At 36.6% G+C, this 144,179-nt stretch overlaps 4 protein-coding genes across 4 annotated transcripts; 3 read left to right on the forward strand and 1 right to left on the reverse strand.

Moving 5' to 3' along the window:
* Positions 1-12,325: 12,325 nt before the first annotated feature.
* Positions 12,326-83,872, forward strand: LOC149830361 (clustered mitochondria protein-like). Its single transcript, XM_090016469.1, has 30 exons — positions 12,326-12,487; positions 12,965-13,204; positions 23,874-23,932; positions 31,254-31,443; positions 31,544-31,675; positions 33,439-33,589; positions 34,241-34,434; positions 34,511-34,612; positions 34,744-34,879; positions 35,059-35,187; positions 37,899-38,304; positions 39,138-39,242; positions 42,230-42,348; positions 42,544-42,652; positions 42,750-42,860; positions 43,167-43,298; positions 43,383-43,553; positions 43,638-43,724; positions 53,244-53,378; positions 56,011-56,166; positions 56,238-56,306; positions 66,331-66,489; positions 66,591-66,647; positions 66,735-66,775; positions 76,586-76,705; positions 79,979-80,288; positions 80,376-80,483; positions 80,557-80,628; positions 82,838-83,422; positions 83,509-83,872. The coding sequence occupies exons 2-29, from the start codon at positions 12,973-12,975 to the stop codon at positions 83,285-83,287; spliced, it is 4,242 nt and encodes a 1,413-aa protein (XP_089872595.1). The 5' UTR covers positions 12,326-12,487; positions 12,965-12,972; the 3' UTR covers positions 83,288-83,422; positions 83,509-83,872.
* A 20,435-nt stretch (positions 83,873-104,307) lies between these two features.
* LOC149830362 (serine acetyltransferase 5-like) lies at positions 104,308-105,207 on the forward strand. Its single transcript, XM_090015436.1, has one exon. It carries the CDS (start codon positions 104,308-104,310, stop codon positions 105,205-105,207), a length of 900 nt encoding a protein of 299 aa, XP_089871562.1.
* An 18,115-nt stretch (positions 105,208-123,322) lies between these two features.
* LOC149830363 (large ribosomal subunit protein eL6-like) lies at positions 123,323-130,070 on the forward strand. Its single transcript, XM_090016470.1, has 4 exons — positions 123,323-123,643; positions 125,863-125,969; positions 129,362-129,543; positions 129,645-130,070. The coding sequence occupies exons 1-4, from the start codon at positions 123,390-123,392 to the stop codon at positions 129,798-129,800; spliced, it is 699 nt and encodes a 232-aa protein (XP_089872596.1). The 5' UTR covers positions 123,323-123,389; the 3' UTR covers positions 129,801-130,070.
* Positions 130,071-132,400: 2,330 nt separating this feature from the next.
* Positions 132,401-136,037, reverse strand: LOC149830364 (FT-interacting protein 1-like). Its single transcript, XM_090016471.1, has one exon. The coding sequence runs from the start codon at positions 134,989-134,991 to the stop codon at positions 132,622-132,624; it is 2,370 nt and encodes a 789-aa protein (XP_089872597.1). The 5' UTR covers positions 134,992-136,037; the 3' UTR covers positions 132,401-132,621.
* Positions 136,038-144,179: the final 8,142 nt, after the last annotated feature.

Here is a 144,179-nt window from a genome sequence, read left to right on the forward strand (position 1 = left end):
AAATCATGATCATATGTGATGAAATCATGCATATGCTAGCTTGAAATCGAACGACATGAAATAAATGACATGAGACTTTAATACCTGACAGGCACTTGCAGACGAAGTTCCCCTATCACGAAAAAAGTAACACAACTCATTACGGACAACATCGGAAATTGCTTCATGTAAATAGTCATGCATTTTGTCCTTAACAAACTGGCAGACACCATCCCAAGAATTAGGCTGGTCAGTTAGATGCTTTGAGTTGATGTTGGCGGGAGAACTCTGAGAGCCGTGACTGGAGGAGGCAAAGACTGGTGAGGTGTTCATATTACTCCCAAACCCAAACACACGACCCTTTTTGGGTTCACCTGTTGCAGTCACCCATGTTGCAGGATCAAAAGTCGGATGCTGAGTGGAGTCATCGGCATATCGCTCTACCATCTGTTACTTGTATGACTCCTACAAAGTAATGATTACAGTGTGGATTAATAATTAAGAATTATAATATTTATGATAACTTGTATATTACAATATTTATTAATACAATAAATACATACTGTTATCGTTCTCGCCTTCTCTGATACGAACTCTTCTGTGGTCTTACGTTTATGTGTTTCAACAAACACATCCTTGTATGACACATTGCCTCCTTTTTTTGCTTTCTACAAAGTTAAATGATAAAAAAAATTATTTAAAAGATATGCAACAATACTTATAAATTTGATAATATATATATATATATATATATATATATATTGATGAGTTACTATTTTCTTCAGGTGGCTCCCAAAAGTCCTAGATCCACCTGTGTGTAGATGGGCATCAGGCATCTTCGCTCAATTTTGTGCAGCTTACACTGAGCGGTTTCAAAATTCATGCCCCGCCCACTTGTCGCACATTGCATCTCAAATATTTGACCTGATATTAGGAGGGTCATGGTCCTTCCAATGCAGTGGATCATCTATCCCGCCAGATGCTTTTCTTGTTGTTGTCTTCATATTGTGCAGCATGTCTGCAAATTGACTGACACTCACCTTCTACCACACCTTTCTCGCGTCATGCTCCTCCATCGTAGTCGCGAAGCGATTCGAAACCTACAAATAATTTCAAAAAGTTAGTAGACATGACTATAACAAAAAATTAAATATGAAACACATTAACTATGAGAAACGATTGTATACCATGAATGAGGACCACAATATGTCCAAGACCTCCTTCGGGTACTCTTTCCATTGAGCGACCGATTCTCTTAGATATTGAACTAGTGAATGCCTAATCTCTCGTATTACTTCTTATGGCTCGAACCTCGCATTGCACATAAATTGGTATACATTAACTATTAATATATAATATGTATATGACAAGTATAGGATAAGTAAAAATGAAATACTTACGGTCAATTATCGATATATACTATTTGAATGAGTCATTGTGTGTCAGACTGAGAAGACCCTGCATCCGACGTTGTCTCGAGACATGTATGAATAGCTGGTGTAGGTGGGACATGTGCAGGCGAAACATCATCTATAGAAAAATGAGTTAGAAATTCATACAATGCACATTTAAACTAATCAAGTATACAATTAGTTAAATGCTATACCTATCAAAGCAATTCGTGAAGATGAAGGCTGAGATTGACTACCATTGGGTGCTCAACCACTGTGACCTCCACGAACCATATTCTAACAAATAAAAAATGCCATGTAATACATTCAAACATTGCAAATCATTCAAATCATTATTGTAGAGAGATGCATTGAACCCTAGGTAGAGAGAGAGAGAGAGAAGGAAGAGAGAGAGAGAGAGACGGCTGCACATGTCTCTATGTTAAATAGAGAGAGGCCAAAATAATACATTACATCTAAGTCCCTTATTAAATAAAAATTTCAAATAACCTCCAAACTAAGAAGATTTAAACTTAAACCACCTACTCTCAACACTCCCCCTCAAGTTGGAGCATAGATATCAATCTTGTTCAGCTTGTCACAACATTTTGAGAAATTTGGTCTAGCAAGGGGTTTTGTAAACATATCTGCAACTTGATCTTCCGACTTTAGATATTTGGTAGTGATATGTCCAGCTTGAACCATATCTCTTACATAGTGGCAATCAACCTCAATGTGCTTTGTTCTCTCATGAAAGACATGATTGTTTGCTATATATGTTGCAACCTTGTTATCACACATCATGGTCATAGGAGAGGAAACCTTCACCTGAAGATCATGAAGAACAATACGAACCCACATCAATTCAGCAGTTGTTTGGGCCATAGCCTGATATTCTGATTCTGCACTCGACCTAGAAACCACATTTTGTTTCTTACTTCTCCAAGAAATCAAGTTGTCTCCCAGAAACACACAGAATCCTGTGGTAGATTTTCTATCCACTACAGATCCTGCATAGTCAGCATCAGAATAGGCCACTATCTCCAGAGTTCCACCTTTTCTAAACAATAACCCCTTTTCAGGAGAAGATTTTAGATATCTGAGAATCATAATAGCTGCATTCCAGTGTACCTCAGTTGGTTTGTCCATAAACTGACTAACTTTGCTTACTGCTAAACCAATATCCGGCCTGGTCACAGTTACATACAGTAGCTTCCCTACTAGGGAGCGATAGCTTTTGCTATCAACCGGTTTTGACCCTTCTTCAAACAACTGAACTTTATGGTCCATGGGAATATTTGCTGGTTTAGCTCCCAACATTCATGTTTCCTTTAATAAGTCAAGAACATACTTTCGTTGAGACAAAACCATCCCTTCACGGCTCCTAGCAACTTCTATACCCAGAAAATACCTGAGTGAACCAAGGTCTTTTGTAACAAAGTGTTTTTGAAGATGAGCCTTTGTGGCTTCAATAGCTTTCACATCATCTCCTGTAAGAATGATGTCATCCACATATACTACCATAACAACTATGTCAGAGCTAGTTTTCTTGATAAATAGTGTATGATCGGTTGCTGACCTATTAAAGCCAAAGCGTAACATCACTTCAAACAACTTTTGAAACCATGCATGAGGAATTTGTTTCAAGCCATAAATCGCCTTTCTCAATCTGCATACCTTCTGACACTCCCCCTCAACCTCGAATCCTGGAGGTTGTTGCATGTAAACGGTCTCAGATAGATCCCCATATAGAAACACATTTTTCACATCTAATTGGTACAAGCTCCAACCATGCTGAACACCTACTGAGAGAACAAGACGAATGGTACCCATCCGTGCAACAGGAGAAAAGGTTTCAAATAAATTTTGGTTTGTGGTCCAATAATAAATCTGGATCTTGGATCCTTATTCATGAGTTTAAAAAGATCCAATCCACCCAAGAGTGGATCTTTCTCATAGGTCAGAGTAGAGGTGACATTTTGGAGTAGTCAAGCCAAGAAAGGTAAACTCTTTGGCTTCTCATTAGCCAAGAGAGAGGTGGCTTCTTTAGAAGATCACCCCAACATTTTTAGAATTTTATCATTGACCTAAAAAGAAGGAGAATATGACAAAATCATAAGAGGATATTTCTCATTAACCTTTAAGAGAGTTGACCTCTCGTGTGGGAACTCATGGCCTCTTCTTTTCCCTATTTAAGTCAAACCTAAAATGTTGAACTAATTTTTTGCCATAATTTGAAAAATTCTGAAAAATGAAAAGTAAGAAATGAGAACACCATGAGAGTCTGTTGAACCGTGGGTGAGTGAAACGTGAACTTGAGAAGGAGCTTGAGTGGCTTTGAGAACTTGTGAGAGTGAAGGATGTAGCTTCTTCAACATTTTTTTCTTCTTGACATCAAACTCAATGATGTCTTTGGAGCTGTTGTGCATACCTGGTTGTTGAACCAATATCATCTTTGGGTGATATCGAGCTGGTCATGGAGTTCGCTTGTTGGAGGAGTCGTTTGCACTTTCTGTTCACACGTATCATGATTGCTTGAATAGTTTAGTCTAAAACTGAATCTATTTGATGCGTTGATTGGAATATGAAAAAGATTGAATCAAGTTGATTTCATGTTGATTAAATCGATAATTTCTTATGTGTTGGATTTGCTCTGATAATTTTATGTTGAAATTTTATGAAATCATATTATGTTTTAATAGAATCGTTTGACCGAAATCAGACTCAATTGTTGTTTTACTCCTAAAATCATTTTTGTTTGATGCCGATTTAAGTGGCATCATTTTTTGTTTTACGTTGAGTGTGACATGCGTATGTGACTGTCACATTGTTGGTTGAACTCCGTATTGTTTGCAAAGTAGCTATTTGAGTACCTTGTGGTTTTCAAAAATTATTTCAATATATATTTATTTATTTATATATATGCATGTATATATATATATATGTTATTTATGTAGCTGATTATATTCATTTTCTGAAATTGCCAAATCTAATTTGCTTACATTTTGAACTTGATTAACACTACAAAAAAATCATGGATTAGCGACGAACTATATCCATCGCTTATCCGTCGCTAAACTATTTAGCGATGGATTAGCGATGGATAGAGGCCATCGCGAATTTTTGCTCGCTAATTAGCGAAAAAACGTATCTGTCGTTAATTTCGTCGCTAATTTGCGACAGCTTAGCAATAGACATTATCTGTCGCTAATCTGTTGCTAAATTAAAAATAAAAAATAAAAAAAATTGATTCCTGTTAGGCGGTATTCCGACAGGAATAAGCCGGACTTATACCTCGCCCGACAGGCATTGCACAAAACGATCGCTCTGCCTCGTCGCCGAACTTGTATCGTCCTCCGTGAACTGGTGCTCTCCGGCGTCGCCGTCCTCCGTGAACCGGCGTCGTCGTCCTCCGTGAACCGGTGTCACCGTCCTCCATAAACTGTCATCCGTGAACTAGTGCTCTCCGGCGTCACCATCCTCCGTGAACCGGAGTCATCATCTTCCGTGAACCGGCTTCGTCGTCCTCTGTGAAACGGCGTCGCCGTGCTCCGTGAACTGGCATGCTCTCCGGCGTTGCTGTCCTCCGTGAACTGACATGCTCTCCGGCGTCGCCGTCCTTCGTGAACCAACATCGCAGTCCTCCGTGAACCGGCGTCGTGGTCCTCCGTGAACCGGCGTCGCCGTCCTCCAGCGATCACTCTGCATCATCGCCGTCCACCATGAACTGACTTGCACAGCGATCACTCTGCATCATCGAAGTCGGTTTAAATTGAGTGCAGTCGATTTAAATTTCGAACGGGGAGAGAGGGAAAATTTCACGCTCGGTTTAAATCGAAAATTAGCGAGGGATTTAGCGACGGAATTTTTCCGTCGCTAATTAGCGACAAAAAAATTCCCTCGCTAAAATGTTTTCTTGTATTGAGAATTAACGACGAAAAAATTGTTGTCATTAATCCGTCGCTAATTAGCGATGAAACAACTTTCATCGCTAATTCGTCGCTACTTAACGACGGATTCATGAAGAAAGTTTTCTCTAGCTAATCTGTCGCAAATTTGCGACGAAAAAAATCCATCGCAAATTTCCGTCGTTAATTAACAATTTTCTTGTAGTGTAAATCCATATTTAGCATTTATGCTAATATATGCATTTTATTGAAATTGCGGACTAAACATTGGGATTGAAGGAAGGGTCCTTAAAATTGTAGAGTTAATGATAAAAATGTTCTTTGTTGAATCTTGAACTTCTAATTACTTAAGATAAACTCAGAATATAAATTGCTATTGTTTTCATTTTTTTGTTTCTCCCCAAAATTGTGTCTACTAGCATAGGTAATTCAGTTTGTTCTGGTGCTTTAGAATAGCGCCTTAGGTAGGTTCTACATCGTGCATAAACATATTCAAGTCTCACATTTAATGTGTTAGGAGAGTATTTTTGCTGCATTTCATTTCTTTGAGTCTGTTCTTGTCATTGGGTTGTTCCTTCATGAACTTAACATTAGTGAGTTAATACATGCTCGTGCTTGCGCTCAAGCGGCTGCCCTAGTGTATGATTGGAAAGTCGCACCGTGATAAGATACCACATCATTTAGGCTACAATTTGGTAAGAAAAAGTCTTTTATCTCTTTTAATGTGCCTCTTAGTTGCAACATTTATACTTGGAGAATTGAACAAGCTTCTTGGCAAAAATTTGGTAAGGAAAGTGTTCTTTTTCTCTTTTAATGTGCCTCTTAGTTGCATCATTTATACACATAAATTGTTTTGGAAAATTGATCAGCTTCCTTTTTGTTATTTGAGAGTTCCTATTTTTAAGGGGAGACGTCTGATTTATGTGGTCCACTTGTTGATAAGGCGATGAACAAGTTAGATATATGGAACGGTAAATTGTTGTCTTTAGCTGGTCGTTTGGTGCTCATTAAGTTTGTTCTATGTCCTTTTGGATGATGAGTTTTAGACTTTCCAAAAAAATTGTAAGCAAATTAGAGAGGTTGATTTGCAATTTCCTTTGAAACGGGTCTAACCATGCTCACAAGCCACACTTATTCGCTTGGAAACATGTTTGTTTACCGGTTCAAGAGGGTGGTCTTAGGATTCCATGTTTGCAAGAAATGAACCAAGCTAGTTCTTCTCTCTAAAAACATACTTGCAGCTTAATCCAATCCCATAGATGTGATGTATGTCTTATTTAGTGAAAAACATGTATTAGTTTAAAATATTTTTCATGTTTAGATGTGTTTTTTATTTCGACAAAAAAAATCAATGGTTAATATTATACCAAAAACTTGTTTATATAAAAAAAATAAGAATTATTGTCAAATATTTTTTATCTGAAGCAAAGTTTTTAGTGAATAAGTAATGATAAACATATTTATAAATTTGGATTAAACAAAAAGCACATGCTCCCCTCCTTGGGGTTTCTTCAATGTATTGGAGATGGGAGAGCCTTAACTTTCACTCTTTCTATAAACATTTCGTCCGGCCTTTCTGGTTGGATCATCTGTCCCATGCCCCGAATGGAATTGGCCATTGCCATGTTCTCCCTGTTCCATCTTTTCAAGCTGTATTAGTGTTATGCTCCACATTCTATGGTAGAGTGTAGAGTAAGCTTTATATTCACGGCATATGTTAGATTTAAATGCAAAGATGCATTTAACAATATTATATTATCAGGTTAATAGGTTTATTGATCCCAAAATATTCTAAGATACAATTTTTCAAGATAGTGAAAAATCAACAACTCAGAAATCTTGAAGATAAGCGATGCAGGAGTAGAGCAGGTCTAGAATCACCTAGGGACCCGATCCAGTTACACTTGATTCTAATTTGTTGGAGGAAGGTAGATCCAATTTTTGAGTGACTGAGTTGCAAATCCAGGTTCTAACCAACATGATGACACTCTTCAATGATAGTACAAACACCTACAGCTCATTGCACTAGCTTACATCTGTTGGGGTTTGAGATTGCAGTCCAATTGGATTGGAGCAGCAGATTCACAAAGAGATCCATGACAGATCCAGATTCGTTGGTATTAAGGTTTCATCTATAAATAGATGAGATTAGAGGGAGTTTTTTATTGACCTGAATTTTTTTCTTGCTTATTTCTTTGCCAATTTCTTTCTTATTTTTCTGAACTTTTCTATTGAATTTTTAGTGCAATTTTTGTTTCCTTTATTGCGAGTAGGTTAATTCAAAGCGTTAGATTTACATGTAAATCCATTCAAGTTTACATCAATGTGACATATTTTGAATTTTAACTTCAACACACGAACATACGAAATTGATCATGTTAAACATTATCCAAAGTTCAGTATTTGCTTTTTGGATATTAGATTTTCTTAAATTAAGAGTGTATCACTAATAAGTTAAGGTATTTCACTACTGCAATACCCACCTGCACACATGAGCTTATTAGGTATGCAAACGGGTCAGATCCAGAACAGCTAAATACATGAGAGTATGATCTGAAACAACCAAAAATTGCAAAACTTCTATTTTGGATCCGACCCATTTGCATCCCTAGAGCTTATGAGAAGGAACATGAGCCACCATTGTTCAAGCTCGACCGAGTGAACATGTCAATATGAACACGAGTTTTTCATATAGTCCCATTGAGCTAATTACCGAGCCAAGGAAAGCCAAGTTAGGCATCAGGGTTAACTTACCTGACTTATGTAGGACCAAACTACCCTATGTGACAAACATCAGGAGATTTATAAAAAATCTCGCCTATACATCGAGAGAAATTGCATGAAAGTTTAAAACCACAATTTCTCATGAGATTTTCAAACCGTGACAAATATCGTGATATTTATATTTTTAAAAGATATTTATCATGAAAACCCTTGAGATTTTTGTCTTTAAATGTGTTTATTTATATTTTTTATAAAAAACATTTTTTTATATTTTAGATTTATTTTTTAGTTACGAGATTTTGCCAGAAGAAACACGAGATTTATGAAAAATTTCAAAATCTTCAAGTTTTTTTGCCGTTTTAACTTTTGTCAGTACGGTGTCCCCATCAAGCATCTTGCAGCATATTCTTTAAGAGCATCAACCTGTTTCAATATATGGAAGGGTAATTCCACAGGGGTAGCGTCTTCAGAGATGAGTGCCAACTAACAGCCTCCAACGCTATAAGGACCAATGTTGTGGCCCTGAATCGTTCTGAATCAAATAAAAATAATTAAAAAATATTTTGTGTCAATCAGAACATGACACATGTTAAAATCCTTAAAATAATATAAAATTTTAAATTTTTAAGCATTTTTACATTTAGTAAAAATGGCTGATTAAGGTTAGTATCGTATTGATTTTCTGCCAATACGATACATATCAGCCAATACGGCTACACTGATAAAAACTATTGAGCCCTAAGATGGACGGCACATGTTGTCCCATGCACAAAACTTGTTACAAGAGAGGATTTTAGTCTGCACCAGTCAAAATATGCTTGTTAATATTGGGACCTATATGCTGGAATGCAGCGGGGTAAAGAAATCGTTGTTATGCTCGAAATTGCCAAGAAGTCCAGACTTAGTAGCGACTTTATGTGAATTTCTTGTATGATTCCTTGTATATTCATTATACCCTTTTCATTGCATTTATAGTTGTGAAAAGTTCTAGCACATAATAGCTTGTTAGTTGTTACTAAAAGTATTCTACAAATATTCCATATTAGGTATGTAACCCTCAAGATTCTCGCATGAAGCGCGTTTAGAGAGAGATATGTGACAAAGACACGTGATGCTTATTCGACTAAAAAATTCAAATTTTTTTGAAAAACAAGACACCGGGACACAATTTTTTATACAATAAAAACTATTTTTGATATTTTAATATTAAAAAATGTATTTTTATTAAAATAAAACTAAAAACCATTATAAATATTAAAATAATAATAAAATATTCAATGTATGTGTCACCATGTGTATGAGCGTGTCCACTCATGTCACTAAGGACACACCACCAAAACATATATATAGAGAGAGATTTCTCATTGGTGAAAGTTGTTTTGATCAAATCTGACACTATAAGGGACGCTTATGTATTTTATGTCCCCAAGGTAAAATCTTGGTTAAACGCCCATGATGGTCTTGTTTGGAATCTCGGTGCTAAGATGAACATTTATGCATTTGAGATAGGAAGTGAGGCCCTTTCTCCTTTGTATTTACAAAAGAAGGATGGATTTGGCAACTATCACTTCCTCGACAGGGTAGCGGGCAAAGCAGCTGCCACTTCCTCAAATGCAAAAACTCTCATCCCAGCTACAGATCTCAAACAAGCCCCAAAAGTGAGATGGCCTTCAACTTGAGGGTTTTTTGGTGATTCAAAAATCAATGATTGAAAAAAATATGAAAAAAGAAGTCATGCCTTTTTGCCAAAAAAACAAACTAATTCAAGGGTTGATTCCCACTAAAGTGATCATGTTTATTTTGATCAAAACAACTTGCATCAATGAGATCCTAGAGGGGTTATGATGATAGGAGATACAGGGGATGAGTGAAACTGAGTTGTGTCAATACATGTCCTTTAACTAGAGATCCACTTATATTAATTAATGGGTCTGGGCAGGGACTAATGCCGGTTAAGAAAAACGGGCCAAATGAGGATTTGGGAGAAGTCTTTTTTCCTAAGGAAAGCCCCTGACCAGAACATGATATGGAGCCAAACCTACTTGCTATGCTGGATTCGGGTCTCCTTATTTAAAATCCAGTTGGGTCCTGCACACGGATACATGGACTTGACAGATGTTAGACACAACAAGACAGGGAGCCAGCAAGCCGGAACAAAACCTAATCCATAAATGAAACCAAAAGAGAGAGTTTAACAATTGTCTTAAACCCTAGACCCTAATTGCTGTGCCCTAAGAAGCAAAACTTAACTTTTTCGATATAAAATAAGAAACAAGCCATGGCAAGGGCAGCCGCAGAACGGGGACAATGAATGCACAAAACAAACGCCCAAAATAGTCCCCAACATGATAAGAACAAGAATGCAAAACGAAACTAAAAATTGCCCTTACAACCAAAATTTACAACGACCATGCCCCTCAGGTGGTCTCGCCATGATATATTATAAATTAAAACTTGATTAAGTAATCAAGATGTCAAAGCTAAACTATTTCGGGCAGGTGCAAGTCTTGGCCTTTGGATTTCATGAGTAACTTAAATAACATTATTTGAAGCTTTCAAATGAATAATAATGAAGTATAAGCAAAGGTTATGTTTAATAAATATAAACAAAGGTTATGTTTATTAAATATAAACAAATGTTATGTCTCGTGCAAGTACTAATATAGTATTATATTACTAACTCCCAAGAAATGCCATCATTTGCTTCAAAGGGGTTTGGCAGAGTGGGATGAGACCTAGGCTGCTAGTCCGGTGATCTAAGTTCAAATCCCATAAGTGTCACCTTTTGCGCAAGGTGAAGCATGATTGGGAGAGCAAGGGTTAAGCTCACAAAGTTTTATGCTGTTCCATGTCTTTCTAGGCCTACCCCGACCTCTTTTAACTAATATTTTTTTTTATTTCTCCATGCTTTTAACTGAAACATCATTAGGCCTTCGCCGAATATGTCCAAACCATCGTAAACGATTCTCTCTCATCTTATTTTCAATGGGTGCAACACCTACCTTCTTACGTATCTCTTTGTTCCGAATCTTATCTTTTATTGTATTTTTACACATCTATCTAAGCATACGCATCTCAGCTACACTCATTTTTTGAATATGATGTCTCTTGGCAGCTCAACATTTCGTACCATATAGTAAAACGGGCCTAATAGTCGTCCTATAAAACTTTTCCTTCAACCGCAATGACATTCTACGATCGCACAACACTTCAATTGCACTTTTCCATTTCATCCACCGCAATGATGATTAATTCGGAGAGTGGTGTCTATAAATTAATACAGATGGGAATTAGGCAAATAAATATAAAAGAAACATATAACAATCTCATAATGCTTTGCATCTTAAAGAGAAACCATCTTCAAAACTCCATCGTAATTAATGATAAATATGATGAACACCAATAAAAAATAATTTCTCTGTTAAGGTCAACTCTGTTTTACATCATCAAAGGGAAGAGAAAGAACAAGTTGCATTAACCATTTCCAAGTGTGAGATTCAGTCAAAGTGTGTATAAAATTGAGTTATAAATGCGTCTTCAAAAGCAGACTAACAAGCATATGAATCTGCGTTAACAAAAAAATATGCAATGACATATTGGTCATGCTCAAAGTAGTTAGGGAGATACGTATAATGCCTGCCTTAAACGATTACCAGCAATTAACAGTTTACTAAAGCTTATGAATCTCTGCGAAGCAACAAATAAACATAATCACTACAGGTAAAACAAATCATAGTTTGGCAAATACATGACTGCAATCCTAAAATCAACTTGAACTCCGATGACTGGATGGCTTAGATTGAACTTTGGTCTCCTCGGTCATGTTCCTACCTAAAATACACGTTCAACCAAGCATACTAATCATCCACATGGAAGTAAAATACATGGCAAATAGCAAGGGTTGAGGTGCATGGATTGGATTCAGGCTGTTTGCAGGCATTCACTAATCCTATACAATCAAATATGGCATAATCGGATTTGGAGCCCGATTCACGTGGCCGGAAAAACCTATATCAAGCTGATCTGAATAGCCATTTGCCACAATCAGATCATCAAGCCCGAGCATATGGATCTGGATCAGTTAAATATCCGACCTAAACCATTGATATCCCTAGAAGTGGCACATGAAAGACCTATTGTCAGGTGGAACACCAACCAAATCTTCATCTTAATGACAAGATTAAGGGTGAAGTGAAGCTCACACAAAGCGGGATGGCATAACAGAAATTTCTTAGAGAACCAAGGTAAAACATGAAAAATTGGCACCCTAAAAAGAAAAAAACAAGAAATATGAAATTCCTATTAACAAGTATTTTTCACATCAGGGGAAAGAGAGAGAGAGAGAGAGAGAGAGAGCACTTGAGCTATAAACGAAAAGCAAGTGGAGCACGAGCGCCTCCTCCGTCTCTCCTGGCGCCGCCTCCCTCCACAGTCTCCACTTGCAATTCCTTCTCCTCCTCCTCCTGAATTTTTTGATCGTAATCTGTAATCTCACTCTCTATCTTTCTTTCTCCATCTACCTGCTAGTTGAATGCCATCGGGAAGACGATATCCCGATATTTCTCGGTTTTACACGATTTGGGTGGAACTAAATCCTTCTCTTCACCATCGAAACTATCTATCTCTTGTTTCTGTTTCACTTAAACCATGTTTTTTTCAGAGATGTTGCTGTTTCATGTTTGTTTCATATCCATGCATCTCTTGAGAAATGATTGTCATGGTTGCTCTGTCTCTGAGGGTTTTGGTGCACCCACTTATCCAGAAAACTGGGAGAAATTTTCTGGATAAGTGCTGCAGCCGAAAACCCAAAAACGTGTATACTCATTGAGTTCAATGGAAGAGACTGTTGAAGGGTTTCTTGCATTTTTTTGAGCTTTCTATTGATGTTTGATATTGGTTAGAGTTCTCAGAGAGATGTTTGTGTTTTTTTCTGCCTTTCCGATGGTTGTTTGTTTTTCTTAGGGGTGAATATGGCGGGGAAGTCTGGAAAAGGGAAGAATAGAGGAAGAGGGCATAATTCTGTTCATGCCCAACAATCAAATCCCTCGGCAGACGCGCGCAACAGTGCAGCGGAGTTGCCTAAAGAGAACGGCGATGCGGGTGCCCGCGAAACGGAGAAGGCTTCTTCTGGTTGTGGGGGTAATGAGACTAAGGTGCATGAGGCCAATGCTCCGGAGAGCACTAAACCCAAACAGGGTGAAGGTAACTTCCGGAGTTTCTTTTGGTTTGTGTGAGCTGCTGCTGTTATGTTTAGTCAACGAGTTTTGTGGTGAAGTGATTCATGAATTGGAAATGTGCTTGCATTTTGGGTTTATGGCTTAAACCCTTTTGTTGTTTTTTCTGATAATTGCTTCTAAAGGCGGCATGTCAGCGCTTCTGGTCCGGACATCCAGTGTTGACAGTTTACAAGCATGCTAGTAGGCATCACATTTTTTCCTGCTTTGGTCATCATATAAAGAATCCGGGGTTCGCTTGAGGTTCAGAGACTGTCGTTCCATTTGTCAGCTAAGGAACCCCAAATTGGATGAGAGTGAGATGGACATGTCTAATTGGGCATAGTCTGCCTATTCTTTGGTGCACATAGATCGGATACTTGGTGAGAAAGTGGAAATGTGAATATAGAATTGAACTAATGCTGTTGAGCAGCAAAGCATGCTATTCCATATTTCCATGCGTTGTGCTTGCACTGATGGGCTATTTGTATCTCGAAGATAGTGTCTTTTTCTTTCATAGGCAAGCTTGGGGATTCCCTTGGTTATGATAGTGTGACCTAAACATCCTGCAATGTCATTTGAACCCAACCTTGTACTCTTGTAGTGTTTTGAATCAATAAGATGCCTAGTTTTTGGCTATGCAGTGCATGTACAATCTATCTATTGTTTGTAAAATGTGTTCCCAGACAATGCATCCTCCGACAGCAACCTTGGTATCTAAGTTACATGGAGACGGCTTCAGATATAGGGATACTACCATTTTTATAAAGTTTCCAATGAGTAGCATATAAGGGATATAAAATAAAAGACAAAAATGGAGTGTCCGTGTCTCATAGATTGATATGCTTCATTGTTCATAGCTTGTACTATGAACAAGTATCTTTGGCAAACTATTGATTGAATCATTTTGGAGAACCACTCACCTTCATGATTTTGGTAGGGAAGAAGGGTCAACTTGCATTCTGTTAGTCCATACGTGAGCAGTCTAAAGGATAGTAGGTCTTCAAGATGCAATCCTTTGGAAGGCTGAGTGGAGGGATTTGAAGGTCCTGTACATCAAGGGCACATTTTCTAATGATGGGTTTGAGTTGATTTAGTGATGTTCTTTAATATACTGTCACTAAGGCCCTGTTTGGAAACTGTCCGTCGGAGTCAGCAGGAGTGGATCTGGGGAATACCCAGCACCATTGACCATTTGGGGAGGACAAAGAAAAGGGACAAAAGGGAACTGGGGTAGCAATTGCCACTTCCAGTTCCTCATTTCAGCTACCACCTTAATGAGGTGGTTCACCAACTATCACCCCAGTTCCCATGCCGACGGAGCTTCCAACTACTCCAGTTCCTCTTCTGATACCCTTCCAACGTTTTAAATCCAGCTTTAAAGTGGCATTCCAAACAGGCAACCGGTTGGAAGTGGTAAATCCCCATGAGAGTTATACCATTGGCCCCAAACATGCACATGGATTTGCGAAAACCATGAGAACTATGGATTCTGTATTTGCATCCTTAACTGCCATCAACCGGCAGTTTCCAAACAGGGCCTAAAAGGGTATTGTATTAATTTAGTCCAATAAGATAAAGTTGCTTCTGTTGCTTCTATTTATAATGGTTAGTCTCTCCTTTGCTAGGAAAACTGTTCTAATCGTGGTCCCTGACTCCCCTCTGATAAAGTGGTCCAGCTTCCCATGTAAGGTAGGCAATATATTGTGGTATCTTCAATATATCACTAGAATTCAAAATATCATAATACTATCTCAATAATATCACAGTATTTTCACAATATTTTTAGGAAATTCTTTTTTTAGTATTTTATGCCTACTTTTTTAACTTTTTTGTTTCTTTTATACTTTAAAATATTTTAAAACTTGATTTTTTATTTTGCAAGAAAAATAATGCAAAACTTATTAATTTTTTATCTTTTTTACTCTGATTTATATATTTTCAGTTTTTTAAGCGTTGGAGATTTTCCCAAGGTTTTCTTGAAAAAACCACTTATTGAAAAAAAACTCCAAGAATGCCAAGAAATTACCTTGAAGGATACAAGGGACCATGATTTGAGCCAAGCCACATTAGGCTGTAGGCGACATTTATAATGAGATTTTGCTGCAGTTACTGAGAAAATGCTAATTGTTTGTGTATGCTTTGGACAACTTATTTTTGTCTTTTAAATGCCTGTTCTACTTTTGCTTTAATCCTGCTTAACTGGCTTACTGGCGTTCCAAGTAGGGTTAGGCAACAAGCCACAGTTCTTGCAAGAAGCTCATTGCTGGCCCAAGCTTAAGCCCACTTTTATGCTTGCTATGTCATATGGGTGCGACACTGCGACACTTTAAAAAAACTTGGGTGTAGGGGTGCGGCAAAAAAAAAAATATTATATAATTTTTAAGTTTTAACAGTTAACAACATTAAACTAATGAAATAAAAAACAATTATCACAATATCATCAAATCAATTCATCATGTATGCAATAAATCAAATTAACAATCTATAATTCTAAAAACAATCAAACAAGTAAAGCAGAAAAAAAGTAAATTATATAGTATACTAACAAAAAAAACAAAAAATGCATAATTACATACCAAAAGTATATCCTACACAATGTATATGACGATGAGGTAATGGATCCTAATAATTTTCTTCTTCATCATCAAATGCATTATAAGAAGGAAGATTGGGCTCAGATAAATCCATATTTGTAATGTTGAAATCATGCTCTTCCTTTAAGTCACACTCTTCTGGGTTTATGTTCTAAAATTTAGATGATCCTTGTCTGCATTACAAACCCAATTTGAAAATGTTAAATACAAATATATTTAAATAAAAAAACTAAGAAATAGTTAAATAACTAAGAGAGCAAATTAGTACCTGTATTCATCATTGGTTCGCGAAATTAGTGAAAGATTTAAATGAACATATACTAAATCTTCTGCACGCTTGCTGGTGAGTTTGTTTATCTTCATATTGTGGATTTGAAAATATGTGCTCCAATTTCTTTCACAACATGATGAACTAGCAAGCTGAGATAGCAATATCAATGCAAGACGTTGAACAAGATGTGTTTCTGATCAAAATGTTGACCACCATGTAATAAGATCTATATTATCCTCTTATTTCGCGAGTAATGCTTGTCCATATAATCTCGAAGATGCAAAATTTTCAAACTCTTGTGTGACTTGATTTAAAATATGTGATTCTAAATAAAGTCTTGTCATATACATATTTCTATGCCTTGATAGCTCTGTGTCTAAATTTGGAGGGACACGACCAATACCACCTTCTTGCCACTTTTTGCATAATATTTTGGATTAAGAGAATGTGCCATGTAATGCAAATGAGTGTTGCTCTCATCCCATCTTCTGAATAAAACTGAATGAATATGGTTAAAAAATTTTGAATCATCCAATGCAGGATTTTTTTCTTTATGCTTGAAAACTACTTGTATTTTTTTAATCATATTATCCCACATTTCATAAACTTTGTGAAGCATTGACTCATCCTTATCTACTTCTCTCAACATTTCCCAAATACGTTGAGTAAATTGAAGGAAATATACAAACCTGTTCCAAAGCTTATCATCGACAATAAATTTTTTAATTTCTTGAGCCTTGACATCATCATCAACATGATAGAATGTTCAATTCTCATCAGTCACCATGTTAACCAAAGCATTCTTCACTTCTTTAATCCTCTTCACCATCACAATGATGGATGCAAAATGTGTTTCAGCGACTTTAAATAATTTCATGTCAGAATGCCTATTAAATATAACATTAACATGATGATGGTTGACAACAAAATTCTTAATGCTTTTAACATTTTTTTTCTAATTCTTCAATCCATGAACATAGAGCATATGTTGGTGAATTTTCTTCTTCTTTGGGCTTGCAGATGCTCTTGAGGGCCAAATTCAAGCCCTGTACTACACAAGGAGTTTAAAAAATATGAGGATACTCACTCTCCAAACTCAATGCTGCACTTTTACAAATTGGAGCATTGTCTGTGATGATTTGTACTACTTTTTGATCACCCATTTTTTTTATTACTTCTATAAACAACCCCTTCAAATACTCATCATTTTTTTATTCTCCCGATGCATCAATTGCTTTCAAGAATACTGGGCCAATAAGCGAAGAAACAATGAAATTGATTAGTGAATGCCTTTGAATATCTGTCCACCCATCATAAACAATGGAAACTCCATTTTGCTCCCATGAATATTTTTTAATTTCTAGCAATCTCTCGACATTTGCCCTCTCTTCTGCAAGAAGTGTGGTTCATATTTTTTCTAAGCTCAGAGATACATAGCCACTCAAATTAAAATTTGCCAAAGAATTAACTAAATCCTTCCAATAAGGATTTCTAGCTGCATTAAATGAGAGTGAACTAGAATAAAAATACTTCGCTAATTTTCTATCTATCTCCTCCCTTTCATATGTATTGAATGATGCTTGTATTGTTCTTCTTCCTCTACCTCCTACATTTACTTTTTTTTTTTTGAGCATCTTCTTGGTGGCTTAAAAATGACACTAATTGCACAAGAATCACTCATTGTTTCCTCTTCTCATATTCTTCTTGTATTTTCTTGTATTGTTTTTGCATTGCCTCATCAACTCTTCTGCATCCTTAAATGCCATGTTTTGTTATCTTCAACAAATGAGACTTAACTCTTATGTTTGACCCAACAAAATCTCTTTCACAGAGCTTGCTTCAAAATCTTTTGTTTTTATCACATTCTTCTCCAGTTTTTGCAAGCTTATCTACATGTACCCTTAGTGGCTCCACGTCATCACTCCCACTACAACTATCAGCAACACTAGCAACATAACTCACATGTAGGGATGAGGATGATGCAAGTCCTTTTCCTTTATCCGTCATTTTTGTCCTGAAAACACAAAAAAAATTATATTAAAAGCAATTATGTACACAATCAAAATTTATAATATTGAGTGCAAAGTCAATAACATATACAATAAGTTCTAAAAAATATAGTAGTGGTATGTATAAATAAATACCAAAAGGTACAAGAAAAATATATAACATTCATTGTACTCAAAATGAGAAAGAACTCATTAACCATTGAAAGAATCTGAATAGGGCTTCAAGATAGTGCGCCTTCAAGCTTTGGAGAATAGCCTTCAATCTGAAAATACAAAATAAAAAGAAGAGAGGAGAGGGGGAGAGGAGGAGGATGCCAAATGAAAAGTAGGGCACGTTAAAAGTATCGTGACCCTCTCTTAATAAGATATATATAGGATCTAACACTACTGAACAAAATACATGAAAAATATACAGAATTACAAGTATGCCACCGCCCAAGCATGGGGAAAGCATACGCTCGGATATGGATCCAATATCGGATCCATATCCGATACAAATACAATTCTAACATCCCCCCTCAAGTTGTGCATGAGTTTTCATCATGCCCAACTTGTTCTTCAAATGCCAAAACTGTGATCCAGTGAGTCCTTTGGTGAAAAGATCAGCAACTTGTTCAGAAGTATGCATATATGCAGGGGAGATTTCCTCATCTTCTATTTTCTGACGAATGAAATGTTGATCAATCTCAATGTGCTTGGTACGACTGTGAAGTATGGGATTGAATGAAATTTTAATGGCACTTTGATTGTCAACCAGCATGGAAGATTGAGCAATAGGAAGAGATAATTCCCCAAGGAGGTGACGAAGCCAAGTAGCATCGGCAGTGCCAGCAGCCATGGCCCTATATTCAGCTTCTGTGCTGGATTTTGCAATGGCGCGTTGTCTGCGACTACTCCAACAGACAAGATTAGAATTGAGAAAGACACAATAGCCAGAAACAGATCGGCGTTCATCAAGATCGCTTCCCCAATCAGCATCAGTGTAAGTAGAGATAATATGACCATCCACAGTAGGAGACATGCGTTTATAAGTAAGTCCATCGCCAATAGTCCCCTTGAGATAACGTAAGATATGCTTGACAGCTTCCATATGAGTGTCTGTGGGAGCATGCATAAACTGGGAAACTTGATTGACAGCATATACAATGTCGGGCCGAGTGAATGTCAAATATTGAAGTTTCCCAACAATACTGCGGTAAAGGGTTGGAACAGGATATGCAGGACTGCCATCTTAAACGTTCAACTTTGCATGCAAAACGCTGGGCGTGTTAATGGGCTTACAATCAGACATACCAGAGGATGTGAGAATATCAAGGGCATACTTGTGTTGAGAAAGAGTGAGGGAATCCTCAGTCCTGTCTAATTCAACACCCAAAAAATATCTGAGGTCCCCGAGATCTTTCATTTTGAAGTGTTGTTCTAACACTTCTTTAATTTGGACGATATGAGAGGAAGTATTTCCCGCGAGAACAATGTCATCCACATATATCAATAACCAAGTAGTGATCCCTCCTTTGTGATAGATAAAAAGAGAATGATCAAGAGCACTCTTCTGAAAACCAGCTTCTTGAATGTGAAGGGAGAACCTTTCAAACCATGAACGAGAAGCCTGTTTTAACCCATATAATGACTTGTGCAACTTGCATACCCATAGATTAGAATCATTAGTAGCATATCCTGGTGGCTGTTCCATGTAGACGTCCTCTTTGAGGAAACCATGAAGAAAAGCATTTTTGACATCAAGTTGATGTAATGACCATCCAAAAGTAACAGCAAGAGAGAGAATAACTCGAATGATACTCATCTTAACAACAGGGCTGAAAGTCTCATCATAATCTTCCCCATGTTGTTGAGTGAAACCTCTAGCCACAAGTCGAGCTTTATACCTATCAATACTGCCATCTGGTTTATATTTGATTTTATAAACCCATTTAGACCCAACAACATTCTTATCCCTTGGCCGTGGAACGACTTCCCATGTTTGACATTCATTCAAGGCTTCCATTTCTTCATTCATGGCTTCAATCCAACGGGAATTTTGAGAGGCCTGAGAATAACACTTTGGTTCAGTCTGTTTATGCAAACTGGTCATAAAAAGCTGAAAATCCAAAGTGAAAGTGTTATAGCTTATCCATCTATCCACGGGATGTCTCGCTCGAGTGGACCTTCGTGGATGAGAAGGAACAATGACAGAATCAGTAGTAGAGGTAGGAGTGCGACGAGAATAAACCAAGCCAGAAAATCTGTCTAAAGGAGGATCAGCCATCTGAGTATCAGACATGTCTGCTTCAATGTGAGTACTATCCATCTGGGCATTAGACATTTCTGCTTCAATGTGAGTACTGTCAGAAGGGGCTGGAAAAGTGGTCGGTTGAATCCCATCGCTTAAGATATTAGCACATAACCATGGATCATATAGTCTGGACGCTGAATCATGAATAGCCTTGGAAGAAGTGTGAAACTGCAATCTGAGTTCATCAAAAACAACATGTCTTGAAATATGTATACGGCCTGTTAGGGGATTATAGCACCTATAGCCTCGATAATGGTCTGCATAGCCACAAACTGACACATTATAGCCCGAGCCTGAAGTTTGTTCCGGAGGCTGGAATCAACATGAACATAGCAAATGCATCCAAAAACCCGAAGCTCATCATACTTAGGATGCTCATGATTCAAAAGAAAGAAAGGAGATTTCCCTGCGAGAAGAGCTAAAGGCAATCGATTTATAACATAAACGGCCGTGTGAAATGCCTCAGTCCATAGAGTCATAGGGAGATCAGTGTCATGGAGCATGCTTAAGGCAGTCTCTACAATGTGTCGGTGCTTGCGTTCTGCAATGCCATTTTGCTGTGGTGTGTGTGGACAAGATATCTGTCTAGTGATGCCATGATTTAGCAAGTATTCAGTAAATTCAGATGATAAATATTCACCACCACCATCACATTGAAAATGCGCTATGTTGGAAGAGAGTGCGCCTTCAAGCTTTGGAGAATAGCCTTCAATCTGAAAATACAAAATAAAGAGAAGAGAGGAGAGGGGGAGAGGAGGAGGATGCCAAATGAAAAGTAGGGCACGTTAAAAGTATCGTGACCCTCTCTTAATAAGATATATATAGGATCTAACACTACTGAACAAAATACAGAATTACAAGTATGCCACCGCCCAAGCATGGGGAAAGCATACGCTCGGATATGGATCCAATATCGGATCCATATCCGATACAAATACAATTCTAACAACCATTACCTGCTTTATTATAATTAAGCAGTTAACTAAACAATGCATATATAGGATCACCTGCATTTGATTAAAACTACCGATCCTAAATATCGATAATATTCTTCAGGAATAAAACATTTTTTAGAGCCACAATATTTACCTTTTATTTTTTTTCTTTTTCTAAGAAATATTTTTCGACTCAATCTGACACTGTAGATATAATCTACATGTTTTATTTAGTGAATATCGACCTTTGGGTCAAATTTGTTTTTGACAAAAACTAATTTTTTTGAGCCAAAAAAATTGCAGTTGTTGAATTCTTTATTACTGGAAAAACTTGTTTAGATATCGAAAATCTGCGCCCCTTCCCAACCTTTGAGAGAGGGAACAGGGAACGGGGTGGGGAAACGATGCCCCTCCCCGACATTCTAAGAGGGAGAGAGGGAAGGCGAAGAGGAGAGCAGAGGGAGTCGAATGCGAGAGAGAGTACTTGAGGAGGAGAGGTTCGGCGGAGCGGTCGACGACGGCGTCGGGGTCTGGCGAAGAGGTCGATCGGCTTCGGCTTCAAGAGGAGAGGTCGGGAGGAGAGGAAGGGAGGATTAGGGCAAAAAAAATTGCCCTAATCCTCCTCTTCGCAACCCTTGTCATTGGGCAAAATTTTTTTTTAAAGTCTAAAAACTGGATAAAAACGACCTTGGGTGCGTTGACCGCACCCAGGGACGGGTTGACCGCACATGCACTCGCACCCGCGTCGCGTCGCGTCGACGCTGGTGCAGCACCTGGTTGGCCGAATCCCTGTGACTTAGTATGCTTGTTATTTAAACAAGCCAAGCTTAAACCCTTGTTTAAGCCCATCAGAGGCTAAATGAGCTTATATAAAGTGCTGCAAGCCTGCAAATGATACATCTACCCTATATTGAACTTTCTAACATGAAACAATGACAAATAGCCTAATGGTTAGTATGGGTCTCAACAATTAACTGTCGGGTTCAATAACTCCATCGCTTCCTCTCATAAGAGAGATGAAAAAAAGAAACATGTTTCTGCTCAAGCACAACCAACCTGAGCTTGAGCTAGCTCTAGTATGATATGTTGTGGGCTGAGTTGAGCTCCAACAGCCTGGCTCATGCTTGGGCTCGGTCTAACTTGCATGCAGCCCTAAATCAAAGTCCTTGCTGGTATGACATTTTCCCCTATCTCTGGATTTGGGTATTCTATATTTATTTGATTCTACACTTAAAACTGCACAGTAATTCTCTTAGAAACTTGATTAAAGCTCTGCAAGATTATTGTTGACTATATACATGCATGAGTTATGCAGTCATTTTTTTTCTAAAACTTACATGTAGTCAACTTTAGATTTTTGTTTGTCCTATGATATGATCTGCTTTAAGCCCTTTCCTATTTGCGATAGTGATGGATGAGCTTACGAGATCAATTCAAGAAAATGTACCGTGGTGTATGTTGTTTGCTGATGATATTGTTTTGATTGATGAGTCTAGAGCTGGGGTTAATGCTAAGTTAGAATTATGGAGATAGACATTGGAAGCTAGAGGTTTTAAGTTAAGTAAGAGTAAGACTGAATATATGGAATGTCGGTTTAGTAAGCAACGAAGTAGTGATGGGAGTGTAGTGAAACTTGGTGAGCAAGAAATACCGGTGAATGATTATTTCAAATATTTGGGATCCATCATTCAAAAGTATGGAGAAATTGATGGAGATGTAAATCATAGGATAAAGGTTGGGTGGATGAAATGGAAATGTGCAACTGGAGTGCTGTGCGATCGTAGAATGCCATTGCGGTTGAAGGGAAAGTTTTATAGGACGACTATTAGACCCGCTTTACTATATGGTACAGAATGTTGGGCTGCCAAGAGACATCATATTCAAAAAATGAGTGTAGCTGAGATGCGGATGCTTAGATGGATGTGTGGAAATACAATAAAAGATAAGATTCGGAACGAGGAGATACGTAAGAAGGTAGGTGTTGCACCCATTGAAAATAAGATGCGAGAGAATCATTTACGATTGTTTGGACATATTCGGCGAAGGCCTAATGATGCTCCAGTTAGAAGGTTGGAGAAATGGGAAAATATATTAGTTAAAAGAGGTCGGGGTAGGCCTAGGAAGACTTGGATGGAGATGATAGGAAAGGATATGAATGCTTTGAACCTCACCGAGGACATGGCATTGGATAGAAATGATTGGAGGAAAAGGATTCATGTGGAAGACCCAAAATGATTTTCTTTTTTTGGTTCATATCGCTGACCCCAATTGTTTTGGGATGAAGGCGTAGTTGTTGTTGTTGTTACATGTAGTCAACTTTTCTTCACTGAATTTCTTGTCAGGTGATGGATTTAATTATATGTTCATGATTTGCTCATAGTTTTTTCTGTCAGAGTTTGAAATTTTTTATGGTTGCATGGATATTTGCTACATTTCTTGGGCTGTTGTACAGTTTTAGAAATAAAAAGGAATTAAGTTTCCGATCATCGAAAATCATATTTATCTATGGACAATTTAGATATAAATAACTTGTCTATGTCTTTCCATTAGCAGATGTTCATCTCTATCCTGTTTCTGTGAAAACACAATCTGGGGAAAAGCTAGAGCTACAAGTAAGTAAATTTGGTTGATAAATTAATTTTTGAGTTTTCTGTGCTTTAGCATGCTGCTTTGCTTGAACTTACAATCACAAATTTTATTTGGTGTTTCCACTGCTTCCTATCTGGAAGATGAGTTTTTGCATTTGAAAACTTAACAGTCTTGTTGCTGTTTTCCTCTTCTTTTCCTTGTCTTTTGGTTCTGACTTTGATATTTTTTATTTGCTGATGTCATTCTCTAATGGTCAACTTCAACACACAAATGAGTCATATCCAGTAGCTAGTTTTTTGGAGAGGTGCATTGAAACACATGCAGTTAATATAATTGCACATGGAGAACAGTGAAATCTGTGATGATAAATTATGTGAAATAAGTATGCGGCTGTATTATATGCTAATAAAAGTATCCATGCTACAGAAGCTGCTTTCTAATCAGCTCTATTGGAAATTTTGTTATGTATTGAAGTTCTTATTTTTGCAAAGCTTAATTGCTTTTCTTTAAGGCTGTTTTTTGATACTTTGACATGAATGCTGAAACATATGGGTATCAAAGAACATGGATATGTAAATGTAGTTGTGTTGAATTCAAAAGGTTTTGAGTATGATGTTGCAGACCATTGATTGTCTTTCATCTATGTAAGAACATGGGCACTTCAAGGAATTGAGATCACGTGCAATGTGATTGCACACTTTAAGTTTGCTGCTGTGCTTGATCACCCACCATCTATTGCTGGGCCCCACAGCTGACAGGTGTGTCTCAAAGATGGTGGGTGATCAGGTGCAGCAGCACACTAAAAGTGTGCTGTCATATTGCACTTGATCCTCCCTTCATTCAAGAAGGATGTCTTATTTGTGTCACATGGATACCGGTACTGGGTACTTCATTGGATTCAAGTCAGAGCGTTAGACTTTGGATTTGACGTGGTCCATTACCTGTTTTTATCCATTTTTGGGTGCATCAAGGTTTGTTTTTATCCATTCTTGTATGGTGTTTGACACCTATATATATATATTTATATTGTAACAACCCCAACTCATACCCCTTGAAAATGCAAATTTTTTAAACCATTGCGGATCCCAGAGACCTGAGGCCTTTACAGTTTCACTCACAGTTGGATAACCAAACAAACCATCAGGAATCTTACATTTATCATCCAAACCATAACAACACATTATTTATTGATTCTAAAAGAAAGAAACAATAAACATATCAGAGTTATTTAAATGACATAAAAGTAAGGATAGAAAAACTGAGCCACGCTAACTGTCTAGCAAAAGTGTGACACTCGTAGCTCTCCCAGAGGCCAGTCGCTCCACTGATCACCTACCGCTGCGAAAATCATAGAGGTAGGGGTGTCAGAACCGAAATCCTGAGTATAAGTACCTCTAATGAAACAAATGAACATAAAAAATACAAATAAGAATTCATGCAATAATTTAGAGAAAATACATTTATGACAGATTCATAATTTAAGCAATCATTTAAGTAACATGGAATAAGTGCTAAATAAGAGAGAACAATTACGTATGCAGTAAAGACATTAAACATGCGTTAGTGAACAATCATCATGCATTCATAAATATATCACAGTGAAGGGAACAAGTAAATATGCATGATCTAATGCATAGTAGGACTATATATGATTTCTATGCATATGCATGAATAACTTATTATCTTTTATTAGAGTATTCTTTCGTATGCATGTCCATATTAAATGCACACAATTTAAGTTTATCTTTTGTTACCGTTGCCCGCAGATACACCAAACGGGTAAAATTTTTTTGAGATCAAGTAGGGTTCTCAGGGTAACTTAACAGACAAATTGTATTTTATTACTGAATTTCAAACTTAGCTCTCGATTGAATTATCTTCGAAACATTAAACCTCTACATCTAATGTCGGGACACTAAGGACCTTCACATCCAATAATGCCACTTTCTTGGTATACCAAAACAACAACTTTATCTACACACCACCCCCAGGTAAAGTGACAGACTGTTATTAAAACCGTGGCCAAGAGAAAGAACCTCAATATTGGGTTTAGGGGTAATCAATAAAGCACACGGAGTTTTTGATCCGCGTGGTCTCCCTAAACCGAAACTCTAAGTTTCTCATTCTTTCGATGGGAGATATCAGAATGTATATTACACTGTTTCTTTTATCTTTATTTATTATTAATAATCAATTCTTTAATTTGCAACTTAGCATGCAAACAAAGGCACAAACTTGCATATTCCTTTGCGAGAACCAATCACGGGACCACCGCTCGCGGAAAAGCATAGAACGGTGCAATACAGTGCAAAATGTTAATGTGATTTTTGCAATGCATCTAAAATAATTAAAGAATGAGCAACCCAAAGCTCGAGGCTCTTTAAGCCTGCGATGATCCATTCGATTATCGATGTATCACAAGCAAAAACCATATCAATATGCCATATATGAAATAAATTACATGCCTTCCAAATGCACTTTCATATATGCAAATCTTTAACTATGCACATGACACAAAAACATTCATAAGCATGTTTTATTTCCTTTCATATGCTAGTGACATATGCAAACTTTCATTTAATGTTCATTCTTTCGTTACGCATGCTATGTAAATTGCATACTTGCATTGCATACATACATTCCTGTCAAGGCATAATTTCTTTAAGTGTACATATACTTGTCAATACTTGCTTCCGTTTGAATATGCATAATTTCATCAAGTTTTTACATAACTGTCAATGCAATGTTTTCCTTTGAATATGCATTTACCTGTAGATGCACGTTTTCATTAAGTTGCATATGACTGGCAATGCATATTTTCATTAAGTTTGCATTTACCTGTCAATCTATGTCACAGGGATTCGGCTAGCAGTGTGCCGCACCCGCGTCGACGCGACTCGACGCGGATGCGGCACCGGGTGCGGTCAACCCAATCCTGGGTGCGTTGACCGCACCTAGGATCATTTCGGTCCATTTTTGTTTGGATTTTTTAAAAAAAAAAAAATTTGCCCTACGAAATGGGCTGCGAATTTTTTTTTAAAAAATTTTCTGCTAGCAGCTGACAGCAGCTGCCTTTTCAATTTCGTAAAAGATTTTCTCTCTCCACAATAAATGACAGCAGCTGCTGCTCCTGCCTTTTCAATTTCATAAAGGATTTTCTCTCTCCACAATAAATGACAGCAGCTGCTGCTCCTGCCTTTTCAATTTCGTAAAGGATTTTCTCTCTCCACAATAAATGACAGCTGACAACAGCTGCCTTTTCAATCCTTTTTCGTAAAGGATTTTCTCTCTCCATAATAAATGATAATGATGGTTCTTTTTAGTAAAGGATTTCCACTGTTCTCCTGTTCTCCTGATGAAATGGGTGCGTGCAGCTGTATATAAAATGAAATTTGAAAAAACCCGCGTCGCATATATATATATATATATATATATTATATTTTTTATATTTTTGCCCGCACCCCCGCACCCGGGTTTTTTGGAAGTGCCGAATCCCCGCACCCACGCCCGCACCCGCACCCGCGCCCGCACCCGCACCCGCACCCATGTGACATAGCTGTCAATGCATGTTTTCATTAATAAATCATTTCAATTAAAACATAGGAATGCTCATGCCATCATTTACATGCAACAACTATAAATTTCACATATGCACATGTATGCGCAACAAGTGTGTCATAACCTTTTAATTAAGTATGATGTACTACTGTGCAAGCATAAGAATTTTTTATTCCTTTACACACATATAGTTGATCCCAATTTTGAGTTTTACATCTAGAAAAATTAAATCACTAACATATAATATTTTTTTTTGTTCAAATCTGTCCAAACCGAGCCCAGCCGACCCAGTCGGCTGGGGCTCGACCTCAGCCCAGCCAACCAGCTGACTGAGCCCGTTTTGGGCCAGCTGCCCAGCTGACAGTGAGTTTGCGGGGGCCCAAGTGATACAGAAAAAAAAACACTTCTGTTATGCTTCCCTTTTTTTTTTGAAAGCTGCCCGATCGAGCCCCACTCGGCAGGGTTCAGCAAAATCGGCTGGCCTAGCAAGCCAGGCCAGCTGAACCCAGTTCAGCCAAGCCTGATAGGCCGGCCAGCACTTGAAGTGGGCCTGGTCGGTTGGCCGGCCGAGCAGGGCTCGACCGGTCTGCTGACCAGGCCAACTAATGGCTCCCTATTGAGATCCTCTCTTTCTTTTTTTGTATATATATATAATTTTTTTTTCTTAAGTGTATCAGCATAGGGCCAAAGCCTTGGCATGAGTGAAGGCTTGAAAGTACAGAAACAACCATAAATATGCATACACAGTAAATTTATATGGCCATATGTCATGCACTTAGGGCTTTATGCTCAACAATGCCCAAGAAATACCAAAACCCCAAATCAGGTCCATCATCAAGAACATGGTTATTCTAGTTCTGCATTCGAGATTTCACAAAAATTACCAGAGGTAACCTAAACATGTATCTTAATACACTATATATATTTTTATAAATCCAAAATACGATTTCTAAATTAATCCTTGAATCAGTCTTGATCATAAATCATTTAGACGCTAACGCACTAGATCGGCTGTCCATCATGTGTGTGTGTGTGTATATATATATATATATATATATATATATATATATATATATATATATATATATATATATATATATATATATATATATATATATATATATATATATATCCTCAAAACAAAAGTCGAATGGAAAAGAACAAAAAAAAAGTGAGGATACATAAGTTTTAACCATGGATTGAAGAGTAAATATTCAGATTTGTTCTCCCACATGGATTCCTACTAAATTATTCCATGAAAAACGAATCCGTACTCTTTTCTCATTTGAAATCAAAAGAGGAACACGTACCTTTGTAATGATTGGAAAAGAACAAGAAAATAAAAGTTGCGTGGCTGGAGAGGAAGATCCTTTTTTTTTCTTCTTCCTCTCTTTCCCCTTCTTTTCTTATCTCTCTCCTCTTCCCCTCTTTCTTTCTTTTCCTTTCTTTCTCTTCTCTTTCTTTTTTTTTTATATAAAGAGAGTGAGAGGGGGGTGAAGCCCCCCCTTCTCCAGCCCTCTCTAAAAGGACTGGAGAAGGAGAGTTTCCAATATGTGAAACTCTCTCTTTCTCTAGTTTTAAAAATTTTAAAAATTTCCATGTTGACTTTTTTTTCCAAAACTTTCTAAATCCTTTTGAAGTCCTTAATTTCTTTTGGGGCTTCTTAGGCAAGTAGGATGACTCTTTTAAGAAGTCCTACTCAGCCCTAAACCCAAATTTTTGGAATTAATAAAATCTAATTTAATAATTAAATAAATTTTGAATTTCCAAAGTTAGTTTAATTACTTCGGGAGTCTTTTTAACCCTAACTAACTTTATTTTAAAGCTTTAAACTAAATTTAAAGCTAAAATGTTTTTGGACATGGATTTGGATCCAGATTCAGATCTAAAAATTCAAACCCATATCCAAAACGAAATTGGATCGAAATCAGGATCAGACCTAGATTAAAGTGGGTCTTGAATCAGATTCAAACTCATACTAATTTTGGTCATATGCAACGGATCCAACTTGATCCCATTTCGGATCTATTTCGACAAACAACTCAATTTTTGAAAAACTATAACTTTCGGGCCAACCGGAACTCGGATTCAGAAAAATAAAATATTGTTGCACTCAGAATTTCGAGACGCATCCAACGACATATTACATGAATATCGAATTTCGAATTTTGCCCGAAAAAAACCTAAATTTTGCTTGAATTTCGCTTGAATTTAAAGGTCGAAAATAAAACCCTTTCTCACACTTCAATTGGCCCGCCTCGACCTTGCCGATGAGACCGGGGCTAAGCCCAGACTAAAAAAACATCGGTCTAAAATCGAAGCTCAAACGATTTTTCTCCCAGACTTAGCCAATTTTTTTACAAAATCATAAAAGAACTAAGTACAAAAGTACGCAACTATATATATATATATATATATATATATATATATAGAGAGAGAGAGAGAGAGAGAGAGAGAGAGAGAGAGAGAGAGAGAGAGAGAGAGAGAGAGAGAGAGAGAGAGAGTGGCACCTACTTCCACCCATTAGAAATCATAGTTGTAGGTTACATATTCTCAAACAGACCTTATAGATGTAATTAACACAGTTTATTTGATAAGTATCATATTTTGGATCATGTTTTTTGGACATCTAAATAGGTTTTTTAAGTCATGAAATTTTGGTACATTGTGAACAGTTGTCCAAAACATTTTTTTCCACTAAATAATGATTGTAGATCATATCTATAGGGACTTATCAACGAAAAAGCACTCAAATTTTGAAAATTTGAAGCTTCTATTAGGTGGGAGTAGGTGCTCAGGCTGCACCCTGTCATTACTAATACACTATGTAACAGGGATTCGGCTAGCAGGGTGCCGCACCCGCGTCAACGCGACTCGATGTGGGTGCGGGTGCGACACCGGGTGAGGGATCTGCGCCGGGGGGAACCCCCGGACCCCCTTATATATATGTTTTATTTTTTTTTTTACATTTTTGCCCCCGCCGCACCCCCGCACCCAGGTTTTTTGGAAGTGCCGAATCCCTGCACCCGCACCCGCACCCGCACCCGCACTCATGTGACATAGCTAATACATATACATATATATAGAGATAGATAGATTGTGTGTGTGCTTTCATTTGTAGGTGAATATATACATAATATTTTCTCAAAAGGACATACAAAAATGTGTACATATGTATGGCTATGCCCCTGTAGGGCCTGTACCCATACTTTTAGAAATCTCTGTCATACTCCACATACCCACACTTGTACCTGTGTGACAGAGACTTTCACAGGGACATGATTTGTACGTAAGTATCTTCATGTTTGTATGTGACAATCATTAGATTGATATGTTCTGGGGTAGAAAAGAACCCCTTTTTTAGGTGGATTCCAATCATTAAACTGAAAATTGGAGTCTTAGGAATATCCATTCCAGTGTCCTAGACAGATGAAAACATGAGACATATATCTTATGCTGGATGTGGATTTCCAAAACATGGATCGCCCATGAATTCAAACACCAACTAAGTTTTAAATCTCTCAAGAAAATGATCAAGCATGAGATAACAGAATCTAAAAGTCAAACTTTGTCATGGTATTCTTCCCAAAAATTTAACTATTTTCAGTTATTGATTCTCATATTTTTTCAGGGTGTCTTCTGACTATTTTAGTAACTTGAATATATTGACGTTAACGATTTATGTATCCATCTTATTTTTTCTATTGTTAAAGTTCTTGGTCCATTACTCTTGCAATCTGAATGTTTCTGGACTCTGATTTGGACTTTGTATGTCAAAACTTGTAGTTAAATCCAGGAGACTCTGTGATGGATATAAGGCAGTTCCTTCTTGATGCTCCAGAGACATGCTTCTTTACTTGCTATGAATTGATACTCCACACGAAGGATGGTTCTGTTCACCATCTAGAGGATTATAATGAAATATCTGAAGTTACAGATATTACAATTGGTGGTTGCTCATTGGAGATGATAGCAGGTGCAAGTAGTTTGAACTTTGAACTATCAATGTTTGCACTTTAGTCTTATTTGAGTAAACAGTGGTAGTATGTTTGAGCTAATGGGTTTGATTAATACAGGATTATATGATGAAAGATCTATAAGAGCTCATGTTCGGCGTGCCCGAGAATTGCTTACTCTTTCCTCTCTTCATTCTTCATTATCAACATCATTTGCATTGCAGCATGAAGCAAGTCATCAGACTGCTGCAGGTATGTGCACAATCTTATTCCGTATTTATTGCCAATAAGATGTTAGAACCTAAAAAGAAGCATATAAGGTTAATCTTCGTCAGGCTCAAAGAAGAGTGGCACATGGACAACTTGGACACAACTGTGATTTCATCCAGTTATTTGACTTGGTGGAGTCCATTCTACTCGGCAAAATTATTGACTTGGAGCTTTTACTAGTCCAAGTTCATCTCCCAGATGAAATAGTTGCCTAAGCGGATTTAGTTTAGTCAAGTTAGACTTGACAGAGCCTGGTTAAGATTAGTTGAAAATTGGTTTCTTTTGAGTCTTGAAGAGACTTCTGTTGTGACAACCATTTAGTTGACAAACTAAAATTAAGTGCAGTCCTGGAAGTTTGGTTCTCCAGCCAATGTTAACTTGTTGAGCCTTTTGATTTTGTATAGCATGGAGTTGATTTTTATTTGGATTTATGGTTCATTGACCAAATTGAAGAAGTCTGAATCTTAATAATTTGAGTGTATTTTCTCATTTCATTAACTCTTCTATTGGTTATAATTTGGTTGTTCCAGTTTGTCATAGTATAAACTATGGTTTTCATGGAAAAGAATCTTTCTTGTCTGGAAAATTTTAGATGAAAGATTTCTCATGAATGTTAAATGGACTAACAGAGTTGTTTTTACTTTTTACCTATTTGTCTGTCTATTTCTCATCCCATTATATGCTTTTGTGTCATTGTCACCAATCTCCTGTATTTTTATGTTTTTTGTAAAATATCAAAAATATCAAATGGCTTGAGAAACAAAATTTTGGCATAATTATATATTTTTTACCAATAGACTTGCAATAAGCCCCTCAGACTTCTATTTTAAAAACGAAAACATGTTTCTTTTCAACTTTTAATATTTTTATTTGCTGAGAATTTCCTGATCTCAGAGAAAATGTTTATTGATATTATCCAGATACGGTTGTTTAATTGTGTGTTTTTATTTATGTATCTTGCATGAGCATTTTTTTCTTTTAACTTAGGTTCTTCGTTGTAACCATGCGCTTAAGCATTTTTTTTCCTTTTAACTTGAGTTCTTCATTCTAACCATGCACTATGTGGTTTGGAGCAAGCAAGTTCATGATTGTCCTTGCTTTGCCTTCAAACTTCTTTGGTTCTTTTACTAATGATTATTTTCTTCTTAAACTTGTTACAACTGTTTGCTTAAGTTTGTTTGTTGGTCAGATTTAACTGCTTAAATCTGAAAAGGCCGTTTTTTCTTTTTTTGCATATGATTGTATTTTTCTTTGCAAGGATTCTGCAGAATTTTTTTGAGGAATTCTGGAGCATTTTTAACTCATATTCATATACCCAAATTATGTCTGTTTTGCTTGTTTTGTATTTTTGTTTTTGCGTGTACATATGTATGTATTTTTCTATCCTTCCTATGCAATTCTTTTGATGCTATCTTCCTTTTCTGCACTTGACATTCTCTCTTATGGCTATTTCATTCCGCTGTGATTGTTGACGAGCAAGTCGGCTTGCGGCTATCTCACTATATCAAATTAATGGCTTTGAGACATGATCAAGATCATGTCAGAACTTGTCATATTTAAATATGGCTATTAAACTGAATTGTTTTAGTTTCTTTGCTTAAACTTGTAAATGATTATGAAATTCTTTATGCAAGATATCAGTATGTTTCCTGGTTCATGCACCAACTGGCCATGCTTGTCATGATTGGTGTATTTGTCATGATGATCGGACAAATCATCTGATCTATCAGAATTAAAATATGCAGGCCAAATTGAGGTTCCAGAGCATGATGGACTAGGTTTCATGGAAGAGATAACAGGCTCTCTCGATAAGCTATTATCCTCCTCTTCTAAAGACATCAAATGTGTACACTTCATTGTGTTCTCGTCGTTCAATCCAGTTCCTAGCTACAGACGGTAGTTTCTTTTGATTGATCTGGTTAACTAAGATTTTTTTTGTACTTTTGCAAAGATGTACCTTTTATTTTATTGATACTGTTATGTTTGACTGTTATTGTTTTTTTCTGCATTTTTGACTTATTCATCCATTTTGACACATCAGCCTGAGCATTCAACATCATCTGTCTGATTTAACTTTCTAACTTGAATGTGATTCTGCAATGAAATTAAAACTAAGATAAGGAAGTTGATGTCATACATTTGGGTGTTCTATCCAGTTAAGGCATGAAGATGTTGAAAAGGCTTTGCAAAAAAGAGATTTGCAAAGTACAAACTGAAATATTGGTGATGTACAGACAATGGACAGGACATCTAAGATAAATATGTGGCAATTATAAGATATGGAGATGGATGCATATGTGCTTTTGTGTGTGTTGGGGTGTGGATATGCATGCGTGCCAGTGGGCACACAGGCACACATGCCTTTTCACTTTAGAATATGCATAAGCTTTCTTATATGAATGTCTGTGCAAACAAAGTTAAAAAATTGCACATGATTGCACGACACATGTATTACAGGGCAAGGTCTACTTGTATACTTGGTTCTGGTGACGTCTATAGTTGTTGAGATGTACTGACTTGTAGTTTTGTGGCTTGCCTTGTTTGCAGATTGGTTGGTGATTTGATTTATTTGGATGTAGAAACTTTAGAAGGCCATAAAGTCTGTATTACTGGGACTACACGAACGTTTTATGTCAACTCAAGCGTGGGAGATATATTAGATCCAAGGCCTGCCAAGAACTCTAGTGAAGCTTTTACGCTTATAGGTCTCCTTCAAAAAATTAGCCCCAGATTCAAGAAAGGTATTTGTGAATCCTTAAGCTTCTTTTAGATGCTAATTACCTTTCCTCTATTAAGCTTACAACATTATTTGGGAAGGTTTTCGTGAAATCTTGGACCGCAAAGCTTCTGCTCATCCTTTTGAGAGTGTTCAGTCTCTTTTGCCCCCAACTTCATGGTTAGGGATGTATCCAGTTCCAGGTAATTACAATGTCTAGGGTCTCCTTCAAAGGGACTCAAACCCAAGATCTTAACCAATTAATGTTCTGAATTAATTGAAAATCATATATACTATATAGTAGCTCATCTTTGTGTGGTCTTTTTATTTATAGATCATAAACGTGATGCCGCTATAGCTGAGGATGCACTGGCTCTTTCATATGGAAGTGAGTTGATTGGCATGCAGAGGGACTGGAATGAGGAACTACAGTCCTGCCGGGAGTTTCCTCATGAATCCTTCCAGGAAAGGTGTAGTCAGTTCTTCATGTTGTTCCACTGATTTCCATATTTCCTTAGTAATATTTCTGCTTTTCCTAATGTTTTTGTCAGAAAAAAGTATGAACAGTATGCTATAAGTTGGAACCTTCTGTTGGCAGATGTGTGATGCCATATAGCTCTTAGTTCTTAACTTAATGAAACATCTGCAGGATCTTGCGTGATAGGGCTCTTTATAAAGTCACATGTGACTTTGTTGATGCTGCAACAAGGGGTGCAGTTGGAGTTATCAACAGATGCATACCTCCCATAAACCCAACGGACCCGGAGTGTTTCCACATGTGAGTATGGATTAGAATGCTGAAACAGGTCCTCTAGAATTACTCATATGAAATTTTGTAACTAGTTTTTGTCATTTTAAATTTGGAGGTGCTGCTCTCAATTGCTGCACTTTTTGACCTAGTTATTTTTTGTTTGATTACATGACCACTACATTAGTTTCGATAATATCATCTTCATCACGGTTTGTCAATACGGAATTGACTTGGAAGTTCTTGGATTTTTCATGGATGATGATGGTCATCATTTAACTGCATGTCTCCTGCTGCATTTCTGTATCAAGTAGGAAATCTAGGTTACTCTCACCATTTAAGATCATCATCCTTCTTGGCTTAACTCTGAACACTGAAAAATGGGCAATAATGCTCTTTATTAAATTGCAGATGTTCTCTTAATATTTAGAAGTTGTTTCATAATTACCTTATACTCTCTTATACATTTTAATGAAAGAGAGGCCTTGTTAGTTGCGTCAATTTAGAGACCACATCTTGCTTCTTTCTCCCCAATGAGACAAGATTGCCACCACAGACACCAAAATCCATATTAAATCTTGTATCGTGTAAAGATCAGGATTGTTGTTACAGTAAAAAGTTCCTTTCTGGGTATTCTTCTTTAAGCATCTGAGCACCGTTGAGACGGCTTGCATATGGAGATGATTTGGGGCATTTATATATTGGTTTGCATTGTAGCCGGTATTTGGCCTTGTGATTGTGAGGTAGATCAGCTTTCCCATAAACATTTGATAACTACCTTATCTTCATAGGGTTCTCAGCCATTTTGTTCTAGTTTGTGAGTTTTCCCAGAGGATTGTTTATGGGTTTGCACTCAACGTTGCAGTTTTCTTCGATAGATCTCACATATTTCCTTTGAGAGATCACTACCCTCTTTTGTGACCTGACCTTAATACTTCAATTTCGAGAAAATATCTCAATAACCCCAAATCTCTGATATCTTTTTTTGATGATGACACAAATCTCTGATATCAACACGATTTAAATAATGCTTTAACCTTGTGATTTCCATTTCATTATCACCGGTCACCACAATATCATGTACATAAACAATAAGGGTGGTGATAAACTTGCTCTTCTTTATGAATAAGGTGTGGCTAAAAGTGCTCCTGTGAAATACAAACTCTATGATAGCTCAATTAAACCTCCCAAACCAAGTATGAGGTGGTTGCTTCAATCCATAGATATTGTCCTCTTGAGTTTACACACCACTTCTCATATTTTATATGAACTTGGGTGGTGGAGCCATGTATTCTGCTTCTTGAAGATCCCCACTTAGGAAGACAATTTTCATATCAGATTCACAAGTAGCCATGGCTTATGAACTGCAAGGGCAAGTACATCATGAATGGAATTCGTTTTTGCACGCCACCAGAAGAGCATAAAAGAATCATAATGAAAAAGAATGGCACAAAAAAGAAGCTATGAGATAAGGAACCATTCTAGAATCCAACCAGGCCAAAAGATCGCTGTTGTCAAGCCTTTCTCGTGAAAATAGATAATGGATGTCTGTATCCTAGTATTGATAAAAACTTATTTGCTTTCAACTATTAAATATCTCTTGATTACTGCCCAACCATGTATATCACCAGGTTATACATTGCCACCAAGATCAAATAGCCACCCCATCTTTCATATTCTTCTAGCCCATGATGCCATAGTAGCATGTCACCATTTGTATGCATGCATGTGTATTATGTATGGCCTCATAGGTTGTAGAAATTTGTACAGTATCATTCCCTGCTACAAAATTTGGACTTCCATGGTTGTGCCTACCATTGGTTGTTATCAATCTGGATTTTGTAGATGTAAACTCTAACATTGTCTCTCAGAAAGATATTCTAAATTCAAACAAAAAAATCACAAAGATGGTCAAATATTTCACAGTACTTCTCTAGAACCTTAATGATACCAATCATCTATACATTTATGCGAATGAAACTTGAATTGTTCTTCATATAATTATGATGTATATAATGTCCAGAAAACTGTTTTTTAGTGGTACTAATTTCCTTTAAAAACATCTTGCAATTATTCAAAGTTTCCATCTGTCTTATGTACCTTAGGACAGATTCTTTTTGAAGTCGTGTAGTTTGAATCAGAACTGTGTTCTATTTTAAACATCCTTTTGGATATTGAATCCTAGAAAGGAACCCATGTTTATTGGAACTTAACCTTTCCAGCCTATTGAGAACCCCTGCTTTCAGCAATAGGCTTTTAACATCAACATGGGTAAACAACTGTAGTCTCTCTGTCCACTGGAGCCCTGCTATCATTTTGGTTTCACAGTCCAAATAAGGGGGGGATTTCAGTGATTACTTTGAAATTTTTGTAGTTACTGGTATTTTGTTGGTATCAGATTCTTTGGTTCTTATATTTGTTGATGCAATTTGTGATTGATTTTCATGCTTTTGCATACATGTCTATTTATTTTTAGTCTTCAATTTTCACTTTTGTCTTGATGCTGATGAATTTGGCCATGTCTCTGCTGTGTTGAGGTTAACTGGCTTGCTATTGATTCTGAGCATCAAAGCCATCATTTGTGGATGTGGTTTGATGCATTGAGTTTAAGATTTCCTGAAGTGCTATGTGAAAAGTAGTAGAGAGATTTGCATATGTTTTAGGTTATGGTTATTCTATTAATCACTTTTGTAGTTTTCTTTTGTGTCCTTTGACAAAGTTCCTTCTATTTCTGATTTCAGGTATGTCCACAACAATATATTCTTCAGTTTTGCGGTGGACTTTGATATTGCCCAGATGTTCAAAGGTTCTGATTATTCCATTAAGTCCAAGTCTCTCCAGGATTCTGAAAATGATGATACTATTCACTCTCTTCTTTCATCTGAGAAGGATGTTAAGACTTCGATGCATGGAACTGTTGTTGAGACTTCTGACCTAAAGGATACAATTATAAATGCTGAGGAACAACTGTCTGATGCTAAGGACAAACACGCAGAGGTCCAAATGGCTGATAGTGAACAGGCAACATATGCATCTGCAAATAATGACTTACGTGGAACAAAGGCTTACCAGGAAGCTGATGTACCAGGGTTGCATAATCTTGCCATGGCAATAATTGACTATAGGGGTCATAGAGTTGTTGCACAGGTTCTGATCCTTTTTTTTCTCAAAAATCTGAAATTTGCACACATGGTCTTTTCACATGCTGCAGTTGCATATCAGATTATGTGAATGCTCACAATGGTGCATGGAGTTCCACTCTGTTATGCAATTGCTGCCTGTAATATATGTTGCCCTAGTATCAGAGTGATTATTTACGTATCCTGTCCAGTATTCTGCTCATGCAGATACAAATTTTCTTTTCATTCTTCAAAGTTCAAACTGACAAAGAATAATCATATCCATCTGAGCATCTAATAATGCATGCTAAGATTTGTTCATGAATGCATGTCCACTCATCTATTTATTCCAAGTGAGAATGCTTTAGCAATTCTTAAAACAATATCCTCTATAGAGGTAGTCACTAGTGGAAAATATTTATCGAATAATAGAAAATTACCTTTCAATCAATGGTTGCTTCTCGGTTGGCCAGTTCTACGAAAATCAGGTCATGGACAATTTGTTTATAGTGTAAAACTAAAGGATTATTTTTTATAGGTTAATGTGTGAAAAAGTTGTAACCTAGTTTTCTGGGTACCCATAACTTATGAACAATTGCAATTAGCAATTTCCAAGCTAGGGCCTTTGTGGGTAGAGGTGCAATGTATGCAGCAACCTTGCAGACTGGCCATTTTTTTATACCACCGTGCAAGATGCTGACTGGTTACTGTCACTGGATGGAAATAATTTATTATGAAGTTAGATTCTGTGAGATCAATCCCTTTCCATTAGGCAAATTATCTGTTTTATCTAATTTTATTCTCTAACTCCTATGCAGTTTTCCTCCCATGAGCTAACTCTGTTGCATTTTCTGATTGCAGAGCATCATTCCTGGTATCCTTCAAGGAGATAAATCAGACTCACTTTTATATGGTTCTGTTGACAATGGTAAAAAGATTTGTTGGAATGAAGCATTTCATGCCAAGGTGATATGTTTGTTCACTTGAGTTTATAATTTGGTATATTGGTTAGGTACAATCTAGTTAGAATCTCACAGTGCAAGTTGTTTTGACTCAATCTAAAAAATGTGTGCAGCATGCTCGATTTAGTGGGAAGTGACCCTTGGATCATGTTTTTTCGATGAAAAACCAAATTTTTTGAGTCGGAAAAAATCAGTGCATTTACAATCGTTGATTTTTGCATTGCCAGAAAAATCTGTACACAGGCCGGATTCTGGTGATTCAAAAGCCGGTTCCCACTAAAAACATGTAGATCATGGGGTCCCTTGGACAAAAAAACAAAAAAAGAAATGGAAGTTGCTAAGTTGTTTATACATACAAACGATTGTACCAACTTTTAACCCATATATATATATATATATATATATATATATATATATATATATATATATATATATAGCGAGAGAGAGAGATTTGTTGGAGTGAAGCATTTCATGCAAAGGTGATGCATTTGTTCATTGAGTTTATAATTTGGTATATTAGACTTTGTTCATCTGGTATATGCAATATATATGTATGTATGTATGTATGTATTCGAACACGTTGTTTATTGTCTTTTGTCCAAATGCAAGCAATATCCTCCTCCTCTACAATGACCTGTCTCTTACCATCCAAATGTCTCTGTAATCCTTTCTGGCCTTGTTTTTGTTGTCTTCAAGACCTGTTCTCCTGTTCCACAAGGGGTCCACTGTTAGCTCCCACTTTTTGTTTGTAGACAAACCATGCTACTTTATATCATAGTCACTGATCTCGGTGAAAATTTGAAAATATCATGTATTTATCAGAATTTCAAGGTCAGCCGATATTAGTGGGATATTTACACAATATCGCCAGAACATAAAAGATCATGATGTTATCACAATAGTATCATGATATTTTCCTGAGGATTTGATGAGCAAAAAAATCTTTGTTTTATATATTTTAACTTATGTTTTATATTTTCTGTTTATTTTATACTTTAAAAACTTTTCCAACTGTTTCTTTACATTTTTGCAAGAAAAATACTATAAAACCAATTATTTCTTATGTTTTCTGCTAATCTTTATATTTTTCAAATTTCAAAACTTTTGATATTTCCTTGAGTTTTTTCCAAGAAAAGGAACTTTTTGAAAAAATTCTGAGAAAAATCTTGCCAAGAAATTACTGAGAACGATATTGGTGACCATTTTTTAATAGAGTTACTGTTAAGCTAATTTTGCTTTATCCATTTTATTTGCTGCTATCTGCATGGGCTGAGTAGGTTTCTGTTATTGGCGGGGAACTATGTCACATGGGTGCGGGTGCGGGTGTGGGGGTGCGGCACTTTCAAAAACCTAGGGTGCGGGGGTGCGGCAGGGGCAAAAATGTAAAAAAAATTATATATATATATATAATTTTGAACTTTTAACAGTTAACAACAGTAACACTATATATATATATATATATATATATATATATAAGTGAAACCTTGACAGTTTCAAGGTTGGTATAGTCATGGCATAGTCAGATAGGCCATTTTCTTAGTCAACTATATGTCTTGGACTGGTCAAAACAGGGGTACATTAACCAGGTTATATGAACATATACATGCTTGAGTGATTCAATGTAACTTCATATTTCTAACATTAAACCTTCCGCAGCATGTGTCATTAAATGAGTTATGAAACGAACTGCAGCAGAATTATGACCACGCAACAGAAACTAAAATTGAGTACAAACACATATAAGCATACACCTGTACTAAGAGCAACCAGCAAAAGAACTTGAATGAAGAGAATACCTTGTGTTTCTTGAAACAGGAAAGTGAGCAACTGCACCTTAAAATATTGACAAATCAATAACTTCTGTAACTTGGTAGATCTTATAATCCTATGAACTGAACTTAGATAATGAATCAATCCCAAAAAAAATAAATTAAACCCATTACATGCCCATAACATAGCAACACATTTTAAGCAATGGTTGATAGAACGACTTTTCAAAAAAGATTAAAGTAACGTTTGACCTTAAGTCATCAAGCATAAGCAACTAATAAAATAGATTGTAAACGAAATAAAAAATCAAGAAGCTCCACAAAACCCATTTTAGCATAGAATCAAAAGCCCCAAAATCAAATAGTCAAAGATCCCCAAAAAATAAATACAAATTTCATTAACTATATACCTCTATAGCGTCATCAATTCATCAAAAATTTTCGAAATGCCCAAATCCCCCAAATAACATTATTGAAAATATTTCGGAATGCCCAAAACCCCCAAATAATATTATTGAATTTTTTTTGAAATGTCCAAAAATCCTATAAATAAAAAGTTAAAAACCCTAGATGCTAATGACCCACATATAATACAATCAGAGAGAAGAGAGACAGTGAGAGTGACGAAGAGCGAGTGAGAGTGAGAGTGACGGAGAGAAGAAAGACTATGAGAGAGACTGTGAGAGTGACAGAGAGAAGAGAGACCGTGAGAGTGAGAGAGAGAGCAAGTCAGAAGGAGACATACCTGAGAACTGAGGAGGAGTGGTCGGAAGGAGTCGGAGATCGTCGGCATCGGCATCGGCATCGGCATCGGCTTCAGGCTTCAGGAGGATTTTGCCCTAATCCTCCTTCTCTCACTCGCTTTTCATAGGGCGAAAAAAAATAGTCTAAAAATTGGACCTAAATGACCCTGGGTGTGTTGACCACACCCAGGGTCGTGTTGATCGCACCCGCACGAGCACATGCGCCGCGTCGTGTCGACGCGGGTGCGGCACCTGCTTTGCCGAGTCCCTGTGACTTGGGCGGGGAAGATAATCATGGCTATTTATGGCCTCTCCTTTTTTATTTGGTATCACTTTCTTAAATGGATAACCCTTCCCACTTCTCTCCCTCATACTCCTCTTTCCTGTCTTCCATACAACCTTGTAGCTTCTACTTGTTTTTTCTGATAGCAGCATATCATGTTTAGTTTGAAATCGATAGTAATATTCTTTTTCTTCAGGTTTTGGAGGCAGCTAAACGTCTCCATCTAAAGGAACATACGGTCCTCGATGGGTCTGGCAGTGCCATCAAACTAGCAGCTCCTGTGGAATGCAAGGGCATTATTGGTAGTGATGACAGGTTTCCCTATGCTTCCTTCTATGCTTTGTTTTTTCCATGTCCTTCTCAATTAGATGTAGTAACTGTTTAAGTGCTTGTTGGTTAGTATTTATTTTCCTTGGGAAATAAATAGTATCCTTTTTGGGAAAATAATTTTTGTTCTAATGCATGTGAGTGCTTTGACTATGCTTGTCTTCTGTTGTAATTGATGGGCAGGCACTATCTTTTAGATTTGATGAGAGTGACTCCTAGAGATGCTAATTACAGTGGTGAAGGATCTAGGTTTTGTGTTCTTAGGCCTGAACTTGTTTCTTCATTTTGTCAGGTAGTCTCATGTGTGGTTTACTTCACATCACATATGCAACACTATGCAGGTTAACTTAATGTTTTTTCTAATTATGCCATTTGTTAATCTGAAAAAGGTTGAAGCTGCGGAGAGGTCAAAATGTACAATTAAAGATGATGGAAAGGCCCAATTGGAAGTTCTTTGTCCAGATGTCACCGGTACTAATGGTTCTGAATCAATGAGGAAGGTACTGCAACGAGTGTTATGGTCTTTTGAATTGATGATTTTTCTTTATTGTTTTTTTATTTTTCCTGTGAGACACTGTGACTATATATAATTTAAGAACCTTAGCTGCACCTTTTTTCTTTCCATCTGAGAAGTTTGATTTTAATGGCCTCTTAAAGTATTTGTTGATCTGTTTCTTGTTGGATGTGAAGCATATCCTTGCCAACTTAAAAGAGAAAGTGCATCTAGCAGTTAGGAAAGTGAAGGTGTCTTATACTATTTGTAGCTAAAAATGCTTTTGATTAAAATATGTATGTTCTTTGTGAAGGATGTGACCGAAAAAGGAAGTGAAACTGCCGAACTAATTGATTCTGCACCTGCCTTAACAAGTTCTTCAAGTGACGATATATTTTTAAATCCTAATATCCTGACAGAATTCACATTATCGGGTAGTAAAGAGGTATATGTCACACAGCCGCTTTTCGAGAGTTCCTATCTAATTGTTGATGCTAATGTGGTGAAGTTTTTATTTGGACTTGATCAGGAGATAGCTGCAGATGAGGCTTTAGTAAGGAAGGCTGGTATATATCTTGTAGATGTGGTTATTCCAAAGTTTGTCCAAGACCTTAACACACTTGAGGTTTCCCCCATGGATGGGCAGACCTTAACTGAAGCGCTTCATGCTCATGGGATAAATGTTAGGTACCTTGGAAAGGTGAGTTTTCACATTGTCTTTTAAATGTAATTGGTGTCCTTTCAGTTTCTGCATTTTAACAGATTGAATTTTGGAAATTTTCAGATAGCTGGGATGACAAAATATTTGCCCCATATATGTGATCTATGTGTTATTGAGATTATTGTGCGGTCTGCAAAGCATATCCTCAAGGTGACGTATTGCCAAATGTTATCCTGTCTTATAGTCTTATAGATGTTTTAGTAGTGGCATGAAGCAATTCTTTTCTATAAGCTACCCCTGAAAGCCTGCCTGCCTTACAAAATTTCTTTATCAGAGGCTTAGACCTATCTTTCTTTCCATCTGAAGAAGGAAGCCTTTTGGACATTCTTAATCATTTTGAAATTAGGCCCATGTTCTGTAAGAAGGCTGTTATATGGTATTTTTTCTGCGGAGACTTGCATGTGGGAGTTTTGTGGATCCTCCTACATTATGGTTTCTCTCTGTTATCTGGTACCTGAGAAGAACTTCCCATCTAAACATATTTATCTTGAAGTTATTTCACATCGTTGATGGCCTAATTCCCTTGCATTTTTTCCCTTCCCCTCCCCCCAAGATTTTTGCAAATGATTCACGCATCTTTCAACTGGAGTGTTGTGCGATCGTAGAATGCCATTGCGGTTGAAGAAAAAGTTTTATAGGACGAATATTAGGCCCGCTTTACTATATGATACAGAATGTTGGGCTGCCAAGAGACATCATATTCAAAAAATGAGTGTAGCTTAGATGCGTATGCTTAGATGGATGTGTGGAAATACAATAAAAGGTAAGATTCGAAACGAGGAGATACGTAAGAAGGTAGGTGTTGCACCCATTGAAAATAAGATGAGAGAGAATCATTTACGGTGGTTTGGACATATTCGACGAAGGCCTAATGATGCTCCAGTTAGAAGGATGGAGAAATGAGAAAATATATTAGTTAAAAGAGGTCGGGGTAGGCCTAGGAAGACTTGGATGGAGATGATAGGAAAGGATATGAATGCTTTGAACCTCACCGAGGACATGGCATTGGATAGAAATGATTGGAGGAGAAGGATGCATGTGGAAGACTGTGATCATCGCGGGGTGTTCACAAGGACCCAGAATGATTTTCTTTTTTGGTTCATATCGCCAACCCCAATTGTTTGGGGATGAGGACGTAGTTGTTGTATTCACACATCTTTCAAAGAAGAAACAAGAAGATAATCTTGAATTTCTCCATCTTGAGTCGAGTGAATCTATGTATCAATTTGAACTCTTTCCTTATCATCAGGAACCAATTATGTTTCTTTCTTTCTGTATTCAAAAGCCTAATCTTCTCAAACTTTTGGATTATACTCATGCTTATGGCCTCTCTTCTCAAAGTTTTGTTGTACAAACATGACAGTTATCCATGAGAACCAGGTCGATTAAAGTCACAGTTTGCAATCCCTTTGACTTTCCTTAACACTTTCACTTTCAGGAAGGAGAGTAGAAGGATATGCAAGGTGGATGATTCCAGCATATCTCCAAGTTATCCTCTTCAATCTATTCTCCAACTTATACTCATCACTATATGTGGCTTGGTTCAAGCAAATGGAGGAGACACCTACCTGACAGAACACTTCCACCCATTGAATTCTTCCTTAAAACCTTAACTGTAATCTGCAATACCTTAGATTTTGTTTCAGGATGACCTTGCAAGTGGTTTTATACTTGAGAAAGATTGAGCCACATCCAGATCCATCCCATTCTTAGAAAAAACAGAAAGAACTGTGTGGCTTTTTGCCTAACCCCAGCTTGCCTATATATATGTATATATATGAAAACTACCGTGTGAACCATGATTTTCATGGATTTTTTGTTCTTTTTTCTTGAATCTAACCATACAGATATGATCTACATGCTTGGTTTTAAAAGGACCAGCTCTTGAATCATCTGATTATGATGCATAAACAAGATTTTTTAAGACTTTGAAATCAATGGCTCATAATCTTCATAAATATTCAACCATTCAAAAATCACATTTTTTCATTGAAATGTTTCCTAACAAATTCACCATGCCAAACACATCTACATGGTTGGATTTGCAAAAAAAGAGTTGGAAATGCCCATATTTCTAGTTCTCATATTTCTGTTCTCATATTCTAGTGAGTATATATGTACGGCTATGTCACGGGGATTCAGCTAGCAGGGTGCCGCACCCGCGTCGACGCGACACGACGCGGGTGCGGCACCGGGTGTGGTCAACCCGACCCTGGGTGCGGTCAACACACCCAGGGTCATTTTGGTCCATTTTTTCAGACTTAAAAAAAATTTGCCAAGATTTTTTTTTTGCCCTATATGTCACAAGGATTCTCCAACTAGGTGCCGCACCTGCACCCAATGCGGTCAACCTGACCCTGGGTGCAGTCAACACACTCAGGGTCATTTATGTCCAACTTTTGGACTTTATATATATATATATATATATATATATATATATATATATATATATATATATATATATATATATATATATATATATATATATATATATATATATATAAATTTTTTATATTTTTTGCCGCACCCCCGCACCCGGGTTTTTTGGAAGTGCCGCATCCCCGCACCCGCACCCGCACCCATGTGACATAGATGTATGGTCACTAGAATATGTTAAATGGAAATATGTGCATCGGAGTGTGAATTGGGCATCTCCGATACTTTTTTGCCAAATCCAACCATGCTGACACATTCGGCATAGTCTATTTTCTAGGAAATGACTGTTGGATCATGTATTTTTGATGAAAAAAAATGTAATTTTTGGATGCTTGAATATTTACGAAAATTTTGAGCCGTTGATTTTCAAGCTTTAAAAGATTTTTCTTATTTATCGTAATTGGATGATCCAAGAGTCTGTTTCTATAAAACCGAGCATCTAGATCACGTCCGTACAATGAAATTTAAGAAAAAAAAGAAAGAAAACCCATGAAAATCTCGGTTCATACTCCAGTTCACATATTTTCATTTAACATATTCTAGTGATATATATATATATATATATATATATATATATATATATATATATATATATATATATATATATATAGAGAGAGAGAGAGAGAGAGAGAGAGAGAGAGAGACTGTGCTAACCATGCTTTCAAAGGGTTTTTTCCATGTTTTGCTTAAATCTGACCGTATTTCTCCATGCTTGATTTTATAGGAATCAACTCTTGGATCATCCGATTCCGATACACAAGTAGGTTTTTATAAGGTTTAAAAAATCAGTGGTCTAAGTTTTTTCTAAATATTCAAGGCTTAAAAGATCATGTTTTTTCATCAAAAAATATGTTCCAAGTGTCGTTTCTTAGTAAATCGACTGTGCCGAACACATCTGTATAGTTGGATTTAAGTAATACATGTGGAAAACTGTTCGAAAGGCCGGTTAGCATGGCGGTTAACTAGAAAAGTGGTAATCAGCTACCACCTCTCTCTCTATGTATATAACTATGTGGCTTTCTTTTTGGGAAATGATGAGATCTTTTAGAATTAAAGTTAATAACACTCAATTTTAATTGACGAAAGTTTGAAAAATGAACTTTTCTTAAAAATATCTTGATAATGTGCTTAATATTATTATGGTATTTTTCTTTAGGAGTATTAAAATTGTTTAAATTGACAAAAAAATGTTGTGACTATGATTTAAATTCACTGAGTTAGAAAACAACTCTTTTCATGTTTATTCAACTTTCAATTACCTTATTGCAGACTTAGATAAGGCAAAACCTTTTGCATATGTATGCTTGATTATTGCCACGATACTACTTGATTCGAATTGAGTTTGATGAGTCTGAAAGGAATTCAACTTTTATGTTGTCTCTTATGGCATACAGCAACCTGGTTTTCCTATCTCATTACCATATTCTTATAACTAGAGATGACAGACTTGGTTGTCTGATCCATGTCAAGAAATGGCACAATCTCCAAGTGAGTGCATTATCACACTTGGAGGTTCATATCAAATGCTTTTGATGAGCCCTACCTCACTAGTAGAAAACAAATATCAGATATCCATGTGATTGTCAATTTCATAGCACACTGATTGTTCTATGTTATCAAATCATTCTAGTTATGTGCTTGCTCCATTCTTTTTCTATCTGGTATTCCAGCCCATTTGTCAATTATCTGCTGATCAGGCCAGCTCTCTCTCTCTCTCTCTCTGTGATGCATAACTCAGGCTCATTCTGAACTCATTTTCTGCCTTGTCATGAATGGAATTTTGTGCATATGCTGAATTTGAATATGCTGGAAATATCATGTTTTTCTAGGCTAAAACTCTATTTAAATGACTCTTGCATGTTTCAATTGACAACCGAAAACTAGGCTGGAGTTTCTCTATTACATATCCTGATATATTGTCTTGCTCTTCTTGTCTGGTGGATGATGTTCATGCCCATACTGTTAAAATACTGTTTATATATACCTGACTGATATACATATATTTGGATATTTTATTGTATGTATTTTTAGTACAGTCCATTAGGGACTGAAATACTTTTTTTTCTGTATTCTTATTTTCTGTTTTTTTATTGTAATACCATTGTGACTGTTGGGGTGTCAGTCTAACTAGTCGTTGGAATGCCTCCCTTGATGACTTGTGAGGCTCTTTAAATAGAGCCTCACCTCTCTTGTACATGCATGCTTTTCTAAAGCATTTGTGAAGCTAATACAATTTCTCTCTTTCTTTTATGCTGGTGTGGGTTTTGTGCCTTTGTGCTATTGTGGATTTCATACTTTTTGTATCTCTTTTATGAGATTGTCGTCGGTCCATTAGAGACCATATCATATTTGTGCACTTGTGTAGCCCTTTGTTGGCATTATAATAGTGCACTCTTGTTTCATTACATGGTATTAGAGCTTGGCTCTTGTGTTGTGAAAGCTATCTTGGATATACTTTCCTTGTGGCGGTGCTCTTCAATCGTTAATTTTCATCGATTCCTTCTACACAAGAATTCTTCATTATGGGGGAAAGAGATTCCGCCTCCGTCATCTCCTACAAGCTCAACAAAAATAATTATTTGATGTGGGCGGCCGTTATGGAGAATTACATCAAAGGTAAAAAGCTTTGGGGTTTTGTTAGTGGAACCACTAATGTACCCCAACTAAAATTGACAAGGAGAGAAGGAGATCAAGTTAAAGTTCTATTTGAAGAAGAAAAGGAGAAAGCCTTCCAAGAATATCAAAACAAGTTGGAGGATTGGGAAGCTAGCAATGCTCAAATTCTCTCATGGTTCATGAATACCATGAAGTTCAAAATCGCCACCAACATCATCAAATTTAAAATAGCAAGTGATGCTTGAATTTTTCTAAAAAACACCTTTATTCAAAAGGATATGGCTAGGGTATATTACCTTCAAGACATGGTACGTAATACCAAACAAGGATATAAAAACATAAGAGACTTTTATGGTATTTTATCTCCTATTTGGAATGAATTAGATATATTAGAACCTAAATGGGAAGGTTCGACTCTGGGTTGCTAGTTGAGGAAGCGGGAGCGGGAAGCGAGGCACTTTCAAAATTTTAGGAAGCGGGGAAGCGTGGGACCACTTAGGACCGATTCGGGAAGCGTCTCAGAAGCGACCTAGGAAGCGTCTCGGAAGCGACCTAGGAAGCGTCTCGGAAGCGAGGGGGAAGCAAAAAAAAAATAAAAATAAAAAATACAAAAAATTGAAAAAAAAAACAGGGGAAGCGAAGGGAAGCGTGGGGGAAGCGTGATGGGAAGCGCGCTTCCCATTAAAGGGAAGCGCGTCCCCCATTAAAGGGAAGCGCGCTTCCCAAAAAAGGGGGACGCTTCCCCCCACGCTTCGGAAGCGCGACGTTTTGCGCTTCCGAAGCGCGCTTCGGGGAAGCGCGCTTCCCCTTTTAGCTAGGCGCTTCCGGTAACCTTGGTTCGACTATTAAAATGAGGAGATTGCAAGTTGAAAGAGAAAACCTTTTTTTCTTTCTTTGTGGTTTTTGATCGGAATTTGCGTAAGTTAGGTCCTCCTTCATAGGACTTCGAGTCCATCTATAAGTGAGGCTCTTGCTCAAATTTGCCAAGAAGAAACAAGACTTGGAATGCATAAGTCTAATGATGAGTTTTTTGTGGTATCAAGACCCGACAATTTTGTAAAAACTTATAAACCACCTCACTTAGAAAGAAAATTTGAGAAAGAAATAATAGAGGAGGATACAAAGATAAAATTATTTGTCATCATTGTAAGGAACTGAGGCATATATGACCAAATTGTCCCAAGTTTAAGAAAATGGCCGCCATAAGTGAAGAACCTCAAGAATCAAAGAAGGGAGATAACTTCAATGATTTAATAATTGCCCAAATAACGGAGGTTGTCTCACAAATTCTTAAAGCCACTCATTCTACATCTGTCACCGCCATTTCCTCCTCCTCTCCTTCAGGTAAATCTTCTTGGATTTTGGATTGGGGAGCTTCTTTTCAAATGATTCATAATGAGTCTATATTATCTGATTGCACAAATTCATATTTTTCATGTGTATCAATCGCCGATGGTACTTCTTTAAAAATTAAAAGTATAGGAAACCTCAACAATTTTGATAATAGTGATATGGATATTTTTGAGTCTATTAATGACTCAAGTGAAGAAAAAGAACTAACTGATAATCTCTTACAATACTCTAGACGTGATAATGTGGAGCATCCATGTGCTTTTAAAAGGTATAATCAATCAACAAATGTTGAAGAAACTAGTGTTAGAAGATCTGAACGTATACGTAGGCCTTCAAATAGGTTTGTCTCTTATAAATCATTTTCTCCAAAATATAGGACTTGCCTTCTAGCAATTCATTCATATCATGAACCATTTAACTACAAAGAAGCTAAAGACATAAAAGAATGGGTAGAAGCCATGAAAATAGAACTAGATGCATTACACAAGGCCCATATTTGGGCAGTTCAACCTCTTCTCAAGGAAAAGAAGACGATAGGAAGCAGATGAGTCTTTAAAATCAAAACAAAGAGTGACGGGTTCTTAGAAAGATATAAAGCAAGATTTGTTGCAAAAGGATATTCCTAGGAATATGGAATATATTATGAGGAAACATTTGTCCCAGTAGCTCACATGACCACAGTTAGGACCTTAGTTACAGTAGCATCCATCAGAAAATGGCCTATATATCAGTTAGATGTTAAGAATGCATTCTTAAATGAAAATTTAAACGAAGAAGTGTACATGGATCCTTCTCCTGGTCTGACTATTGAAAATGATATGGTTCTTCGTCTTCAAAAAACCTTATATGGGCTTAAACAAGCTCCTAAAGCTGATCGTTTTAGTGGAATTGTATTAAATCTTGTTACACTGACATTACTTTTTTTTAAGATCTACAGGTACTTCACTTATCATTCTCCTTTTGTATGTTGATGATATGATCATCACTGGGAGCAATATGAAGAAAATTGAAGAAATTAAAATTATGCTTAAAAAATCTTTTGATATTACTGATCTTGGTTTTTTGAGATACTTTTTAGGAATTGAAGTAACATACTCGCCAAGAGGGTACATTTTATCTCAAATCAAGTTTACAACTAATATTGTTATGCGTTTGGCAATCACTGACACAAAATTTGACGATACTTTTGAAATGATAAATGCAAAAATGCGAGTTGAAGATGGAGTGACATTGCGCATGCCATGCGCACTACAAGTTAGTTTCAACATGCGCTAACATCTGTTCACATGAGTGACATATTAAGAATAGTTCGATACATACAAAAAACTATATCTAAAGAGCTATTCTTATCCTCTTCATCCTCTTTAAATCTTATTGCTTATACTAATTTTGACTGAGGAGGAAATTCCAGTAACCGTCACTCAACTGAAGGTTTTTGTGTGTTTGTAGGTGATTCCCCCATTTCTTGGCAATGCAAAAAACAACGTTAAGTGTCTTTATGTAGCACAAAAATTGAGTATACGGCGATAGCTACAACAACCACCGAGGTCGTATGGATGAGATCGTTACTTTATGATATTAGTGTTGATATTTAAGAACCTTCAAAATTATGTTGCGATAACAAAAATATCATATATATGGCCAACAATCACACATTTAATGAGCGAACAAAACATATTGAGATGGATTGTCACTATGTTCTAGAAGAATACTTGAAGGGGGTGATTACTCTACCATATGTTCAATCTGAGTTTCAGATTGCAGACTTCTTCACCAAAGAGCTTCCTCTATCAAGATTTTTGTATCTTAGCAAATTTTTGGTGATTTTACTGTAAGTTTGAGGGGGAGTGTTAAAATACTGAGTATATATACATGATTGATATACGTATATTTATACAATATAGGTATATCAGGGGTATTTTGGATATTTCATTGTATGTATTTTTAGTACAGTTCATTAGGGACTGAAATACTTTTTTTTTCTGTATTTTTATTTTCTGTTTTTTATTGTAATACCATTGTGACTGTTGGGGTGTCAGTCCAACTAATGACTTGTGAGGCTCTTTAAATAGCGCCTCACCTCTCTTGTACATGCATGCTTTTCTAAAGCATTTGTGAAGCTAATACAATTTCTCTTTTTCTTTTATGCTCTTGTGGGCTTTGTGCCTTTGTGCTATTGTGGATTTCATACTTTTTTTATCTCTTTTATGAGATTGTTGTCGGTCCATTAGAGACCATATTATATTTGTGCACTTGTGTAGTCCTTCGTTGGCATTGGAGTAGTGCACTCTTGTTTCATTATACATACCACCACCTAAACTATTCTATGTACCATGACAAGAATATTTATGTGATTGCGGCTGCCTAAGATGTTCTTACTTTTTAGGCCAGAAGTTTGTTCCCGTATAAGTTATGTATTTTGGATCTTAAGACCAATGTTGTAAGTATTGTACCGTATTGTACGATGCACATAAAAAAAAGAAGATGATGTTGATGATACTCAATGATTGATGTTATTAATTCATTTTTGTTTGAAATTTTTAAAAAATTAGTTATATAAAAATTTTAAGCATTAAAAAAATACTGTTTTTTTTGTTTATGTAAACACACATTATTACGAATCTTGTGACTTATTAGCTTAGATTCGATATTTAATATGCATATTATTTTATAGTTTGCAGTTTTCTTGTGAGATTGCCTTTTATAACATATTATCTTGATTATTTAATGTGCGATGTCTTATGCATGCCATTCATATCACATAATTGTTTTGATATGTAATATTATAGTTTTATCCTATGCAATTCATCATTGTTTGATGATGTCTTATGCAACTCATAGAGACATAAATGCTTCATATGTGATTTTATGGTTGTATTTTGTGAAATTCATCATTGTTTCATGTGTCATGATTTTTTAGAAAATTTTAAAGTTTTTTGTGATTTTTTTTAATTTTTTTGAATTTTTGAAAATTGTTATTAAAAATTTACAATTTTTTACGTATCTAACTTTGGGCCCAACCGGTACGGGTTACAATACAATACTTACAACCTTGCTTAAGACTCTTATGGTACTTTTTTCTGTTAAAGTTTGAATATACTCTTAGTATCATTTATAAGTAAGCATGACCATCACATGCCAGTAGCAGGAACTGCTTCAAGCCTTCCATTACCACCTCAATTCTTAACTGGAAGAGATCCTGTATTTCTTTTTTGTGGCTATATTAAATGGTTATGTTCTCAATTTCTTTTCACATTTTGGCAGGATGTATTGAGACAATGTCAAGACCATGAACTTGGACCTACCATATCACAATTCTTAAATTGTTTCCTGGGACATGATTCAACTAATGGGGCAAAAAATAATACCAGCAATGTGAGATCAAGGACTGTCAGGAAGGTATGTGCCAATAAATGCTTTCTTGTTCCACTTGCAAATGTGCTTGTGAATGCATTTAAAGTTGTAGGTATTTCTGCCTTTTTTATCATTGTTGTAAACTCCACATTAAAAGGTGTGTTCCTAGGAGGATGTGTTTACTTTAAAATTTTAAAATTTCATAAAAACAAAATGCATCAGTTTTCAAATATTTACTTCAAGAGTATAACAAGTTCAGGGCGTGTTTGAATGCTCAGGTCTCAAACTTGAATGTGAGATCTGAGTATTTGAGATACAGGTACCTCTGGCTTGAAGCAGTAAATGCCACCCTTCAGTTAGCTGGAGATAAATGAATCTCTATTAAAATATGAATCTTAGATCCTCATTTTGTGGTAGATCTTAGATTCATTGTTTGTTTGCTTCGATCCCATCATGGGCTCCTTGCAGATCCAGTGCATGTATTTGAGATCCGAGGTATTCAAACACCCTTTAGTATGGATTAATTATTACAAACTAGAATGGCAAAAATTAGTAATGGGATTTTTCTGATATTTGTTTCTTTCTTTCCTGTCTTATTCTTCTGTATTCAATTTTACATATTCTTCATAGTAAACTGAGAAGAAAATTTATTTCCGTGTCAGGTTATGAATATGGTGAAGGTGGCATTAATAAAGTCTTATTTATTCAAAAAGGTTTCAGTAGGAGTGGAAAAGATATCTAACATGAATTAAGGACAAAAATTTCATAAAATGCCAAAAGCTAACCACATTTTCATGCAAATGCCAAGAGAAACCATAACTTATGATACCACATGCATTGGACGATACAGAATGGCAAAAGTTAGTAATGGGATTTTCCTGATATTTGTTTCTTTCTTTCCTGTCTTATTCTTCTATTTTCAATTTTACATATTCTTCATAGTATACTGAGAAGAAAATTTATTTCCGTGTCAGGTTATGAATATGGTGAAGGAGGCATTAATAAAGTCTTCTTTATTCAAAAAGGTTTCAGTAGGAGTGGAAACGATATCTAAAAGGAATTAAGGACAAAAATTTCATAAAATGCCAAAAACTAACCACATTTTCATGCAAATGCCAAGAGAAACCATAATTTATGATACCACATGCATCAGACAATACAGTAAGATATGGTACCTTGTCTTATGGTACAATACAATACATCTTTTTTCAACTTGTGGTACGATATGATATGGTACACCTTTTTTCAACTTGTGGGCCGAACATATCATATAGATATCCAATGCTACAATTTATCATACCATTTATACAATATAATATATCTTTGCTACATTGGCACTTAATTTTTTTTTGTTTTCTCTTATATATTGTTGGTATTAGAGAATGAGTTTCTTTAGTGTTTTGAAGATAATTGAACTAGCTTGAGAAACCTTGTTGACTTGGATGGTTGGTCTTTCTGGCAATTCATTTGATCAGAATACTGATGTTTCCCCTTACTGTTTTACAAACTTTTTTTGTTTTTCTTCCACACTCTTTGCCTGGACCAACAACCCTCAATCTCATAGTACAAGTCTACTGCTTGGCATTAAATATGAAAATAGATGCACTGAAAATTGATCTTTACAGAGTGATATTGGTATTATGTATGAAATTTATGGTTGTGCTCTCACTGTTTACCGTGAGAAATAATTGGATATAATAGGACAAGTTAGTGTTTGAACTGTGGGAGTTTGCTGAGGCAAAGCAACAAGAAGCTAGATAAATTTCCAAGTGTTTCATCGACAGGTTGGCTTAATCTTGGGTACCCGCTCCTACTCAAACCCAGATATCTTGGTATCGACCTAAAAAATGCCGACCCGATTGTCATTCTGGTCAACCTGAACCCAACCCGAGTAACGTGGGTTGGGTTTAGATTGTGTGTTTTTGCTGGAAATCCGAGCTGACCTGGTTGACCCAAGTGTTCTTTATTTATTTTATTGTAAAAAGTAATTTCTGAATGCCCTCTAAATTATGTGACTTGGGTTTGGGGTTCCATTATCTTGACCCAACATAACCAAAACCCAAACCCAAACCCAAACCCAAACCCAAACCCAACTCCTAATGCTTATTTGGTGGGTTTGGGTGCACTCTGATGGGTCGGATACCTGACCAATTGTCATCTGCAAGAAACTTTAGAATTTTGCATGAATCTTTGCTTGTGAACCTTGATAGATCAAATTGGATAATCATAATCTAGTAAATTTGTGAGTAGGCTTTTACTGTAGTGGAAGAAACTGTAACGGCTCTATCGGGTTGTTTTTGTTTCAAAACTTTAAACTTTGACCGGGCATTGAGGATAGTGTTCCAAAATTGCTCAATGGGATAGCAAAATTGATAACCAAAACTCAGAAACCATTTGTCTTTCACATGGTCCAGTCATCCTGATGAAGTTTATGGTCCTAGAATGGAGGGTTGTAAGTTTGTTACAGATTCTTCTGGGACAGTATTTTGTCTTGGCAGGTTTATCTCCTTTAGGTCTGTGAACATGATTAGCATTTTCTTTTTGAAATCCTGCTTGTATCTTAAACTACGTAGGCAATCTTGTGAGGCATTTCATAGTAAAATGATCATTATTTTATTTTGAAGAACCTATGTAATAACCAGAATTAAAATGTCGTAATTCTAATTTAACTCTTCAGGAGCGGGCTAGCCGAGAGCCTACAGAAAATTCTTTGAAAGGCCAGAAAAGTTTGTTTAATGGAGCAATGGCACAGAAAAATCATACAACATATTCTCACATCTCATCAGAAGGTCTTTGGCTCGACATTGAAGAATTCACAAAACACAAGTATCAGGTATGCAATATCTCTTGTTGCCCATATTTTCTTGCCCAATTTGTCCTGATGTAAAGGATCTGTGCTTGTAGTTCTCCTTACCTGAGGATTCAAAATCACAAGTAAGAAAGGTGTCAACCATCCGTAATCTGTGCCAAAAGGTAAATTTGAATTTTAAAGTATGCAAATTGGACCCATGACTGTGATATTTTTATTCATGGTTTTTGATCTTTCGGGGGTTTCTTCTTTTTGGCATGTTATAGGCTGCTGATCAGATAGTTCCATTTATGATGCTGAAATAGTTTGAGGGTCCATTAAATGAAATATGTATTAGCATATGTTTTGTCACATTCTATCTTGTAACGCTGGTGGGAACGCGTGGTACATCTGGGATAACCCAATAGCCACCTGTTATTGGTGCTGTCACTGACTTCCAATGATTTTACATAACTAATATCCAGGCATAAACACCACTATAGAAAGAAGCACTTATTCATGATGGCCATGCCTATCGATAATAACTAATATCCAGGCATAAACACTACTATGAAAAGAATCACTTATTCATGATGGCCATGCCTATCTATAATACAACAACAACAACAACAACAACAACAACTACGCCTTCATCCCAAAACAATTGGGGTCGGCGATATGAACCAACAAAGAAAATCATTATGGGTCTTCCACATGAATCCTTCTCCTCCATTCATTTCTATCCAATGTCATGTCCTCGGTGAGGTTCAAAGCATTCATATCCTTATCACCTCCATCCATGTCTTCCTAGGCCTACCCCGACCTCTTTTAACTAATATATTTTCCCATTTCTCCATCCTTCTAACTGGAGCATCATTAGGCCTTCGTCGAATATGTCCAAACCACCGTAAACGATTCTCTCTCATCTTATTTTCAATGGGTGCAACGCCTACCTTCTTACGTATCTCCTCGTTCCGAATCTTATCTTTTATTGTATTTTCACACATCCATCTCAGCATACGCATCTCAGCTACACTCATTTTTTGAATATGATGTCTCTTGGCAGCCCAACATTCCGTACTATAATAAGAGGACAAAATTTAGAAAATTGTCTTATAAGTTCACAAAACTACTACAGTATGATATCATCCAGCATTGTCTTAGAAGATGAAAATGCTTTTAAGTTGGATTATCTAATCAACTTCATCAATGAAGTATTAGATTGTACACCAACTTATCTTAGATGCATTTATTTTGTACGTTTTTTTCATTGATGATTATATATTGTCATTGGATATGTTCTATTCATGGCCATCTTAAATAATGTATTCCCTGGGTTCATGCTTATCGGTAACATTTTTCTCTTCTAATTGATTATTGGTTAAACTGTGTTATGTGGTGGAATAGCCCTTGTTGAGAATGCAAGTACTATAAGAAAAACAACCTGCGATACCTGCAATAGAAGGTGAGAAACAGGAAGAAGAAGATGGCGTGTGGAATAGAGGAGCAGCCCAAGATTTTTGTTATGTGGCTCCTCTTATTTTCATTGCCTTTTAATATGATTACATTAGGCTATGGTAATTTACTCAAATGTCCTTAATACAGAAAAGTATTACATATGTAACAATACAAGACTGAACTGGATCTCGGGTCTATCATGACCCGATCCACAACACTACAAACAATTGTTATTTTCTAACAAGTACCCCATATATTTTCTTTCTTTTCATCCTTCTGAAAAGCCTAAGTTTGCCTCCTCATTGCCATCTATTTTTTCACTTTCACTGTCTTGTAATATATTAACTTGTCAGTTATCTTCTATTACCCTTTCTTCTGATTTCAAATAAGCCTCTTGAAATTCTTTTATCCTTGTGGATGTTTTCGATCTTTTTGGTTAGGCTCTTTTTCTCTTCCTTACCTCATGTTTCACATTATTTTTCTCACTTCGGATTTCTATTGTACTTCATCTGTTGGGATCATAATTACCAGCTGGAACAACTAGATATCTTTCTATGCGTCCATTTTCTTGTATATTCTTGATCTCACAAAAGGTATCTGTGCAAATTTTAAACACTATATCTTTTAAAATGATAGGCAGTTCCAAGCAGTTCTGTGAATATCATATTGTTAAAATGTAACCTATATATATATACTTTTGTAATACCCGATAAGGGTAAATATGTCTTTTTCTTCACTTTTACTCATATTTTCTTTGGAATATGTTTGTACTTTTTCTTCTTTTCATTTTTTATCTTTATTCTTTTATTTTTCTTTTTTTAGCCATTAGGGGGTCCACATTATAGACATTGGGCCCCTCCAACGGTCAGAATTATGACCGTTGGAGGCGCTCCAATGTCTATATGTGGAGCCCCTCCAAGGCCTCCTAATGTGTATAAATAGGGGAACACCCTCTTTGTATTTCTTAAGCTTTTAGCAAAAGCTCTCTTCACCTTCAATAAAGATTTTCTTTTTATTTTTATGCCTGCGCATTTGTAATCTCTTGTATGTGTTCATCTTGTGCCTTTGTGCACACATCACACGTTGAGAACTTAGTGCTTTTGTGCACATAGTCTCTTTGAAGACATTTTCGCACATATAAGTGTCTAAAATTTGATGGCTGTACATTATCATCACTGTATTTAAAAAAATGTCGTACATGGAAAACCTTTCCCAAAGTTAAAACAAATATTTGACCATCAAGAAACAATAACAAGCACAGGGAAGAAAGATTACCATTAAGCATATCAAATTTTAGATTTGAAAGTATATGTAGTGACAGTCCTCTCTTGATTATTTGATCAATCTTTCAGTCACTGAGATGGAAAAACTGCGAATGATTCCATAGAGAACCCAAAACTGAAACACCTAATTGTGCTAGCATACTAGGAACTAGGAAGGAATCCTTTGAATCAGAGACTGGTTGACTGGTTTTAAGTCTTCCAATAATGTCAAAATTGCCATAATTGAGTCCAAACTAAAAAATTTAAATATATACACCATAGGATTCTATTTTTAAGTTGGTGAAAATCGACTCACGATTCATCAAAATAAGGGTTGTTTAAAAACGCTATAAAACATCATATTCGAGTCAACTTTCACACTTGAAAATAATAAATAGAATACGCTAAACATGATCGAATGGTCAGATTTTTCTTTTGGAGCTTACATCTATGTAAATCAAGTGTGTGCCACCATATGCTATATATATATATATATATATATATATATATATATATATATATATATATATATATATATATATATATATATATATATATATAGAGAGAGAGAGAGAGAGAGAGAGAGAGAGAGAGAGAGAGTATGTCACATGGGTATGTGTATGGGTTCGAAGGGTACAATACGGTAATTTTAAAAAACGTGGGTACGGGGACACAACTATATATATATATATATATACTGTGTGGGTCCAATGTAGGATCCATATAATGGTTTGTAAGTCCAAATGCTCAATGCAGTTTGTATTAAAAAGGGACAAATTTTAGTAAAAAAAAAGTTGTACGGCATTTTGAATAAAAGAGAGGGGTTGTAGGTATAAAAAAAAGGTAAAAGAGGGAAACAAGGGAGGGGTTGGGGGAGGGTGAGGGGGTTGGGGTTGGGGTTATGATAAAAAGAAAAGGGGAGGAGGTTTCGGCCCACCCCCTCCCCCTCTCTCTCTCTTGATTGGATGAAGACGGAATAGCAGAGGAAGGAGGGTATAAGGTATGGTGCCCCCCTCTCTCTCTTTCTTTTCCTTATTTCTCTCCTCTTCTTCTTTCTCTTTCTCCTATGCTCATTCTTCTTCTTCTGAGGGGTATGATAAAAAGGAAAGGGGAGGGGTTTTTGTCCCACCGCCTCTCACTCTTTCTCTCTGTTGATTGGAATGAAAGGTGGAGGAGCAAAGAAAGAAGGATTGATGGTATGGTGCCTCTCTCTCTCTTTTCCTTCTTCCTCTTCTCCTCCGCTCTCTCTTCTTTTGAGGGTTTTGCGAAACAACAAAAAAAATGAAGAGATTTTTTGGGTTTTGGTTTGGACCCGATCCGATCCTAGCATGTACCCATGCCGCACCCGTACCCGTCCTCGTGTCGGGCCGTGTTGACATGGGTACGTGGGCCATTTAGCTGTACCCATGTGACATAAGAGAGAGAGTTCACAATAATATATACTAATATAGATTCAAGTGAATCTATGCACACGCACATGTAGGTTTATATTTGGTACAAACGATTGTACTTACAATCTAGATTGAATCTCACGGTGCAAGCTGTTTTGACACAATCTAACCTCATAGATGTCTTCAACATGCTCAATTTAGGACTCAATTCCTCGATCATGTTTTTATGAGTCGAGAAAAATCGATGCCATCATATCCATTGATTTTTGGACCGCCAGAAAAACCTCTATGCAGGTTTGATTCCATCAATCAGAAAGCCGGTTTCCACTAGAAAAGAACCTGTAGAACACATCTATGGTGTTAGATATGAGAAAAATTCCCAAACAAGGGGGTTCCTTTCCATTTTCTAGGTTGTTTGTATAGGAAATTTTAACCCTATACATATAGTAATGCTTATTCTCTTTTGTGTGTATATTGTATGTTTACATATATACATATATATGAAAAAAGTATACATATACTTTTTATTTTTTCAGAATATATGTAATTATGTATATAGAGAGTCACAAATATCGGTATTGTCTATATCTTGGCGAGGCTCTTTCTCGTGATATTATCGGTTTGGTGATAAATCTTGAGAAAATATCTAGAAAATTTTGGGACTTAAAAAATAAAAAATAACAAAAATAAGTAAGAAAATTTCATGTTTAGACAAAAAAGTACATAAATAATAAAATAAATAAGTTCAATATGTAAAAGAAATAAGAAAAACATATGTAAAATGTAAAAGATAAATAAAAAGTAAAACTAATTGATAATATCGCGATAATATCATGATATATATAAATTTCTAATATTTTGAAAATATCACGATATTTTACCTTTAATATCGTTTTTCCATCATATCGTGATAATATCACAAAATTTTCAAAATATCGCAGATATCTGTGACTATGGTATATAGCTATGTAACACAGACACTCCATTTAGGGTGTCGTACCCGTGTTGACACGGGTATCACCACCTGACGTAGTGCGGGTACGCAGAGGATCGGGTCCCGCACTTTCTCGGGTCAGGTCCAAAAAAACCTGACCTGTGTTTGTTTTATTTTAAAGAACCTCCCCCCCCCCCCCCCCCCGACTCTCTCTCTCTCTCTCTCTCGACTCTCTTTGCCCTAACCCCTGACTCTCTCTCTGCCCTAACCCCCAACTCTCTCTCTCTCTCTCTCCACCCCTTGCTGTGCCGCTCCGCCCCTCGCAGTGTCGCCTCTCTCAGCCCCTCGTAGCATCACCCTCTTTGTGCATCTCAAGTACTCCTCTTGTCTATTTGCCTCTCTCATCTCTCTCCCTCTCGATTTCTCATCCGTCTCTCTCTCTCTCTCATCTTCCTCCTCTTTGTCTCCCTCTCACTTGCTCTAGTCTTTTCCATCTGTCTCCTTGATTTTCCTCTTTCAGTTTTTTTTTAAGCTGTTTTTTTGTTTTAAGGTGTTTTTCAGTTATACTTATATATTATTAGATATTCAGACCAAATATAGATTACCTATTTTCAAACAGAATATAGATTATTAGATATTTTGTACTGAATATGTTTAGTAATTTAGATATTTTCAGACTGCATATAGATTATTTAGATATTTTCAGTTGTAGTTGTAGCTTTACTTGTTATTGAATTTTGATTCTTCAAATAAAAGTTGTTAGTCTATTCTGTTACTAGTTTAGTTGGTTGTTAAATATTAATTGTTTAACTGTTAAATTAATTTATGTTGTCTTGTTGGAATAATAGATTTTGATTTTTGGAATTTATTTTATATTTATATAATACTTAATATTATATATATATATATACACTGTTGTGTCCCTGTACCCACAGTTTTTGGAATTGTCATGTTGTACCCTTCGGACCCGAACCTTTACCCGTACCCATGTGACATAGGTATATAGATATGTGAAAAAACAGAGTATACATATATATTTACTTTAAGATGATCAAACAAAAAGGGGACATATCTGATTTGACTTAGAGCTGGGTCTAGTTCGACCTAGGTCTGTTTCAGGCCTGGTCAAAGCTTGTTTGAATGTCAGTTATGTGTGTGTATGTTCACACACACACATGCACGCATACACATCCAACCCCTGGGCACCCCATGTTCATCGAAATTGCTGTCACTCCATACCCACATCCACATGAACACCTGTGTGACATAGTCTGCTTTTAATATGTTGTACATATGAGAAAGGTTGTCTTAGGACTAATATTATGTACAGTAAATTGTATTGGATATTTACGTATATATGAAAAAAAGAGAGTGTGTGTATATATATATGTATGTATGTATATATATATTTTTAAGATAGTCAAACAAAAAAATGGGACAAATTTGATTTGACTTAGATCTGGGTCTGGTTCGACCTAGGTCTGTTTCAGGCCTGGTTAAAGCAGGTTTGAATGTCATATATATATATATATATATATATATATATATATATATATATATATATATATATATATATATATATATATATATATATAGAGAGAGAGAGAGAGAGAGAGAGAGAGAGAGAGAGAGAGAGAGAGAGAGAGAGAGAGAGAGAGTAATTCTACAGTGCTCCGGGCGTACCTACTCCCACATTCTAGAAATCATTGTTGTAGGTTGTATCTTCTCAATCAAAACCTTATGGATGTACTCAACATAGTTTATTTGATAGGAATCAAGCTTTGGATCATGTTGTTTGGACATAAAAATAGGTTCTTTTAAGTCATAAAATTTTGATACATTGTGAGCCGTTGATTTTTAAAGGTCTTGAAAAACATACGTATGCTATAATCACACTATCCAAAACGTTTTTTCTACTAAATAATGCTTATAAATCATATCTACAGGGTCTGATCAACATAAAAAGTTCAAGAAATTTGAAAATCTAAAGCTTCTATTAGGTGAGAGTAGGTGCTCCGGGAGTACCCTATCATTACCAATATATATATATATATATATATATATATATATATATATATATATATATATATATATATATATATAGAGAGAGAGAGAGAGAGAGAGAGAGAGAGAGAGAGAGAGAGAGAGAGACCTGGGCTTCCATGGTCAAAATTTATCTGCCCGCATCCACATGAACACCCATGTGACATAGCCTTCTCTCAATATGTTGTACATATGAGAAAGTTTAAGTCTTAGAACTAATATTGTGAAGTAGAGTAAGTTTTGTTTATTAATAAATACTCCTAGTATTGTGGGAACCAATGAAGTGTGAACACACATATACACTTAATCACACCCACAAACACACACACAGAGTTTATTAATTCTGGCAATACAGAATATTTGTTTGGTGAAACTCCGTGTCTGTTATTATCTGATTTTTTTTTTGGATCCCAACTATATCTCAACACGTTAAATTATCTCTATGATATAACTTTACTTGATAAATCTCGGTTAAATCTCAACACTTAAGAATTTTTAAAAATTATAGAAATAAGATATATAAGAAAATAGCATATTTCAATAATAAAATGTGGCTATAATAAAATAAATAAGTAAAAAATATATAAATAAAGAAGGAAAAACAGAATTAAGATAAGGAAAATAAATAAAAAGGTAAAAGTAACAATACACGTCACACTATTATCGTGATATTATATTGCTGTAAAATCATTCATGATAATTTTTTTGCTATTACCAAAAATAAGCTATATCTAGCCGATATTTTCAATCCATCGGTGATATCTGTGACTATGTCAACTAATCTCACCTAGGCCCCTGACTACACTTTTTAGACGTCTACTGTCAGGCGCTGACTAGTGTTTTTGACTGCATAGCCAGTAAACCAACTGATGAGGGCTCTACTTATAACAATTTCAATTTCCATGAGGAACTTGAGTCACAAGTCTAATATTCTCAACAAGGCCACATATAATCCCATTAACAAAATTTAAGGATCTAAGAAATCCAAGACTAGTTCACTAGGAAAGTAGAATTGGTCTAGCAAAAAACAGATAATGCCCAACAGTAGTAGTCTTCTTCAGTAAGGTTACTGAGTGTTGATTCTAATCAGTCAACAGTCCAAATACAGTACAGTAGGTGAATGAACATATTAAAATTGCATATACTTTGAAAATGAAAAACATTTTAGACAATCATAGATACTTGCAGTCAATAGAATAATAAACATACCGTTCTAAAACTTTTTTATTTGAATCATAATTAATACCTATGCTTCCAATCTTTCCAGTGAAACATCATTTCAAAAAAGATATTCTTCTACTCATGATACTGCAGTTAATACTTACAATAACAAGAGCTAGTCTAATTATGAAATTGTAACTAATTACTTGAGAATCACATAAATTCTCGTCAGCAGTCGCTCCTATGGTTCACTTTATAACAAAATACCTAGATAAGAAAATGGGGTTGGGGAGATAAGAGAATGTGTGAGACAGAGGGCCACAACTACTCTCCTATTTATAGTGCTCAAAACTTGTTGAGGACTTGAGATGTTACACCAAATCAACTTATGTATCAATTTTTTTTTATTTGTGAAGTCCTTAATGGCATCCAACTGGTTGAGGTGTCCAACTTGTTCCCTTATAATTCATACCTAATAACACTTAGCTGATTGATGTGTCAGCTTGCTATCTTGTGGTCCATCTTAACAACACTGAACTAGTTGAGGTGTCAGTTTATTATCTCGTAATTCATGCTTACTAACACCCATTTGGTTGAGGTATCAATATGTTATCTTGAATCTATGCTTAATGACAATCAATTGGTTGAGGTGTTTGCTTGTGATCTTGTAATCCATGCTTAATGACACTCAACTGGTTAAGCTGTCAGCTTATTATCTTTGTATTCCATGCTTAAAGATACCAGCTGGTTAGGACGTGAGTTTATTATTTGGACACTCAGCTGGTTGAGGTGTGAAATTCTCATACTTTTTGATCATTAAAATTTATTATTATTGATTATTCCTTTATAATACTTGGACAAATAAGGGCCTTGTTTTTAACTTTTACATTATAATTGAGGTATATAATTGTCACAATTGGGGTAATCTATTACAAAATAGACCTAGGTCTGAATCAGGCTTGGGTCATGGTGACACTTGGCCCCAAGGATATGTGCTACCAAATGCCATTCACACACCACACACACACACACAGAGAGAGAGAGAGAGAGAGAGAGAGAGAGAGAGAGAGAGAGAGAGAGAGAGAGAGAGAGAGAGAGAGGACTTGTAAGTTGCCGAAGGAGCTCATCATCAGGCACCAAGTAGGTGAGCTTTTTGGAGGTTGGGATGGGGGTGGGGGGGGTGTTAATCCATGCCTTAAAAGTTAAACCCCCCAACCCACATCCCCACCCTTGTATATATTCTTTTAGAAGTTTTTAGAAAAGAGTAAAACTGGATTTGATCAATGTTGATCAAGTTCAGTTTTGGACAGAAATTAGCCTTGGTGTGTTTTCTAGACCGACGTGCAACTGTGTGGGGTGCCACAGCTGCACCCGTGTTGAGTCAGAAGACTCAGAACAATGCAGGTGCGTTGACTCTCCTAATGCATCCATGTGACATAGAAAGAAGGTTTATTTGTTTCGTAACTTCGCTTCCTATTAGCATAAAACAGAGAATGCTAACTGTATTCCTATGAATTGCATATCATGAACATCTTATATTGGCTATACACATCATTATATATAAGGTTAGCATAAGCAGGACAGTTCTAAAGAATGTTACACAAAACACTGCGTTCACTATCATGTGGTGCTAAGTCATTAGCACATGAAAATATCAATAATATGTGCTTGACTTATAATGTTCAACAAAGAAGTTTGGTTAAATGAATTCAATAATTTAAGTTGGTTATGAACAGGCTGTGTGGCTGCATGGTGAAAATCTTCTTTTTCTTTCTTTCTTCTAGCTGGTGGGTTTATATGGATGTCTTTGCATATAAAGTGGTAGTACATCCATATGACTAATACTCTCAACTATGACATGTAGAACAAGATGCTTGAGTCTACCTATGGCTATAGCGTACATTACGAGTATTGGATATATATCATCCTTCCTTGATAATGATATTTTATGTATGAACAGCTAGGCATATCCATTGCAGCAAGGAAGTATGACTTTGATGCAGCCTCCCCTTTTCAAACATCAGATATTTTGGATCTTCAACCTGTTGTGAAACATTCTGTTCCAGTCTGCATGGAAGCTAAAGATATTATTGAAACAGGAAAGCTTCGTTTGGCTGAGGTGTGTGGAAATTAAAGCCCACCAGTAACTTCCATGATGATGCTGTGCATTATTTCTGGCACTTGATAATAAGTTCTATTGATCCAGTTTACCTACTGCAGGGAATGCTTAATGAAGCATATTCATTGTTTTCTGAAGCTTTCTCGATACTTCAACAAGTAGGACCGACCCTTCCACTTGCCTTTATTCCCTTTTCAACATTGACATTCTTAAAGTAATATGATGTTGATAATTATGAAATGCAGGTAACTGGTCCCATGCATCGGGAAGTTGCTAATTGTTGCCGGTAATTGATAAATCTTGTATACAAGGTGTTGTTTAGCTTGTGGGGATGTGTAGGTGTGCATATAGTTTAAAAATGTTTGTGCTTGCATGCTTGTCTATGCATGTGATATTTGATTGCAAGTGTCAAAGATATATCGAAGCCAAAAGTTGGTCTGCTTTTAAACCTTAAAGTTGAAGTAGACATCCTGATTTTGTTATTGGGATACGGTGACGTATTTGGGAAATTTGGCTTTAATGCCAATTCTGTCATGTTCTTTGGTGTAGATTAGCCTGGAGAGGAAAAAACTGGTACTCATAACAAGTGTTTGATAGGAGTTTACTAGAGATGGATCAATATCTATGCAAGTGCAGAGCCTTCCCGTTATACCTTGAATGAATAGCAATTGATAGTGCAGTGATATTCTCTGAATTAACCCATCTACTTAAATGAATATCCTGACAATACGTATAGATGTTCAACCCTTAGCAAGCTGCATATTCTGTTTGGCATCAAGTACATGCGTTAACCAACCTATGCTGCCTTGGTTAATTTCTTGGTGAGTTGATTTGCAACTTGGTCCTGGTTTCATGTCTTCGACTTCTAGCTGATAATGTTCAACCTTCCCTTTGATGAAAGTGATGATCAATTCACTGGTCCTTTGTGTTCCCATGCCATACCAGATTTATAAATATTGCTGGTGATTTTTTATTATCTAATAAAAATAGTGCTGCAAAATCTGTCTGGAAGTCCGAAACAGCCTGATCATCTTTATCAATTCTATTTCTGCACTAATCACTCCATAGCACCACAACGGACTTTTAATATTCAATCAAGTTTTCTATGCCTCTATTTTCTAGCTTTTGACGGTGAATACTCACTATCACGTGATCAACCTTCTTGTAGTTAGATAGCCTAACCAATGCCTGAGAGAAAGAGTCACCAATGGATTTAATTTATTCAGGCCTTTAAGTGCAAAAGACCATCACCGTGGTGACCTAACCTTATACTTTCATTATTCTTAGCTACTTGATATACTTGAATGGATCTTGTTTTCTTCCTCAATATGCTGCATATTATCCTTGTCCTAGTAGCCTTGAGATATTGCGATGTTCACACAATGCTGTAATTCTTTTCTCGTTATATGGAAAGGTTCAAGTAATGATCAACAAAGACCCACCATTGGCTAAAGTTCTGGTGAATGTTGAGAGAAGCTTGCATACAGAACAGAATCAGCTCATTAATCAAAGGCTCTCTATATGTCTATCTCAAGGCCTGTGTCACATAGGTATGGGTGTGGATGCAGTGATGCGGCAATTTCAAAAACCTTGGGCGTGGGGGATGCGGGTAGGTATATATATATTATATACAGGTCTGAATCAAAACGGACCTAAGTCTAGGTGAAGACTTGGGTCTCCTTAGACACAGGCTTGAATTGGACAGCCAAAACAGACCTGATTCTGTTTTGATCCAGGACAGATTCAGATTTGGGTCTCCTTAGACCCAGGCTTGAATTGGACAGCCAAAACAGTCCTGATTCTGTTTTAATCCAATGCAGATTCAGATTTAGGTCTGCCTTGACCCAGGTCTGACTCAGGCTTGGGTCAAAGCAGACCCAGGTCTACTTCAGAACTGGGTCAGGATTCAGAGTCCTGCTCTGATCCAGGTCTTAGGCAGATCTGTGTCTAACACAAGTCCTAATCAGACCTGTCCCAGGTCTGATTATGAGAGAGAGAGATAGAAGTAAGGAGGGGTTAGGGTCGATGTTATCTTGCCATAAACCCCTTTTTATATAATTTTTAAACTTTTTGAAATTTGACAAAAGTAGACTTGGTCAGCATTGACTGAGTCCAGTTTTTGGACATATTTAACAGACCTAGCACAGTGAGTCCCAAGTCCCGTCGCACCTGCATCTGTCACATGGATACAGCTGCAGATACAGTGATGCAACTATTTTTTATAAAGTTTTCAATATGTCTAGTATATAAAGGGGCATGATGCGAGGGCCAAAATGGAGAATCCGTGTGACATAGACCTGCATCGCGTCGTGTCGTGCCGATGCGGGTGTGTTAGGCCTTATAACAAGTTGTTACATAGCTCAAGGTCATCCGGAATACGTACCGTCAATCCTAAAATTAAAACTGCTAAAATTTCTAATTCTTGGCTGGACTAAATCCTCCTCTCACTACTCTCTCTCTCTCCCACTGCTTTCATCTTCAAAATGCCTTCTGTTTAGATTTTATGTTTGTTATTCAAGTTACTTGTCATGTTAAGGTTGTTCTGCTTTTTAAGTACTTTAATCTTGGAAAACTTCTCCGATTAAGCTGAATGAAAACTTCTTTATTTTTTTCTTCTTCCTATCTTTTCTACCCTGATGTATCTGGTGTTGAGTATCCCTTGTTATGGATCTGTCCTTGTATTTATTTGGTGTTGATAATCCCTTGCTAGGAATATATGTCCTTGATTAATTCTAAATTATTATAGCTGGAGCCCACAAGAGCTCCTCATCTGGTAAGGCCAACTTCTGCATGCCACCAAGTTGGCAGGATGTCATGAGTTTGAAACCCACATGGGGCATCCCTTGCTGCAAAGTCGAAGCTGCGTGTACTTCCTAGTGGGCAGGGGGAACTCAAGGGTTTTACCAACTGGAGGGCTTCCAATATACGGTTTGTGATGGTGGTGTCTTCCCTTGGCCTGGCCAATAAAAAACATTATAGCTAGATATCTGCTAATGTATGTGGTGTTCATGCACTTGATTTGCATAAAAAAACCTGCTACAGTTTGTTCCCATGGCTCAGTTTTTTTAGAATATCCTTCATAATAGTCTTAATTATCGATAAGATGTTTACTCAGGGGATTATGTCAGTATTGATGCACTTGGGGTGCATTGATTCTTTTTACCACATTTTTCCTTGTGAAAATTTGGAAAAATTGTAGGATAATGCACCCAATAATACATAAAAGTTAAGCAAACAGAAATGAAACCTCCAAACCATAGTCACCCAATAATTTTTCTTTTAGTTTTTCATTAAGTGGTTTTTTCTTGAAAAAATCTCCGGAGTTTTAACATTTTAAAACATTTAAAAAGATAATAAAATAGTAGGTTTTATAACATTTTTCTTGCAAAATTATAAGGGTTAGTTTGAAAGTTTTTAAAATACAAAAGAAAGAAAAAATAATAACTGGACTTAAAGTATATAAAAATAAGGCTTATTAAAAATATCCTGATAATCTCGTGATATTATTGTGATATTTTGAATTCTGGTGATATTTTGAAAATATTTACGATATTTTCTGATTTTATTGGCTTACCTTAAATTGCCAATAATATCACAATATTTTCAAAATATCAGCGACATCAATGACTATTTTTCCAAATCACAGCTTGGAGTTTATTCTTTCTTCATTGGTTATTGAGCTACATGTGATTGTTATGAACAAATCTAATAAATCCTGCATGTATGATGTCGGGATCATTTATTCTTCTGGATGATGTCATTGTAATGAAATAGGCGGAAGCACCAATAGAGCAAAAAGGTACTCTTAAAGAGTGACCACTAGAGCCAAGAACACAAACACCAAATGTGCACACACAAAACTCTCAAAAATAGAAAATGACTTAAAGTCATAAGTTGGATGTTATTGAAGAAAAGAAGAGAAGGGTGAAAAACCCATACAATTACAAGGGGGAACCTCCTCTTTATATAGAGGAGGAGAGCACTTTAGAAGGACCATAAAGGGGGCTCCCTTCTAGTCGTTGGGAGCCCCAACGGTCATAAATATGACTGTTGGGGCCCCAACGACTAGATGGGTGGGGCCCCTTTATGGTTCCAAAAAGCAAAAACAGAAAATAAAAAAGGAAAAAGAAAAAGGGGAAAAAAGAAAGAAAAGTAAAAAACAAAAAAGTACATATGGAATTTACCAAAACACCCCTATCGGGTTTTTGGTTTATACAAAACAGGAAAAAGCTATATAATTATGTATATATACGTATATATACTTATATATATATACGAATGTATATATATATAAGTATATGTATATATATATATATATATATATATATATATATATATATACATAATTTAACATGCCCCCTCAAACTTTACGGGGAGAAGACCGAAAGTTTGCCAAGAAGAAACTTCAATCGTGGAGTTGGGAGCGCCTTGGTGAAGAAGTCAGCTAGTTGATACTCTGAAGTGACATATGGCAATGTGATGGTCCCTTTGAGATATTCGTCTCGAACATAATGGCAATCCATTTCGATATGCTTGGTCCGCTCATGAAAGGTGTGATTGCTGGCAATGTATATCGCACTCTTGTTATCACAACAGAGCTTGGTGGAAGTGGAAATGGAAACGCCCATGTCACCAAGAAGACTTCTGAGCCACACAATCTCCATAGTTGTCATCGCCATAGCTCGATATTCAGCTTCAGTAGATGATAAGGAGACCTTCTGCTGCTTGTTGCATCTCCACGAGATGAGAGATTCACCTAAAAAAATGCAAAGACCCGTAATTGAGATCCGATCATTGGGATTTCCTCCTCAGTCAGCATCTGTAAAAGCAGTCAATTCAAGAGATGAGGAAGAGGATAAGAAGAGTCCCTTGGAGACGGTATTTTTGATATATCGCACAATTCTCATTACGGCCGCCATATGAACTGTAGTAGGAGCGTGCTGAAATTGGCTCGCTGCATGAACCGCATGAGCTATGTCTGGACGTGTGATGGATAGATAGGTGAGAGATCCAATTAATTGACGGTAGGGGGTTGGATCTTCAAGAAGAGCACCATCTTCAAGTCTTAGTTTCGCATTGATAACTTCAGGAGTCTCCACTTTCTTTTCATCAGATATTCCTGATTTGGTACAAATTTCTGCAGCTAACTTCATTTGAGATAAGATGTACCCACGTGCTGAATAAGCCACTTCAATTCCTAAAAAATATCTCAAATAACCAAGGTCAGACATATCAAAAGTATCTTTTAACATAGACTTAACATCATTTACTCCCTTTTTGTCATTTTCAGTGATGATCATATCATCAACATATAGCAGAAGCATAATAATGGAGTCACCTGTCCTTTTGACAAAAAGAGCAGTGTCAGTATAGCAAGAAAAAAACCTAAATTGATTAATACATTACTAAATCTGTCATACCAAGCTTTAGGAGCTTGCTTAAGTCCATATAAAGCCTTTTTTAATTTTAAAACTTTTCCATTTAAATTCATACCTGAAGGCGGTTCCATATAAACTTCTTCATTTAAATTGTCATTCAAGAAGGCATTTTTAACATCAAGTTGAAAGATTGACCATTTTTTAACAGAAGCTATGGCAATAAGGGCTCGAACACTAGTCATTCGAGCAATTGGGGCAAAAGTTTCATCATAATCTACCCCATACTCTTGAGCATATCCTTTGGCTACCAATCTAGCCTTATATTTTTCTAATGAACCATCACTCTTAGTTTTTACCTTAAACACCCATCTACATCCAATGGGTTTCTTGCCATTGGGAGGATCAATGATTTCCCAAGTTTGCGCCCTTTTAAGGGCATTAAGTTCAAGTTCCATGGCTTAATTCCAATGAGCATATTGTTTAGCATCATTGTAACGAGACGGTTCATGAAAGGAGTGAAGAGCAAGTAGGCATGCTCGAAAGTTAGGAGAAAAAGAGTCATAAGAGACAAATCTATTTGGTATCTTAGGAACACAATTTGATCTTCTTTGAGAGGTCTCTTCTATTGACTCACTTTGAGAAAATCTTTCAAGGGCACAAGGAGGATTTCTTTCATTCCTTCTAGAGTAGACTTGTATTTGTCTTGAAGCATTTTCTTCTAAGTTTTGATCATTACTTGGATGTTCAACAAGATTTTCATTAAGAGGTTCACTAGGATCAACATGATCATCTATGATGTTTTCTTGAGGTAACAAGTCAAATAAAAAGGAATAGTCAATATTTTCATTTGGTTGGTGCGAAAAACCATTTTCTTCTTCGAGGAATGTGACATCTTTTGAGATATAAAGTTTATTCTTAAGCATGTCAAAGCATCGATATCCTTTTTGTTTTTCGCCATATCCTAAGAATATACATTTAATAGCCCTAGGAGAAAGTTTATCATTTTTTTGAGTTAAAACAAAGCATTTACATCCAAAAATTCTTAATCTTTTATAATCGGGAGACATATTGTAAAGTTTTTCAAATGGAGAAAGATTTTTCAAAGAGGATGAAGGGATTCTATTGATGAGATATGTTGAGGTTAGAACCGCTTCGGCCCAAAAAGATTTTGGGATATTTTTTGAAATCAATAATGTTTTTGTAGTTTCTATTATGTGCCTATGCTTTCTTTCCGCAAGACCATTTTGTTGCGGAGTATTGGGACAAAAACGTTGATGACAAATTCCATTTTCTTTTAAGTAACTTTGAAAATCATTAGACATATATTCACCTCCCGAATTGGACCTAAGAATAGATAGATTTCTCAAAAATTGATTTTTAACCATTGCATGAAATTCTTTAAAGAAGGAGAAGACTTCGGATTTGCGACTTAGGAAGTATATCCATGTAAATCGAGTTAAGTCATCAATAAAGACCACATAATACGAAAAACCTCCTTTAGACAAAATGGGAGAGGGTCCCCACACATCGGAATGAACAAGTTCAAATGGCCGAGTGGTAAAGTAACTTCTTTGAGAAAATGGAGTAGCTTTAGATTTCCCAAAAATGCAATCTTTACAAGTCATGTGATTGTCTTTACAAGTATTGTTCAAAAAAGGAAAAAGAGACATTTTTACAAAATTTGGATGACCAAGTCTCTCATGCCAAATTCCAATACTTTTGTCTTTTACAAGATTGCAAGATGACTTAGATGGAAGCGTCAAAAAATCCATAAAATATAGATCACCCCTTCTATGGCCTTGCCCAATAAGCTTCCCTGACTGGAGATCCTGCACGGTGCAATCTTTAGGTGAGAAAGAGACTTGGCATCCATGATCGGTGATTTGGGAAACGGAAAAAAAATTTAAATTAATTTTTGGAACGATTCTTACTTTAGGAACGAAAAAGTTTTGAGAATTTTTGAAGTCAAGTGTTCCAATACTTTCAATTTTTAATGATGTTCCATCGGCCGTTGAAACATAGGAGGACATGGGTTCGGAAAAAACATTTGAAAGAGAGTTTTTATGAGATATCATGTGAAACGAAGCACCAGAGTCTAGTATCCACATACCTGGAGGTGATGAAGAGTAGGCGATGGCGGCTCCGGATGTTGAAAGAGAAGACTTGAGAAGGTGTTGGAGAACTTCGGAGATGTGATTAAGAGTTTCTTTGATATCTCCTTCTTTGGGACTTTCTTCCTTCTTTGGAGAATTTTCTCCAACCGCGGCAACCTTTCCTTTAAGCTTTGGACAAACCGGTCTAATGTGCCCCGGTTCATTACAATAATGACATATAATTCCCTTTCTAGGTCCATAGTTATTTTTGTTAAAGTGGGGAGGCCTATATGCTTTAACATTCGATCCGGGCCTAGTAACGGCCAAAACTTCATCACTCTTAATGCTCAAGCCAAGTCGAGTTTCTTCTTGACATATCTCGGCAAGGGCATCTTCAATAGGTAGGGCTTTGCTTCTATGAAGAAGAGATGCCCTTACTTGTTCAAATTCTGGGCGAAGACCATGAAGGAATTGAAAGAAGTGCTCCTTTTCAATTTGTTCCCTTCTTAGCTCAATATCTTGTGGAGCAACCCATTTAGGCTCAAGAAGGACAAGCTCATCCCAAAGAGGGGTTAGAAAGCTAAAATAGTCCCGGACACTCATATCCATTTGTTTGGTGGAACGAATTTTTTTTTGACAAAAAAATTGTCGAGCAAGATCCTTTTGGGTATACATACCCTTAAGGAAGAACCAAGCCTCATTGGCCCTTCTAAATTTGGCAATATTAGCACAATTTTTAAGGTCTACATTGTTCATAAACCATGCCAAAATTTTGGCATGGTTACTTTCCCAATCCTCAATTTTGGATTGATGTTCATTAATGGCTTTGATGCGCTCATCGCCATCTAAAGCTTTTTCAACCTCATTTTCAATTTTGGTGAGAACAAGAGAGGGTTCGGGAGTAGTTCCCATAACAAAACCCCAAAGTTTCTTACCTCTTAGATGATTTTCCATAGCGGAGGCCCACATGAGATAGTTGGACCCATTTAGCTTAAAAGAAAGCTCCACTTTAGAGTCACGATCCATCGGCACCAAGTATACTTCCTTCAAAACTTTGAGAGGCACGCGTTCCAAGATGCCAAAAGAAAAGCCCAATCGCCAACCGAGCTCTGATACCATGTAATGAAATAGGCGGAAGCACCAATAGAGCAAAAAGGTACTCTTAAAGGGTGACCACTAGAGCCAAGAACACAAACACCAAATGTGCACACACAAAACTCTCAAAAATAGAAAATGACTTAAAGTCATAAGTTGGATGTTATTGAAGAAAAGAAGAGAGGGGTGAAAAACCCATACAATTACAAGGGGGAACCTCCTCTTTATATAGAGGAGGAGAGCACTTTAGAAGGGCCATAAAGGGGGCTCCCTTCTAGTCGTTGGGAGCCCCAACGGTCATAAATATGACTGTTGGGGCCCCAACGACTAGATGGGTGGGGCCCCTTTATGGTTCCAAAAAGCAAAAACAGAAAATAAAAAAAGGAAAAAGAAAAAGGGGAAAAAAGAAAGAAAAGTAAAAAACAAAAAAGTACATATGGAATTACCAAAACATCCCTATCGGGTTTTTGGTTTATACAAAACAGGAAAAAGCTATATAATTATGTATATATACGTATATATACTTATATATATACGAATGTATATATATAAGTATATGTATATATATATTTATATATACATAATTTAACAGTCATTACCTTGAGCATTTGTGAGATAACTTGGAAAAATTGCAGCAACCTTAACTTCTTTAGAAGTTAGGAGAGTATCAGGAAGATAGAGCATTAAAATCTGCTAAAGAATTCAGGAAAATCAGTCAATGCCGTTTCTATATTAATTTCTGTCCTATAGAGTTCCCTAACATAAAACTAAGATGATGGCAAGCTCGCAATGAGACTGGTGAAAAGGTGGTTGTCTATTATACATCCATCAAAGCCAACTATGTTGACCATTGTCTGAGATGGATAGACAGATAAGGTTTTCTTTGTTAGAGAGTGATCCTTTTTTAGCAGATACTTGAATGAATGACCATTTGTTATGATTTATGTCATACAGACAAAGACACAGACACAGGTTCTGGACATTATGCAGACATGCTTGGTATGATGCAAGAGCTCTGTAAAACTAGGACATAGTGACAGCCATACATCATGTGTGTGCATGTGATTATGTCCATTCAAAATTCTTAATCTGAAGCAAGAAAACATAAATGTCATCTTAAATGCAAATTATTAAGCAACAATTGGAAATTATTATGATTGAAAACAATTAAGTAAGAAATCTAAGTAAAAATTAAATTGTAAATGATTTTTTTTTGTGTTAGGATTGTAGTTTATGGACCTTAAAATTGGAATATGTATATGTTTCTGCAGATAATAGTCTTTCCTTTCTGAGTTTGATTACTGATCCAAGTTGTGATTGTTAGTTTTTGGATATTTCTACAACTGACCATTTTTTGTAAAGCTAGATAATGTATATCAAAGTTTGAGTTCTAATAACCAATGTTGTTGGCCGAGCAGGAAGCTTGTGTGACACTGATGGTTTGAACATGCATATCTCATTTTCTTCATTTTTTCTTTTTATGCTCAACATTGTTAATTTAGAATCCTTAAATGCTTTTGAAATTTGCAGCTATCTTGCTATGGTTCTCTATCATGCTGGCGACATGGCAGGGGCTATAATACAGCAGCATAAGGAGCTGATCATAAATGAGCGTTGCCTTGGTTTGGATCACCCTGATACCGCCCATAGGTATCCACTCTTTCTTGATACATTGCTTTGACGTGTCTGCATTTATCATGTCTTAGTTGTAAAGCTTTGAGTAGGCATGTGCCTGATGGAGGTCTGCATTTTATAGTATGTAGGGAATGCCTGTCTTTAATCCGCATTTCACTCATGCCCTGTTTGGATGACAGGGGGGAAAACCTGTGTTTTGAGAAACCAAGCATTTGCCAGAAACCAGTTTTTAACTGTTTTTAATTAAAACCTGGTTTATTGGCATTAAAACAGTCATGAAACCAGGTCTTTGAGGTAAAATCTGGTTTGGCACCCAAAACTAGTGTTTTTCAGATTTTACGTTTGCAAAAAGTGTACTTCCTCATTTTCCGCCTTTTGGAAAATTTTGAAATATGTGGTGTGTGCGATCGTAGAAGGCCATTGCGGTTGAAGGGAAAGTTTTATAGGACGACTATTAGACCCGCTTTACTATATGGTACGGAATGTTGGGCTGCCAAGAGACATCATATTCAAAAAATGAGTGTAGCTGAGATGCGGATGCTTAGATGGATGTGTGGAAATACAATAAAAGATAAGATTCGGAACGAAGAGATACGTAAGAAGGTAGGTGTTGCACCCATTGAAAATAAGATGCGAGAGAATCGTTTACGGTGGTTTGGACATATTCGGCGAAGGCCTAATGATGCTCCAGTTAGAAGGTTGGAGAAATGGGAAAATATATTAGTTAAAAGAGGTCGGGGTAGGCCTAGGAAGACTTGGATGGAGATGATAGGAAAGGATATGAATGCTTTGAACCTCACCGAGGACATGGCGTTGGATAGAAATGATTGGAGGAAAAGGATTCATGTGGAAGACCCAAAATGAATTTCTTTTTTGGTTCATATCGCTGACCCCAATTGTTTTGGGATGAAGGCGTAGTTGTTGTTGTTGTTGTTGTTGTGGTGTCTTCTGCTCTGGAAATATGCTTTTGGGCCCCTTTAGGTGCTTCGGGTAACTATATCACTTTCTGTGAAACACACACGGCCCCACACACACACACATAGAATATACAATCTAGCAAAAAACACCATGTTTTTCACATTTATCTTTTTTTTATGCATATAACCTTGGGGATGTGATCTACATGGTTTGTATAGTGGAGACCATGTTTTGGATCATGTGATGTGCCACATAAGCAGGTTTTCCAAATGTGTAAACAAATCAACTGCTCTCAAACCAACCATGGTGAGTGTGTCTATGATGTCAGATTGACTAAACAATGCTTGCATCTATGCTTTCTAACTAAATAGTATGGTACAATAGACAGTAGAAGATATACACACATACACGTATAGGGTAAGTCTTTGGTCCAAATATTCATTGAAGCTTATAATTGCAAGCTATGTCACATAGGTGCGGGTGCGGCACTTTAAAAAAACTTGGGTGCGGGGGTGCGGGGAGTGTGTATATATATATATATATATATATATATATATATTATGTCACATGGGTGCGGGTGCGGCGCAATTTTAAAAATTTTGGACATGGGGACTCGGCTATATATATATATATTTATATTTAAAAAAAAAGTGCACAGTCTGTGACTGTGATTGTGCACAACACACAGTCACTGTGACAGTGCACAGCACAGTCTCTTTATATATATAAAATTATTTTTTTAGTTTTTTCACCCTAAAAATGGACGAATATAGACTCGGTCAACATTGATCGAGTCCAAACGAGGATGGACTCAGCCTCGATTCGTTGACCGAGTCCGGACCGTGTCCTAAGCCGCACCCGTGTACGCATCCGTGTCGGCTCGGGTGCGGTGCCTCCCTAGCCGAATCCGTGTGACTTAGTATATATATATATATTTTTAACCGTTTTAAGTTAACACTATGTGTATTTGTGTGCATTTATGTATTTATATGTATAATATAGATAAAAATGCACTTTATTAGGGTTAACTGAATCTACTTTTGGATAAAAATGGACCTCAATGTGGTTGACTTCACCTAACACAAGGGAAACTGTGTCCAAGTGTCGCACCTGCCTGGTTGCGATGCGGGTGTGGTGCCCTGTTAGAAGAGTCTGTGTGACATAGATTACAAGTTGTTTTGACTTAATCTGATCTGTAGATGCAGCACAGTCAATCTGTTGGTTATCAACCTTTACATTATGTTTTTTGCCACAAAGGTTTTCTAATTCGTGAATATTTGGTGCAGTTACGGCGTTTTTTTTGAATTGTTGGAAAAGCTTGCACACGTCAGAATCTTGTGATTGAAAAGCCAATCCCGACTAAACAGACCATTTAGATCACTTCTGTAGGGCTAGATACACTCAGAAACACATCAGCAATGATATATTGGTCATTTTAACTTATTGATAATATATGACGGGCAAACCTTTAATTACTTCTGTAAAATTAATGATTGAACATGCAATTTTGTATTTAGTAAAAATAGTCGTAGAGGCTGCTTGCAAGTGCAAGACAGATCAAAGATATTATGTGGGGCTTTCCATTTTATCATATTGTGAAAGAAATGCTGTCCTTAATTAGATGGCTTATTGATCTCTCTTATAATGTGTGTGTGAGGGGGTTGGGGGGGATGTGTGGGGATGCACGCATGTGCGTGTATGCATCTGTGATGCGTTTATAATGGTGTTTGTTAATGTCCATTGCTATTGGTGGTGGTGATAATACAATTGATATTTTTAATTGACCCGATTCTTTAAATGACAAATATTGTGACTTGTTTGTAAAAATTAAACAGTGAACATTGACGGCCATGCTGCCTTTCCCTCTCTTCCATATATATATATAGCCACTAGAATATGTTAACTAGAAATATCTGAACTGGAGTATGAACCAAGATTTTCATTTTTTTTTAATTTTTTCTCTTAAATTTCACCATACAGGTGATCTAGATTCTTGGTTTTATAGAAACAGACTCTTGGTTCATCATTTTATGATGCATAAGAAGGATCTTTTTAAGGCTTGAAAATCAACGGCTCATAATTTTTGTAAATATTTAAACATACAAAAATCACATTTTTTCATCAAAAATACATGATCCAACAGTCGATTCCTAGCAAATGGACCACGCCGAATGCATCTGCCGGGTTGGATTTGCAAAAAAAGTGTCAAAGATGCCTAGTTCACACTCCGGTTCACATATTTCCAGTTAGCATATTCTAGTGACCCTATATATATATAGATATATGCATTTATTTGTTTTTATATATTTATGCTTGTTTTCATGTTTATTAGCATCTATGGCTGATACTTTAGTGGTGATGTCTTTACAGCTATGGAAATATGGCTTTGTTTTATCATGGCCTTAACCAAACGGAACTTGCTCTAAGATATATGTCGCGGACGTTGCTACTGTTAAGTTTGTCAAGTGGCTCAGACCATCCTGATGTTGCTGCAACGTTTATAAATGTAGCAATGATGTATCAGGATATTGGAAAAATGAATATTGCTTTACGTTATTTGCAAGAGGCCTTGAAAAAGAATGAACGCCTCCTTGGTCAAGAGCATATTCAAACTGCTGTCTGTTATCATGCACTTGCCATTGCCTTTAATTGCATAGGAGCTTTCAAGCTTTCTCTACAAGTATGTGCCCGATGACAAAAACCAACTTCTAGGAATTTTATTTTTTGAATTCATAGATGATTTATGTTCTCACCATTTGTTCTGCAGCATGAAAGGCGGACTTATGACATACTTGTTAAACAACTTGGTGAGGATGACTCAAGGACACGTGACTCACAAAACTGGATAAATACATTTAAATTGCGAGATATCCAGGTTAATAGATTTCTTGGTTCTTTTGGAAGTAATGATGTTTTATAATTGAAAATGAAGAAAATTTGTTGTACAGTTTAATGCACAGAAACAGAAAGGACAAATTGCAAATGCAGCATCCGCCCAGAAAGCAATTGATATTCTTAAGGTATGTCACTCTTTGCTGTTTAATAAAATTTGTGTTGATAAATTGGAATTGATTAGTCAGGATATTTGGAAGTAGATATTCTTAAAGTTTGGTTTTTGTGTTTGGATTATGTTGTCTACAACCATAAGCTTACCACTGCAATTGTTTACACTGATTTGTAGTTTACAAACTTCTCAGTTTGGGTGAGGAGAAAACTTGATCTTTTTTTATGGGAAGTGTGTGTGCGTGGATGTCTGCCTATATATATATATATATATATATATATATATATATATATATATATATATATATATATATATAGTAATGCTCTGGTTCTCGGGGAGCACCTACTCCCACCTAAAGAAAGCTTTAATTTTCAAAGTTCTTGAGGCATTTTATTAATCAGACCATATAGATATGATCTACATGCCTTTTTTAGTAGAAAACAAGTTTTGAATCACATGATTGTAACCTATATGTAGGTTTTTCAACAACAACGCCTTCATCCCAAACAATTGAGGTCGGCGATATGAACCAAAAAGAAAATCATTTTGGGTCCTCCACATGAATCCTTCTCCTCCAATCATTTCTATCCAATGTCATGTCCTCGGTGAGGTTCAAAGCATTCATATGCTTTTTTATCATCTCCATCCAAGTCTTCTTAGGCCTACCCCGACCTCTTTTAGCTAATAGATTTTCCCATTTCTCCATCCTTCTAACCGGAGCATCATTAGGCCTTCGCCGAATATGCCCAAACCATCGTAAACGATTCTCCCTCATCTTATTTTCAATGGATGCAACGCCTACCTTCTTACGTATTTCTTCGTTCTGAATCTTATCTTTTAGTGTATTTCCACACATCCATCGAAGCATACACATCTTAGTTACACTCATTTTTTGAAAATGATGTCTCTTGGCAGCCCAACATTCCGTACCATATAGTAAAGCGGGTCTAATTGTCGTCCTATAAAACTTCCCCTTCAACCACAATGGCAGTCTACGATCGCACAACACTTCAGTTACATTTTTCCATTTCATCCACCCAACCTTAATCCTATGATTTACATCTCCATCAATTTCTCCATTCTTTTGAATGATAAATCCCAAATATTTGAAACAGTCATCCACCGCTATTTGTTGCTCACCAAGCTTCACTACACTCTCATCACTACTTCGTTGCTTACTAAACCGACATTCCATATATTCTGTCTTACTCTTACTCAACGTAAAACCTCTTGCTTCCAACGTAAAACCGACATTCCATATATGTAGGTTTTTCAAGATCTTTAAAAATCAAGGCCCACATTGTACCAAAATTTCAAGGCCTAAAAAACCTTTTTTTGTCCATAAAACATGATCCAAAGCATGATTCCTATAAAATAAACTATGTTATAATGCATCCATAAAGTTTGATTGAGAAGATACAACTTGCATAGTTTCTATTCGGTTGGAGTAGGTGCTCCTGGATCACCGTAGCATTATATATATATATATATATATATAGAGAGAGAGAGAGAGAGAGAGAGAGACTACCAATGAAAAAATTTTGGTGTTTTCAAAATTCTGATCGTACAGATGATTGATTTACTAGAAATCGACACTTGGATCATGAGTTTCGGATAGAAAAAATGGCATTTGGAGGCTCGAAAATTTATGAAAATTGTACGCCGTTAATGAATTTCTTTTTTGGTTCATATCGCTGACCCCAATTGTTTTGGGATGAAGGCGTAGTTGTTGTTGTTGTATAAAGACCTATCCATGCATCGGAATCAAATGCTCCAAGAACTGATTCTTATAAAAACAAGCATATAGATCACATCTGTACGGTCGGAATTTTGAAAAAAACACTAAAATCCAATAAAACGTCTATTGGGTAGGTTTTCATTCCTATATATATATATATATATATATATATATATATATATATATATATATATATACACATATATATATATATATATATATATATATAGAGAGAGAGAGAGAGAGAGAGAGAGAGAGAGAGAGAGAGAGACTAATGCTACGGTGCTATCGGAGCACCTACTCTGTGGTAGGTGCTGCCTACTCAGCCAATGCTCTTCACACTTTTTTGTTCCTTTCCGAACCTCAATTTATATTCTGCTACGTTGGGATCAATGGGTTTTTGGTCAAAGCAATGCTTCTAGAACCTTAAATTGCTGTCATTTTCTTTCTTTTTCCCCCAGTATGACTAATCAGTAATCTATTGTAGGCTCACCCTGATCTCATGCAAGCATTTCAAGTAGCAGCTGGAGGATCTGGCATTACTGGTGCATCCATGAACAAATCCCTCAATTCAGCAGTAATTGGTGAGGCTGTTCCCCGAGGAAGAGGAGTTGATGAAAGAGCTGCTCGAGCTGCTGCAGAAGTTAGGAAAAAGGCTGCTGCCAAGGGTCTTCTCATCCGTCCACAAGGTATTTCAGTCCAGACACTGCCGCAACTAACACAACTACTGAACATCATCAATTCAGGTGTCAGTAGTGATGCACAAGCATCCGAGACGAAGGAACTGGCCAATGGTCCTGTTGCAAATGGAAGCACCGACACTGCAAAAGAAAATGGGCAGATGGGTGGTGAAGAAGTACAGGCCCCTGTGGGACTTGGTGCTGGCTTAGCGTCATTGGACTCCAGGAGAAAGTCAAAACCTAATGCTACATCTTAAATACAAACTCTATGAGAAAAGACAGCCAAGGGGATAGGATGCTCAAAAAGTCTGTTTTTATGGGGTGGGTCGGCAGTTGCATTCATTTTGGATACAATGGCCGTTGTTTGAAAGATTTTCTTTGCAACATCAAAGGTAATCTTCTAGCAGTTTTTTGATCTTTCCGTCAAGTATCAGTTTCATTCTTTTCCTTCTGTATTTACTTTTTTCCTGCTCTGCAGGATGTGGAAAATTTGGGAGATGCTGCCCCAGTGGTGAATAGTTTTTGCAGGTTTTCTTAAGCTTCCCATTTCATGGTCAGCCTTGTGTAGATTACGAACATGTAACAGTGTCTCTAAATAATTTGGTTAGTAGCGCATTCTTCAAGAGCATGGCCAGTTTCTTAGGCTTGCGATTCTTGAAAATAATAATAAGAAACTATAAAAGATATCACTGTAAGAAATGGCGTACTTTGGTATAGTGATGAGAAGAAACATGTAATAGTCCCGCTACATTGTAGAGGAACCTTTTCCTGTATTTTTCTGTTACAAATTTAACTCTATGCCAATTGAGGTGCACTCATTTTTGTATCCTGACTAATCCGTCTCTCTTGCTGTGTTTGTTGGTATATAGTCTTTGTCTGTTTTCTTTTCAGATGGGGTTTTACATGCTTGATTTTATAGGAATCGACTCTTGGATCATTCAATTCTGATACACAGGTAAGCTTTTATTAGGTTTAAAAAATCAATGGTTTCAGTTTTTTAAATATTAAAGGTTTGAAAAATCATGTTTTTCGTCTGGAAAACATGATCCAAGTGTCATTCTTAGTAAATCCACCGTGTTGAGCACATCTGTACCATCAGATTTAAGTAAAGCATGAAAAAATCCTTAGAAATCCCAATTAACACGGCGGTTAGTTAGAAAAGTGGTTAGCAGTTACCACACACACACACACACACTATATATATATATATATATATATATATATATATATAGAGAGAGAGAGAGAGAGAGAGAGAGAGAGAGAGGACTAATTGTGAATCAATATTTTGTCCTGTCCTTTTCTTTTAATCTAGCCGTGGATGTGATCTATATGCTTGGATTTACAAGAACCTGCTCTTGAATCATCCGATTTTGATGCATAAAGGTGATCTTTTTAGGGTTTTAAAAAGTTCATTATGTCAAGCACATCCATATGTTTGGATTTGCAAAAAAAGTATTGGAAATGCCCATATTTCTGGTTCTCATATTTCAGTTCTCATATTCTACTCTCTCTCTCTCTCTCTCTCTCTCTCTCTCTATATATATATATATATATATATATATATATATATATATATATATATATATATATATATATATTCTGCATTTTCTCTCTACTGATCCATCTGTACAGACGTGGTCCTGCCAAACGTAATAGAAAAGATATGACATAGTAAGCACGTGAATAAGCTTGACCCGGTGTTCTCTTGCTACCATCAAGGCTCTATTTGGAGTACTGAATCGGAGGTGGTATTGCAGTCTCCCAAGTGCACGCATTCTACTGATTGGCCGCAGTGGTGGTGTGAAAACGCTGCATTAGGAAGGAAGTCGGCAGCCCTGACACCATTCACAGGACGTTGTGGCAACTCCAACACTAGATTTTGGCTAAACCATGTTTTAGCGACAAATGGAAATGGTGTTTCCGTCTCAATTCAAGGCTCCCAAACAGAACCTAAATCCGTGCACCACCTTTTGGGGTTCGTCTAGATTCAAGTAGTATTGCTGATCATTGTAGTTTCATCGTTGATGGCCTCCATTGAAGCACGCTTGGGGATGACCAGTGTTTCATCCACATAGCTGCCTCGACAGCAATGCATTCGATCAGGTTTTCTCTAATAGAAAAAACCACCTTAATAGTGACAACCCCAGAAGCAAAGGAAAATGACAGTGATCCCTGCTGAAGGAGATTGCCTTTCATCAACAAATGGGGACACCTTTAGGCTCTGTTTACAAACGAGTAGTTGGGGGGAGTTTATGCATTTGGAAAAGTGGCAGATGCCACTTTTGAAGGTGGTAGTTACCAAATCAAGGATTTGGTGCAAATACAGGGGCGGTCTTACTTCCTCTCCCAAATGCATGAACTCCCATCCAAACTGCCAGTTTCTGAAATCCACCACTAAGGTAGATTGACCATGCTTTTATCAAATGCATTAGCTTCCAACCCAGGTACCAGTTTCCAAACAGAGAGTTTTAATCCAGTGTAAACTGCAGAAGCAACATCGCCTAGCTAGACCCAAGGGGTTTGGCAGTAGGATGGAACCAAGACCGTTTGACGGAAAATCTAGGTTCAAATCCCATGGGCATCACCTCCTTGCTTAAGCCGAAGCTTGGCGACTCCCTGGGGTCGAGGGGTAATCACTCGGAGTTTTATGCTGACATGGACAGAGACCTAAGTCCGGTAGGCTGAGCCAGCCCGGCTAGGTCTAGGAGCGGTTTCTCAGAGTAAAAATTAAAAAAACATCTCCTAGCCAACTGTTTTCAAAGCATTCTCTCTACAATGCCCACATAAACAAGCCTCTGTCATGCGCCACTTTATTTCTAGATTTTTCTAATGTTCAAGATAATAATAGAGAACATTAAATTCCAACATCTTTGTACCCAAGATGTGTTATTTATATTGTGCCACCATTTAATCTCTTTTTTTGATATTTACATGGAGAAACCGTCCCCAGGATCAGAGACCTAGCTGTGCTGGCTCTGCTTGCCATGCCTATTCTTGCTGTCCTGACAGCATAAAACTCTGTGAGCTTATCCCTTGCCCCCAAGGAGTCACCATGCTGAAATTCCACTAGAGGGGGGGTGAATAGTGAAATATGATAATGATCGATAAAATAAAATAATTAAGCAATAAGACACATCACATAAAACACAGAAGTTATACTGGTTCGGTCAATATCCAGACCTACATCCAGTCACCAAGCAAACCACTTGAGATTTCCACTATAACATCCGAGTCACAGGATAAATAGTACAACACCCTCTTCCCAAGAGGTCTTCTTCTCTCAACAGAGAAGGGGCACACCCTCTTCCCAAGAGGTCTTCTTCTCTCAACAGAGAAGGGCAACACCCTCTTTCACAGAGGTCTACTTCTTTAAACAAAGAAGGAATACAGTGAATAACAGAGTTACAATACTTCCTATAGAACCTTCAGAATGATATGAATGCACGAATGAAGGATTCTAAGAATGTTCTGTTTGTCACTCAGAGGATACTCTTTGTCAAAGAGCTGGACTTGACTTTTTCTCTTTTCTTTCTTTTTCTTTTTCTCTTTCTTTTTCAAGGCTCTCTTTTCAAATCACGAATAGAAATTTTTCTCTTTGTAAGCTCACACGTCTATTTCATTTCATTGTTTGAATAGTTTATTTGTGTATGTTTATATAGCTTATAAAAAGTAGTCGTTACATTTTGGAATTGTAACTTTTTGAAATGTGAAATGTTAGGTCATTTCAAAAACATCTTTTAGAGAAGTTCGAGAATGCCTTTTTCCATAAAGGTGAAATAGAGGGTACACTAGTCGTTGTAATATTTTAGGTAATACATATTTTATGTAAAAAGTCTATTTCTTACAATAGTACATTGAACGTTGGGTTGTAGTTTTGTCTTTATTCTAATTAATGATTTGAGGTACATTAGTACTTCTTTACTTTAAATGAGTGTAAGTACTATGAGTGCTTTGAGATATTTATTTATACATAGTCATGTCAAGTGTTTTCTTTATGTTGTGTATTTCAAAGTCTCCAGAGAGAATGAGGATCAAAAAGAAGGTCGACATTCTTTGAGAAGGATATTTAACAAGGATTTGTTACAAAAGGCATTTAATGCTTTGTAGAGAGAATGATGACTTCAAGTAAGTCGACATTCTATGGTTATGAAAAAAGGTAACTAGAGTCCTTTTAAAAACATATTTTATTTGTTTTTCTTATGTGTAGCCGATTTATGTTTTTGTCTTCTTCTTGTATTAAGAAACATTTCATTAAAGAAGGTAACTAAAGTCTTTTTAAAAACATATTTTATTTGTTTTTCTTATGTAGTCGATTTTATGTTTTTGTCTTTTTCTTATAAAAAATATTTCTTTAAAGAGGGAAACTAAAGTCTTTTCAAAAACATATTATATTTGTTTTCTCCATGTAGTCGATGTTATGTTTTTGTTTTTTTCCTACATTCCTTTTTTTATGTTGTCTTGTATATAGTATAAGGTACAATTATTATATGACAAAATATCTTTTTCATGAAAGGTTGTAAGAAGGTACAATTATTAGTTTTCAAAAAGGAGCTTTTTAAAACTATCGTATACTTTTATGATATAGTGTTTATGAATGAGTATGTAATATGCAATATGCAAGTTCCTGAAGGTTTTGTTACATATGACTCTAAAGAAGAAAAAAATCTTCATCTTGAGGTAGCCGATCTCTTCATTTGAACTTTAGGAAAGCATGGCTCATCAAGCTTTTTCTTCAAGGAATATGATTGCACCATAGTTGTATTTGAACAGGAAGTCTCCATCCTTATTGGGTGAGATATCCTTGCATCAAATACTCGTTAGATTTAAGGCAAAACATATTCAGTCATAATATAACATTATTTCAAGAGGACATATTATCATATCATATAAAATCAAATGAGACAGTGTATCATATTATGTGACATCAAAACCGAATTTCTCAACATTCTCCCCCTTTTTGATGATGACAAAATATGCTCCCCCTGTCAAAAAGACATTATGCATAGAAATAATAGTATGATAAAAAAGTTTGAAATAATGTTTAAAGAGAATATTTCTCCAATAATGGAGACAGGTTTTCTCCCCCTTTGTCATGAACAAAAAGGAGGGATCAAAGTAAAAAAAATTATTACAGACCAAATATAAAAGTAAGTTAAAAGTTATTACAGATAAAAAAAATGAGTCTATCTTGAAGGTGGAGAAGGTGAAGGTGGTCGGTTGGCACGATTCCGCTTGCGAGTCTGCTGCAACAGGGCTTGATTACGAAGGATTCGATCCTGAGTTTGCTCGATATCCATCATAGCAGAAAAATAATTGAAGGAGGACGTTGGATTTGCTTCATCAGAGCCGGGCATGTGTAGGGACCTTAGATTGAAGGTGGTACCATCGAGGACTTGAGAGGGACGGAGGATGACTTCGTTGTGAAGTGGTACTTGGAAGTATTTGAGAATGGGCGTTATAAAACACCCAAAAAGAAGAGGCTCAAATTTCTGATAACGAATAAAGAGGTCGAAAATAATGGATGACCAATTTATCGGAAGAGAAGAAAGGATTGCGTAAATAAGAAGAGAGATTTTTCGAGGAACTAATCCCTAGCGGGGATGCTTGGGATAGATGTTGTGGAGAAGAATCTGGGCAAGTAGCTGAGCATGAGGTTGGAGATTCCTCATGTGCCACGGAAGTTGGTAGCAGTTGGTGCAGAGAAGTATTTTTCGAAGTACCGATCGGTCGATTGGTACTATGGTGTTAAGGTCGGTACCGGTGGAAGGTAGGTTTAGAATTCTACCTAGGTCGGAAGCATCGAAAATCATCAGCTGTCCTCGGACTTTGCTAGTGATTGAGGTTTGTTCATGATCAGAAGAGAAGTTGGTATAAAACAGTCAGACTAGTTCGGGATAATAGGCAGCTGGGGATGAAGATCCTATGAGAGGTTTGAGTTCAGGGAGATAGGTGTCTAAGTCGAAGAACATGAAGTCGTCAAAGTTGATCAATTTTCCTTCATGAATGGGGCGAGAGCAGAGTGAGTTGTAGTTGTGAAACAAATCAGGATACCTTAGATCGGCGGAGGTGATTACATTGGTAGAGGAGGAAGCCATTATCGAGTGTCTTGAAAATAAAGCACTAGGAGAGAAAGGAGCTTGAACCGAGAGAAAGTTTGTATAAGGATAGAAAAGTTCGAATGGAATGGTAAGAGATGAACCAATTGATTAAATAGAAAGAAGAAAATAATTGTTGATATGAAATGAATGACATTGGAAGAGAGTGATTTTTAGATGTGAGCTAAATGAGGAAATCCGTGATGAGTAAGTTAAGAGACTTGTGAATGACAAATCAAATCAATGTTTGAGGATAGTGTATTATATTAGATTGAGGAGGACATAGTATTGAAATATATAGATTTTACTATAGGTGAGTTTATCGACTAGTGAGAGAAACCATTAATAGAGTATGGGGTGTCATGTTGAATAAAAAAAAATGATTGATCTTGAAAATAATGACCTAATAAAACAAACAACTTTTTACTCTATGTGGAGGGATTCTAAATTCGTGAATGGAGAGTTAAAGACATAAAAAGATGATGTGGATATCTAGAGAGGAGAGAAAGATGATAAATGACAACATTTACTTGATTTAAATATGACATAAAGTAGAGTTAGAATAAATAAAGGTTTGCTTGGAGACAAGACTTTAAAGGTTCTCGATTTTAGAGAGATATACAATAAGATAGAGGCAAGGTCACGGATGGAAAGAAAGGTCATAGGGTGATCATGTGATGTGTACTATGAAAGATATGACATTTTAAAGAAAAGAGTGCCTTAAAAAAATGTTTCATGATTAATGTGTTTTCATATTTGCAATTTTTATGAGTATATGTGGATATGAGAAGGACACATTTTGACTTTGACTAGTGGTAAGAGAGATGATGAGACAAAAAGGAGAAAGAGTCAAAAATATATAAGAATTGATAAATGATAGATTAGAAATAAGAATAGACATGTAGGAGTCGGATTCAAAAACATATAACAAAAATGCATTCGAGAGATGAAATGAGGAGACAAAGAAATATTTATGAGTGAAGAGTAATAATTGTGAGTTGTCATAGAGAGACATGAAATGACATATATATGGATTTTTGTGTAGGATAAAGAATAAAAAAATGATTGATGAAAGACATAATGTTATGATTGATATGAGTTATTGTTTATATTCTTAAAGAAGCTCGATTTGAGGAAGTTCATAGTTATTAGAGAATAAGGTTAAGTTTTAAACAAGAATTGACAAGAATGGAGGCTCAATTTGTATATGAGAGAGATGATAATAGATAGTTTGTCGGGCTATGATATAACACATGATATAGTAAAGTTTTACGTGAGATATGATAGAGTGTACGTAATCTATGATATATCAAATGATATAGTAAAAAAATTTACGTGAGAATATAGCAACTAGATCTTTTAGAAAAAGGTAAAAGGACCAAAAAGAGTCATTCGATTCTAACTAATGAAAAGTATGAGTTCTCATAAACTAAGTAGAGAGGTGAAACAATTTATCGTAAGAAAAGTTTTCATAAAAGGACAAAAATAATAAAGGAGTTGAGTGATGTGAACATTGTTATGATAGCTTTTAATATAATTAGTTTTTTTATGGATATGAGAGAAAGGAGATAGGACAAGGAGTCATAATGGATGTGTACTTGAAAGATAACAAGTTGAAAGACATAAAGAATGTGTCTTATAAGAATATGAAGAGCACGTGAATATGGAAACTTAGTTTGACTAACAAAAATCGATAAGAAGGAAAGCTATTTAAGATTTAAACATAACTTATAAGAGGTATTATAATAAGTGTGATTAATTTATAAGTCACTTAGTTTGCATATTCCTAGTTCTCTTCTAATTCGTGTGAAGTCTTCATGTTTTAATGATTTAGTGAATATGTCTGCTAACTGTTGATTAATAGGTATTGTTCATTTTCAAATCCTGGAGGTTGTTTTACATAAACTTCTTCATTTATAAAACCGTTTAAGAAAGCACTTTTAACATCCATTTGATATAATTTGAAATCCATATAGCTTGCATATGCTAAAAGCATTCTAATAGATTCAAGTCTAGCAACAGGAGCAAATGTTTCATCAAAATCAATACCTTCCTCTTGATTGTATCCTTGAGCTACTAGTCTGACCTTGTTTCTTATAACATTACCTGTTTCGTCTAGCTTGTTTCTGAAGATCCATCTTGTCCCAATGATTGGATGATCCTTTGGTCTAGGTACAAGATCCCAAACGTCATTTCTTTGGAATTGATTCAGTTCTTCAGTCATGACTAGCATCTAGAACTCATCAATGATGGCTTCATCAATCTTCTTTGGTTCAAGTTGAGAAATGAATGCCATGTTTGCAATCCGTTCTAGCTGAGCTCTAGTTTGAACCCCCTTTGTTAGTTCTCCCAAAATCTGCTTTTGAGGATGATCTTTGATATCGACAAAGGTTCTTTGATGATCATCTTCATTAGACTTAGCTGTGTTATCTAAAAATAAATCTGTACTTTCAACATCATCATCATTAGTTTGTATATGAACAGATTGATCAATAGATTCACAAAAACTAACATGCATAGATTCTTCAATAGTATTATGACTCTTATTGAAAACTCTGTATGCTTTACTATGACTTGAATATCCTAAGAATATGCCTTCAACAGATTTAGCATCAAACTTATCCAGGCTATCTTTTGTGTTTAGGATAAAGCATTTACATCCAAAGACTTTGAAATAGTCTATTCTTGGAGTTCTGTCATAGAATAGTTCATAGGGAGTTTTATTTAATAAGGGTCTAATGAGAACTCTATTTGTTATGTAGCATGCAGTATTAACAGCTTCTGCCCAAAAAGATTTTGCAAGATTATTGTGTTGAAGCATAGTCCTGACAGATTCCTGAAGGGTTCTATTCTTTCTTTCTACTACACCATTTTGAGGTGCATCTCTAGGAAAGGCAAAGTTATGAGAAATACCATGCAAGTTACAAAAATTTTCAAAGAGTTCATTTTCAAATTCTCCTCCATGGTCACTACGGATATTAACAATAGAACACGATTTTTCGTTTTGTAATTTTTTACATAAGATTTCAAACTGACAAAACGTGTCACTTTTGTTTTTCAAAAATATTACCCAAGTAAATCTTGAGTAATCATCTACAATGACAAAAGCATATCTATTATGATTAAGGCTAGCTACCCTAGAGGGACCAAAAAGGTTCAGGTGGAGAAGCTCTAAAGGTCTTTTACTTGAAATGACATTTTTTGATTTGAAAGACGATTTTGACAATTTTCCTAATTGACATGCATCACAAAAATAATCCTTTTTAAAAGATATGTTGGGTAACCCACGTACCAACTTATCTTTAGCTAGTTTAGACATGTATTTAGAATTGACATGGCCCATTCTCATGTGCCATAGATGTTGAGTGTCATTATTAGCTATGAGGCAATGTTCTGTGATGTTTTCTAGGTACAGTTCATATATACTATTCTTTCTTATACCTTTTAAGATGATGTTTTCATTGGTGTCAGCTATGAGGCATGCATCATGATTAAAGCTAACATTATAACCTGTGTCACACATTTGACTGATACTTAGTAGGTTATGTTTTAAGCCTTTAACAAGAAGAACGTCTTTGATAAGAGGTTTGTCTATGTTACCAATATTTCCAATACCAATTATCAAACCTTTGTTGTTGTCTTCAAAGGTGACGGTTCCTCCTTCTTTATGATGAAGAACAACAAAAAGGTCTGGATGTCCTGTCATGTGCTTTGAACATCCACTATCTAGTATCCATCTGTTCTTCTTCTTTGGAGCCTGCAAAACATTAAGTAAATCTCCTTTTGGGTACCCAATCGGGTCCTTTTTTGTTAGACTTTGGAACCCATATTCATTTGGATTTGGGTTTGTCTATCTCTTTAGAGGAGTTAAAAAGATTATCATTGTAATACATCTTATTTGGTTCAGATGAACTTTTCACAAACGTGGTCTTTTGATTTATACAAGAAGGTTTTTTGAAATGAGAATAGCCAATACCATTCTTGTAAAAAGAGACCTTCTGAGAGGATAAGAGTTTATCCAAGTTCTCTTTACCTTTAGTAAACTTGAAAACGTTTTCATGAGGTTCTCAGTTTTACTTTTTAGCTCTGAAATCTCTACTTGCATATTTTTAGTTTTGGAGCTAGTAGAAGAAATTTCAGACATAAGCAAAAGATTTTTCTTTTTCAACTCAGAATTTTCACTGCTGAGTTTTTCATTCTCTTGAGAAAGCTTTAAATTTTCAGATTTTAAAACTTTATTTTTGAAACTCAATTTTCTAGATTCTTCAAATAGTTCTTGAAAAGCATCTAGAAGTTCTTCAAAGGAAAAATCAGAGATTTCACTTACTGAACTTTCGTTTGCCATGAAGCACATATTTGCAGTTTCGGCTTCATCATCACTTGACTCTTCACTAGTGGATGGTTCTGAATCATCCCATTGAGCATGCAGAGCCTTTTTCTTGAAGAACGTCTTCTTTGGTTCCTCAGTTTTGGACTTTCTTTTGAGAAGGGGACAATCACGTTTTAAGTGGCCTGGCTTATTACACTGAAAGCACATGGGATCTTCTTTAAGATCTTTTCTTTCCTTGTGCCTGTTTGAAAGCCGGTTCCTTCTCACGAAGCACTGGAATTTTCTGGTAAGTAGCGCAATTTCTGATTCTTTATCTGAGTCTTCATTCTCAGATAGGGCTGGGAAAGCTAGAGTTTTCTTTACTGGTTGCTCTTCTTCCCTTCTTTCTTTCATGTGGACTTCATAGGCCATAAGATTGCCTATTAAGTCGTCCAATGTAAGTTTAGATAAATCTTGAGCTTCTTCAATAGCAGTAGTCTTTTTCTCCCAATCAGTTGTGAGAGATCTCAAGATTTTCTTCACCTTTTCTGTCTGGGAATATGTTACACCCAGAGATTTCAGATCATTGGTGATGTTGGTGAATCTGGTAAACATCTCTGTGATGGGTTCATCTTTGTTCATTTTGAACAACTCATATTTTCTAACAAGAGATGATATTTTGGCTTCTTTTACTTTGTTGGTTCCTTCATGAATAACCTCCAAAGAATGCCAAATGTCATATGCAGATTCACATATAGATATTCTGTTGAATTCATTCTGATCAATGGCACAATATAAGGCATTCGTAGCCTTTGCATTTAGGTTTGCCATTTTCTTTTCTTCATCAGACCATAAGTTATAGTCTGCGGATAGAGATGTGTATGGATGCTCAACAATTTTCCATGCAGCAAAGTCTATGAATTTGAGAAAGATAGCCATTCTGCACTTCCAATATCCATAGTTGGAGCCATTGAAGAAAGGAGGACGAGATGCGTGTTGACCTTTAATATCACGAGCATAAGAGGTAGATGCCATTTGTGCTGGAAGACTTGTTACGTCGAAACCAGCAAACCTGCTTTGATACCAAATGAAATTCCACTAGAGGGGGGGTGAATAGTGAAATATGATAATGATCGATAAAATAAAATAATTAAGCAATAAGGCACAACACATAAAATACAGAAGTTATACTGGTTCGGTCAATATCCAGACCTACATCCAGTCCCCAAGCAAACCACTTGAGATTTCCACTATAACATCCGAGTCACCGGATAAATAGTACAACACCCTCTTCCCAAGAGGTCTTCTTCTCTCAACAGAGAAGTGGCACACCCTCTTCCCAAGAGGTCTTCTTCTCTCAACAGAGAAGAGCAACACCCTCTTTCACAGAGGTCTACTTCTTTAAACAAAGAAGGAATACAGTGAATAACAGAGTTACAATACTTCCTATAGAACCTTCATAATGATATGAATGCACGAATGAAGGATTCTAAGAATGTTCTGTTTGTCACTCAGAGGATACTCTTTGTCAAAGAGCTGGACTTGACTTTTTCTCTTTTCTTTCTTTTTCTTTTTCTCTTTCTTTTTCAAGTCTCTCTTTTCAAATCACGAATAGAAATTTTTCTCTTTGTAAGCTCACACGTCTATTTCATTCCATTGTTTGAATAGTTTATTTGTGTGTGTTTCTATAGCTTATAAAAAGTAGACGTTACATTTTGGAATTGTAACTTTTTGAAATGTGAAATGTTAAGTCATTTTAAAAACATCTTTTAGAGAAGTTCGAGAATGCCTTTTTCCATAAAGGTGAAATAGAGGGTACACTAGTCGTTGTAATATTTTAGGTAATACATATTTTATGTAAAAAGTCTATTTCTTACAATAGTACATTGAACGTTGGGTTGTAGTTTTGTCTTTATTCTAATTAATGATTTGAGGTACATTAGTACTTCTTTACTTTAAATGAGTGTAAGTACTATGAGTGCTTTGAGATATTTATTCGTACATAGTCATGTCAAGTGTTTTCTTTATGTTGTGTATTTCAAAGTCTCCAGAGAGAATGAGGACAAAAAAAAAGGTCGACATTCTTTGAGAAGGATATTTAACAAGGATTTGTTACATAAGGCATTTAATGCTTTGTAGAGAGAATGATGACTTCAAGTAAGTCGACATTCTATGGTTATGAAAAAAGGTAACTAGTCCTTTTAAAAACATATTTTATTTGTTTTTCTTATGTGTAGCCGATTTATGTTTTTGTCTTCTTCTTGTATTAAGAAACATTTCATTAAAGAAGGTAACTAAAGTCTTTTCAAAAACATATTTTATTTGTTTTTCTTATGTAGTCGATTTTATGTTTTTGTCTTTTTCTTATAAAAAATATTTCTTTAAAGAGGGAAACTAAAGTCTTTTCAAAAACATATTATATTTGTTTTCTCCATGTAGTCGATGTTATGTTTTTGTCTTTTTCCTACATTCCTTTTTTTATGTTGTCTTGTATATAGTATAAGGTACAATTATTATATGACAAAATATCTTTTTCATGAAAGGTTGTAAGAAGGTACAATTATTAGTTTTCAAAAAGGAGCTTTTTAAAACTATCGTATACTTTTATGATATAGTGTTTATGAATGAGTATGTAATATGCAATATGCAAGTTCCTGAAGGTTCTGTTACATATGACTCTAAAGAAGAAAAAAATCTTCATCTTGAGGTAGCCGATCTCTTCATTTGAACTTTAGGAAAGCATGGCTCATCAAGCTTTTTCTTCAAGGAGTATGATTGCACCATAGTTGTATTTGAACAGGAAGTCTCCATCCTTATTGGGTGAGATATCCTTGCATCAAATACTCGTTAGATTTAAGGCAAAACATATTCAGTCATAATATAACATTATTTCAAGAGGACATATTATCATATCATATAAAATCAAATGAGACAGTGTATCATATTATGTGACATCAAAACCGAATTTCTCAACACATGCTTCGGCTTGCGCAAGCGACGGCGCCCATGGGATTTGAACCTAAACTGGCCGCCTAGCGGCTTGGGCCTCATCCCACTGCCACAAACCCCTTCGGGGCACCATTTAATCTCTTGGATAATAAATGTATGTGGAGATCTTTTTCAACCAAATTTAACATCATCATCATCATCTCTCCTTATACCAGCAGCTACATTATACCTAAAATGCATTCACAAGATTCTTCCTTTGAGAGACAAAGGTGGCATCTACTAGCAAAGAAATATCCAAATTTCTTCATCCTGTCCTGAGTGAAGAGTTTGCTCGTAGCAGCTATAAAAACTACTTATCCATAGGGAGTTGGATCCATATACTAGATAAATTTTCACTAGCCGCCAATATGGTTCTACATTCATGTATGAGATTTCATGTGGCTCTTATTAAAGCTTCCACTGCACTAATATATTCTTTCATTGTTGGCTTACATTGTTGATTAGAGAGGTTAAAGTTAAAACACGGTGCGATATAGCATTAGGCGACATAAAATAAATTATAAGGGACCTAGTCTTAGTTGGCTTGGCATAATTGACAATTTTAGAACTTTAATCTAGTAAACTTCGACTATTTGATCATAACCTATTCAAACTCTTGCATGCAATCTTTAATGGTCCAGAATCTGTCCTAGTGTTTGACATTGCACTTGATTGTTGACCACCCATTTTAGTGGATTTTTTAAATACTTTTAGGGTCATTTTGGACCCTATGACTGCCCTCTTTGTTGTTTGAGTTCTCTTAGCCCATTTGCTCCCTTTTGACTAGCCATTTGACCCACAAAGTTATTGATTCTTAGCCATTGAACTCATTTAAAGCTATTTATTACTGGCCATTAGAGATTTATTTTTTCAAAAAAATGATCGTATGTATATGACAAAAATGATGTGTTTTTCAAAATGCCATACAATTTTCAAAATTCACCGGATGTCCAAATTTTCCTATATTTGGATTTAAAAAATCATTTTAACTTTCTCACAAGCAAATTTCATGAAGTTTCGGTGATATATCGGTACACTCCCCGTGTATCATAAACTCATTAAAATGTAGGTTCACAATTTTTTTTTGCGGACCACAAGAAGTTTGCATAATTATATATGCAAACTTCCTATAACTGAAACCTAGAACCTTCACAAATATTTTAATAAATCTGGATATATATTACGAAGTTCACATAACCATATTTGCGAACTTCTTGTAACTGAAACCTATAAAATCTTTGCAAGCTAACTTCACATATATTGTATGAAGTTCACATGACTATATTTGTGAACTTCCTGGTCAAAACATCACAAATTAAATTTGCATAACCAAATATGTGAATTTCATATATCAAAAACCTGTCGAAACTTCGCAAACAATCCACTAAATTCACAAAATTAGTATGAAGTTTGCATAGAACCATGTAGATCTCATTTAAATAACTGATCCTCAATGAGATCCGTAAATAAAGAGCGATGTGCACACATTTTTGGCGTACGAATTTTCTCATATTCGCATGCTTGCTGAATCATTTATAAAATCATTTTTGTTCATTTTGTTTTTAGAAAGAACCATAGCTCTTTTCCTCTAGAATCCTTGGCATTTTCTTTATTCCCTTATAGTGATTCTTGTGAAATTGTTTTGTTGCATTTCGACTTCTTAGGTTAGGTCAAAAGGTGATTTTCATATAAACAATATATATATATATACATATTGTTTTATTTAATTCTAAACTTTTTTTTTGTTTATAGATATAAGTATTTAATAGTCATATGCATATTTACGTTTTGTTGTTGCTATGGATATTTTTATATGTTTTTCTGTTTTTTATTTAATATTTGCCATCGATTCAAAAAATGATTATACTGTACAGATAATTTGACATGATTTCTTAAAAACCCTATAATTTTTTATATTCTCCTGATGTCCAAACTCGCAAATAACTAACATCGTTAGGACTTTTTACCTTTCGCAACTGTGAATTGATGCCTTATTGCAATAGAATTGTACCGCCCCTCGATTACTAAAAACACGCACTTAAATCCAAAATCATATATTGTTTTTATGCGGACCTAACAAACTCGTATAACTTTATTTGTAAATTTTTGGTGAAACTGAAACCACAAAAATCACAAATATCCTACCTTTTCGTATATACGTCAATGTTTTACTTAAATATATTTGTGAAACTCCAATCACAAATATTTTATTTTTTTACTGAATCAATAGGACATTTGTTTCATGGCTGAATCAATAGGATATTTGCGATTGGAGTTTCACAATTATATTTATGCAAAATATTGATGTGTAAACGAAAATGTATGATATTTACGATTTTGGTGGTTTTAATTTTACCAAAAATTCACAAATAAATTTATGTGAGTTCGTGAGGTCCACATAAAAAATGTGTGATTTCAGATTTAAGTGTGTTTGCACTAGCTAACAAATGATACAATTCTATCACAATAAGGCATCAATTCACAGTTGCGAAGGGTAAAAGGGTCCTAACAATGTTGGATATTTGTGAGTTTGAACATAGTGAGACATATAAATTTTTTTAGGGTTTTTAGAGAATCTTGTCAAATTGTTTGTATAGTACGATCTTTTTCCATTTTTTTATAAATATATATTTGTTTGTGTTATGGATGATTTATGTTTGTGTGCTTGTCCTATAATTAATATTCAATGTTTTTGTTTTGGTGTAATAGGGCTAAGGTTTATTGTGCACAAGTATTGAATAGGGGTTAAGGGGTTATTGTCGGTAGTTGGTTGTTAGAGTGGTTGTAGGTAGTTATGTTAATTGAATGTATGAAGTATATATTGATGATATTTTCTCACATGCTGATTAGATGAATGATATGATGTGTGATTAGTGTATACATTTAATGATGACATCTGAAAGGGTCAAAATATCCTATCATAGTTGATCATCCTAATTGGAAATCTATAGTGATGTTCGAAAATAGTTTGAAACTAAATCACCCTACTTATTCAATTTGAAGCTTATTATTCTTTCGTACTTTGTAGGTTGAATGTTGTATTGCAGGTTTATTTTTTTACAGAGTAGTTTGACTTCATCTATTATACACATTGGATAGTCGGACAAGGCTGAATGGAAGCACATACACCTTCTCGAGGTGGTCCATGCCTTAAGATTCTAAGCCAACTTGCCAATTTTGTTTGAGGAAGAGTGCATTCTTACCACCACTCATCTCATCAACTATATGCTTACTACTATTTTGGAAAATAAAACACCCTATGAAGTCTTGTTCAACTCTAAGCCCCCATTATAATCACCTATGTGTTTTTGGTTGAAATGCTCATGACTTGAATTCATCTACTGATAAATTTTCTCTAGGAGATAAACGTTATGTATTTGTTGGGTATCCATTTAACCAATATAGTTATCATGTTTATGACATTAGTAATCACAACACCTTTACCAGTCGTGATGTCACTTTTCATGAGCATTGTTTTCCATTTTAACACCAACAACCCTAAAGTCCACATGACATCGTTATACCTCAACCCATTGTACATTCATCACCTGCACCATTATCAGAATGTCATCCTTTAGAGACACCACAAATCGTTGACCATATTCTTGAAAATACCTCATCATACATGGAGATTTTTGAAATTCCTCCACAGGATGAGCCTAGACAGTCAAGCCGACCCCATACTAGACCCACCTATCTTACTGATTATGTTTGTTCATTGGCCTCCATTCATCTCACATGACCTTTGCCAAGCGACATCAATCAACATGCTTTAGGTAAACCCTACCCCATTGATGACTTTCTACCATCATATAAATTTTCTATCAGTCATATTGCCTTTATGTCAATCATCCTATCACAAGTAAGCAACCCAATGGCTATAAATGAGTCTACAAAATCAAATATCGTGCAGACAGATCCATATAGAGATACAAGTTACGACTTGTTGTGAAAGGTTATACACAAATTGAAGGTTTTGATTATCATGAGACTTTCGCACCTGTAGCCAAACTTATTACCATGCATTGTTTGTTGGCCCTCACATTCACTCAAAGATGGATTCTCCATCAATTAGACATCAACAACACATTTTTACATGAAAACTTCAATGAAGAGGTTTATATGGATTTACCGCCTAAAGTACCTTAAAAGGAGGAGCATCAAGTGTGTTGGTTAAACAAATCTCTCTATGAGCTCAAACAATCCTCGCGAAATTAGTTCAACAAGTTAACACTTTTCCTCAAAATGACATAATTCAAGTAATCAAGTGCAAACTATATACTATCTACCTGATGAACAAAATCCAGTTTCACTTTTATTTTAGTCTATGTGGATGATATTATCATTGCTAGCAATGACACACGTCATAAATTTATTGAAGAATTTTCTAAATGCTCAGTTTCATCTAAAAGATCTTGGTTGTGTCAAGTATTTTTTGGGCATTAAAGTTGCCCACTCATCAATGGGAATATTATTTAGACAAAGAAAATACACACTTGACATCTTGAATGATGTTGGGCGCCTTGGCACCATGCCAAGTGAGTTCCTAATGGATCAGAAGCTCAAGCTCAATACATATGATGGTGAGTTAAAAGATGTCTTGTAGGGAGACTAGTTTATTTAATGGTGACTTGACCAGATATAGTGTATTCAATGCATATCTTGAGTCAGTTCATGCATCAACCGTGAAAGCCCAATTATAATGCAGCCATTAGAGTATTGAGGTACCTCAAATCCACTCCAAGTAAAGGGGTTCTTCTTGATGCCAAGAGTCCAATTCAAGTCATTGCATATTGTGATTCTAACTGGGCCATCTGCCCTATGAATCACCGGTCCATGACCGGATATCTCACATTCTTGGATCATAGCTCCATCTCTTAGAAGACCAAGAAACATCATACGGTCTCGAGTTCTTCCACTGAAGCAGAATACCGCCCCATGGCAACATCCACATGTGAGCTAATTTGGTTAAGAGCACTACTAGCTGACCTTGGATTCCCATACAGCAAAACGATGCTATTTTATGATAATCAAGCCCGACTAAGCACATAGAACCTGATTGTTACTTTGTACATGAATCATTTTCACTTATCATGTGACCACTAGTTTGTAGCTGCCAACATATTCACCAAGGCACTTGGTCTAGACCAATTTCTTTTCCTCTTAAGCAAGTTGGGAGTTATGGATCTCCACTCTCCAACTTGAGGAGGAGTATTTGATGTGACATACCAAATGACATCAAATGATTGTGATAAAGCCAAGGATAACCATGTCCTTGTGATTCAAGGATCATAGGATAGAAAGATATCAAACCCTACAATCAAGGGACTTGTATATGGTTATCCCTACATTCAAGGGACTTGCATTTTTATACCTTCTCATTATTAAGGGAACAGTGCACTCATCTTTTTTCATATTCTATTTATCGAATTCATAGAATTTGTCACTGCTTATATCACACCATTGTGTGACAATGGCAGAATACAGGATTCTGGACACTTCCTCCTCTCCTTTGGGTTAAAGTTAATAATTTTTTTGAGAGAAAAATATCAGATTTTATATATTTAATGAAAACGGCTACAAGAAAAGGCAAGGAGTGATGAGATGTTACTCTTTTCAAGGAACAAACATGCAAATTTGTCTCAAAAAGTTTGGAATGTCAATTCCTGTGAAGGATAACCGGATCATCAGCTCATGTTTGGCAGCCCCTGCAATGGTGTCGATATCAAGTGAAGGTCCCGAATGCTGCCTACTATTCCGTTGAAGTCATATATACCGCCATAAGGTGCAAACGAAAGCAACGCCAAATGAACATGTGCTTGAAACCAAATCTCTGTATATATGGGGCAATCAATACATATCTAATGTCAGTAAGAGAATCCCAATAGGAAGAAGCATGTTGCTAAATATGTAAAAAACTAGCCTTCGTGAATGAGCAATCCCAAAATAAGTGAAGAGCATATTCTTCTTGGGTGAAGCATAATGAGCATTGACTAGGAACACAAAAATCCCACTTCTTAAGAACATGATCGATTACCAATTCGTCTTGAATGATTAGCCAATCCAAGACAGATCTTTGTAAAGGAAATGCCGTATCCTAAGAACCAAAGGAGGCGGGTTTTCTCCTAAGAAAAAATTTTCATCCGGATTACAGGCTCCAAAATAATTGAACTTTGTCTTGTTTGTTGCTGGCCAACCAATATAAATATGGAAATAAGTCATGTATTCGACCATCCTTCAACCAATTGTCTTTCCAAAACAAGGTACAAGAATCATCCCCCAAAGAGATATGCAAGGCTTCAACAAAATCGAGGAGACATCTGATCCATCCCTTCCAAATACTAGATCCGTTACACCATTTGCCCCACCCACCCATTCGAACGACCAACCAAGTATATATATATATATATATATATATAGAGAGAGAGAGAGAGAGAGAGAGAGCTATCAATGAAGTTTTTGTGTGTGACAGACGCTCAATGTTTTCCTGCAAAAACAATGGAAACTATAAAAAATTACAAAAAAAGCTTTTGGGACCTTTAACGAGGCTCAAAACCGCAGCTAAAAACCTTTTTTTAAATATATCGTGCATCCCTTAGCAGTGTTAGCGACACTTTAAAGTGATGCTAAAGGTTTCATTCGAATTGGTATGTTTAGCTGCGCTTCAATAACACCATTAATGTAAAAAATATGTAAAATGTATTTTTTAGCATTTTTTGTGTCATTTTCGCATGCTAGCCATCCATCACACGTCCGATAGATGGCTAGCATGAGTCTAGTGTAGCTAGACACTTAAAATTTTTGTAGCTACCACTTTTTCTATATATATATATATATATATATATATATATATATATATATATATATATATATATATATATATATATATATATATATATATAGCGGGAGTACTTACTCCCACATACTAGAAATCATTGTAGGTTTTATCTTCTCAATTAAGCCTTATGTCTAGAATCAACATAGTTTATTTGATGAGATCATTTAAGTCATTAAATTTTGATACATTATGAACCATTGATTTTTAAAGGTCTTAAAAAGCATGTATGCTATAATCACATGATCCAAAACTTATTTTTTCTACTAAATAATGCTTATAGCTAGATCATATTTATATCGGATCAACAAAAAAAAGTTTAAGAACTTTGAAAATCTAAAGCTTCTATTACTATTAGGTGGGAGTAGGTACTCCAGGAGCACCTATTCATAGGTGCTTGTGATACGTGCTTGATGCGTTTTTTTGTTCGGTATTTTTTTTTCTGACCCCATAAATGTGTTGGGCATGGTCAATTTACGAGGAATTCCCATATGGATCATATATTTTCTTTGAAAAAAATGATATTTGGAGCTTCAAAAATTTACAAAGATTTTGGACCCTTGATTTTTCCAGCCTTATTAAAATCCACCCATGTGTCCGAATCAAATACTTCAAGAGCTGAACCATATAAAATCAGTGCACGTCACGTTGTGTTGGGATGTTGCAAGTTGAACCCTATAATACGGTTGTATAACTGGTAGGGGTCTGCCTAGGAAGGAGATTAGGATCATGGTTGTCTGATTTGCATTTTAAAAAGCCCAAAAGTCAACAAAACCACCTGGCATTAATCCAAAATGCAAACAGACGGCCACGATGTCCCCATGAGCAAAAACACTCGTGTTCAGCGTGACCTGATCTGCGCCCGTCTGTCTACCCTCAGCTTTCTCTGTGAATATATATATATATATATATATATATATAGAGAGAGAGAGAGAGAGAGAGAGAGAGAGAGAAAAGGGGGGGGGGGAGGGGGTTCAGTTATATAAGTCGTGGTGGACACAATTCGCGTGGCACAGTCAGAAAAAAAAATCAGGAAGGCCAATCAGCAGGATGGATCCTAAAGATGCTTCTTCGTTGTTGCCGACCACCAACCGTCTGCTGGCTTCTTCTGCAGAATCAGATGCTGCCCATGAATCCGAAGAGTCATGGCTCTGGGAACAGATGAAGTTTGAGGCCAAGCAAGATGCACAAGCCGAGCCTGCTCTGGCCAGCTTTCTCTTCTCCGCCCTTCTTTCCCATCCTTCTCTCATGCACTGCCTCGCCTTCCACTTGGGCAGCAAGCTCTCCTCTTCCACCTTGCTCTCCACGCTCCTCTACAACCTCTTCCTTGAATCCTTCTCAGCTCTTGATATGTGCCGTGCCATCGTTAGTGATCTGAAAGCCGTCCGCATTCGCGACCCTGCTTGCCAGTCCTACTCTCACTGTCTCCTCAATTACAAAGGCTTCCTAGCTCTCCAAGCACACCGGGTCTCACATCGTCTCTGGCTCCAAGGGAGGCAATCTCTTGCACTTTCTCTTCAATCCAGAATTTCCGACGTGTTCGCGGTAGACATACACCCAGCTGCGCACATCGGCTCAGGAATTATGCTGGATCATGCTACCGGAGTCGTGATCGGCGAGACTACAGTCATTGGTAATAATGTGTCAATATTGCACCAAGTCACACTTGGTGGAACTGGTAAGGATGTAGGTGATAGGCATCCAAAGATTGGCAATGGAGTCTTGATTGGAGCAGGAGCCACTGTGCTTGGAAATGTGAAGATTGGGGAAGGGGCGAAGATTGGTGCCTGCTCGGTCGTGTTGACCAACGTGCCTGACTGGACCACTGCAGTGGGGAGCCCGGCTAGGTTGGTTGGAGGAAAAGTGAAACCGGCAACACATACTGACGTCCCTGGGGAGAGCATGGATCATACTTCCTTCATTTCCCAGTGGTCAGATTATGAAATTTGAAAATCTTGATCTTGTGTCACAAATTGAGTAATGCCATTTTACAGATTTAATAGTTTGCTTTATATGTAATGATAATTCCTCTTTTGTGGTTTTCCCAAAGGGGAATGGGTCTAAGTGTTTGTTGTACTGTTTGTTTCTTGTGCACCGTATGGAAAGTTATATATCTCTTAACTTGAGTATCAGTACTTTGCAAATGGTGACCCTTTTTATATTATTATGTTGTTTTCGTGTTGTCATGATGTATCTATCAACAGTGTTAACTACTACTATTATTGTTGCTGTATCTGACATCTATTTTATGATTTCTTCAGCATCTAATGCTTGTTGTACGAGCTCACGCCATAATTTGCTCAATTTAGTAAAACATTTAAATTTCCTTAATGCCTTCTACAAATTATATATGAGAAATCAAAAGATTCAGTTCTCAACTGCAAATGAATGGTATATACCAATATCCAATTTTGTAAAAATATTACCAAATTTATGCTTATGAAGTGTGACCATGCAAGTTTGCTAACTTTAACATGCAACAAGTTCTTTGAAAAAAAAAAAAATGCAACAAGAAGCAAAGGGTTGTGTCCAAGTTTGGACAGAGTTGTGTCGACAAGGAGTGGATAACATGTGCAGCCAAACACTTTCCAATGATCATATTCTGGCAACTTCTTGAACAGAAGCTCGATTGCAACTTGGCAAACTGTTGATGAGATATACCATAGTACTAAATGCATCCACGCAGAACCGAGTACCCAAGGAGGAAAATGACATCATATGATGCACGTTTTACTGGCGCACTTATTTAGTGCGTCAAAAAAAATGAATTTTACTGCCTCAGCATAATTCGCCAATAAAAGACATTTTTCGCTGGCGCTAAGCAAAACAGAACCAGTAAAAATGCTATTTTAGTGGTGCACTATACGGGTGATGTGTCAGTAAAAGAGCCTTTTCTTGTAGTGCATGCTGATCCTAGTTTCTATGAGATGTCTGTGCTTTAGCTCTACAATCTCATTTAGTTTGGATGTATAAGGACATGACATCTAATGTTTTATGCCATGTTGATCTAAAAATATGGAAAAAAACACTTGTGAACTCACCTCCATTGTCACTATGAAAGACCTTAATAGAAAAACTGATTTGCTTCTCTACTGTGCTCTTAAAATTTTCAAAGCATGACAAAATATAGGATTTTCTAAGCACAGAAACAACCATGTAAATATTGAAATTCATCAACAAGCAACAAATAATAACAATATCCCTCTCGTGATAAATTAGGGGCAAGTCCCTATAAATAATCATGTATAACTTCTAAAGTATTCTTTTCAATAGTTTTTGACTGACCAAATGGCAACTTATGTGACTTTTCTACTAAGAAATTAGAACATAACTTAGGGAAACGATTATCACAATGAAATAAAGAGTGCCTTTTAATTAAATACAGTATCCATGGCATTTTTTCTTGGATGCCCAAGAAGACAATGCCAAACCTCTTTATAAGATACCAATAATATGTTTCTCTATGAAAATTTTTACCATCTTCCTAAGGTGGCCTAAGGGCACAGCATGAAGCCTCTTTCTGCGGTAACAAAGTCTGACACCCCAAGCAGGCACAGTCTTTGGACCCACAAAAATACTTCATGATTCATGCATTTTAAGGGAAACTCCAATGTTTCTGTGGCACACAAGCATGCTCTAAAAGTTGACCCATCTTGGGTTAGGTATCTCATGACTCTCGAAACAATAGATTATCAAACAAGGAAAATTAAAAATAGAAAATTACCCATACTATCCTCAAAATTTGGTGTGTCCTCTCAAATACCTACTAATTTTCCAAAATTCTTCGTGTATACAAAAATGCCAATTCTCGACATTTTTAGAACTATTTTACCCTTCACAGGTGTTTTAAGTGGTCCTGCGAATAACTCATGAACCACCTAAAAGATTCGAAGCGGTAAAGGGGATTCTCAATTTCACAAGATATGTGCACGAATGTCAAGAGGTCTGTACTTTACCTGAGCATCTCCTCTCAAAGGTTTGCAAGATGTTTCTTTGGAGTTCCTGACATTCACATGCATACCTTGCGAACCTCCCAAAAGGTTCAAATGAATGAAGGAGATAAGGAGGTTCGCAAGGTATTACTGCAAATGCCAGTAGGTATGACTAAATTACATATGAATTTGCTTGGTTCCTTGCAAACCTCCTTATTCAAGAATTGTTCGAGTGAATGTTGGGAGGTTTGCGCTAATATCTTGTTTAATTCAAAATTGTATTTAATGTTTAATAATATCCTTATTTAATTCAAATCTGTCGATCAGGTGCTGCCATAGTGTTGAAAGAGGGATGAATGCCACGCAAACGATCCAAATAAGGGTTGGGGAAAAGTTGGCCGGAATATAGTCCAATCAAAGGGAAAAATCAATGGCATTGATCGGACTAGGGATTGATGTCCAATGCGTGCAAGGACTCTACAAGAGAGAAGACTCCTAATAAGTGCAAGAACTAAGGTAATGATTTTATGTAAATTGGCTGAGAAGGGTCCTATTTCATGTAAGACTAAAACTCCTCTTGTACGTGGTTGAGATGCTATATAAATGTATAGCCTCTCTCTCTCTCTCTCTCTCTCTCTCTCTCTCTCTCTCTCTCTCTTGAACAGGTTGTGAGAGAGAGACAGAGAGGTTTCATCTTGTCCATGTAAGTGTGTGCCTTGGGTGCTTGAACTTATTACGTATGCATAACTCTAATTGATACTGTATCAGAGCCAAGATCGTAAAGAGTTGATTAGTTAGGATTGTTGATTCTAGCCGCTGCTGATCTTATTTCAGGTATCGATGTCTCTTGAGATTTGAGAAAATAGTACAAACAGATGATCTACTTGAAAATTTTCTATGCCTCACATTTTTATTGGTGTGGCAAAGCATTGTTCCCTTGTCTAGGCAAATTCCAAGCAGTTGATCCACTTGAAAGTTTTATGTGCTTGTCTTATGACATGAGAAAGCTAGCGTTAATGCAAAGTCTGCTTGAGAAATTTAACTTAGCAACAATAGCACATTGTAATTTCTAGAAGGATAGCTGACTCACTATTCTACATCAGGTGACCATGTTGATATTTATGTATGTCCGAAGATATACATAGACTTTTGTTGCAGAGGGACCCCAACTTCAAGTGCCGTACCGCTCACGTTATATGTCTCATTAAGATTTTTGGTTTTCACTGTTTGGTAATCTATTGACTTCGGGGTAACTCTTAGGCCACCTTATGAAGATGATAAGCATTTTCTTAGGAAAAAATTAATATTCGTATCTTATAAAGCGCATTAGAGAGACGGCTGAGAAAAATCTCACCCTCATTTCTCTACCTTTAAAAATGATACAAAAATGTGAAATTACAGAATTCCATGTGTGAAATTTTACCAGATATCATTGTTATATATATATATATATATATATATATATATATATATATATATATATATATATATATATTAAAAAAATCATACAAAAATGTGAAGATTCATATGAAAGTTTTTTCACTAGTTTGGAATTACATGGGGCACATTCTATTTTTCCTGCAAATTGCTCTAATCTATTGAAAAATGCTTGTGCCCCATCTCGGTTCAGCACCTGATTGCTGAAGGTCGATCAAGCCCAGTACCCAACAATATTTCAATTAATTTGATTAATATCAGTACCTATCTATTAAGTTGGTTTGCAATGTTTCAGCGCTGTAAGCAGTAGGATTTGAACTCTGTTCTTATTGTTTACAAGACAAACACTTGAACCGTCTACACTACTCTATGATGTAAAATATATGTAATATATTTTTATTATTAGTTAACGAGTCTATATGAGCCAAGCTGAGCTGAACACCCATTACTCCAGTTCAGCCTGCCGAGCCCATTTCATGAGCTCTTTACTGGCCTGTCTCATTTGCCAGATCTAGTTGGGACAAGCTAAACTCTTCTCATTCAGTTACATGAAAGCGGGTTACGTTTGAATCTTGGGGATCTCCATGAGGTTTAGGTCCAAAATTTAATTTTTCTCTACAGCCTAGTGAAGATCAAATTGGACCTACAGGTTCTAGGTTAATCTAACTTAACAGGTTGGTCTTAATTGTTTACCCAGATAATTAAACCTGCATCACTGCATGCCTATATATGCAGCGTACTGTTCCTTTGGGCCAATGCCACCGCCAGCATTACCACGTCACCTCTCCTAGTGATATTTTTATTTTTCAAAGATGCCCTTTTTCCAAACTAAAGCTGGCAAGTTGTCTAGTCACATTTCATTTTCAGTACTCTATCTTTGGATAACAGACCAGCATGGCAGCAGAAAAACCAGCCCATTGTTATTAGTGCAATAAACTTGGTATTTCCTTTGAATCCAATCATAAAATGGCTTTATAATTTATGCCAATTTTGTTTTTTTGTTAGGTTAGGTTGGCTACCATTATTTTCCTAGAAACATTCTAGAGAGAAACTTTCATCTCCACTGCAGTTTGCTCTCGTTTATGATATTGATGATTGGGCTTTTCTTTCTTTCTGTATTAGAGAAATGGGAGTGACCCTACAAGAAAGAAAAATGATGTTGAGCGTTTGAGGATAAATGTCCTTTTATGGGGTAGGTGTCCTATTTTGCCATTAAACAATTATCATTGAAAAAGAAATATTGAACGTATTATCTCACCTTCCTGCTTCAACTTGTCCAAAATCTTTTCGTTGCTTTCCTTGCTTATAATATACCTTTTCTATTTGTATGCAGCCAATAATGACCATCCATCTCAAGATGGAGGGGCATAGATGTGTGATCAACAAGTTAATTTTTAAACTATGTCCCCATCAGTCTCAAGATGAATAGTTAAACATAGTGTTGCTGCATGTAATACAGTATGTATTTATTTTGAACATACGGTATCACTATATATAATAAAGAATGCAAATTTAAGATTGCATCTTGTGCTTTGATAGCTTCACCATCATTATTGATTTTGAAGAGTTTATATTTCTCCATATGAAAGACATGGTGCCTTCATATGAACCCTATCAACCTTGCAAGAGACCAAAGAAGACCATGCTGAGCTTCTCAACTAGAAAGTTCTTGTTTTTCCTCCAAGGTTTGAGGTACTTTTTAAAAGAAAACACAGGCAGGAAATGATAATGTCAGTCTGCTCTTTAGATCTTCGGATCACTAAGTTCAATACTCAGTTTTGTTTATAATGATTATGTAAATTAGTATTCTACCTTGGGTAGAATTTTGTCATGTTACAGAGTATATTGTAGGGTGCACTCTCCTTTTTTTCTGTCACCGACTGCACTAAATTTGTAAAAATGAGAATTCCAAGTACACCCCTTTCAAACGACAAATTTCTTGGCCCCAATGCGAATTCATGAAATTGTCATTTACAAATAGACACCTAACTTGTCAACTATTCAGTAAAAGCCACCTACAGTTTTGGTCATTACATTTAGCTGCTTGCTTTTATAATTTATGTTTCAAAGACATTTGATTTTAAATCATTCTGATGACTCTTTTATTGTCAAATAAAGCTGAAATATCCACATTGTTGATTTGCTTAGCAAAAGATGATATGATAACATAACATGAATTATTCTATATAAAAAAAGGGCAAAATTGATATGATATTTGAAATGCATATAGATAAAGTGTTTGGAAGTATAAACTCATTTTGGGTTGTTAGTCAAAGTAAAATGTTTGAATATGTCATGTAATTAGGAATTATGGGCAGTTTTGTCAATGTGTAGTGTAGAGATTTTACGAGTAAAGTTGGTATTTTCATAATATAATATGGGAAGCATGAGCATGACAAAAGTTTTAATGTGAGTTTATTACTTAGGTTACCCATACGCATAGTAGGTAACTCTCAAGTCATGTGATGGATGTAATGGATCTTGTAGTGGGACATGTGTCAAGTGTAGAGAGATTGAGATGTCATGTAAAAAGTCTAGAGGGAGGTTATATGAGTCATAAGTTATGTGAGTTAAGGTATCCAAGTAGTGGTCATGTCTTTAGTAATCATTATTGTGTCATTAAGTTGGAATTTCGTAGTTAGAGATGTAGCCCATGAAAGAAAGGTCAAAAGTTATCATTTATGCATAAAAATGTATAGTAAAGACCCCCAACTTTATATATACCTATGGGTTATTTAATTTGAGTATGAGTAAAAGTATTATCCAATAAATTGATATTTTTAAGTGCTTATCTCGCTTGAATTTTCTTGTATATGAAATTGAGAGCCCTTCTAATTTTCTTTAAAAGTGTATCAGAACCACAATGACATCAAACATGCTTTAAACTCAAATCTTTTGTTTATTCAAAGACAATTACGATAATTGATACATCAAAATGTAAGCTTTGTTGGGCTCTCAAGAGTGTTAAGAGATGGTTAATGATGGTACACTGAATAAAAAATTGTTCAAGCAAAGACTATCCTGTCAAAAAATGACAAGGAGGATTTCAAGGTAACACTATAAGAAATTTGTGGATTAGCGACAACCTTAATCCATCGTCAATCTGTCGCTAAACAGTTTAGCAATGAATTAGCGTCAGCTTAGCGACATATAGCTTCCATTGCAAAATTATAGTCGCTAATTAGCGACAAAAACTATCTATCACAAATTTCATCGCTAATTTATGATGAATTAGCGAATGCCATGATTAGTCGCAAGGCCATTGTTAATATACGAAGATTTCGGTTTTGCGATGAATTAAAATCCATCGCTAATTTGGTCGCTATTGTAGCGATGGACTTAGCGACGAATTAAAATCCGTCGCAAAAATATTGGCCGATTCATATTTGCAATGGATTAATATTCGTCCCTAATCCATCACTAAATTGGACGTCGGTAGTAAATAGCGACGGAAATTATCTGTTGCTAATCCATCGCAAACAAGAAAAAAAATTTTAAAAAAATGTTTAAAACATAAATATCGAGAAAATTTTTTTGTAATACAATTTATATTTCCTGTACAATTTATATTTCATGTGTATAAAAAATAAAGTACACATAAAAAATACATCTAAAATGCAGTTAAAACAATTTATTGATCCACTATAATTTTAGCCAAGTTCTAATTATTTACAAGTGAACATTTACATTTTTGAAACAACAAGAAGATACAACGAATTTAACACATGAATCTAATCATCGCCAAGATTTTATGCGTCATCTTCTTCATTGTCTCGATTTGCCCCTTCAGGTCATCTACACTGATTATCTTCAGCAACCTACAAGAGAAAAGAAAGGTTAGTATTGATAAACAAAATATAATGAAATAAATTATATGCGATGCACCTACGTTAAGGCAATCAAAGTAACATGAAATCTAACGACATGCAATACATCATATGAAACTTTCATACCTGAGAGGCACCTGCAGACGAACTTTCCCTGTCCCAAAAAAAATTGCACAACTAATTACAGACAACGTCAGAAATTGCTTCATATAAATAATCACACATTGTGTCCTTAACGAGCTGGCGTACACCATCCCAAGAATTAGGTGGGTCAGTCGGATGCTTGGAGCTGATGCTGACGGGAGAACTCTGTGAGTCGTCACTGAAGAAAGCAATGACTAATGATGTATTCATATTACTCTCAAACCTGAACACACGACCCTTTTGGGGTTTACCTGCTGCAGTCACCCATGCTGCAGGATCAAAAGGTGGATGCTGAGTGGAGTCATCGTCATATCGTTCTACCATCTATTGCTCATATGACTCCTACAAAGTAATGATTACAGTATGAATTAATAATTAAGAATTACAATGTTCATGATAACTTGTATATTATAATATTTATTAATACAATAAATATATACCGTTGTTGTTCTCGCCTTCTCTGATACGAACTCTCCCGTAGTCTTACATTTATGTGTTTCAACAAACATATCCTTGTATGACACAATGCCTCATTTTTCTGCTTACTGCGAAGTTAAATGATAAAAGAATTATTTAACAGGTTTGCAACAATACTTATAAAATTGACAATATATAGATTGATAAGTTACCATTTTCTTCAAGTGGCTCCCAAAAGTCTTAGATCCACCTGTGTGTAGATGGACATCGATCATTTTTGCTCAGTTTTGTGAAGCCTTCGCTGAACAGTTTCGAAATTCATGCCCCGCCCACTTATCACACATTGCATCCCAAACATCTAACCTGATAGTAGGAGGTCAATGGCCCTTCTACTGCAATGGATCATCTATCTCGTCAAATGCTTTTCTTGCTGCAGTCTTCATATTGTGCAGCATATCTGCAAATCGATTGGCAGCCACCTTCTGTCATACCTTCCTCGCATCTTGCTCCTCCATCGTAGTCGCGAAGTGATTCAAAGCCTACAAATATTTTTAGAAAGTTAGTAGACATGACTATAACAAAAAATTAAATATGAAACACATTAACTATGAGAAACAATTATATACCATGAATGAGGACCACAATCTGTTCAACACCTCCTTCAGGTACTCTTTTCATTGAGCAACCGGTCCTGATAGATGTTGAACTAGTGAATTCTTAATCTCTTGTATTACTTCTTGTGGCTCGAACCTCATGTTGTATCAATCTACACTATTTGAATGAGTCTTCTTATGTCAGTCTGAGAAGACCCTGCATCCAGCGTTGTCTCGTGACTTGTATGAACAGCTGGTGTAGGTGGGGCATGTGCAGGCAAAACATCATCTGTAGAAAAACGAGTTAGAAATTCACAGAACGCGCATTTAAACTAATCAAGTATATAATTAGTTAAATGATATACCTATTAAAGTAGCCCGTGAAGATGAATGTTGAGACTGACTACTACTGGGTGATTGACCACTGTAACCTCCACGAACCATATTCTAACAAATAAAAAATGTCATGCAATACATTCAAACATTGCAATACCTTCAAATAATTCAAATCATTGTAATATATTTCAATACATTCAAATAATTCAAATAATTCACATCAAATATTGCAATACATTCAAATCATTCAAACACATTACAATACATTTAAATCATAACTCTATATGTGTTGAAGATACATTCTAACAAATAAAAAATATTATGCAATACATTCAAACATTGCAATACCTTCAAATCATTCAAATCATTGCAATATATTTCAATACATTCAAATAATTTAAATCATTCACATCAAATGTTGCAATACATTCAAACCATTCAAACACATTACAATATATTCAAATCATAACTCTATATGTATCGAAGATACATTCTAACAAATAAAAAATGTCATGCAATATATTCAAACATTGCAATACCTTTAAATCATTCAAATCATTGGAATATATTTCAATACATTCAAATAATTTAAATCATTCACATCAAATAGAGGTTTGTATTACAAGATTTATTTCATTAGCTCAAGAATTCTTCCTCATCACTTGTTTGACTTTCATATTCTTCTTCTTCCTCCTCCTCTTCTTCATCTTCTTCTTTATCCGCCCATCCACTTGGTATATCATTTGGATCACATTCTTCCATGAATGTTCTATCGACCAATGGAGATATGACATGCATACCATGCACGACATCGTGACCATAAAAGAAGTCATATATATCATCTGATTGATAGTAATCACTCTTTTTAGTTAACTTGTCTTCTTGTAACTGATCATACTCGGGGTATAGTTTTGACTTCACCTTGCAAACTGCCCACTATTCATTTCTATCTGACTTCTTTGTACTCGAATATGAAGTATAGTAAACTTGTTGAGCTTACGAGGCTAATATGAATTGTTCATATGTTTTAAACCTTGATTTATGATTCACCTTCATAATGCCTCAAGCTTTGTCGACTCTTTTTGCAGTGGGATCAAACCAATGACACTTGAATAAAGTTACCCTATTATTTATGCCTAAGTAAGTCAACTCCATTATTTATTCTATAACACCCGAGTAATCGTGTTCATTTTCATCATAGCTGATATCTCATGTGTTTAGCTGCATGCCGAACTCTATTTGCATGTCATCTCATGTGTTTAGCTATCCTTAAAGACATATATAATCGTTGCAATCTAGGGGTGAGAAGGAAGTAACAGAGTGACTTGTATAACGCTTCTTTTGACCTCGTGCTACCATTGCCTCTTGTTTTTGGCTTGAATCGAAGATGCCTACATGACGGGCATGATCTGTTAGTTTTCTGATCTTTGAAATATAACATGCAGTGATTTGGATAAGCATCAATCTTTTGATACCCCATACCTAGAGCATTGACCATAACCTTCGCACGATAGAAATTTTGTGGCAATTTCTCATCTTTGGGCAACATACTCTTCACAATAGAGCACAAACGGTGAAAACATGATTGACTCAAATTAAACCCAGACTTCAAATTCAGTAGTTGAAGAACTGCAGACAAGATAGTGTGACTCTCGTAACCATTCCAAAGTGGCTCATCAGCATCTTTAAGTAAATCATAAAATCTGCTAGTTGCATCGTTTGATGCTTCTTCCTCTACCCTAGTTGTTACATCACTATAACCCATAGCAGAACTCAGTTCTGGTCCTATGGTATCAAATATCAAATTCATATAAGGATTATCGTGCACCACATCCACTCGTGCATCAAAATTATTCCTAAATTCTTCACCATGAAATGTCCAATTCTGATAATCATACACAAAACCCTTCTTGTATAGGTGATGTCTAACGCCATGAGGTTCTACAAATTGATTGTTCTTAAAAATCTTGCAGGGACACCTAATCCGACCTGTGAGATCCACTGTATTGACACTTGTCATTGCAAATTCAATAAAACTTTCAACACCATCCATATATTCAAGCGATACCTCATTGTCAACTATCCTACAGTACATTCATTCACGGTTTGCAGTCGTTTTGTCGTATGATGTTACGAATATTATCCTAACCGGTTAAAAGAGAATCATCAGAATGCTATGATGAAAAAAATATCAAATTTATCATGCATTTATGGTAGATGTAATGATTTGATATATCACACACACACACACACACACACACACACACATATATATATATATATATATATAATGTCATAAAATTACAAGAACTATGATGCATGCATTGATAACTTAATATTTTTATGTGCAAACTATTCAAAACACGATACATTCATTTGAAACATGTTTTCATGATATAATTTTACATGAAAGTCATAAACAAATTGAAAGTACCTTCATGCAAGTATGGATACAATCACATCAAACATTGCAATACATTCAAATCATTCATATCAAAACAATGTCAAACATTTACCTGAAGCAAATACACTCCAATATCCCGCTAACTAATACCATGCCTAGCATGGAATCCGTACTCCAAAAATAAGAACACTTTCATTTTCATACATTAAAATCATGCTCAGTATGATCTCCAAACTTCATTAAAGCAGTCCTAGATATCCACAACTAAGTGAGTGTGTGAACAAAAAAGTGTTGCATCCAATAAATTAAATAATATGTGATGCACTTGCATCACTTACACACCATGGGTATTTACCCGATTTGCAGTTTTCAAAGTCCTCGTGCAGTTTTTCCCTACCTTGTGAGGTTGCGATGCGCTCGAGTGTATGCAAGTGTAAATGATACGGGGCTTGGGCTGTGGAGTCAAAAGGCAGATGCTGCATAAAATTGCAAAAGTGTGAAGACTTAGAAGATTGTAGCCATACTAAAGAACAGAAAGTGACACGGGTATGACCCCTGACCGCCATTCTACTGTCGGCCTCCAGCTGGCCTCCCGGCAACCACAGAGAGAGAGGAGGCAAGGGGGCACCAGTCTGGATTTGCTAGGAGGGAGGGTGTCGAGCCCCACCCCCACTCTGCTCTTTTTCCCCTGTCGACTTGGTGTGACAGCTGAAGCCGCAACCCACTTTGTGTGAACATAGTGGTCGGACGCCATTATCCCTTCTCATAGGAGCCCCTCACCTCTTGTCCCCCTCATTTTTCTTCCTCTCTGATTTATGGCAGTCCCACTTGCCGTGGGTCGTGACTGTCTCCTACTGAGCTGAGCTCGGTTTGAACCGAGCCCAGCCTGATTCTCTTAGCTAAAGGGCTCAGTCCCTTTTGAGATGGGGCCCTCCGACAACCACAGAGAGAGGGGGGCGGGCCCTCTAACAACCATAGAAAGAGAGGGGGGGGGGAGATGCGACATGGGCCCACCGGCCTCCTGACAACCACATAAAGAGAGGGGAGGGCATGACAAGGGTTGCCGACCCTCCGACAACCCGAAAGAGAGAGAGGGGGGGGGGGGGCTTCCGGCAACCACAAAGAGAGAGAGAGAGGGGGGGACGGAAGATGCGACAAGGGGCCACCGGCCTCCCAGCAACCACAATGAGAGAGGGGAGGGCACGACATGGGTTGTCGGCCCTCTGGCAACCCGAAAGAGAGAGAGGGGGGCGGGAGATGCGGCAGGGGTCGACAGAAGGAAAAAGAAAAGAAGAAGAAGAAGAAGATAGAGGGGTGGGGGGTCACCTGGGGTTGTCAGAGGGGAGGTTGGCGGGCGACGAGTGACGGGAGCTCTACTGGCGACGGGCGGGCGACAGCAGAAAAAGAAAGAGAAAAGGGACTCGCATTAGAGATTTACGAGGAATTTAGCGACGGATTAGTGACAGCCAAATTTCGTCGCAACTTTGCGACAGAAAATTTCTGTTGCTGAGCCATCGTGCATTTGCGACGGAGTTTGAGACGGAATTTGTCATTCGCTAACTCACGACGGATTCGTGACGACATGTTTTCCGTCGCTAATTTTACAAATAATTCGAATGTTAGCGACAAATATTTTTCTCTCGCTAATCCGTCGCAAATGGGTGATGGAAAAAATTCGTCACTAATTGGAGTTTTTCTTGTAGTGTAAATTGAAAGAAAAAAAACTATATTCCTCATCTACCAAGATATAGATAAATTATATTTTTTAAATGATTTCACCAACAACCAATTTAAATCAAGATTTTCTAAAACTATTACAAGAGAGCCAAAAAAGTGTAAGGTACAATTTTAAAATTTGAGAGTCGAGTTCTAAACACTCTCAATGAAGGAAGATTGACATGTACACGAATGAGAAATCACATCTTTCAAACAGCCATTGTTGGCCCCATGAGCCAAGCAAAAACGCAAAAGATGGAAATTAATTCAAAGATAGTGGTTGTTCCTAGCAGGATGGCTTGTTTGGTGCAAGCATACAAGATGATATAATGATGATTCCTGGTAGAACACAAGCACAGATATTTTTATTTGCCAAACATAAATGGGTTGGGTTGGATATAAGCTAGAATGGGGCAAGCAGATTGGGAACCAATGCAGTACATTGAATCATTTTCTAATATTAGTTTCCTTATTTTCTATTTTCTCTTAGTTTTTTTGTTTGTATATGCACCGCATTAAGTTACGGCAAAAATAAAAAAAAAAGATGGGCTACGTGTAGTGATTTCTAATCAATTAAAAAAAATTAAGAATTTGATAAGGTTTGAATCATGAAAAAGGTTCTACAATCTTTGAATAGGAAATTCGATTGCATTATTGTGACTATAGAAAAGTTCAAAGATCTATGAGCTAAGACCATAGACCAACTTATGGGCTTTCTTCGAGCTCATAAACAAAGATTTGCAAAGAACTAATGCTCCATTAAAATAAGTCTTGCAAAACATGATGTTGGCATCTCATTTTTTCTATCGTGTATTATATGAATCCTAATACGCTTTATTCAAATTTTGAACTTGTTTGATGCTGCAAGATAGATTTACAACCCCGTGAGTTCTGTCTAGTTTCCTGCTACCGCATATTAGAACTTTGTGATGTCTTTTTTGTTTGTTTTGAATTGGTTGGTGTCCTGTTTTGTTAACATGTTTTCTAGCATCAGCTTGAGAACATGATTCAAACTATGTTCTGTGTTAACAGAACTAGGTCTTTATCTTTGGGACGTCTGATTATCTGAACTGATGTGTCTAGAAACCACTTCAGCATCACCCTGCTTGCTTATTTCTATGTTCTACGTATCACTATCAGTCAAACATCATTTCAGAAATTTGTAGACTGATTGCTTAATTGCACATTGTTTATGTGATCGCTATTTCACTTGACTGCACAACCTAAATTTTGTGCTTGTTATTGTCCTGTTGCTATGAACGTGTATACAGTCCTGCGAGCTTGTTGATGTGACTATCATAAATTTTGTTTACAAATATTTCTCTGTTTCTGCTGATCAAAACTGGAACCAACATTTCTTGGTTTGATTCTTGTTTGAGCGTTGAAAACAATCTTCACTTAATATTGCAATATCTAAATCTGAATTTCCTGAGTATAGAAAACAAAAATCAGATTCATATTTGTTGTCCCTATCACAATAAAAATTTAGGTTTAAGTGAACTAACTATATCTTTTTTTGGAGCCTTGATTGTGATTAGAATATATATATATATATATATATCGACATACCTGCTTACATTTTCCTAAGTTGAGGTTCTATCTTCATAGTTTATAGGATTTCAGGTCCGGGTACATTGATAGGTTGTTTCCTCTATCACACCCGCTTCTCTTTGCGTCATTGAGCCCCGTGACGAATGCTGAAATTTTTAGAGCAAGATTTGATTTGGATGGTGATAGTGTGCCTGGCCTAGATGTGTTCATAGGTAGTTTTTTCACTATTTTTTGGCTCATAATCTCTAATAATATGTGTAGCTATAAAAGTTATGAAGTTCATAGGTAAAGCAAAGTTGGACATGATGTTGGCATCACTATTTTTTTTGGCCTAGATGAGTCCATAGGTAAAGCAAAGTTGGATAGTGCTTCAGCTGGGTAAGAACCCATGGGTTCGATTAAAAGGGTCCAACTAGATCCATTTTGGTTATTTGGATTTCTTGTATTTATTTAGTTTGGATCTTAGTTTAGGATCTTTTTTTGGATTCTATTTCGTATCAGATCTATCTCAAATCCATATTGATTCTTGAATCGTGTTTGAATTATAGTTTTGGATTGGATATATCTTAGATCCATATTAAGATTTGGGTTTTTAGGTTTTCTTTTCTTTTCATTATAAATATACATTGTAGATAGACAAAAAGTTAGAGATGAATGAATTATGTGAATTTCTTTAATTTTTCTGTCAATTTCTTGCTTTTCATGGTTTCCTAATTTCATAGCTGCGTTAGGGTGCTGATTCGTGTGGGTGATCCTCCTTGTCACTGCATCAATTTGATATCAATATGACCTTGGACCTTCTCAAATCAGATCAATATGGGATTCCACATCCAGCTATGGATGGGGTTCCTTCAAAGTGAGTCCAAAGTTTGTCTCAATCACCTGCTTAACTTTGGTCAGTTTGGAAAGAATGTTCCTAGTTTTATAGTGCATTTCATAGAAGGTCCTGCTTGGTTCGTTCAGTTTGCATAGCATCATCCAGATCCGGTTTTATATTGTGGGCCAATAACCGAGAATGTGGAATGAAATTAGAAAAAGCGTAAGCAGGATCTAAATTTGAGGGTAAGTTTTCTCCAACCCGAGGGAGAACGATGCAAGAGTGAAGCTGAAGACCCAAATAAAAAAATTGTCCAATTGGATTCATTTTGGTTATTTGGATTTCTTGTATTTATTTCATTCAGATCTTAGTTTAAGATCTTGTTTTGGATTTTATTTCATATCGAATCTATCTCAGATCTATATTGATTCTTGAGTCATGTTTGGATTATAGTTTCAGATTGAATCTATCTTAGATCCATATTAAGATTAGGGTTTTTAGGTTTTTTCTTTTTTCATTATATATATACATTGTAGAGAGAGAAAAAGTTAGAGATGAATGAATTATGAGTTATTTTTAGTGATTTTTTTTAAATTTTTTGCCAATTTTTTTACTTTTTGTAGTTTCCTAATTTGGTAGCTGTACTAGGGTGCCGATTCGTGCGGGGTTCAGCAGCGATCCTCTTAATCACTGCCTTGGTAAAGCCCCCCCCCCCCCACACACACACAAATGGTGCTGCAAAATGGATCTGAATCATGAAGATCCAGATCCAATCTTAAAGTCACCTGGTAGGTTGAATGGAGTCTGGTTCGAGGACCAGATTATTTTGTATCCAACCATTTTTTTTTTAGAGGCAAATCCAACCAAATTCAAACGGGTAAAACCTGACTCATACTTAACCACTGAAACCAGGTATAAGTCCAACTGAAAACCAAACCATGCCAACCTGGCCCAACAATGGATCTTAATGAATAACATCAGATTTAAAAGTGCATAGGTTCAAATGAATTAGACGTAGTCCAGATTGTTTCTGATATGAATCTAAATCCAAACATGATGCAATAATCCAAACTGAATCTGGATATGAATGAGACCTGATGAAATGGGTTTGAGCCCATATCCAAAATATGTATGTTGATACTGGACACAATGAAAGAAGACAGAAAGAAACTTTGAGTCCAAATTCAGAGTCGACTTTGAGGTGCTGGTACTGGTACCGGTACCGGGTCTGATTGGACCTACTATCGAAACAACCGGGGTCCTTCTTTATCTCCAACCTCAACCCTATCGTGTTTGGTAGGGGTCAAGTTTGGTCAGATCCGACCCCATGACACCCCTAGCTGTAAACGTGACCAGTATGACCCAAATCAGGTCCGATATGACCCATGTTTGGGCATAATGAATTAGGTCCAATTAGACATTCGAGCCAGACTTAGAGAGTCTGGGTAATATATGGACCCATGTATGGTTTCTGAAGCTTCAGACCAAACCTGAGTACAACCCTGGCTTTGATTTACTACAACAACAACTACTATGCCTTCATCCAAAAACAATTGGGGTCGGCGATATGAACCAACAAAAAAAATCATTTTGGGTCTTTCACATGAATTCTTCTCCTCCAATCATTTCTATCCAATGCCATGTCCTCGGTGAGGTTCAAAGCATTCATATCCAGCATAAAAACTTAGTTGTACACTTGTGTATGATTGTTTAGTTATACACTGCCGGTCCCAAGCCCGGATAAAGGAGGAGGGTTGCGGTAAGGTAGGCCAGTGACAGCCAGCATAAAAACTTAGTCATATCCTATGAATATGAACCAACCCGGGCTCTGATTTAAGATCCGATATTTTTCAATGGAATAAATAGAAAGAAAAGCAAAAACTTCTCTGGGTCTGGCTCACGCCTATCTATATCCAGGCCCAGGTCTGATTCTACCTATGCTAGGTCTGAGCAAACACGTAGGTGTCTAGTAGGGGTGACAATGGGTCAGGTTTGACTCGGACCCGACCCTATAGAGTTAGAGTTTGGTGATAAACAAGGAAGTCCTATTAGAATCCAGTTCAGACTCAAAGATTCCCATTAATATATAGAGCCGGGTATGGTATGAGAAATTTAATACCAGACTAGGGCCCAACCCGAGTTCTTACTAAGATCCATAAATTTTTAAATTAAAAAAGATAAAAAGCATTATTTTACCTATGGGTCTAGTTCATGCAATCTTTATTGGATCCAGATATGGTTTTTTTTATGGTAGGTCTTATTGGACCTAGACCCGAACCGTACCAGAATCTCAAATCAGATATCAGTTTGGTTCAAATTGGGTCCAAACCAAACCTGACCTGCCCTAGTGTCAAGGGGACAGATCTAGTTCAGACCCAGGTCAGTCCGAACGGGCATCCAACTTTGAGGTTCATGTACTTGGTGCGGCCGGGTCTGTTCAGTTCCACCATAAGGAAAATCATACCCAGATCTTACAAGGATTACATGAACCAGACCCGGTTCATACCTCACAGAATAATATTTTTTTAATCTCTTTTACGTTGAAAAATCAGGATCTTAAACAGTACTCGGGTTTGGACCCTGGTTTGGTATAAAATTTCACAAACCATACCCGACTTCATGTACTAATCCGACCCTGTGGGTCGGACGGAGACTCTAATCGGACCTACTTTATCACCAAACCGTGACTCTATTGGGTTGGTACGGGTCAGGTCCTGGTCAAACCCGACCCAACCTATACATCAAAGTTGGATCCGGTCTGGGTCAAACCCGACCCAACCAATACATCAATATCGGATCCGGTCCGGATCCAACCATACAGATCCGGTAAAAGTCCGACCCGGAAACACAGAGGGCTTTATAACCCAAATCTAGGGTTTCCCCTTTACCTCTTTGTTTTTTGGGGGCGTGCTGCTGAGAGAGAGAGAGAGAGAGAGAGAGAGAGAGAGAGAGACGAAGATGGCGGCAGCGAAGAAGGCGAGGGGGAGCAGGAACCAGGAGCTGATCAAGGGCGTTGGAAGGGTCTCCAGGTCGAAGATGTATCACAAGAGGGGTCTCTGGGCCATCAAGGCCAAGCACGGCGGCTCCTTCCCCAGCCACGACCCCCAACCGAAGCCCTCCCTGCCCGCCGAGAGGCCCCCCAAGTACTATCCCGCCGACGATGTCCCCAAGCCCATCCCCAACAACCGCAAGCCCAAGCCCACCAAACTCAGGTCGCCTCTTTCTCTCTTTTCCTCTTTCTTGAAAACCATCGTTTGTTAAGCATGCCGCCTACATTCATCCTGAGCCAGGATTAAACTCCCCGTCAGATTCATAGTTTCACTGCTCATAGCTTGGATTCCTTCTTCGTGCACAAAGCTGATTCGGAATCGTGTTTCTTCGCAAGGCATAACTTTTTTCCATGCATTCTTTGTATTAGCATGCAGTTCGCTTCCAGCAATATGGCCATCCCTAGCCTCTCACGTCAATCTCAAGAACCTCTTATCTCATTGAGCGATCTCTTGTATTGTATTTGGAATCTATTGACGTGTGGGGTTGTGATTTGATGGTGTTTTGATGGTCTTTTTTTCTTCTTTCTGGCAGTTGGTTTAGGATGTTATAATGCACCCAATTTGTGTAGAAAACTGGAATAGGTTGACACAATGATCTACCTAACTTATCCTGGTTTTGGGGATAAGTGGGTGCTTCCGAAGGCTCACTTGGTTGCTCTTTTTTTTAATGTAGGGGTTAAGGTTTTGTTGTTATTAAGCAGAATTTTGTCTTTCCGTGTTTATTTGAATGAACTTGTCTATCTAAAAAAACTCGGATAAATTGGGATATTGCCCCATGGAGCAGAATACGATGGCCCAAATTGTTGTGGCGTTTTGGACATGTGGGTGCTTCCAAAAACCCATTTGGCTGCTTGTTTACGTGGTGGATATTAGGTTTTGTTTGTGTAAGTGGAGTTTTTTTTCATGCTGATCTGGATGCATCCATTTATCTGCAAAACTGGGATAAGTTGGGATTTTTTGCAATGGAGCAGGAAACAATGGCTCGACTTATCCTGGTTTTCTGGGTAAGTGAGTGTTTCTGCCTCATAAGCACCACTTGACTGTTCATTTTCAAGCGAGATTAAAGTTTATTGGTCGTGTTGATATTTGTTTGCTCTTTTTTGTCTGATCTTCCGTATTATTTTCAGTTATTAGCATTTTTTTTCTTCTGTATTTTTATTCTCATGCTTTTCTTGAATTTATCCCTTTAGTACATGCTTTGTGATAGTTCATTTCTTACTTTTTGGACATGTATTGCTGGTACACATTGGAGGTTTTTGTGTATCTCTAATTTGTTAGATAAATTTGATATATTTTGGGAGGGGGAAATATGGGGGTTTTCACTTTCATAGTCAACTAGAAGATAGAAAACATACATAAAATAATGTAGGAAGTAAAAAAAAAGAAATTGGTGATTTATTCATGATTATGTCGTCATGGATATGGCTGCAGATACGGGGATATAACCATTTCTTTGAAGTTTCAATATGACTTGTATGGAGTATCCCTGTGACATGGATTCACGGCCATTGGAGAAGAGAATGAAATGGTATTAAATAAAATGAAAATCATAGATATTGAGACTGATTATCATACAGTAATATGAAATGAAATTTTGGCACCTGCAGCTCTGTGTTTTGCTCTATGTCACAGGGACTCTTCAACTAGGTGCTGCACCCGCGTCACACCCACACCTGATGCGGTCAACCTGACCCTGAGTGCAGTCAATGCACCCAGGGTCATTTATGTCCAACTTTTGGACTATATATATGTATATATAATATTTTTGCCGCACCCCCGCACCCAAGTTTTTTTAAAGCACCCCCGCCCCCATGTGACATAGGTTTTGCTTGTCCCATTTTTTTGCTATAATCCTTCTAGTTGTCCTTTTCTGTTAATTTGGTTTGAACTTTGACTATTTTGAATAATCCTTTCATGGGTTTTATTTTTGTTAGCTTGTTATTCTTGGGACTATGTGGAGATGGTAGCAGCTTGGTAGTTGCTATGGAATTCTTTTTGTTTTACTTTAATCATTGTGAATGGTCCTTCTGTATTTGTGGGTTTTCTTTGTTTTGTTTGGTTTTGGGTCTTTTGGAGTTGATCCTACTTCTGAAGGGACAAAACTATGTTTTTCATGTCCGCTTTTATATTCAACAGCAGTCATTTTTTCTAAGGTGAACTGGGTATAACAAGTTAAAGATTTTTCAATCCTTCCATTTCATGCTCGAAATCTGGTCTGTTTAATTTTATTTAATATTTCAAGTTCAAATATTTTTTCTCAGTCAGTTTTTACATTTACATGCCTGTCCTTTTTCTTCAATTGGTGTATAAGTTATGAATCCTTCCATTTGATTGGATAACCTTGATCTTATTTTGATTTTATTTTCTTATATTGGGTGTAGGTCAAGCATCAGTCCAGGAACAGTTTTAATCCTTTTGGCAGGACGCTTTATGGGAAAGAGAGTTGTTTTCTTAAAGCAGCTCCCATCAGGGCTTCTACTTGTTACTGGTAAATGGTGCTTATTGGATACCTTGTTCTCATATTTGCTATGCATGGTTTTTCATTTCATGCACACAAATCTTCTTCATTCAGTTATTTTTCAGCAATTTGTCATTCCCTTGAACTCTTTTCAAATAAATGGAAAAATCATGAAGACCTTTTCTCTGTTCATCTGATTCCCAGAACTATCCTTATTACAAATGTCAAGCGGTTCATTGATGTCTATTGGTATTGGTTGGCGATAATGAACTTGAGTTCACTTTCTTATATCTGATTGGCTCTCGTCAAGTAATTTTGTATAGTCTTTGCAAAACCTTAGCGCATGCTTATCAAAGGTTTCTATGTTTGTTTTTACGTCCATTTCTCATTTCTCATTTCTCTCTCTATCTCATGTGACTCATTTTCTTTCTTTTCCTTCCACTCTATGTGCAGTCTTACATGTTTGCTATCTATGTAGTCAAAAGCGCTAGGCGGTGCCTAGTCGGTGGACCCCTAAAATGACTAGGCGGAGACTAGGTGGGACCACACAGCACCTTAATTACAAAGTAAAATAATATAAAAAAAATATGTAAATGAACTGCTATAATTAGTAACAAACATGTATGCAACATAAAATCAATCAACAATGAGCAAAAAATTAAAAAAACATGTCAAACATTGCAACCCAAATATTAAAAGCAATTATATAAGCAAATCTAACTATCAACAAATGCCAAATAATTTAAAAATAATCTAAATTCTTAAAATAAAGTGATAAAACTAACAGAAAACATGTATCCAACATAAAATTAATCAACAGCAAATGCATGTAGCATAAGATATTGCTATTGTCATTCGTCAAGCATAGTAAACATGTTATATTACACAACCTGTTCCAATATTATTAAGACCAGCAGAAAGGATGTATCCAGCATAAAATTAATCAACAAATGTACAAAGTACAAAATACCACTATTGTGAAGCATAGTTGCATAGTAAACCTGTTATATTACAAAACCTGCCCAAAAATTAAGAATTGAATAAACAAGCAAACAATTACTAATATCAACAAAAGCTATGCTATTTAAACATAATCTGAATTCTTAAAAAAAAGTTAATCAAACATTTACAATTATACATACATGCACAATAAAAGAATCAAACAAGTACACTATTACATAACTTACATATACACACAACTTTTATGTGTATATATATATATCGGCTATATTTTGAAAATATTGTGAGAATTACCGATAGTTTAAGGTAGCTGATATTAAAGGTAATATCTTGCGATATTTTCAAAATATCACCAGAAAAATATCATGATATTATTGTGTTATTATCATGATAATATCACAATAATTTTTGGGAAAAAACTCTTTTTTAAGTTTGCATTTCCTGTTTTTTTGTTTCTTTTATATTTCAAAACCTTTAAAACATGTTTATTTATATTGTTGAAAGAAAAATAATGCAAAAGTTATTATTTTCTTAGTTTTTCTCTTATTTATATTTATTTTTCAGTTTTTTAAGCTGCAAAGATTTTTCTGAGACTTTCAACTTTAGAAAATCTCTCCGAGAAATATCCTCGCCGAGATAATACCTTCAACGATATAGGTGACTGATATATATATATATATATATATATATATATATATATATATATATATATATAATGAGTAATACTAAACTCACGCAATTAAAAAAGTTAATAAAAAATACTCAATTTAATAGAAAAAATCAAAGAAACATATACATGGATACTAAATTACTAATAAGTAATAACAGTTCAATCAGCATACAGTCACAAAATCAGCAGTAGCAAAAAATAGGGACAAGGCAATTACAACAATTACAAAACTAGGGAGCAATTACAGCAAAAATGGGGAGAGAAGAAGAAGAGGCAGAGGAATTGGGAGAGAGAAAGAGAGACATAGAGACATAGAGGGGAAGAAGAAGAAAAGGGGAGAGAAGAGGAGGCGGGGGAAGGGGGAGAGGGAGAGGGAGATGGAGAGACAGAGAAGAAGAATAAGCAAGAGAGAGAGAGAGAGAGAGAGAGAGAGAGAGAGAGAGAGAGAGAGAGAGAGAGAGAGAGCCCTCCCTTGTATTATCGTAAAAAAAAGTTACCGCCCTCGCATCTTGATGAGGGAGTCATTGCCTAGTCGGCAAAAAGGTACCTTTTTTGGGGGTTGATTACATAGTTTGCTATAATAAGCTAGTTGATAGGTCTCTTTTCTTTATTTTTTTATGAATAAGTCAATTTGGCATAAAAGGTGCATTTTTTTAATTCATCTACAAGTCTCTCAAAGGCAACTTATCTCAAAAGCAGTGGGGCCCATGATTTGTCCATTACCATCCCTACCCCTCCAATAAGTTTTGCCTGATGATTTGTGTGAAATTCCAGCCATATAAATGCTTGTTTTAGGTGTTGTGGTTGGGTTGAGATCTTAACCATCAGTTTGAGTCAGATAATCACATCAGTCATTCTGGCAATTTGTAATGTTTTCTGATGTTACAAGTGGACATGTTGTAGTGTCTGTATACTTGTGCTGGACCTTTTCTCTTATCATGGTGCGATCTCCTTGTGTCAGGTATTTTTAGTTATAACTGTGGATGTGATTAGGTCAGCCTTCTTTGTTTACTTCCTACCTTTGTTAAAGTTTTGCTCCCTTGCCATGATCAGCAAATCCAAGTATCTTCATTCTTCTATTGCATTAAGTTAATTCCATAGTCACCTATATCGTGAAAGTTAATCTCTTCTCATCGAGTGTATTTCTCGGAGAGATTTTCAAAAGTTGATAAATCTTGGGAATATTTCTTGAATATCTCGAGTTTAAAAAATTGGAAAAAATATAAATAACAACAAAAAGCTAAGAAAATAATAAGTTTTGCAGTATTTTTCTTCCAAAAATATATAGAATCATGTTTTAAAGGTTTTAAAATATAAAAAAAACAGGAAATGCAAACTTAAAATAAAGAAAGTTTTTTTTCCAAAAACTTTTGCGATATTTTGAAAATATCGGGATTACCTTTAATATGACTACCTTAAAATATTGGTATTTCTTGCAATATGTTCAAAATATTGCCGATATTGGTGACAGTGGTTAATTCTAATCCTGTTTTTCTATTTACAGCTAATAACTCGGACACTTTTCCCTTAATTCACAACTGTCAACTGAATATGTGTGCAGGTGTGCACACATGCATACACACATGGCCTTAATTGATCTGATAGATCATAAATCTCTATGTTGAATCTTTCATAATTCTCAATCAGCTAGCCAATTATCTTGAGCCAATATTAGTTTCGATAACTCGCTTCAGCTATTGGGCTCACTTTTGTTAATGCTTAAGCTACTATATTATGCTTTGGTTTTGATTTCAATCTTTGCACCCACTCTAACCTTATTTGTGTTTTGCAGGACCATTCAAGGTGAATGGTGTACCACTGAGACGTGTTAATCAGGCATATGTCATAGGAACTTCTACTAAAATTGACATTTCTGGCGTTAATGTTGAGAAGTTTGATGATAAGTACTTCACAAAGCAGTCTGAGAAGAAGAATAAGAAGACAGAAGGGCAGTTTTTTGATGCCAGCAAAGAGGTTAGTCTGATCTAATATCTTCTAGCTGCATAAAGTTTTTTCTAATTCGGTTTGCGGTTCTAAACTCTCATTTGTAATCACCTCTTATCTCTTTGTTATAGGAATCCAAGGCCCTCCCACAGGAAAGGAAGGATGACCAGAAGTCTGTTGACAGCCAACTTGTCCCTGTAATAGAGGCGATCCCAGACTTGAAGGCTTATTTGGCAGCTAGATTTTCCCTGAGGTCGGGCATGAAACCCCATGAGCTTGTGTTTTAAGAAAAATTTACAGTAGGATGGTACTGTTGTCTCCGACCAAGTATTTGAGTTTTGACTTTTGCTGGCTTCATCATTTGTTCTTTTGTTGGCAGTTTTTTCACTGGTGATATTTTCTTTGCAAATTGTTATATGTTTGGAAAATGTAGGGAGACTTTAGCAATTCAGTAGCATGTTGGTTTTTCACCTTTTTTCTTATCTGATGCTTTTCAGATTTCTTTGTTTTAATGTTAACTTGTGTTAAGCTATTTCCGGCAAAAATTTTCAGGTTCATCTTTCTTGCTGTTCATTCTTGTCAAGCATGCCAAACAGTAGGAAGTGTAGGAAAGAGTTTAATTATAGGATTTTTACTTTGTTACTATTGCTTACATCTTTTTATTTGTCAACGTTATCATTGTCATCATCATGTGTCATGCTATCACACAAATATTGCTGATACAACCATGATTTTTTTATATAATAAGAAAATACGATAATTTTGTCCAGATATTAATGTAAATTTTATCAATGTCTATTTTCCTGTATTTCCCCTAAAAAATAAAACAAATGTTTCAAAATGTCTCGATATTTTCCTTGCCAAAATTTTCCTCTGAATGAGATTTGTGACAATGGTATCATGCAATTTTCTACTTAACGTGCTTGCATTGAAAACGCCTCATGATTGGGATACCGATTATAATTTGCAAAGGCTTTTCAGTAGTCTTTCGGAGACAGATTAGAATTAAAAATAGTTCCCACAATCTTTTTTTTTCTTAAAAAAGGTTGGGCTGAATTTTGAAAACGAGTTCCATAAGCGCAGTTACTAGCTACTTGGGTCCTATATCTGCTACAACATATTTTGCCTAAATCATGTTGAATCTCATGATTCAATTATTTTAACTCTATTATACCTCCGTAGATATGTTCAGCATTGCCGATTTAGTAAGAAATATTTTTTCTTTGAAATTGTTAATAATCAGTGCATTTACAACGGTCGGTTTTTGCATTGTCAGAAAAGTCTGTGCAAAGGTTGGATCCAAAGGCTGGTTTCTATTAAAAGAAACATTTCGATCACATCTACAACATTATATTAGATGTAATGAAAACACAAAATAAAAGTTAGGCTTTGCAACTTGCTAGATCGATTTTAGGTGTAACTGTCGTATCAAATATTATCCCATCTCAAGGCAATGTACTCACTACTTGCACTCGTGGTGCTTTCAATAATCTCACAAAACCTGCTCGTCATTGAGATGGTGGGTAAATGGGGTGTGTCTTCACTCGAAAGGCTTGTTAATGTTCGTGCTAGTTCTACATATATGCTGATATCTCCCCATCACTTTTGGGGTTAATTCCTGATTAGTATATTCTTTAATCCATCTTTAATGTAAGAGCTCGTTAGATGATACGGGAGGAATGTGCTCACTTAAAAAGACCCAGTTTCATTTGGAGCAATTCAGTTGATGATATAGGTTTACATGGTTGCAAATCCTGCCATGTGTAGGGCTGGTAGACGTTTACAGGAATAATACAATGTTTCAGAGTTAGAAGTAAAGAGATTACAAAAAATACCGTTGTTTTAGAGCTTGAAGCTGTAAGGTTTTGATGCTGAACCTGTTGCCTGCTAACCGAATATTTCAATAATTTGTTTTACACTATATTATATGATGTAAAATATGTTTATTGCTACTTAATGAGCATACACAAGTTGAACTCCTACGTTCATATTCAGCTTGTCAAGCCAATTTTATGAGTTCAAACGAGCTGGACATAGGCTGTGCTACGTGTGACGTCAACTTGTTTTCCAGCCTTAGTTCTATGCTATGACATGCATTAATCATAAAGTCTGTCATTTTAGCAAAGATATGCGGTGGATTAGTTTCACGCACACTTGCCTTCTAGATCTAAGCATACTTTTTTTACCATAGTTACCACTAAACAAAATGGATATGAGAAGTGATGCGTGAAGCGGAAGCGGGAAAGCAAGTGCATGAAAAGTGAAAAAGAAACACATAGATAGCAATATGAAGCGCGAGAAGAAGTAAATAAAAAATGACATGAACACAAATATAATACAGTATAAAACCAACATGAAAGCCTGTTATAAAAAAAATTATTAATTTTCTAGTATGAAACATGTAGAAGGTGAGGAGAAAGAGTGATAAGAGAGACTTTCCTTTAAATAAAAAAAGAGAGAAACTTTAAGGGAAAGATAATTGATTTGGGAAAAGAAGAGGAAGCAGGCTTCCCATTAAAGAGAATTAAGATTCCCAAATTTTTGAAACAGGTTTCCCAAAGCTTCCCTCCTTCGGGGAAGTGAGAAGTTTCCAACTTTAGGAATGAGCTTCTAGGGAAGCGAGTTTTCCCATGTGAAGCTTCGGGTAACTATGCTTTGGACCTTGTCTAGTCAGTCCCAGGCCTGATTTGGAAGTAGCTGGACCAACTCATCTACCGAAGTAACAAGTTGGACTCCAGGAAAGTCCTCTTTTTCCCCTGTCTATTTAATAGAGCTTGAAGATTGAAAACGAGTTGGCAGTCGAAAAGTGCCTCCCACTAGTTGATTTAGTTTTGTGAACTTTGGCTTACATCCAATTCAGAAAGAAGGCATTGGAAAGAAAGCTGCAAGTCAGGACAAGTAATTTATCACTTTAATAAGACTCCCGTCTTTATTTTATCAGACATTTGATTTGCTCAGTAGAGTGAAAGCAGTAAAGCAGAAAACCAGAAACAGAAGAATGAAATACTGTTATACAAAAGAAAAGCAGTCAACCAACCCCCACATCCCTGCCTACAATCGTCCCCTACCTTCTCTTTGAAATCATTGAGGCAGCAGCTTTGGTAGCTGTCAGATCATGCAATCAATTCTAGCTGGCAATCTCTTGAAGAAATTGCTTGGTACCGAAGGCAGCTTGCTCCTAAACCTTGGGTGCCTTAGTGTAAACAGTCCTACAATAAGAGCCACTACCTTAAAGGGCGTCACATAGAGAACAATGGATGCAATCAAGCAGAACACCGTGAACAACCATGTAGCTCTTGGGTCCCTCCAACTGAGAAGTGACTGAAACCTCTCCCCTTGTGTTGCCATGTCTCCCACCACCGTTTGTATTCTTCCTGCAACACTTCGGAGCCGATCATATCTTATGCGAACGATCTCCTGTGGCTTTGATGTTGGGAAGGTGTCGAATTCTTCGTCCAACTCATCTGCATGAACTGCCTCTGCCCACGAGAGGCGAGTGTCCATGTGAGGTGGGTGCCTGGCCCTGAACCTGTAATTCCATATGCCAATCATGAACATGTAGAGGAAGATTGTTGGGAGGATGAGCTCAGGGTACCATATGAGGATCAAGAACAGGACATGAACTAGCACTGCGGTAATGGGGTTCTTCCAGTGGCAAACGTCATCGAACCATTTGACTATGGAGATCATGCCAGAAAAGAGGGAAACGATCCTGAAGAAATTTGCCTTGCTCCTCCTCATGCTCCACATGTGGGAGTCTACATCCAACATATACTCCACCACTTCCTTCCTGAGAGGTGGTTCAGCTCTGCCAAGCCTTGCTGCTACTATGTTCATGGCCTGGTGCCTTAGGCTGTCAAGCTGAGTTACAGTGAAGGGGTGCAAGTAATGCATCTTGGGAAGCAGGGGATGACCATAGAGGTGGATGATGTTCACCAGAGACAAGCATGTGAACCTCACCGCTAGCTGAAGCTCACCCATTTTCTTCACACCAGAGGGTTGAAGAACTAGCAGAGGATATGAGTGCGTGTATATTTTATCGGTTTCCAACGTTGATAGCCGGATTCTTACTTTTCCTATCCTTGAGTCTCTTGCTGTGCCTCCACCACCTGGCTTCTCAGTTCCACCAAGGTGACAGTTATCAAAGACCCCCAATGTGATCACAGTACATGGGTCATAGACCTCCCATGTGTACTGTTCATTCCATTTAGGACTGAAGCTGTCCATGATGGTTCTTGTTCTGACCCACTTCTGCCCATACTTTGCCACACAGTATGCATCTGTGGTGCCTCTGCCTTCTCTGGTTTTCATGGGAAGCAACCCTTGTGAACTCAGTATGCCAACTTCTAGAATTCCTACAGGTTGCTTCCACAATTGCCTTGCAGTTGGCCTCTGGTCACTGATGTACATGGTAGACTCATCAAGAACATGGTAAGCGCCCTCCAAGCACACTCTGAGGTGAACTCTGGTAGAGAACTTGAGCTCCTTTCTCTTGTCAGCCTCCAAGACACCGAAACCAAACTTCTCCAAATTGAACCAGCGGGAGTGAACTGGTCTGTGATCCAACCTCTTCTCAAACAGTGTCAATGGTGCAATGATCTTACCTAGCACATCATCCCGTGAAGGGCTTACTTTGTCCTCCACAGTGAGCATAAGCTGCTCTTCGAAAGGCTCCGCCACAACGAACACGAGATCTTCATTCCAGAAAGGTGTTATGGTTCGAGTGGACATTTTGGTTTTCAGCACCTGATTGCCTACTTGAACTTTAACAAAGGCCTCAGGAAACCGACCTTTTTCATTTGGCTGCAAGTCTTGTGCTTCAATCACATTAACTCTAAGATACCATAGTTTAGGGGAAACGTATACCTTTGATCTGGTGTTGAAGACTCCTTCACCATGAACAGCAGCTGCATCACTGTGCCATGCTTCAGGGAAGGCCTCATCTGCCTGTGTTCCCATCCACACAGCAAGCATGATCTCCCCCTTCACTTTGCTCTCTCCCCTCCGATCTTCTAGTCTGTACCACTGTGGTGCCAGCGGACTATCAGGGGGCACCCTTGTTGGCACTTCATGGAGATCAAAGACTACCTTCCCAAGATAGTCATCCCTGCCTACCATCTCCTTATCCTTGACGAACACTTCTATCAGTGAGGACTGTATCCTCTCCTTTGAGAAGGCGAAAACCTGGTTCCATTCGGGGTTAGGCTTCTTCTCAAAGTGCCTTGTTGTCCCCTTATAGTTTCCAAGCTTTACCTCTGCATAAGGATCACAGCTGCCTGTTATGACATTCGTCAGAAGTTCTTTAGCCTTCACCACTCGAACATAGAGATAGTGCATCTGTTCCACAAGATCGTAAGTACTCGTGAACTTTTCTCCACTCCCCCAGACTCCAGTCCCTCCAATAGTCCATCTCTCTCCAAGTTGTGGTGCAGTGTCTTTCAGTTTGTAATCCTCCGGAGGGTGGTGTATCTGGTGCATGATTATTGGCACACCTTCTGGCTGTCTCTCTTCCACAGATTTATTTGGTTGCTGTGAGATTTGTTGCCTGTTTATGTGTTGGGTAGTCTCAATTATCAACTACACAGGCTCTTTGATTTCCTTTGGAACAGTAGCAGGGGGTGAAGTTGCTGTAGCAGGACTAGGAGGTGCTGCTGCTGCTGCCGGTGATGGTGTTGGTGATGTCAGTGTTAGTGATATTAGTTCTGGTGATGCTACTGGTATTGGAATAGAATTCTGGCTATCGACCTTTGTGGTATTGTCAGTAGCAGCAGTAAGTGGAGGAGGTGTTGTGGGTGTCAGCAATGGAGTTTTGACTTGACTTGAAAGATAAACTTTAAGGCTAATCTCTCCTTTTACTGCCAAGAAAAACCACCTCCTCTCTAGCTGAAATCTCTGCACTTCTCTTACGATGTTGGGGCCTTGAATTTTCACTTTGCCGAGAAAGTTTCGGCTGTGATTCTCTCTCCGGTCGTTGTATACGCAGACCTCGATGCTCTGGTTGTGACGGTTAGCAGTGTCGTTCACCTGAAACAGCAGCTTCTCATTCCAGACTGGGTTCAGGTTTCTGTCAATGGTGTGGGTCCGGACTCTCTGGTTATCAAAGTCTACTTCTACAAAGGGACTGGATGAACCTTGGCCATCTTTTGGCATGAGATCATGTGCTTCTATAACTTCAACAACTAGCTTCATCCTAATGCTTGCTTTGCTCTTTACCTTTGTGGAAGGAAGCAAAGGCTCCCCACAAGGAAGCCCAAGTTTGGACTGGGAAGCAAAGTTGTTTACTCACTTGAGATTTTCAAAAAGCAAAAGGAGAAGGAATATTGTGGAATGATCTTTCATTTTCCCTTTTCTTTTTTTTCCCCCTATGAGACCTCAGGCTTTTTCTTAGTGAACGGAAGGGGAATTTCCTGTATGTCACTTTAGAGGCTGGCTTGATTAAGGAAATCAAAAGGTCATATAGAGAAAAAATGAGAATGGCTGGAAACTGTTGTTAATGTTGGAGATTCTTTGCTTCAATATAGAAAACTGACATGTCTGACTTCATGGTGTACTTTGGATCAAGAACTTGATTTGGATTAGGCCTAAGCCTTTATAGACTTGCACTTTGTTGCTTTTAGTCTCATCCTAGTGGCTATCTTCTTGTCATCAAGACCCCAACTCTGCCAGTCTTCAGTTAAGCTAGCCAACCTAGTCTCGAAATTTTCCTTGACCAGCTATAACCTTGTGAAGCTTTGGACATGGTTTTAGAGAGTCATCATGAAGTACATCTGTTCTTTTTGGATTCGGTTTTAAGAGAGTCATCATGAACTCTTTATCTGTTTTTATACGCTTTTAAGATAACCATTATAACCCTCATTATTCCTCGTCTTTTTTCTGGACTTCCATTAGTTTGAAATTTGGTAACTTTCATAACAGGCAGTAAGGTCTGGAGAAAAAAAAATTAGGATATTTTGTGTTCCTTCTCAGAAGTTTATTTCTTTTTGATGGGCATTTAGTAATCATACTTTGGACATTCTCACCAGGCAAAAAATTCTTTTCTTCTTTAGCAAGGTCAAAGAAATTGCGCCAAATGTTTTTAACACAAAGCAAGTGCACCACCAAGACTAAAGCAGAGGGTTTTAAAAGGAAAAGCAAAGGGAAAAAGCAAAGTGACTTTAGCTCCCTTTGTTCTCTTGCATGAATGAAAATATTCCTTCTTAACCGCCAGACCATGTGACACAAATATCCTTCATAAAAGCCAGTAATGCATTTGGAACGATGGTACCATCTTTTTGGATCATTGTCATGGATCTTATTTGTCAACTCCTGCACTGAATACAGGATCAGTAAACAAATGATATGTCAAAGATTGAGTTCTCATGTTCAGACTTCTTTGTCTCGAGTCTCCCAAACAACTCGGCCTTTGGAAGGTGTAAGGCTCTCTTGGAACTTTGCAGCATGATCTTTCAAAAATTGGTAATCCATAATTTGTTTGTTTTTCTGATAGTCCAAGGGAAAAGCCCACATCCACCGACCGCACATCAGCTGGCCTCTTGTTGGTAAGACCTTTGAGGTTCCTTCTGTCTACAGGGGAGTACACCCAGCTTCGACCTTGCTGCAAGGGATGCTACCCATAGGTTTCGAACTTGGGACATGGTGACATTCACAAGCTCCTACCAGATTAGTGGAGCCCTTGTGGGCGTGAATCCATAGTTAGTAATGCGTGAAACGACAAGTGTTAAATAATGAATACATCTTTTTTGAGAGGCAAGCTGGGGTTAGGCAGAACCCTACCAGTTATACAACCATACCATTGGGATTTGAACTTGCAACATCCCGACACAAGGTGACGTGCACTAGCTGCTCCTATCAGACAAGCAGAGCCCCCTGTTGGTAAATTATGAATATATGATTAAAAAGGTTTTGCATCCGAATAAAATGAAGAAAATGGAAAGAAAAAAAAAAGTAACAAGAACAGCCTTAACCACTTGGGCAATCCAGGGCAAACTGCTGTGTCTGTGTTTGGTTAGGCATTCTAGGTACTGAAGGATTTGAAGGTCTTATGGTCAGGGAAAACCTGTGTGATTTTAAAGAATTGTGGAAAATATTGGCAAAACTTTCCTCAGTAACTTTAAAAATAATAAAAGTGAAGAAAAAGTATAAGGAAATTTTTAAAAGAAAGATTTTTACACGATATATATATATATCAATAACCTGACAAATTGAATTTATCAGGAAAATTGGTTTTGTGAATCTATTTTGATAAAATCGCCAGACATTCAATTCATTACCCATATTTGTAACTATGGATCTGAATCACAGGATCCAAACTTATTCTGTAAAATAGGATGGGAATCGGACCATATTCTATACCAACAACCTGCTATACAGGCCATTAACGCTTCTTATTAATGAGATAGGGAAGGAGTCAAGGAGATGTCAGAATAGGGTGGTATTGGATTTAGCAGGGTGGTGATGAGGGTTGGAACCTGGGTGGGTGGCCAAACCATGACCGGCCTGGATCATGTCAGGTTTAGCCAAGTTCCTTGGGCCTAGGCCAAGTCCTGTTGAAAAAAGTACCCAGATCCCCTAAATTATCTGGCTGGGTGTAGTCCTGACTTCTTTGGACACAAAATCTGGGCCCAAACTGGGTCCCTTCTGGGCTGAGTACTGGAACTGCATTTCACATCACCGCTATTATGCATGTGAAGGCCAATTTAGCTTACTAAGGTTCATCTTCAGTAAGGCTGCCTGGCATGTCCAGACCCAGATGCAATTCTGAGGTTCTGATACTGGATCCAGGCCTGCTGTGACCGGACCTGGCTTAGGTAAGATCATACCAGATCCGGGTTCAGATAGCAAAACCCAGACCAGTAAATTCACATTTTAATAAATAATCAGATTTCAGGCTGAACTCTTATCTGATTTACAAATTTTCAAACTCTGTCCAAATCCATATACCACTTGGATCTTAAGTGTTCTAGTTAGTTGATTAGCTAATCAGGCCTACCTTTGTAGGTGCGGACCTAGTGCTTCAGGTTGATATTGGGACTGCTTGGGAAAAAACCCAATTGTTGACAAGAATACTCTTCAAGGTATAGAAAAATTAGTGCTGTTAGGTGTGCACATCCACATTCAACAACAGTTAATTTGGAATTAAATTCTATATTTTCTCTGTGGGTCTGTGATCAATGTTTGGGAGTGGAGTAATGTCATTTGGTCTTCAAAAGAATTCTAAGCAAAGATAAGAATTACTTAATTAGATTAAGGCTAAGACTTGGTTTTACCAATTTGAATTTGGATCTGGATTCAAATAAATCCACATGAGGATCCATAATGTTTGAATTTTGCATTACCTGATTCTTTGTTAGAAATTAGCATGCTTTGGAAGAGTATCGGACTGTATTAGCCATTGGATCATGCATGAGAGCTAATTCAGATTAATTGTAAATTCATAATCAGGTCTTAATTTTTGGGTAATTTCTAAATTGGCCGATCAGGTTTCAGCATAATTCAAAAATTCACCTATGTATATATTGAAGGGTTTAAAAAAAAATGCACCTAAACTTGGTTATGGTTAATAAAGAAACCCAACGACAGTTTTGGCATTAAATTTATACAAAATCTCAAATACGATCTTGAAAATTGTATTAATAATTTTTTCCTCTTCTCCCCAAATCTTTGAACTCACTCTTTTATAAATTGAACCCATTTGTTATGGCATGAGAATGATGTTGATCTAAATGTAAATACATTTAAGGATAAATAAAAAACAACAAAATAAAATGGGAGGAGTAAGACTTAAAATCAAAACTCACCAGCTTTGCAAGGCTGTGTTGGCATATAAGACCAATAATATATTATAATTATTGGAGCCTAAAATGGTAACATGTTCAGACTAACCCAAGATGGGGTAGTAATAATTGCAGTTAATCCTGAAAAGGTTTATTTTTTGTATCTACATAAACAAAATTTTGGTGCCTCTTTTGAAAAAACGTTAGGTGCATTTTAAATTCATCCAAAAGTTGGGTGCCATTATGGAAATCACCCTTTTTCTCTATAATCAAGCTAGGGAGTTTCTCCTCACTTCATTAATATGTCACACAATGCACAAACTACAAGATTGATTCAAAACCAATGTTGTCAGTATCGGTGCGATATCGGCCAAAACGTATCATGTCAGCAGAAAATCGATACCTTTCACCCCTGAATCGGTTATTTTTTAATAAATATAAAAAATACTTAATTTTTTTATAATATTATTTTTATGGCTTTAACATGTGCCATGTTTTGATTGACACATAATATTTTTTAATTATTTTTTGGCCTATTCAGAATGATTCAGTATCAATACCGGCTGATTCACCTGAATCATTGGCCAAAAGATACAGGTGCCGATACCGATACTAACAACATTGTTCAAAACTACAACCAAAGTTTAAAGAAAAGAGCAGATTAGGTACTCGGCCGAGCTAAGATGCATGGTTCAATGTATCAAGGTATCTAAGCCTCTCTTCTCTCTTATCATTCACTAAAGAGGTGTTCATATATATAGATCTCATATGATTACAATGACTTGGAGAGGAGGATTTCCTCTCTTGTTAACATAACAAAGCCCTGCAACTTTTGAAAACTTAGTCACATCAAAACTCATCTCCTTAGGTAACTATTGTTGGACGCCCCAATCCATTGTAAATTCTTTTCTTCTTTAGAACTCCTAACCAAATCTGAATGCTGAGTTGGATGGCTTTCCAGAACCTTCTTGTCTTGTTAGGACCTACTACTATCTTTAACAACCTCTCACAATCGAAGCGTCCAATATGTGACATTCAGCTTGGATTTGAAAATGTCAAATTGTCGGAAGAGCCTTTAAGAATATCTGCTATTTGATCTCGAGCTATAATTTTCTGCACTTGATGACACTTTTAGCAATCTTCGCCCCCCCCCCCCCCCCCCCAACAAAGTGCACGTCTATCTCAATGTGCTTACTCCGTTTTCATTAGTTTCACACAGTTTTGGCTTGGAGCCATCTATGTAACTATCCAAGTCATATAAGATCAAGGAAACTAAGACACTCATAATGCATAGTTTTCTGCATCAAGTTTAGTTTCAAGAAAGCACTAGAAATTATTCGGTGCAGGCAAAGAAGGAAGAAGAGAACTTGAGGGAACACTCTATCTCAGTATTGTTCTTCTTCTCATTATTGAATGCCATGAGAGCTACTGAGTGCTACAGGGCGGACAACGATGATGGTGATGCTGGCTTTGATACCATATTAAGGTATCATCAATACCTAAGGCATAAAATCAAACCACATCACACACAAATTTACGTGGTTCACTGCAAATATGGTAAGCCTCTCCTCTATTATTATTCAGCAGAGAGAGAGGTGTTCATTTTATAAATCTCATATGATTACATGACTTAGAGGAGAATTTCCTCCCTTGTTAACATAATAAAGAGCCATCGCCTTAGGTTTGTTATTATTATTGGACGTCCCAATCCATTGTACTTTCCTTTCTTTTTTAGATCTCAACTAAATCTAAATGTTGAGTTGGATGGCTTTACAGAACCTTCTAGATTGTTGGGGTGAAAAGATCAGGTGGCATTAAGCACTTCATCAGCCACCACCTTGGGGATAAGGCCTGTCAGGTGTGGGACGCAAGGGTGATGGGGGTGCTTAATGCACAAATTTTTGTGCAATCATATTGCACCCGATTCGGAGCCGTTGTTGTCAGGACCTACTAGCATCATCCAGATCTTTTTACACAGTGTTTGCCCCCTTTTAATTGAACGAAGATTAGGTGCAATCACATTGCACACAAAATGTGTGTTGCTGCACCTTGCCACCCTTTATATGCTGGTGGGCCCCACAACTGACAGGTTGTATCCCAAAGATAAAGGGTGGCCAGGTGCAGCAACACACATTTTGTGTGCAATGTTATGCACCTGATAGACCCTCCTTTTAATAGGAGGGAGTACACTGGCCTGCTCCCCCCCCCCCCCCCCCCACACACACACACCCCCCCCCCCCCCCCCACCCCAATTTTAACAAGGGGTACCTCCTTTTTTCATAAGAAGGCAGCCACTACTGGCTCCCCCTGTTTGGACAGAATTCCTTATAAGGTGTTCTACCCCAAATATTCGATTTGCTCTCATGCCGAGCATTGTCCCTTCTTGCACCCCTTCTCAAAAGGAGATGCATGACATCCATTGATTGAAGCAGGTATCTTGCAAGGTGTTGGGCCCCATTATTGGATCTGCTCACTTTAAAAGGTACCATGTATGTGGAAATATCCCTATCCACGTATGTATGTATTAAGAATGTAAGGGTGGTTATGAGGGTGTCGAGATGAAGGTTCCAGATCAAATCCCACTGGCACATGCGTGTGTATGTCGCTTTCAGAGGCAGGTTATGTAAGGGAGGTGTTCGTGGGGCTCACTCGGAGTTTTCCTCGCTTGGGTGAGGGTTTCTCTGCATAAAAAAAATCACAAGAAAAGTAAAAGAATAATAAAATTAAGAAAATTTTCTAATACACCTTACATCATTCACGAGTGGATGTTTAGCTTTCTTGACTGAAGGTAGGCCTTCTCCCATATTTTATTATTTTCATTTCTTTTGGATAGCCTATTTTTATTTCTTCTCGCTTGGGATGCATTCGGGTGACATGTCAATTGAATTTGCAGTTTTTGTTTTAAGATATTATATGATTCTTTGTAAGTTTAAACAACATTTGATCTGCTCAACTCAAGACAAATGAGATACATGTTCCATGATTGATGCACTCTTGATCTCAAGGACGCATAAAATCTATGTTACCTTACTCCTATGCAAATTGAATGAAAAACGAGAATAATAAAAATTTAATAATAAATTTAATTCATAAAATTAAAAAATAACCAAAATTTTAATTCATCAAACATCTCTCTAACAATTCCTATAATAAGTATTTATAGAGAATATGAAAAACCCTAATCCAAATTGGATACGAGATGTATTACATGAAAAAAAGATTCAAATCTAAATAAAAATATAAATCACCCTCAACTAGATTAGATCTAAAATGGGTCTCTTTATGGAGTTGCCCCACTCATGCATCACTCCTCGACTCGGAGAAGACTTGCTCTCAAGTCTACATCCTTTTTTCAATTCTGCTCTACTTTGTGGGTTATAGGACCACAATATGGAACTAGATAGTTTCTCTACTTTAGAAACTTTGTTGACTAACATGACATGCTCCAATATATATTTAGAAACCTTGAATACAACAAACAACAACAACTACGCCTTCATCCCAAAATAATTGGGGTCGACGATATGAACCAAAAAAGAAAATCATTCTGGGTCTTTCACATGAATTCTTCTCCTCCAATCACTTCTATCCAATGCCATGTCCTCGGTGAGGTTTAAAGCATTCATATCCTTTCCTATCATCTCCATCCATGTCTTCCTAGGCCTACCCCGACCTCTTTTAACTATTATATTTTCCCATTTCTCCATCCTTCTAACTGGAGCATCATTAGGCCTTCGCGGAATATGTCCAAACCACCGTAAACGATTCTCTCTCATCTTATTTTCAATGGGTGCAACGCCTACCTTCTTACGTATCTCCTCGTTCCGAATCTTATCTTTTATTGTATTTCCACACATCCATCTCAGCATACGCATCTCAGCTACACTCATTTTTTGAATATGATGTCTCTTGGCAGCCCAACATTCCGTACCATATAGTAAAGCGGGCCTAATAATCGTCCTATAAAACTTTCCCTTCAACCGCAATGACATTTTACGATCGCACAACACTCCAGTTGCACTTTTCCATTTCATCCATCCGATCTTTATCCTATGATTTACATCTCCATCAATTTCTCCATACTTTTGAATGATAGATCCCAAATATTTGAAACAATCATCCACCGGTATTTCTTGCTCACCAAGCTTCACTACACTCTCATCACTACTTTGTTGCTTACTAAACCGACATTCCATATATTCTGTCTTACTCTTACTCAACTTAAGACCTCTTGCTTCCAATGTCTGTCTCCATAATTCTAACTTAGCATTAACCCCAGCTCTAGACTCATCAATCAAAACAATATCATCAGCAAACTACATACACCACATCACATTTTCTCGAATTGATCTCGGAAGCTCATCCATCACTATAGCAAATAAGAAAGGGCTTAAAGCAGATCCTTGATGTAACCCAACTGTTATAGGAAATTTGGTTGTCACCCCTCCACAAGTGCGAACATTGGTTACTACTCTTTCATACATATCTTTAATTATACTAATGTACTTGAGAGAAATACCTTTCTTCATCATTGTCCACCAGAGAACGTCCCTAGGTACTCTATCGTATGCCTTCTCCAAATCAATAAAAACCATATGCAAATCTTTGTTCCTATCTCTATTTCTCTCAATAAGTTGTCTAAAAAGATGTATAGCATCCATAGTTGATCTTTCAGGCACAAAACCAAATTGATTCTCCGATATCATGACAACCTTCCTCAACCTAGACTCAATTACACTCGCATTTTGAACTATTTTTTTAGCTTCCTTCTTTGCTATCATATACTTATCCAAATTCTCATTATCATGACTCTTACTTGGATTTCTGTAACACTCTCTTTTAACCTTAATAGCTAATTCGACATCCTCGTTCCACCACGATGTATCCTTACCT

The sequence above is a fragment of the Nuphar pumila genome, chromosome 8 (genome assembly GCF_984573655.1).
Source record: "Nuphar pumila chromosome 8, dmNupPumi1.hap1.1, whole genome shotgun sequence".
Taxonomy (NCBI): Eukaryota; Viridiplantae; Streptophyta; class Magnoliopsida; order Nymphaeales; family Nymphaeaceae; genus Nuphar; species Nuphar pumila.

What these genes read in the sequence shown, in the direction of transcription:
- LOC149830363 (XM_090016470.1), top strand. Translation starts at nt 123,390, where the DNA reads ATGGCGGCAGCGAAGAAGGCGAGGGGGAGCAGGAACCAGGAGCTGATC. An exon ending in CCCAAGCCCACCAAACTCAG is followed by an intron (nt 123,644 to 125,862) that starts GTCGCCTCTTTC and finishes TATTGGGTGTAG; the next exon opens with GTCAAGCATCAGTCCAGGAA. An exon ending in TTTTTGATGCCAGCAAAGAG is followed by an intron (nt 129,544 to 129,644) that starts GTTAGTCTGATC and finishes TCTTTGTTATAG; the next exon opens with GAATCCAAGGCCCTCCCACA.
- LOC149830362 (XM_090015436.1), top strand. Translation starts at nt 104,308, where the DNA reads ATGGATCCTAAAGATGCTTCTTCGTTGTTGCCGACCACCAACCGTCTG.
- LOC149830361 (XM_090016469.1), top strand. Translation starts at nt 12,973, where the DNA reads ATGGCGGGGAAGTCTGGAAAAGGGAAGAATAGAGGAAGAGGGCATAAT. An exon ending in ATTATTGGTAGTGATGACAG is followed by an intron (nt 42,349 to 42,543) that starts GTTTCCCTATGC and finishes ATTGATGGGCAG; the next exon opens with GCACTATCTTTTAGATTTGA. An exon ending in CTTTCAAGCTTTCTCTACAA is followed by an intron (nt 80,289 to 80,375) that starts GTATGTGCCCGA and finishes TTTGTTCTGCAG; the next exon opens with CATGAAAGGCGGACTTATGA.
- LOC149830364 (XM_090016471.1), bottom strand. Translation starts at nt 134,991, where the DNA reads ATGCACCAGATACACCACCCTCCGGAGGATTACAAACTGAAAGACACT.